This window comes from Pituophis catenifer, unplaced genomic scaffold (assembly GCF_029215685.1).
Source record: "Pituophis catenifer annectens isolate HBS135680 unplaced genomic scaffold, rPitCat1.0.hap2 SCAF_9, whole genome shotgun sequence".
NCBI lineage: Eukaryota > Metazoa > Chordata > Lepidosauria > Squamata > Colubridae > Pituophis > Pituophis catenifer.
In genome coordinates, this window is record NW_027256889.1 from 12,616,528 (window position 1) to 12,760,706 (window position 144,179).

Here is a 144,179-nt window from a genome sequence, read left to right on the forward strand (position 1 = left end):
TGGTAGCCGAGAGCCATACTGATCTCTAGAAGATATGCTGGAGCTCAGTATGTTTCTTTCATCAAAGGATAATAATAATAATAATAATAATAATAATAATAATAATAATAATAATAATAATAATTTGAAATAAAATAAAATAAATAGTAATAATAATAATACCCTGTTTCTCCAAAAATAAGACCTCCCCGGATAATAAGCCCAATTGGGCTTTTGTGTGCATGCGCTAAAATAAGCCCCCCCCAGAAAATAAGACCTCCCCAAAAATATTTAAACCTATGCACAGCCGGTACCCACCATTTCCTCTAGTTAGGGAGACAGACCTGGAAATCAGGTAAGATGTCAAGAGGAGCCCCGTCTTGCTCCACGTGTCCCAAAATAATAAGACCTCCTCAAAAATAAGGCCAAGCACTTATTTCGGGGTTCAAAAAATATAATTTTGGGGAAACACGGTAATAATAATTAATAATAATAATAATAATAATAATAGTAATAATAATAATAATAATATAAATAAAAATCATGAAATATCACGACTTGGCCATTGAAACTACACAGCTATGGATGAAACATGTAACAGAGATACCCATTGTCATCTGGCCACTTGGTACCATGTCCAAGAATTTTACAAAACACATCAAGAAATTGCAGCTTCCTGCAATAACACCAGCGAAACTGCAAAAAACTACGCTACTCAGAACATCATATATTTTAAGAAGATACTTGGTTGATACCTAAAACGCTAGCAGCAACTTGTTATCAACCATTAGCACCAGTCAATGGAATAAGTAATTTGTAGTAGTAGTAGAAGATGTTATACTGGGAGCTGGACAATATTTTTTTTTTACTTCTTACCAGGGGTGAAATCCAGCAGGTTCTGACAGGTTCTGGAGAACCGGTAGCAGAAATTTTGAGTAGTTTGGAGAACCGGCAAACGCCACCTCTGGCTGGCCCCAGAGTGGGGTGGGAATGGAGATTTTGCAATATCCTTCCCCCAGGACTGGGGATGGAATGGGGATTTTGTAGCATCCTTCTTTGGAGTGGAGTGGGAATGGAGATTTTGCAGTATCCTTCCCCTGCCACACCCACCAAGCCACGCCCACAGAACCAGTAGTAAAAAAAATTTGGATTTCCCCACTGCTTCTTATTATTGGCTTTGCAACTTCATCATCGGCTAACAAAATCTCTTATTTTCAAATTGCCTTTAATGGAGTTGGAAGTAGAAACAGCAGAGGTAAGCTCTTGAGAAGTCAAGGGTTTGATTTGCGGAGGGCAGAGTCTGAAACATTAAGGTAAACTGGCTTGATGGGATTTACATGGCAGCTGCTGACCATGAGATCAGGCTGACCCCAACCTTGATGGCTTTCCGGAAGGGCGTGAAGATCTGGCTTTGCCATCTCACCCGGGGATTAGAGAGCAGTATGAGCCCCTGAAATGACAGGTGTTCTTGAATGACTGTGCTTTCCTGGTGTCTATATTATATGGCTTTAAATTGTTTTTAAACATTTTACATTGTTTGTACGGTTGCTTTATGTTTTGGGTCCTTGGATATGTTTGGATAAGTCCTTGGAATTATGATATGTTTTCATCATAAGCCGCCCAGGGTCACGGAAATGAAATGGGTGGCTATATACACTGAATAAATAAATAAATAAATAAAATTTGAGGAACCTTTCTCTATAAAGCCCCAAAGTGGCTTAGGTTAGGTTTGTAAACCTATGTAAAATGAAAGCAGCAGTGCCTGCACACTATTCTTACCATTAATCCAGTTCTCTGGCCTCAGAACAACACACAAGGCATTTGTGGCTTTGTACATCATGAGAATATGTCCAAAGTCTGAAATCAAAAGATAATCTTTTATACTCAACACTCTGGACAATAAAAAGAGAGCCTTGGTAGTACAGTGGTCTAAAGCACCCTGTTATTAAGAACAGCTGCCTGCAATTACTGCAGGTTCGAATCTCGCCAGGCTCAAGGTTGACTCAGCCTTCCATCCTTTCTAAGGTAGGTAAATTGAGGACCCAGTTGTGGGGGCAATAAGCTGACTTTGTATAAATATACAAAAGGATAAGGCTATTGCTTAGCGCATTGTAAGCCGCCCTGAGTCTCCGGAGAAGGGCGGCATATAAATCAAATTTAAAAAAAACAAACAAACCTACAGCCAATGGGCTGTGGTATGTATGTCGTTTTCCATGTCCAAACACGCTACTTAAAAAATTAAATCATACATATTCTGTCAGTGTTTTCTAGATCCTAAGTAACAAATTCTTTTATTTCTTTATTTCTACTTATTTCTTATTTTATTGATAGCTCTTTATTTCAAATAAAATATAATTGATTCCATGCTTTCATTTAAAACAAACTTCGTAACTTCGATTTGCTGTCGAGCCATAGAATTACGATGTTCCAAAAATCTGCAGAGTTACAATGGGTATATATTTCTGTTGCTGGGCTGATACTCTATAAATATCAAGGGCTAATAATAAAATTGCCAGAGCGGTAAAGAATCCAGAAACCTTATTAAGAGTGGCCTTTTTTTTAAATTAAATCCTTCCTTTTTCCTTTCAACCTGGTGATTTCCTCTTCCTGCATTGTTCCTCGTTGCCGGATTTCAAAGGAACGGTTCCTTTAACGACAACGTATACTTGCAGGAACTACGAGTCCCAGAATGCACAGGGGCAATGGAATGGGTGCACCTTTCATATCCTGGAAAAGCAATGCAAGGCGGGACATGGAGTCCACAAAGTCGATCATCTGTATTTATAACGAAGAGGTTTCCAGAGGGACTTTTCTTTGTGTAACTCCGCACCGCCTACTTTCTTTCTTTCTTTTTTTTAAAGTTACAGATGCGTATTGTGGCACTGGAAGCCGAATCTTGTATATTGGATAGAGATGCCTGTTCACACAGCATGTTAGCCTAGTAACGCATGGAATAAAGCACAATAAGATCCGTCCACTGAATACACTAAACCAGTGTTTCTCAACCTTGGTAGCTTGAAGATGGGTGGACTTCAACTCCCAGAATCCCCCAGCCAGCGCTGCTGGCTGGGGGATTCTGGGAGTTGAAGTCCACCCATCTTCAAGTTAGCAAGGTTGAGAAACACTGGACTAAACAAAAACAAACACAGTTGACAAACCACAATATAAGTTCACACAACAAGGCTGGTTTATATCCCAGTCCTTATCTGTAATAAATTTACTTCAATCTGGATTATGTAGATGTATTGGGTCTGCAGTTCTTTTAAAAGCATAGTTTTTGGAAATACTGTTATATATCTGGGGAGTTTGAGCTTTGCTTTGAAAAGACCTAGTCACAATTCTTGGTAGTACAGTGGTTTAAAGCACCCTGTTATTAACACAGCTGCCTGCAATTACTGCAGGTTCGAATCTTACCAGGCTCAAGGTTGACTCAGCCTTCCATCCTTTCTAAGGTAGGTTAAATGAGGACCCAGTTTGTGGGGGCAATAAGCTGACTTTGTATAAATATACCAAAGTATGAAGGCTATTGCTTAACGCATTGTAAGCTGCCCTGAGTCTCCGGAGAAGGGCAGCATATAAATCAAATTTAAAAAAAAAAAATTCTCCCTTGCTAATATTGTCTAATATTCATTGGAAAGTGCTACTGTGTTCCGTTTCTGTAGGAAAGGTTTCTGTAGAAAGCACAGGTTACTATTTGTTACCTGTATTCACCCTTAGTTTTAATCTGTGATTCTTAAGGTAAATCAAGTGAGCACCGTCCTATCTTTCAGGTAAGAATGTTTGCAGGAGGAGGATCTGGAAGCTTGATTTGGATGGGCATTTAGCAAATATTTCTCATTAAAAAAAAGTGATTGACAAGATGCGTATGGATGTCAAGTCCATATTTGCAAAGCAGGAAACTGGCATAAAGTTGGAGGAAATTGAATAAGATCACACTGGTTTACCGAGTAAGAGTAGCAACTCTGCACCCTTGAGGCCTCAGGAGAAACTGGGCATTTTCCCACCATGTTCAACTCCATCTTGTGAGAATGGTGCCATCTTGTGCTTGCTATTCTGAAACATGTCTCAACTGGTGAGGGAGCGAAATTGGGTTGAGCGGATTTCCTCTGCTGCCAAGAATATGGAATGGCCTTCTGTGGGTGAAAGAACAATTGTGTTGGTGGGGTGTTTATAGGCAAGGAGAGAAGTTGGAGCAGTTTTCGTTAATAAAATAGTGTTTTCCACTGGTATGGCTCGGGTCACATGACACCTTTAACTAGGTTTATTATAACCTGCTAGAAGCCAAGCAGCTGGGTTTGGACAAAAGACTAACATTAGTTTAATTTTTAGATGTATCATGTAGTGGTAGCCAACTTGTTAGGGATACTGTATTTATGTCATCGAATATCAAAGCTGCCTAATTCTTTCACGATACTGTGCAGGTTCCAAATACAAAACTATATACCATGTTTCCCCAAAAATAAGACCCTGTCTTATATTTTTTTTGAACCCACTTGGCCTTATTTTTGGGGAGGTCTTATTACTTTGGGGTCGTGGAGCAAGATGCAAGGCTCCTCTTGACATCTTACCTGATTTCCAGCTGTCTCCCTAACCCTAACCAGAGGAAATGTGGGGACCGGCTGCACATGTGTTTAAATATTTTCAGGGAGGGCTTATTTTCGGGGGAAGGAGGCTTATTTTAACACATGCGTTCAAAAGCCCGACTGGGCTTATCATCAGGGGATGTCTTGTTTTTGGGGAAAAAGGGTATGTATATAAAGCTCACAACTGACTGGAAGAACAGGACCCCACTCGTGAATCACTCCACGGTCTTGCTAGGAGGACCTGAATGCACCCACCCTACTTGATCTACCCTACTATTTGGACTTTAAACCAGGATGCTAACTGGGGAATTCTGTGAGTTGGAAGTGCGCACACCTTTAAAAGTTGCCAAGTTTGAAAAAACACCGAGTGAAACTTTTTTTTTTTCTTTTCCCCAAGTGCAATTATGGTCATCAAAGCTTCCAAGCCTTGCCCGTATCTTGCGGGCAATCTTGCGGGCAGAGAGAGAGAGTTTACCCTCTCGGGTTTCTGCCTGTCGAGCCAAGCTGCCCCACTCCGTCTCCTTTCCTTTTCATTTGGCCCCTGGGGATTCCCGCAACTCACTCGGACCACCGACGGCAGGCGGGTTTAGTTTGCAGCGCAGGCACCAGTAACAGTAAAGTAACAGAGTTGGAAGGGACCTTGGAGGTCATCTAGTCCAACCCACTGCTCACTCAGGAGACCTGTACTAGGGATTTGACCCGCCGAACTGCCGACCTTTCTGATCGACAAGCTCAGTGTCTTAGCCACTGAGCCACCTAGCCAGGCCAGGTGATTGCAACGTATTGTCTACAATAGGGGAATCAGCTTTTTTCCCTCCCCCTCTCTCCTGCGCTGGATCACTGCATTTGTGAATGCAGCGTTCTTGTTAACCCGCGTCTATTAACTCCAATGGGTCATTCACTCAGCCCACCGCCCCCCAAACCAACCCTCTTGGCAAGTGCCCAATGGGCATTTTATTGCCCCTGTGAAGAATGCACGGAGATCCAATGCAACTTCTCTCTTGGGTGGGAACAAACCCTGCCCGAAAGGCCCTCCCCTTTCCTTTCCTTTCCTTTCCCTTCTTTTCCTTTCCCCTCCCTTTCTTTCTTGGCTTCCCCGGATCCCGCCGCCACGCCGTGGGTGAAACTCCGCGGCGCCCGAGCTTCTCTCGCGCTCCAGCCTCAACTTCCCAGAATGCAGCGCGCCTCCCCGAGTCCCCAGTGCGCCGCCATGTTGTTGAAGTGAAAGGCAGGGGGAGCGGCAGCCAGAGCTAGAGGCCGGGGGGAGGGGGGGGCCGTTGAGATCCGTCTTCATCCTACCGTTCCGCCCGTGAGTATCCGGACCGAAGTGGGTTAGAACGGGACTCCGGACCCCAGGAGGCCCGAGGGTGGAACCGTATTGGGGCTAGGGCTTCGGCCGAGGCGGCGAGGGCCCTCCGAAAGGCGGCCCTGGGCGGGCAATTCTTGCCGAGGCTCTTCCTCGCGCTTGTTCCTGGTACATGTTTTCGAGTCCGAGCAAGGCCTCTATTGTTGTTCCAGGAAGGGGAGAAGAAAGGCGAGCCGCTTCTTTTGGGGGACAAGGGGAGGCCGTTCAAACGACCCTAAAAAAAGAAAAAAAAAAGGGGGGGGGTTCCCTAGGCTCCCCCAACTGCGGCTTGGCTTTATTTTATTTTTCCTCCCCCCCCCCGCTTTCCTTCCCCGGCGCTTTTCTTTGGGAGAAGGGAGGAGGAGCGCTTGGTTGGCCTTTTAGATACTTCTTTCCAAACAGCCAGGAAGGCAGCTTGGTGATTTCTCGAGTGGGAGTGGGGGGGGGGGAGCTTTCCCTGGCTTCATCCAACTCCATCGTGGTTTTGAAAGGAAAGTGGGGTTGTGGGGCGTGGGGTGGGGTGGGGTGGGGGGGAAGAGGAAAGTAAGACAAGGGAAAATAACTAGGATGGGAAAGGCGGGTAGGTGATGCCTAATTAACACGTATATGCAGGAAATGGAGTACGTGACTTCTGCCCAAGCTCTTAGGGTAAAGTTTTATCTGTTTTTTTGGGGGTGGTGGTATTGGGTGTCATCAATGAAGCTTTGGGCTGGATGGAGTGGTCTCTTTTAAGAATTCAACCCTTTTTGTTGCCCTGCATTCAAAGCTGTGCCGCTTTGGTAGGGATGTATAATTGGGATTGCTTTTTGACTTAAGTAATGTTTAGGATTAACAAGGCAAATAAAAAAAAAAGTGCTCTTGAGTTTATTATTTTTTTCCCCCCTAATTGAAGAGGAGGTGGGGGGGGGGAAATAAAGGTTTTTCTTTCTTGGCTTCGCTTACATAACTTTTTTTTAAATTTATGTTTTGGTCCGTAAGGAAGCCAGCAACAGGAGGCTGTTTTCTTCTCTTCTCTTAGGCCTTCGGCTGTTCCAGCTTCAAGTTAGTTTTGGCCAAACAGTTTGGAAACAAAGCAGTTATGGAAGAGAGAACCCGGTGGCCTATTGTTATAGTGTGTGAATTTGTGGCATAGCAGTATTTTACCGTGCAGTCAGTACATATCCAGGAGTCAGTCCTGTTGTACTTATCAAATGTTTGTTTGAACAGGACACACTTGTGTGATTTGTTAGTTTTCAGTTGTTTAGATTGCATTTCGGCAACAATTTTAACAATGTAGCCTGATTCTGTACATGTTTACTGATAGTGATTGGCCACTGTATTACTCCCCATGTTTGTGTGTGGGGAATTATGTCCTATGTCAGTCCACTATTTTGGGTTCTCATCCAATGTTTTTAGGTTGTATAATTTGAAGGCAGTTTGAGGGGAAACTGCTGATTTCAGGTTTTGCACTAAAGAGTTTTGATGGCTTAATAAGATAAGTTTAAATTACAGGTATTTAGACTAGAGGTATTTAAAAAATATTTTCTTGCATGGGACTTTCAAAGTATAGTTTTACATTTAAATGTTCTATTTAGGCAGTTTTCTTCTTTACCAAACTGATTTTTGAGTTTATTTCAAACTGTTCACATATATACACATACAGATGAGTGCACATACATATGTGTGCTTGTATATACGCTATGTGTAGCTTCACATTGTGCTCAGCTGCAAAGTGATTTATTTAGATTTGGCTTGTGTGAATCCAGACAGATTTGGTTTGTTCAGCAAAATATTAATACACCATAGGTTTTTGTGATCATGTTTTAATTTCCGTTCCATCTTAACACTGGGTAATTTGTAGCAGGCATAACTTTTTATTGAAAAGTACCAAACTCTATGGTAACTAGAAATAAATCTCACCAGAAACTGAATCAAAACCAAAAACAATTTAGGGGCTCAAAGTAGGGAAATTAAAAAGGCAGTGGTGATCATGAGACCTGAACATACTGAGTTGTAATATTCTTAAAACAATGTGTTTCAAATTGTACACCAGGACTTTAACGTAAATATTTTTGTTGCGTGAAAAATGAAAGTAGTAGAAGTTTAGTGTGCTATTTTCTCCTAGTGGCAATGGACTTTTGATAAGGGATAGTTGATAAACCCTAGATGGGCTTTTTGTCTTCAGTTCTTAACAAGCTAATTTAGGGTAGATGGGAATTGTAATCTGTCAGTTTTAGAATGCCTGTTTGAGGAAAGTTTTGCATTTTTGTTGAACTATAGGGTTTAAACCATTCCTCTGATTTCTAGGCAACAGCATTCTTGACATTCTAGTCAAATGTACACCATGACAGGTGAATCTTATCTAGGTAGGTTCTAGAATTTTCCAGGACATTTAATTCCATTAAGCATCTTGATAATTCTGTAATACAAAGTAAATACAAGGTGTATTATAATGTCTTCTTGTAAACGAGGGGGGGGTAAAGAAATGGGCTAAATGAACAACTCCCCCCCCCCAATGTGATATGGGGTTCACTTCTCAATTGCCTGAATGATCAGGCTCAGTGTCACCTGTTTCCATGCGGTGATACAAAAATTTTACACTTAATTTTCCTATGATACTGTTCCCCATTTGCCTTTCAAAACTTGTCAGTCTTACTCATTTTGGGATGCCTTGCGGATGGCAGATAAAAATCTATTGCTGAATGACTGTTGGTAGTACTGATGCTTGCTAAGATTCTGAGGAGAAAGTGACTAACTCCTTCATCATAGTTTAGCCTACCCTTTTTCCATATAGCTCCTGCAGCCTACAGAGTCTTTTGTTGTCATCTTAGTTGTGGTCCTGTGTGATAGATAGGTGTTGACTAAAGGCAAATGTCTCACCCTAGATCAGTGGTCCCCAACCCCCGGTCCGCGGACCGGTGCCGGGCCGTGAAGTACCTGGCACCGGGCCGCGCAGCGGCCGGGGGACAGGAACGCTTCAGCGCAAAGGCTCCTGGGCCGTGCGCAATGGGCCTGCGCAAAGGCTCAGGCTCCTGGGCCGTGCGCAATGGGCCTGCGCAAAGGCTCCTGGGCCGTGCGCAATGGGCCTGCGCAAAGGCTCCTGGGCCGTGGCCCCACCCCTGCGCACGCTCAGCGGGCCGCGGCCCCACCCCTGCGCGCGCTCAGCGGGCCGCGGCGATAAAAAGGTTGGGGACCACTGCCCTAGATCTTCTGAGGTTCTGAGCTGATCTAAGCTCCAGTGTTTCTAACTAACATTCTAACCATTGCATGGTATTCTTGAGTTCTCCGGAAGACACAATACAGTTAGTTTTCTTAACAATTTTGCAAGCAACAATGCAGTAGTGACATTGCATGGGACACTTTCTTTTCCATGGTCATGAATAGAACAGATACTACGCAAACATCCATACAAGAAATGGACTTACAGGGGAAGATGTACAGAAACATACGCACCAGTATTATTATTTTCCTCAAGCACTATTTATTGATTTGGGCCTGGATGATGAAAGTATTTTATATCAGTAGTTAAGAACTGTTACAATGCCATAGGCTTTTCTTTGAATTTTGAATATAGAAAAATAACACTTTTACCCTTAACATTTTCAATATATGCAGTCTCTCACTGAAAGAATTGATAATATTTTCCACCAATCGACCTCATTGTTGCTGCTACTATTCTTGTAGTAAGATGGTCTTTTGTCATATGGATTTGCCTTTATATCTTGAGACAGGTGGATTGACAAGGAGCATTAATGCAACACAAAAATCTCGAATGCAGTGCAGTGCAAAATATATTGACTTAATTTTTTTTTTAAATTATCTCAAAACCTCTTAAATTATTTTTTTAAAAAGAATTGCAAGATAAGCTTCCCAGGCCCATGTACAGCACTCACTTTTGATCTAAAAGGTTGACAAAGCCATTCATAGCATTTAAATTTATAACAAAGATTAAGACAAATAACAAATAGCTTGTTATCACTAAATACAGCAGAGAAACAACTGATGCATAACAGCTTATACCCCAATTTAGCCTTGCAAAAAAACAACAACCCAGTAACAATTTTCCTTTTACATTAGTTCTTTTTTCCCTTTTTATCCAAAGGTGCTCTAGATCCTGCTAACTCTCTGAGGATATCAATGGAAACAAACTAAGGATCAAATCCCTCCTGAAAGCTCTAGAAATTCTATGCAACTGCTTACTTTACTTTTTCTTATTGCTCCAGTGAATGGCATGTCGAATGGGCCAATCGGTTATTGGCGAGGGATGACAATTTTTGATAATCCTGCTAGTGATATGGAACTGTAGGATTTCCCCTCTTATATAAGAAAAGAATAATTCTGATGAATCAGACCAAAGACCATTTCATTCAACTTGATGGATTTAGGAAACTTAACCGAGTGGAAAGGTAATGAGTGGTTCTCTCACTGTGGCTCCTTAGGTGGCTCAGTGGCTAAGACGCTGAGCTTGTCGATCAGAAAGGTCGGTGGTTCGAATCCCTAGTATAGGTCTCCATAAGCCGGGGGGGGGGGTTGGACTAGATGACCTCCAAGGTCCCTTCCAACTCTGTTACTGTTACTTCTCACAATATTGTTCAGTAGGAACTGGCGTGTAAGATAACCTGCCATGGATTCTGAATGTCTCATATAGTCACCGTGTCTACTATTGATTGCCTGAATCTCCCTATGTTTCTCAGAGTGCATTTCATTGACATGTCCTTTAAAACAGGGGTCTCCACCCTTGGCAACTTTAAGCCTGGAGGACTTCAACTCCCAGAATTCCCTAACCAGCATGACTATCGGGGGAATTCTGGGAGTTGAAGTCCTCCAGACTTAAAGTTGTCAAGGGTGGAGACCCCTGCTTTGGAAAATCAGAAAGGTATGTCATTCCATTGTAATATCCCTATACAGTGGCAAGAATTGTGGCATCTTACGGGGTGTGAAGATGCTTCCCCAGATTTTATTGAAATCATGAAATCTGTTGATTGCAGCTCTCCTGTGGCTTGTCAGACCAAGCACAGAGCCATCTTCTGGAAAATGCTCAGACTCCTGGGCCACGAAAAGTTTCATGTTGTAATAATGCACACCTTAGCTCAGTGGAATATCCTGAAGTTCAACTATGTTTCAGAGGAACAATTCACCTGAACAAAATAAGTGCAGCTCTTATTTGATTAATGGCATACATGCTGGTTGCATGATTTATTTACTGTTATTCATATACCAAATAATTTTAAGAAATGGAATTTCTCAATATGCTTTCCAAATTTTCCCTCTTTGCTCCGCTTAGGAAACTCCCTCGCTCCCATTCTTTACTACTTCAGTTGTAGGCCTGTAGTAGAAGTACTTACTTTGTGGCTTTCCTTCCCAAGGACAATTTGGCTGGCTATGCTTCAAAAAAACTGATTAGAGTACAGTAGTTTTGATTTCAGTGGGTGTCTAAATTTAGAGATTGCGGTATCTGCCTCGTGGCTTTGTTACTTTTCTTTTTCATTGTTTTGTTACATTGAAACACATTTTTCCTGCTTAAGCTAGTCTGAAGAGTAGAAAGCCAACATATGTATTTCATTTATCTGTTAATTTAAAAAAATTGTCAATTATAATGCAACTTCTTTGCCATCACTGTAGGATGAGCAGCAACTCTAAACTGGAGAATGTTTTCATACTTGAAAAATCCATTGTTTGGTTTTGGAGCTATAGCTCCAAATAACAAAAAAAATAATTAAAAATTAATTTAAAAAATCAGTTATACTTAATGAATGCAGATTGAAATAATTTCATTTACATAAATACTTTCATTTGACCATACTTTGTTAATAAATCGTTGTTACTATATTTATATAAATAGCAAAACTGGAAGCTTTGTAATGTTGGTATCCAAATATAAGTTGATTAAGCTGCCATACCGAATTGTCTCTTTTTTTTTCCTCTTTGAGATGATAGATGTGTGAAAAGTATTAGTGTATGGAAACAGGAGTAAAGACCGTTTCATACAAATACACCTTTAGCACTTTTGCTTGTGAATATTGTGTTGTTCAATCTCTTTATCCTCACACGTGTTTGAATCCTTAGAATGTGCTCTCTATTATTCTTTTGCATCCAAAGAGGAAGATTTACTTCCAGTTTTAAAGAAACCATATTTTCTTCCTTAAATTTGCACTTTAATTCTTGGTTAGCGAAAATGAGCCATGATCACATTTTTCTTGAATTCCAACTAAACTGGGAACTATATCTTACTTAAAATGAAAAGCAGTTGCTGATACCACACTGTAGTAGTGAGGGGTGTGTAAGGGGAATACTTTATCCGTGGTGCTTCCAAATGCAGGGGAACTAAGAATCCCTTTTACATTTCAGCTTTGTGTGTGCTGATTTTTTTCCCCTGAACCTCTTCAAATAGTCTTTCCTCTGATGGACAACACACCCCTCCCTTTTAAAAAAAATAAATCTGCAATTTCTAATGTAACAAAAGGGAGAAATTCATTACAAGACTATAAATATATTAACACCTTATTTAAATCACATTGAAATGTGAATAACCTCAAATGTAGTTAATAATTGTGTTCCTTTATTTGCTCTATTTGCTCATGAAAGTCCAGGCATGACTTAGCCTTGAAAATACACACTTCTTTGCCACACCAATGTTAATGGTGCATATCCAAATTGGAGCAAGTTTTTAATTTGTATAATCACTTCTTTATCTCATGGACAACAGTAGGAGGAATATCATGGAACACTTTAACCTTTCCCTGTTTTTAATTAAACAAAATTATTTTATAATGTGGTGCTACATTATTTTCTATATAAAACATGTAGTTTAAAAATTCTGGTTCTTAGAAGCCAGCTACAAACCCTGGGTGGTTTTAGTAGTCAGGCATTTTATATCACAGTGTCTGATGCGCATGTAAAAAGAAACCAGGTGTGTTCTGAATTTTTTTAAAAAATTCCAATTTATTTGTATGGCCAAAGTTGCACCATGGCTTAGCATGGTGTGTGGGTCTGATGTCAGCTTGTTTTTGTTTCAGATAAATCTGTGTACGTGTAAGCAGCCAAAATTATTTCTCATCCAGGAATTTAGGGGATACAAGCATTCATCCAGTAATGTTTGCTATGGTACACTTTCAAGAATGCCTTGTGAAAAAGTAAGCTAGTGCAGGGGTCCCTAACCCCCGGTCAACGGATTGGCACCAGGCTGTGTTATGCCAGAAACCGGGCCACGCAAACAAGTGAACCCCATCTATAGGATGCAGGCAGCACACAAAACCACGCCCCCTCCTGTCAGTGGTGATATTCAGCTGGTTCTATCCGGTTCGAGCGAACCGGTAGCGGCGGCCGTGGGTGGCTCCACTCACCCGCCCGGATGTAATCACATCCCATTTATCCACGTTTTTGACACACTGCGCATGCATGGAAGGCCCCGCGCATGCGCAGAGGTGGCACGTGCGAGCAAATCAAACACGCCCGCGCTCACATTTGTGAACTGGTAGTGAAGGTAAGTGACTACCACCCCTGCCTCTGGTCCGTGGAAAAACCTCTCTCCACGGAACTGGTCTCTGGTGCCCAAAAGTTTGGGGATCGCTGAGCTAGTATAATGATACGGGTGGGACTTTATTTTAGGATTCTTTGATATGGCCATTCTGTATTTAGCGGTGAGTTTTGGAAATGGGAGACTCAATTTAATTAGTGTTTTGAACTTGTTTTCCCTCAGGTACTGGTGGAATGAGCGTTGCATGTGTTTTGAAGAGAAAAGCAGTGCTCTGGCAGGACTCTTTCAGCCCCCACCTGAAACAGCACAGTCAAGATACAGCTAATCCCAACATGCCTGTTGTTTTGACATCTGGAACAGGGTCCCAGGCTCAGACACAGCCAGCTGCAAATCAAGCCCTTGCAGCAGGGACCCACTCCAGCCCTGTTCCTGGATCCATAGGGGTTGCAGGTCGCTCCCAGGACGACGCAATGGTGGATTACTTCTTTCAGAGGCAGCATGGTGAGCAGCTTGGGGGAGGCGGAAGTGGTGGAGGCAGCTATAATAACAGCAAACATCGGTGGCCTACTGGGGATAACATTCATGCTGAACATCAGGTAAAAAGTTAAATATTTCAGAACTGAACAAATGAGCTAAGCGGGCCTTTTGGTAGCTGCATGCAGTGAATGTTATGAAATTTCTGTTTATCTAATTGATCATGTTTCCTTCTCTTGCTTCTTGCATTTCCAAACTGAAATTCTTTTACTTGGGGTACAGCAGCGCGAGATTCCAAATGCCTTTGGATTCAAATCAGAATATTCAATTGTTTTAAGCTTGTTTGATATGCTTTTTGTATCAAAATTGGGGTTTGTGTGTGTGTGTGTGTCCGATGCTTTCTTCTTTTCCTCATCCTTTTCTTTCCTTTTCAGATATGCTGCTATTGTTTAATCTATTTGATACGTTTATGAAAGTTCTTTAAAAGCATCACTGGCAAAATGGCTTAATGTTTTATATTGGTGGAATGTTTATAGTTTGCTGCTCGTCAGTCCCATATCTAATGGGACTGGGGAAGCATAACTAAAAACCAAAGATTCCTTGGACATTCATTTCACTCCGCCCTCCTCCCGCTGCTAGTAAATATTTTTTAAGTCAGCTGAATTTTATTACTTATCCAATAACCAGGGGATTTTAAAAATTTATCTTTCAAATTAAATTTAAAACAGCAATTTGGTCACCCAAGCAAAGCCATTCTTTTTGTATGTGCTTTTTGTATATTGCTTCAGAAACTAAATTATATGGATACAGTAATTATATTCCCTGAATCATCTGTCAAAAGCCATTGAAATGGGAGTGTGTTTCCACCAGCTCTTTTCTTTTGAGCCAAATGGAAGAAGGGGTGGTCGTGGTGATTTATAATGTAGGCAGGAAATAGCTGCTGCTATATGCCTTTGTTCTATGTGCTTGGAATGCTGTGTAGCAATTCACTACATTGTATTCATATATAGAAGGCTGTGAGGAGTAATGGGGATTTAGAAGACAGGGTGGGACTGTTTTTATTTTTTATGTGTTGATGTTAATTTAAAGATAATGATTTTCACAACTTTTAGTTCCTTTTTTTTAGCATGTTGGTATTCTTAAGCTTGTTTAAAAGTGAACATTTGAAACCAATCTCATTAAACATTTTTTTTTTTTAAAAAAAAGCCTTCTTAAGCTAATGATCTTGAACAGATTCAGTCTCTAAGAATATGAAGTTTGGATCAGAGTTGAATGTCCAATTCTTAACATTTTTATCCTTCTAGGAACCAGTCACTCCCTTTAAAAGTTGACAAAGAGTAAAAAAGAACCTGTGAAGTGTAGCCATGTTTTGAGAAATACATTTTCTCTTGATGAAATTTACTCTCTGGGTTTAATCTTATACATAAAGGGCATATGCATAATAAATCATTGCTGTCTTCTTGCGAAAATGAATTGTGCAATTATTTTTAGAATGTCTATGAAATAGTAGTAGTCGATTTCTCAGTATTTTTTGTAGCAGGAATCATGTATATATAATTCACTCTTCATATCCAGATTTCAAACTGCTAACTTGATAATTTCTTCTCAGGCTTCTGTACTGCTTAGATTCCTACCATGTGAGGCTCTTCTCATGGAAGACTTCAATTAGCACATTACTTTGAAACAATGTCATTTTTAAAAAATGTATTCCATATTGAACGACAGTGACAATTAACATGCTGAAGTAATTGTTTCCGAAGCGTCATTAAAATTCATACATGATTGGTAAAGTTAACATGGCAGCCGCTGAGAATGGCAGATGAAAGAGGAGAGTCCTGACACACTTTCTAAAAAAGGATAAAAGCCACGAGATAATCTGCTGTCTCTTTAAGAGCTTGGGAATTAGCAAGATTCTTAATAGGATAAACCTTTATGCATGACCTCAACCAAAATTTTGATGAGCTGAAATAAAACTATTATCTAGCATGTGGCACAATACTGTTTAGATAATAGTATATGTCACAAAATACGCATGGTTTGCTTTTCTGCTTGTCCTCCTTTGGGAGGACTTTCCTGTCCTTAGGCTGGTTCTTCCTATAGATCCGTGATGGCGAACCATGGCATGCTTGCACAGCTGGCACGCAGAGCCCTCTCTGTGGGCACGTGAGTCATCGCCCAGCTCAGCTCCACTGCGCATGCGCACATACTCACATGCCTCCAGCTGGCCAGCTGATTTCCGGAATGTGCTGGAGGGCAGGGTACATACAGGAGACACGCAGACATGCATGGGGGGGGGGTCATATGTGCATTCATGGGAGTTTTAGTCCTAGTAGCCCCCCCCCCCCCCCCCCCCCCGGCAGCCCATTTTTGGTCCCAGGAGGCTGCAGGGAGGCCTACTAGGACCAAAATGGGGCATGGGGGTTTGCGTCTGCATATGCGGGGTGGTGGGAGCGTGGGAGGGTCGTGCACGCATGTGCAGGGGGGTGAGGGGCACGGGGGATGTCGCACACACATTGCATTATGGGTGTCGGCACGTGCGCACTTTCAGCACACGATGACAAAAAGGTTGGCCATCAGTGCTATAGATCATGCAAGGCCTTTCATACTAGCCTTTTTTCAGGATTTTCTAATAACTTAAAAATATTAATTTCTCATAGTATTTGGCTGTGCTTATGAATGAAACTCCTGGTTTGAGGATCTAATTGGAAAATCATCTACATTATGATCTGGTTGCTTTAAATGTAGGAATCCGTTATAACTGAAGTGTCTTATCTCCTGAATTGTAGAATACAGTGGTACCTTGTTACTCAATGTAAATTGAGTAAATTGAGGCATGATGAGTACTAAAAAACGAGTATCAAACAGATTAGATTTTTCCCGTAAGGAATAAGGTAGTGAGACACAAGAAGGCAGCTGCCACTGACAAGTTCTAGCTTGCGCGTTGAGTACTGGGACAAAATTTTCGCATCAGAATGCATTGAGTACCAAATTCGATGAGTTTCAAAGCAAGTACCAAGGTGCCACTCGGGTTTCCTTTCCTCAAGATGGGTTAGAAACAAAAAAAATGTTGCAAGTGTTTATGAAACACAGTTACATTTTCATGAAAGATACTAAATTAAAAAAAAAAAGCCTGATATGGAAATTCATATATCAAACCTTTACTTATTTAAAGCCAGTATTTTTCTGCATCCTCGAACAGTACACAAATTAAACTTCTTAAGATTGGATATGTCATCAGCTATTTTATCTGGGTGCATTTTGTATAGAATATGGAAATTATTTTTTTTTTTAAGATATGGTCCTTCTGAAATTACTTATGATATGTAAAGTCATTCTATACCCTGTTAGGGATAGCCAGTTGTTTTGTTCCTAAACCAGTTTTTAGAAATAGAAATACAATAACAGAGTTGGAAGGGACCTTGGAGGTCTTCTAGTCCAGCCCCCTGCTTAGGCAGGAAACCCTACACCACTTCAGACAAATGGTTAACCAACATCTTGTTAAAAACTTCCAGTGTTGGAGCATTCACAACTTCTGGAGGCAAGTTGTTCCACTGATTACCGTATTTTTCAGACTATAAGATGCACCAAGATTTCGAAGAGGTAAGTAAGAAAAAAGTTTTTGCCCTCCCCAGGAGCACTCTGCAGGCCTCCCAAACTCTCTGCATGCCCCGTTTTTGTGAAAAATGGTCCCTTTTTTCACAAAAATGGGATGAGCGAAGCGGGGCTTCGGGAGGCCAAAAATGGCTGTATTCGGTGTATAAGACGCACCAACATTTCCACCCTCTTCTAGGGGGGAAAAATGTGTCTTATACTCCGAAAAATACGGTAATTGTTCTAACTGTCAGGAAATTTCTCCTTAGTTCTAAGTTGCTTCTCTCCTTGATTAGTTTCTACCCATTGCTTCTTGTCCTGCCCTCAGGTGCTTTGGAGAATAGCTTGACTCCCTCTTCTTTGTGGCAGCCCCTGAGATACTGGAACACTGCTATCATGTCTCCCCTAGTCCTTTTTTTTCATTAAACTAGACATACTCAATTCCTTCAATCATTTTTCATATGTTCTTCATTTTATTTCGTGTCTGATAGCTGTGCCATAATTTAGATGAGGATAAATCCGTAGCATAGATCCACAGTGGAAGAGGAATTTTTTTTTTTTTTTTTAGTTTCATAATGCAGCCCTATGTATGTCAGCTCAGTTAAATCCAATTGATTATGTGGAAGGACACTGGAATCTAAACAAAAGGTCCGGAGCTCTTACTCATTCACTAATTACCTTACTGACTAGATGGGAATTATGGTTCAGCATTCCTGAAAGACACTAGATTGGGAAAGATTCTGTTAAGCTTACAAAATTTAAGACAAAAAAGTTTTCTACATCCTGTCAGCACAGGCGGGACAATAAAGAGGACAAGGGTAAGGATTTAATAAATGCCTTTACCAACATATGGTAGAGTAATTGCGAATTAATCCAATAAAATATACCCAGAATCTATTGAACAAATATGAAGACACAAAGAGTCAACAAAAGAATGCAACAATGCAATACAATCATATTAGTAAATAATAAAATAAGCTTATTTATTTCGTTCGTAATAAAATAACCACACAGTGATTTTTTAACTACTCTGGGGTAGGACTGAATATATTTAAAACAGATGCAACCTACAACTTTCTGCTAAAAACAATTAGGGTGAAACAACCAGAATGTACGCTAATTCACTAATCAAATAAAAAAGAAAACGATTTCAGAACATCATTTCTCAGAGGGAAAGGGGATGGTTGCAGAGTTACAGGATCATGTCCCTTAAAGACTCAGAATCCGGAGACAGTGACAGTGGCATGAGGAACCAAAACATGAAGACGGAAGGGATTATGTGATTAGAGGCCTGTAAACACAAGTACCAGGAAATTGTGAAACTGATGTGGAAGGTCCAACAGAGTCAAAAGGTCACTGTTCTGTACAGGTAGTCCTCAACTTACAACAGTTCATTTTAGTGATCATTCAAATTTACAACGGCACTGAAATATGTGTGACAGTTTTTCACAGTTACGACTTTTGCAACATGCCAACGATCGTGATCAAAATTTGGATGCTTGGCCACTGGTTCATATTTATGACTGTTGCTGTGTCCCAAGATCATAATAATCAACTTTTGCTACCTTCTGACAAAGCAAGACCAAGTTCATTTAACAGCCGGCTCATTAACTTATCAACTGCAGTGATTCATTTAACAACTGTGGCAAGAAGATGGGGCAAAACTCACTTAATAAATGTCTCACTTAACAACAGAAATGTTGGGCTCAATTGTGAACACAGGTTGAGGACTATCTGTACTAGGATCATGGGACAGGGAGAGGAATCAGGAACAGCTGTTAGGAGACAGTTACAGTGGATAATCTAGGCCTGAGACAGTCATGACATATTTAAATTTATATTTTATACACACACACACTTTATTATTTTTTCCAGAACGCTGCTACTACACTCCAGCATTGGGAAAATCCTCTTATCTGACAGCAACTGAGAGAACTTTTTTTTTTTTTTTTTTTTTTTTTACTTATCTACCCACTCTGTGCTCTCTCCACGCCCCCTTTTGCACCCGAATCCCCAGTCTTTCTCTCAGTTGCTGACACACTGGGAGGATTTTCTCTGTGCTCTGAGTGTTGCGTTAGGCCTTTTGGTTATTTTTGATTAGCCCCCTTTTTATTTCTCCCTTTTTTCGGTTAAGTTTAGGTTTCTCTGAGTTCCTGTGAGTCTATCAGCTGCTCGTCGGTTTCGTGCCCAGGGAGCTGGGTCGTGCCGACTTTCGCGCTTCTGCGCCTGCTGCTGCCGGCTTCTGTCCCTGAGGGGCGGATCCGGTAAGGTTATTCTATTGCCGGGGAGGTCGGGGCTGACTGGATCGCTCCCCGACTCCCGTGTGAAACAGCGAGCCGGAACGGAGGTATTTGCAGGAGCGGCTACCGGCTCGCTGTGTGTAGTGGCGTGACTCATCCAGCGGCCGTCCCGTCAGGCTTCTGCGGGCGGCGCTGTGACTGGCGGTGTTTTCGGCCTCGGAGCTTCGGCCGTAAGCGATTGCTGAGGGGGGGGGTGTGGCGTGGCTGTCGGAGCTCGCTACCCTCCCGCCGTACAAAGCCGCTCCAGTCTCCATCCCTGATTGGCGTCCGCGTGTGAGCGGCGCCAGGGGGAAAGCGCTCCGCCATCCTTCAAAGCTCGGGCGGCCCGCCATTTTATAACTGCGCCACCAACTTGCGGCCGCCATTTTGAGCCATTAGGGCGGCCGCCATTTTGGGAATCACCTCGTGGCAGCGCGGACCCTAATTAGAGGGCCGCAGCCTTTTCTCTGAGGTCTGACTGGCTGAGTCTCTGCCCCGCCCTGGGCATTGACTCGGAGGAGGAAAAAGGGGGGGGGAGCGTTTATAGCTCACCCCATTTGCAGCCATTGTGCAAGGCTTTCCCACACACCTGGACAGAGACAGGGGTGCCCTGGTTCTTGGCGTGGCAGGAGTGCCAACACAGCTTGTTGGGGCATAGTGTTTGCCCAGAGCGGTAACCAGACTTTTAACTCATCAATCAATTAATCCAATCATTCAAATAATTAATCAATCAAGCTGATATTTATTAATTAAGTAATCAAAGCAACCAGTCATTCAATCAACCAATTAATTAATCAAACAAGTATTCATCCAATCAATTTATCAATTAATCATCTGTCAATCAATCAATCAATTATTGATTCATTATTTATTATTTTTACAAATCCATCTGTCTATCAATTGATTAATAATTACTATTCAGCTTGGGGCACTCTCACCATGGCGGACTGTTCGTTCTCCTCAGACAGTGATCAGGAGGTCAGCCCTGTCAGATCTAAGTCCCGCAAGAAACAATCGGGCAAACGCTCTGAGTCTGGCGGTCACAAGTCCCGCCACTCTAAGACCTCCTCTGCCGCTGAGAAGGATGCTCTCAGGCGTCATAAGGCTTTGGAAAAGAGATGTGAGAAGGCCAAGCAGGCGTCAGCTTCTTTGGTCCGTGGTGATACGGGATCCGCCCACCAGGCTGTTCCTGTTCCTGACCTTTCGGAGCGGAGACCGGTCCAATCCGGTTCCTTGGCTTGGCAGAAGGGCGTGTCCCAGTCGATGCCTGATGTTTCCTCAGCGGGTTTAGAGGCCTTTCCGCCCCCTCGGCGCCAACCTTCGGCCACTTTCATGCCTACAGCAGCGGGACTCCGAGAAGTGGACAATCCTCCGCCTCCGTCTCAGTTTGACTTCCAGACGATGTTGTCAACAGCGTTGGCTTCTATTATGGCGGCCGGAGCGCAGACAGCGGCCCAGACATCGGCGGCGGGGACTTCGGGCACGTTGGCCTCTTCAAGCTCTCGCAGGGCTCGTTCCCCCTCGCCTCGTGAGTCTGTTTCGTCTGAGGGCTCGGGCCATGACGAGGAGGGCCCCGATGACCTCGAATTCTCTGAGGATGAAGGTCTGGTACCTGACACTCCAGCCTTCACGGGCTTGTTTCGTCCCTCACTATTTAAGTCCCTCCTTCACAAGGCTCGTTTGACTACTAATCTGGGTTCGGTGGGAGCACAACCCCCGACTACCCCGTCTGAGACCGGTCCTCATGATGCCCTGTTTAAGCAAGTCAAGCAGGAGAAGGACTTTATTCCGTGCCCTCAACTGTTCGCGGATGTTTTGCAAGCGCCTTGGGCCCAACCAGGGTCGTCCACTGCACCAAGCAATTTAGATAAGAAGCTGTTCTGTGCGGCGCCCGAGCTTGAAGCCATGTTGGACGTGCCCACTGTGGATACACCGGTGGCGTCTCTCACTTCGCATTCGATGGTCTCATCCGATCCGCTGGAGGGGCTCAAATCGGAGGACAGGCGCACCGAATTGGCCTTTCGTAGGTCTCATCAAGCCGTGGCCTGGACTGTTAGAACTGCCACGGCTACTTCGTTCTTCAATAGGGCCTCTTTGATCTGGTTACGCCAACTTCAGGAACGCCTCCCTCCAGAGGATACCCGCTTGCGCCACGATATTAACAAGATTATTGCAGCCACAGAGTATTCGGCGGATGCTTCGTTGAACTCTGTCAAGTTTGCATCGCGGGCGTTAGCGACTTCTGTCACATCGCGACGCCTTTTCTGGCTACGGCCGTGGAAAGCCGATGTGAAAACCAAGTGGAAGTTGGCGGCGGCCCCGTATAAAGCTCCGAACTTGTTTGGCACGGCATTGGAGCCGATTCTTGTGGAGGACAAAGACAAACGCAAAATTATGCCCTCGTCCCTTCGCAGACAAGACAGGCGTTACACCCCTTACACGCAACGTCAGCCATTTCGTTCCTACTCGGGGCAGGGAGGCCCCTCGACTTACCGGCAGTCGTTCCAGGCTCCAGACCGCTTCTCCGACAGACAGCGTTTCAGAGAGCGTGGCAGATCACAGTCCTCCTCCAAGCGCCCCTATCGCGGATCCACTTCTAGGCCCTTCAGAAGGGGCAAATGACTCACCGACTCCGGGACCAGTGGGAGGACGTCTCCGGGCCTTTTGTCATCGGTGGGCCCGGTCCACTCCGGACGAGTGGGTGCGTCGTACTATTTCGGAGGGCCTCGCAATCGAATTCACGGATCGGCCCCCACGACGGTTCATCCGGTGTCCAGTTTCCCTGTCCACAGACTCTCGCAGCCTGATGGTGGAAGAGATAGCACACCTGCTGGAGATCCGCGCGATAGAACCGGTTCCGTTGGACCAGCAGGGGACCGGCTTCTATTCGATACTATTTTTGGTTCCCAAAAGTTCGGGAGGGGTCAGAGGCATTCTCAACCTCAAGGAGTTGAATCGGGCGGTACGTTACCGTCGTTTCAAGATGCATTCTCTTCGGTCCATTCTGGCTTCTATTCGCCAAGGGGACCTGATGCAGTCGGTGGATTTGCGAGAGGCTTACCTGCATGTTCCAGTGCTTCCTTCGCATCGACAGTTTCTGCGATTCGAGTATGCGGGCAGGCATTACCAGTATTGTGCAATGCCGTTCGGTCTTTCCTCGGCTCCCAGGACTTTCACCAAACTGGTGGCGGTAGTGGCCGCGTATCTCAGTACCGTTCCGGTGAGGGTGTTATGTTACCTGGACGACATTCTGATCCTGTCCTCGTCCAGGGCACAAGCGGCGCAAGACAGAGACACGGTGCTTTCAGCGTTCCGAGAGCACGGATTCTCCATCAACTTGGACAAGAGCCAGCTCGTTCCCACGACCGCGATTCTACACCTCGGGACCCTGATAGACTCCGAGAAGGGTCAGGTTTTCCTGTCTTCAGAGAGGGCGAAAAACATCAAATCGCTTGTGGGCCAAGTGCTGACCCGGAGGAAGGCTCCTCTATTGACGCTGTCACGTTTGTTGGGGAAGATGGTCTCGTGTTTCCGCGTTGTTCCGTGGGCACGCAGACATTCTCGTCCACTGCAATGGCTTCTTCTTCCATTCCAGAGAACAGGCAGTTCCAACTCCACAAGGACGGTGTTCGTGCCTCCGCGAGTCAGAATGTCACTGTGTTGGTGGAAGTCGTCGGCCATCCTGCAAGGTTGCAGTTTTCTGGAACTAGACCGGGTCGTGATCACCACCGATGCCAGCCTCCATGGCTGGGGAGCCCACCTGGGCGCCCAGGTGGGTCAAGGACAATGGTCTCCAGAGGAACGTGCACAGAGCATCAACCTATTGGAACTTCGAGCCATTCGTCTCGCCCTTCTGCATTTCCGGTCGCTGGTTTGGGGTCGTCATGTCCTGATTCTCACGGACAATACATCTGCCAAAGCGCACATAAACCGGGAAGGGGGGACGAAGTCACAGACGCTGATGCTCGAGTCGACACGTCTGTTCAACTGGGCGGAGAGGAATCTGGAGTCCATCCTCGCAGACCACATTTCCGGGGAAGCCAACACACGAGCGGATTGGCTCAGCAGGGAAGTGATAGACCAGGCCGAGTGGCAGCTGCTTCCCAGTCTATTTCAGGAGATTTCTCTTCGCTTCGGACGGCCTCTGGTAGACTTGTTCGCCAGTCCGACCAACGCCCAACTTTCCCGGTTCATCACTCGGTATCCGACTCCAGCGGCAGAGGACACAAACGCTCTGCGGTGTCGTTGGCCAGCGGGTCTACTATATGCCTTCCCACCCGTCACTCTGATTCAGCAGGTGGTTCGCAAGATGATAGTGGAGAGGGCGGAGATATTACTGGTGGCTCCACATTGGCCCCGCAGGCCATGGTTCGCAGATCTTGTGGAGTTTTCGGTGACAGACCCGTGGGTGATTCCTCCACATCGGATCGTGCTGTGTCAGGGGGCCATTCGTCATCCCGAGCCCCAATGGCTGCAGTTGGCCGTCTGGCATTTGAGCGCGTCCTCTTGAAGAAAGGCCGTTTGCCGGATACGGTGATTGGTACAATTCAGTCGGCCCGTCGACCATCCACGACGAGGATCTACGAAGCCACGTGGAGAGCCTTTTGCCGTTGGTGTGCGACTGCTCATGTGGATCCTACGTCTGCAACGGTTCAGGATGTCCTCATTTTTCTACAGGCGGGTTTGGAACGGGGTTTGTCTCCTGCCACTCTCAGGCGCCAGGTGGCGGCCCTGGCCACTGTGTTATCCTGTCCACCGTACACTTCCTTGGCTCATCATCCGTGGGTGAAGGGGTTCCTTCATGGAGCTACGAACCTGAGACCGCCTACGGTTCATCGTTATCCCACTTGGGATTTATCTTTGGTTTTGCAGGCTCTCACTTTGTCTCCGTTTGAGCCGCTGGGTTCCACTTCACTTAAGTTTCTGTCGTTCAAAGTTGCATTTCTCCTGGCGATCACGTCGGCTAGACGCATTTCTGAGCTCGCTGCCTTATCCGTCAGGAAAGATTTGTGCATTTTTCATGCTAACACTGTGGTCCTGAGGATGGATCCTGTTTTTTTGCCCAAGGTTAACTCGTGGTTTCACCGGGCGCAGGAATTAGTGCTTCCGGATTTCTGCCCGTCGCCGAGACATCACCGGGAGGTTCTCTGGCACACTCTGGATGTGCGCAGGGCGTTGAGACGTTACATGCGTAGGACGGCCGAGTTTCGGAAGACGGAAGCCCTATTTGTTTCGTTCCATCCTGCATCCATGGGTCAGAAAGTGTCGTCGACCACGATTGGTCGTTGGATTAAGGCCTGTATTGCTGCTGCTTATGAGAATCAGCGTCGTCCTGTTCCTGGGAACATTCTGCCTCATTCTACGCGGAGTGCGGCTACTTCTGCAGCCTGGGCTACCCAGGCTTCTGTGTTGGACATCTGTAGGGCGGCTACTTGGACTTCCTTGTCGCCTTTCATAAGACATTACCGTATTGATGCCTACGCTTCGGCTGAGGCGTCTTTTGGGCGACGAGTTTTGCAAGCAGTGGTGGCTGGGTCCTCTGAGTTGGATAGTGTTTTGCCCGACCCTGGAAGTTAGGCTTGGGTATGTCCCAATGCTGGAGTGTAGTAGCAGCGTTCTGGAAAATGGACATTGACTTACCTGAATGTCCTTTTTCGGAACGCTGCGTATACACTCCATTTCCCTCCCTTTCTTTGTATGTTGGTTTGTGGTGGTTTTGTGTTAATAAATTTTGTTGTAGTTCACCTATGGTGTCTTCGTTCAAGACTGGGGATTCGGGTGCAAAAGGGGGCGTGGAGAGAGCACAGAGTGGGTAGATAAGTAAAAAAAAAAAAAAAAAAAAGTTCTCTCAGTTGCTGTCAGATAAGAGGATTTTCCCAATGCTGGAGTGTATACGCAGCGTTCCGAAAAAGGACATTCAGGTAAGTCAATGTCCATTTTACAACTAAGTCAAGGTGGCAAACATTCAACATGTTGCCCTTCTCCTATTTTGTCAAGAACAACAACCTTGTGAAGTATGTTGGGCTGAGAGAGAGAGAGACCCTGCACGAATAAGGCTGTGATGTCTTCATCAGAAACCCCCGACCCCCAAATAGGCATGATGTAAAAATTAACAAGCCCAAGAATCAGTAAATAGGCACAAAGTCAACTGATTATCCCAGTGCTGTGGGATCTTTTATAAAAAAAAATGATGTTTTTCAATTGTCTGGGTAGAGAATTGGCGAATTTGGAGGCAGTATTTGAGCTTTGTTAATTTTTAATTTACAGTACTTTCTTTTTCTCATTATTTGTCTCCCCGTCTCTGATTTTTCTGAGAAAAGTTTATGAGACACACGTTTTTGCTTTTCACACAAAACAAAATAATTTTTTCCAGCTTTTTTTTTTTTTTTTTTTTTTTTTTGGTAGTTTCCTAATTCTCTTTTGGCAGATATTTAACTGTTGCCATCCAACAGTTTAGTAACTTCCAGCTTTCATAAGCAGCATTTTACATTTTGGTTGATCTCAATGTTTATAGCTGTAATATTCTTTTAATTAATGATCAATCATACAAGTCTTCAACAAGTGTTCTATCTAATTGTGTAGCTGGGAGCTTAATCAGTTAATAAAAACTTCCAGTGACCATTGCTGAAATCAGCAGCCTGAAGATAATATACTAGTACTTTGCATATAAGATTTACCATATAAAATTGGACATATACTACACTTAAAATTGTATTGAGGGTTGATTTTTGTTTTGTTTTTCAAAATCCTCTTAAAAGTATAGAGAAGTTGAATGGCCTGGCATAAATTTGAAACATTTACCAATTTTGATTTCTTTCATTTTTGCATTGAGAAAGTTATATATGCTGGTAGTGTTTTTTTAAAAAATAGTACAACAAAGGCTTAAGCCGTTGTACGGATAACATAATTTTGCCCCAATTATTTAGTACTCATCTCAAAAACAGGAATGATAACAATATTTTGATTAGCACTAGCAATGTAAAATAATGAGCAAGCTTGTGCTAATACTTATAATTTAGCAGCCCCTTGACAAAGGAAAGAGGAAAATAATGAATCATATTTTATGTCAGGGTTTTTTTTAAAAAAATTATACCCTTAAATAGAACTAGATTAGACAATGAAGCACACAGAACATGGATGGGGAGGCCTCCTGTCCTGTTTGCTGTGGTTCTGTTTAAGCCTCTTTTTCCCTCTGTTGTTTATCCCAGAAGGACATTGCAGCTGTGTAGAATTGAATAGAATAGAATAACAGAGTTGGAAGGGACCTTGGAGGTCTTCTAGTCCAACCCCCTGCTTAGGCAAGAAACCCAATATCACTTCAGACAAATGGTTATCCAACATCTTGTTAAAAACTTCCAGTGTTGGAGCATTCACAACTTCTGGAGGCAAGTTGTTCCACTGATTACCCTATTTTTTGGATTATTAAGACGCACCGGAGTATAAAATGCACCAAGATTTTAAATAGCAAAACAAGAAAAAAAAAGTTTTTTGCTCCGTGCATCCGGTTTTTGTCCTTCCCCAGCCCCCAGGAGCACTCTGCAGGCCCCCCAAGCCCTCTGCGCCCCCCATTTTTGCGAAAAATTGGCCTGTTTTTGGCAAAAATGGGACGCCCGGGGTGGGGTTTAGGGAGGCCAAAAATGGCTGGATTCGGTGTATAAGATGCACCAACGTCTCCACCTTCTTTTAGGGGGGAAAAATGTGCGTCTTATACTCTGAAAAGTACAGAAATTGCTCTAACAGTCAGGAAATTTCTCCTTAGCTCTAAATTGCTTCTCTCCTTGATTAGTTTCCACCCATTGCTTCTTCTCCTGCCCTCAGGTGCTTTGGAGAATAGCTATTGTTTGAAGGTGATTTGGGAATTATCTCTCAGTTGTCTTGAGTGAAATATCAGAACTGTAATCCTTAAAATTGGGTACTATCACTAGCCCTATTCAGGGATAGAGCATAGAGCTAGTCCTCGAGTTACAACAGTTGGTTTAGTGACCGTTCAAAGTTACAGTGGCACTGAAAAAAGTGACTTACGACTGTTTTTCAGTTACAACCGTTGCAACTTCCCCATGATCACGTGATCAAAATTCAGATCCTTGGCAACTGGTTCATGTTTTCGACAGCTGCAGAGTCCTGAGGTCATGTGATCCCCTTTTGCGACCTTCTGACAAGCAAAGTCAGGGAGCCAGATTCACTTAATAACAGGGTTACTAACCTATCAACTGCAGGGATTCACTGCACACCTGAGGCAGGAAAGGTCGTAAAATGGGGCAAAAGTCACTTAATAAATGTCTCTCTTAGCAATGTTAATGTTGGGCTCAACTGCAGCGGTGAAATCCAAATGTTTTTACTACTGGTTCTGTGGGCGTGGCTTGGTGGGCGTGGTATGGCTTGGTGGGCGTGGCAGGGGAAGGATACTTCAAAATCTCCATTCCACCCCACTCCAGGGGAAGGATACTGCAAAATCCCCATTCCCTCCCCACTCCTGGGGGAAGGATACTGCAAAATCTTCATTCCCACCCCACTCTGGGGTCAGCCAGAGGTGGTATTTGCTGGTTCTCCGAACTACTCAAAATTTCCGCTACCAGTTCTCCAGAACCTGTCAGAACCTGCTGGATTTCACCCCTGCTCAACTGTGGTCGTAAGTCGAGGACTACTTGTACAGTAATTGAGCCTGCCTGTTACTGTGGGAAATTGTGACAGTTGTGAATTTATGACTTTTTATGTGGCTGTTGTTCAACGCAATTGGACATCATGTTTCAGGCAAAGCTGTGTCCAACAGCCACATAAATTTGGAAGTAATGGCGTTAAAAATGGCAATAAAAGCACTCTTGTGGTGACCACAGGACACTGCAAATGGCTATAATGCTGTGTTGCTGAGCGTCCAAAATGCAGCCACATGACTGCGGAACTTTGGAATGCCCCGAAATGCCCCTTTTTTCAGGTAGGTCATAACTTTGAACATTTGCTAAGCAACTGGTCGTAAGTCCAGGACTACCGTACTACCGGTATCTGTATTGGAAGAATTTAAAGAATACCAAGTTGCACAATCTCTTACTATTCTGATGTCAGTCAGAATAAATGAGCAAATAGCTCTTTGGATCTATTGCTCTAGTCGTTAGATTATTATGGTATTGTATAGTAGGCAATTTCTGAAATGGTTGTGAGAAACTACATGGACATGTTCATGTAGTCAGCTCTGAATCAAGACTGATTGAAGGTAGCACCCAGAAACACAAAAGTTATATTAATATATGTACGTGTCTGAGGAGGAAATAACTACAAGTGTGAGATTTGATATTATCTAAGACAATCAGGACATCTTTAATGTCATATGAATTTCATAGTTAGTCTATTTGTTTTAGCATAAATCCTAAACTGTTTTTAGGGGGTTGCAGACTTAAGATACAGATCACATTTCAACAAAATACTTATTTTGAGCCCTTTTCTCTAGGAGGAATTGAGGGAAAAGAAGCTTTTCATACTTTTCCCTTCTCTTCTCTTTTTGCTCCCTGTTTGTGGAATTAACATAAGTAAGATTAGAGTAATTCTTGACACCCAAGTTAATTTATTTGCCTATTTATATGAGGAAAAATATGAGGAAATTTTGGATGTTTCCACTTGTGAGTTCCACAGAATGCTGAGGCATAGATACAATTACTGTAAACTTTGTGTAATGCTACTAACATTGATAAGGATGTTTTGTCCTGAGTGTAAACAGTTTCATTAGTCATATGGACTTTGTATATTTTTAGGCATAATTCTTTCAGTGACACAACAATAATGCATATCCATTGCTAGGAAGGCAGCTTATAGAGGGAAAGCAGACAACCATATTGTCTCTTTTTAACTGAAATGCAGGAGAGATTTCATTAGATATAATTTCATATAAGAAAAAATTAGTACAGTTGATAATCATGGTTTTCTAATTACTAAATGTGATCCTGCATCTCTTTAAGTGCAGTCATAAGTTTCTATTCTTTCTATTTTTCAAGAAAATTTTGGGATTTGTGAACTTAAAAGAAATATACATATTTTATAAATGTGAATGTTTTGTTTAGTTATATTAGTTTCAGATGCATTTTCCTTTATGTTGGCTAATCACCTCTCTGTTTCAGTAAGTCTAAATGTTTTGTTTACCTTAACTGATCACCAAACACTTGTTTTTGTTTTTGCAGCTGTAATTTTAAAAATACTTTTATGCAAGTTAAATACAAATGATTATGTTCCAGTTGCTTAAAACTCTGCTTTATTATCTTCTAGTTTTCAGTTTCTCTTACCTACGTTTCTCTTGCCTCTGTAATAGGTTCGATCCATGGATGAATTAAATCATGATTTTCAAGCACTTGCTTTGGAAGGAAGGGCGATGGGGGAGGTAAGTAGGTGGTTTTATTCTCTTGATCTTCCTCCAGTAAAGCCAATGCTCTTCCTTGCCTCCATATGACAAATGACCTGATTTAGGCTTCATTTTAGAGATGGAACTAGAGATGAAGCTCTTGCACTGCTTATAGGAATATTCTCTTTTGCCAGATTTTGTATTAGTAATACTTTATCGATTAGCCATTAGACCAAAGCAGAATAGAGAATATAAAACACAGAATAATAATTAAAATAAATTAAAAATAGAATAAAAGAAATAAGTACTACAAAAGAAAATGCAAATCAAATTTCCATGTCACCTTACAATTTACCTCAAATTAGAACCACGTATGCAGTTCTCAGCTGTACTGTTTTGTTCAAGTAAAAAGCCCTATTATATGTAATTTTGGGGTTCTGACTGCACATGAAACCTATTGTTTTAATCAGTGGTGAAATGCTACCGGTTCGCACCGGTTCAGGAGAACCGGTAGTGATAAAAACTACCGGTTTGAGCGAACCGGTAGTAAAAAAAAAGCTACCAATTCCTACCAACCAGTATTTCTGACGATCAGCTGGGCTGCGCGATTTAAAATCGCTAGAAAGCAGGAAATCCTGCTTTCTAGTGAATATAAATTGTGCGGCACAGATGATCCCCTCCCCCCTCGCTACTCTACTTACCTTCCCAAGCCTCCTTTTGGTGCGCACAGTGCGCATGCGTGGCCAGCGAACCGGTGGCAAACCGGTTCAGATTTCACCACTGGTTTTAATATAAGAATCCCAATAGGCCATTCATCTGACGTGCAGTCCAAGTTACTGATTTCTCTCTTTCTTATACTATTGACATTCAGATAAAATAGGTGTGATGTCTTCTGTCTCTGGGGCTCCTCAAATACAAGTACGTTCATTATAAGGGATTTGGTTAAGCCGTCCTTATTTAACGATTGTGTTCAGCTGCTCAAATCTTGCTTGAGTAAATAGCCCCCTAAGGTGTTTGACATTTCTGTACTTAAATACTTGGCAATTTGAAAGGTATGTTTATAGCGGCTCACCCATTTCAATGTGCCAGCCGTGCAAATGTTACATTTTTTTCCCCTTTCCGTAAAAGGACTGCATATTTACAAAACTACATTTATGACCTTATAGAATAGCTTTCCTATTTATTTTTAATTCTTCATAGTAGGTTGTGTGATGCTGTGAAGATATTGCTGGCTGTAAAACTAAATGATATTCTTTGTTGTTTGGTTTTGAATGCAGACAGAGGCATTAGTAAGTCCAACTTTATGACATAACCTGTTGTGAATGAACTTAGCCAGTTGTTTATAGTTTATTCAGTAAACTATAGTTAAGCAAATTGTACGTGTGCGTGAACTGTTAAACAATGATTAATGCCACTTTTCTATCCCAGTCTAGCCTGGGTTTCTTCTAATGTTTTAGACTAGGGGTTCCCCAACCCCCAGGCTGTGGACCTGTACCAATCTGTGTCCCGTTGTGAACTGGCCTGAGCAAGGGATGGGCGAGCATGCAAAACTTCATTTGCGCATGCACAAGAGCTATGGAACATGGTGGCTCAGTGGCTAAGACACTGAGCTTGTCGATCGGAAGGTCGGCAGTTCAGCAGTTCGAATCCCTAATGCCGCATAATGGGGTGAGCTCCTGTTAGTTGTCCCAGTTTCTGCCAACCTAGCAGTTCAAAAGCACATAAAAAACGCAAGTAGAAAAATAGGGACCAACTTTGGTGGGAAGGTAACAGCGTTCCGTGCGCCTTTAGCATTTGGTCATGACTATGGAGATGTCTTCGGACAGCGCTGGCTCTTCGGCTTTGAAATGGAGATGAGCATCGTCCCCTAGAGTCAGGAACGACTAGCACATATGTGTAAGGGGAACCTTTACCTTTACCTTTTTAAGAGCTAGGTTGTGCGAAACCCTCCCCTCTGTCACCACTTGCTGGTCCATGGAGTCGGAAAGATTGAGGATTGCTGTTTTAGACTGTAACCTCTGCCATCTCTGACTGTTGGTCCTGCTTTGAGGAGCTAATTAGAGTTTTAGTTCAAAATATTTGGAAGTAGCCAGATTGGGTAGGACTAGCTGTGTTCATGCATATATTCTTAATTCCAAGTATGAGTATTTTTAAAAAGGTGCCTTTTATCGTATCAAACCTGTTCAGCTCAGTATTATATACCTGAACCTAGTAGTGGCTTTTTCAGATATTAAGGGAATAGAAAAGAGGAAGGAATAGAAAAGAGAAAAGCCCCCCCCCTCCCTTTATTGTCTACTGGTTTGTTCATGTGTGAAATGAAAAAGTAAGAAATTGAACATGGATATATAGATGCCAGAAATATATATCACAGGATAGCTATTCCTTTCTAGATGAATGGTTTTGGAAAAAGAAGACTTTCTTATTTAAACCTTTCCTTTGAGTCCTCCTAAATCTCTTGTTGTTTTGCTGTGTGAAAAATTCAGCGGGCGTAAATCCTTGGAAAAGAGAATCAAGGCAGTGAGGAAGAGGGGTTTTATCATTAAGTGGTGCTATGGTTTGATCTAGTGTACAAATAATAATAAAGCAGGGATACAAATAAACAAACTAAATCCGTCATGGTTAACCTATGGCACACGTGCCAGACGTGGGACACAGAGTCCTCTCTGTGGGCACATGCGCTGTTGCCAGCTGTTCTTCTGGTTTCCGGCATGTATGCGCCGGCCAGCTGGTCTTTGTGGGCACTGGAGCGCTGGAAAACATCCCAAAAACGCCGTTTTTCAGGCTGGTTTTTGGCCTGAAAATGGTCCGAAAAACAGCCTGAAAAATGGCCCAAAACGGCCAAAAAACAAGCACGCACGCACTGGCCAGCTGGTCTTCAGATTTCCAGCGCTCAGGTGTGCGCACATGTACGCCAGTGGTGGGATTCAATTTTTTTTACTACCAGTTCTGTGGGCGTGGCTTGGGCGTGGCAGGGGAAGGATATTGTAAAATCTCCATTCCCTCCCCACTCCGGGGGAAGGTTACTGCAAAGTCCCCATTTCCTCCCCATCAGCTGGGATTCGGGAAGCAGAGAATAGATGGGGGAGGGGCCAGTCAGAGGTGGTATTTACTGGTTCTCTGAACTACTCAAAATTTCTGCTACCGTGTTCTGGTTTGGGCACTCGGCGTCGAAAAGGTTCACTATCACTGAACTAAATAGTGTCATTTGGTTTTATTATATGGAATAAAGCATGTTCATTGGAGTTATTAACAGAAGTTAACAGACTCCCTTATAGCAACCTCTCAAGGGAAACCAGCCAAAGTCCAGCTAAATCAGCTTTGAGTGCACTCTCCTCATGATTGCCACAGAGACTGTCAATATTACTTGAAATATCCACGATGCTCAGACCAGTTTTATGGGCAAAGTTGTGGCGTTGCAGCATCTCTGCAGGCACATGATGGTGACTTCCAATGCTCCCTTCCAGCTTCCCACAAGCAAAGTCAATAGGAAAGCTGGCAGGATGTCAGAGGTCGCTCCTGCTTCCACTAAATATTGACTTATCATTGAAGTTTGTTTGCCACTATAATTAGTTCTGTATTTATGGTCTACAGTATACCCTTCTTGGATGATCACAGGACGATCCAGCGTTGGGGTTAAAAAATATATATATGGTCAGCCTCAAATTCAGTATTCTGTTCATATCAAGACACCCTTATTTCAAAGGATAATCCCATTTTTATTTTTTAAATAACTTTAAAAAACTAATTTTTAAAATTTATATATGATTTGTTCCGCTAATAGCAGAATTAAACAAGTTTTTTCATAACCACTTTTTTTGAAGAGTATAACAGGCTTCAAGGATTTCCAAAGTTAGTAACTTCTAGCTACAGACCAGTGGTGGTATTCAGGTTCTATCAGGTTCCGGCAAACCGATAGTGGCGGCTACGGGAGACTCCACCCACCCGCCCGGATGTCATCACGTCCTCTTTTTGACGCTACATGAAATCCAAAGACAGCTGCTGTATACTAGGTAGAAAGTTGGCCAATAAATCTATTTGCTTTTGGATTCAACTGGATAAGGTAGACTTTTGATCAGTACAGTGTTAAGTGGAAGTCGGTTCAATCTGCTTCTCTGCAGACTTTATTTTTATTTATTCCTACTTTGTTTTTTTAAAGCAGTCTGGGCCATATTGGGAGACTGAATTAGGGAGAGGCTTCCTTATCCTAAGTAACAGATAAAGGATTGGCTTTCCTTTGAGGCATCTCCACCCAGACTCTTTATGTGCCTTGCCCTGTAAAAACAAAGTTAAATGCTGATAAGAGACAGTTATGCCTAGCACCAGCAGGTCTGACCTTCAGTCAGTTTCTGTAGTTTATGGCTGCATGATGAACTGTTCCTTAAGACATGGTAGAAGAAAAGGGCTTTTTGGGGGGGGGGCATGGAAGGCAGTTATCTTTCTTTCTCTGATAAAAGAATGTGTTCAAGAGTTTTCAAGTTACTAATTACTGAAGAAATTCCTCATCACAGGAGCCCTTATTACTCCCCCTCACCCCCCTCCCAAACATTTCTACTCACTCCACCTTAAAATCTGGTCATGTGGATCTCCAAGAAAATCTTTCCAATACGGGAAATGATGAGCACAGAATTTATTGTAATAATAAGGTCTGTTGTGAGGACTACTTGGTGAACTTGTGAAGGAAAATATATTAGGTTGCGTGGACTAAAATGATAACAGAGAAAGTTCTGAATGAAAGCAGAAGTCAGGTTTGCGTCAAGAATCAGCCAGAATATTGGAGAACACAGTTTATTTTTAGAAGTTAAATAGCCCTAATCTTAACTCTCCAATTTTGTTCCTCCTTTGCATGCAAACCAAAAATTAAATGCTCAGAAGGTAGTCCTACACATCTGGAAGTTGAAAAGCGTAAAATATCAACTGAATGGGATTTATGGCTTGTTGCTGTCAGAAATGCCATGATTCCTCAAACATGATCTTAATCATCATTCTGACTTGTAATTGGGCGCAAGGCTCATTTTTAATAGGTTTGGCAGTGACACGAGTCAGATGTACCAAGATAGGTACATATTAATCTATCTGCGGTAGAGTGCAGTTTATTCATGGCAACCCACAAATTTCCACAGTTTCAGTAGCAGTTTATTTAATTAAACCTTGGAATTTACCTTAGATGTCTCCTGGTTTTGAAACACTTTAATCCAGGGGTCTCCAACCTTGGCAACTTTAAGACTTGTGGACTTCAACTCCCAGAATTCCTCAGCCAGCAAAGCTGGGAGTTGAAGTCCACAAGTCTTAAAGTTGCCAAGGTTGGAGACCCCTGCTTTAATCAGTCAGAGGTTGTGGGTGATTGGTGACTTGGGCCAATCTAGTGGTGAGACCGTCCTACCCATTTGCAGTATTTGTGAAGATTCTACCCATATTTATTTTTCCAAGCATAAATTGTACAGGCAAAAATGGCGATGAAAAGCTGCCATATTTGTAGTTTGTTCAGGCATTTTACCAGTACAGAGAGAAAAATAATAGCCATTGCGAGTGTGTTTATTTTTTTCAGGCCATTTCCTCTTTGGTATTTGAAGTTTGGATTAATTAAATTTAATTAATCTGTTTGCATAGAAAGCCAAGAATCTGGAGTTATTAGCAATTTAGTAACTTCGTTCTTGCAAAAATTGTCTTAAGGTGAAGTCTTCAGTAAGTTCACTAAAACCACATTGTGCATTCTCCTATGAGAGTTAAGTTGGGTTTTTTTAACTGGAAAGCAGAGAGATTACAAAACGTTGAAGTATGGCACACTCTCTATTTGGTAGTCTGGTAATTCCATATCCTAAACAGCCTTAGGTTTTCATTATTGCAATTTTTTTTTTTATCTCATCTGGTCATCTGTGTCTGCTAACTTCCCTCATGTTGCTGGAGCTATTTTCCTGTGCGCTGCTCCCACTATCCATGGATGGGAGTTAATGCTTCAGCCTTTGGCAAACAACTGAGTGTTCCTTTAAGACAAAAAGACCTTCCCCAGGGACTTCCCCTTTTCCCCTTGTCTAGCCACACCCCCAGTCCCATGATCCCCAGTCTGAGCGCAGTTGTTTGGCAACGCTGAAGTGTTCTCCGGGAGCTCCTGCCTTAAGGTATTGGTCTCCCCTTATTCTTGTGGTTTTTTTCTTTGAGTTTTCTTTCACCCTTCCTCAGGGGCGTTTAGGATTTTATTTTATTTTTGAGTATCCTTTCCCTCGGGGTTTTCATTTTATTTTAAAATAGAGTTTTTGGTTGGTCCCTTGTACATTATCTTCGCTGGAGCGCCGCTCGCTGCAGCGCTAATCAGCTGGGCGCCGGATCGGAAAGCCGAGCCGCCCACGCCGCTCATTTACACACGGCGCCAAATTTAAACTTGCTTCAAGCCCCAGCCTCACCAGAAGCAAGCAGCAGCCGCGCGGGGCATAAAGAAGGAAGAGCGGCTCGGATTCACGCCGCTCGAGCTGAACGGGGCAGCGTGCAGCCGTGGTCCGCCCGGCTAGCCCTGCCAGCCGCCGCCGCGCTACAGGAAGCCGATCCCAGCGCAAACAGGCACGGCAGCTGGCTGGACCCTCGGGCCTCCAGCATAAGACCGTAGCCGGCGGAGGGCACCCAAGCCAGCACCACGTGGCGCCCGCCATCTTGGATTCCACGCGGGCCGCCATTTTGGGTGCAGAGGCCCCCACCGACTCCTAGAGGCTCTTCTACGCCCTCCCTCTAGGGCGGTACCCAAAAAAAAAAAAAAAAATTAAATAAAAAGGGGTTAGCTGGTGAGACCTTCGGGCTTTCAGCTGCCACCTCCCCATCTAAGGGCAGAGCGGGTGAGCCTCACCAGTACCATCACCTGGCGTGGAGATTGCGGGCACAAACAGAGAGGGGTGGCCTTGCTTCCAACAAATGGCCATGTCTGACTCCCCCTTCTCCTCGGATCCAGAACTGGAGTTAAGCCCGCCTCGCAAGGGGGCTAAGTCTTCCAAGAAGAGTGCCCGGAAGCGGTCTGAAGGTACCGACCGCAGTTCCAAATCTGGAAAGGGGCTGACTTTCCAAGATAAGGACGCCCAAAGACGCCATCTGGCGCTAGAGCGGCAGTGTGCTAAAGCTCAGAGAGCATTGGAATTGTCACCCAACAAGGGGCCAGGCCCAGAGAGCACAGCGGCTCCCACACCCAGAGAGGCAGATCCAGCACCGGTCACCTGGACGGAGTTGGCCCAGTCCCCAGTAACTCCGAACATAATGGAGAGAGGGACCCAACAGGATGGAACCCCCACCCCTGCACGGAGCGGGCCAGCACCTTTCTCCCCGGCAGGGCCGTCCCGGGGCCCAGGCCCGGGCACAGGAGCGCAAGGGGCACCGCCACCGCCCACGCAGTTGGATTTCCAAGCCATGTTCTCCACGGCATTGTCATCCTTCCTAGCTGCCAGTTGGCAGCAGGCGGTACCTCCCCCGCAACCAGCACAGGTCCAGGGACCACACCAACAGGTCCAGAACAAGACCCGCGCCCCCGCAGCACCGGAGTCTTCCTCTGAGGAGTCAGACCAAGCAGATGAGGCCCCTGAGGACGTCGAGTTCTCAGAAGACGAAGGACTGAACCCAGACACACCAGTATTTTCTGGGCTCTTTCGACCGTCACTGTTTAGGTCACTCCTCCACAAGGCGAGACTCACAACTAACCTGGGTGTACCGGGGGACGTAGAACCAACCCCGTCCTCTACAGCGGGACCACACGATGCCCTCTTCAAGTCGTCTAAACAGGAGAAGGAATACATCCCCTGTCCCCAACTATTTACTGACGTAATACAAAACGCCTGGGGGCAACCAGCTTCTCAAACTACACCGAGCAGCCTAGACAAGAAACTTTATTGCTCGGCTCCTGAACTAGAGGACCTACTACTCCTCCCGACGGTGGACCAACCGGTTGCAGCACTCTCATCCCCATCACTAGTTTCCTCAGAGGCACTGGATGGGCTCAAGGCGGAGGAGAAGAGGACGGAGTGGGCCTTCCGTAAAGCACATCAGGCAGTGGCCTGGGCGATCAGAACATCCACAGCCACGTCCTTCTTCAATAGAGCAGCCCTCATCTGGCTACGCCAGATGCAAGAGAGACTCCCTTCAGACGACACCAGGCTGCACCAAGACATCAATAAGATTATAGCAGCCACCGAATACGCATCAGATGCCTCCCTGAACTCGGCAAAGTTCGCTTCGAGGGCTCTGGCCTCCACCGTTACGGCTAGGAGGCTGTTCTGGCTCCGCCCATGGAAGGCGGACCTCAAAGCCAAATGGAAGCTGGCCGCAGCTCCCTACAAGGCTCCTAACCTATTTGGAGCTGCTCTGGATCCTGTCCTAATTGAGGATAAGGACAAGAGAAAGATATTGCCATCGTCCTACCGCCGCCACGAGCGGAGATACTCACCTTATCCAGTCCAACAGCCCTTTCGCCCCGGCGCAGGGCCCAGGGGGTCCTTCTCACAACGCTCCAATTACCTGGGAGGCGACAGATCACATGACAGACAACACTTCCGAGACCGGGGCAGGAATCAACAATCCAGAAGACCCTTCCGGGGGGCAGGCTTCAAATCCACCAGAAGAGGCAAGTGACTCCAGGACCGAGGGGCCCATAGGGGGAAGACTGCTCCTCTTCCACCAGCAATGGGCCCGGTCGACATCGGACTCGTGGGTAAGGCGCACCACCTCATTTGGACTATCAATAGAATTTGCAGGTACGCCGCCACAGCGTTTCGTGCGGTGCCCTGTCCCACAGTCCCCCGAGCTGCGAGCCCTGATGGTACAAGAACTGACCCACCTTCAGGAGGTCAGAGCTATAGAGATAGTACCACCAGCCCACCGGGGCTCCGGGTTCTACTCCAGCCTATTCCTTGTCCCCAAGAACTCGGGGGGATGGAGAGCCATCTTGAACCTAAAAAGACTGAATCTGTCGGTGCGATACCACAGGTTCAAAATGCACTCACTGCAGTCAATCCTAACGGGGGTGAGACGGGGGGACCTCCTCCAGTCAGTCGATCTTCGGGAGGCCTACCTTCACGTACCCATTCACCCCGACCACAGACAGTTCCTGAGGTTCGAGTACGGCGGGCAGCACTTCCAGTATCGGGCTATGCCCTTCGGACTGTCGTCGGCACCCCGCACCTTCACCAAACTGGTGGCGGTGGTGGCAGCCAAGCTCCGGGCCATCCCGGTCCGGGTCCTCTGCTACTTAGACGACATTCTGATACTCTCGTCAACTCACAACCAGGCAGTCAGGGACCGACACCTAGTTCTAGAGACGTTCCAAACCCACGGATTCACAATCAACCTCGAGAAAAGCCAACTTTACCCATCCACTCGAATCCTGCACCTAGGAGCAGTGATAGATGCCACCAGAGGCCAGGTCTTCCTGTCGCCGGACAGGGTCCAGAATCTCCAACAACTGGCCCTCCGAATCCGGACAGGGAGGAGAGTCTCCCTCTTACAACTGTCATGCCTGCTGGGGAAGATGGTTTCCTGTTTCGGCATCGTTCCGTGGGCACGCAAACACTCGAGGGCCCTCCAGTGGTTCCTGCTCCCCTTTCAACGCTCGGGGAGGGCAAACTCGAAGCGCAAGGTCACCCTCACCCCCAAGGTCAGACGCTCCCTCAAATGGTGGACTTCCAGAGCACTCTCCAAGGGGACAGAGTTCCTAGACCCGGACAGACTGATCCTCACCACGGATGCAAGCCTGCGAGGGTGGGGAGCACACCTGCACAACGGGGTGGCACAGGGCCAGTGGTCCAGGGCCGAACAGCACAACAGCATCAACCTGCTCGAACTCCGGGCGATCAGATTAGCATTGCGCCACTTCCAGGCCACGGTGCAAGGCCGGCACGTGCTGGTCCTGACGGACAACATCTCGGCCAAGGCGCACGTGAACAGAGAGGGAGGCACGAAATCCCGCTCCCTGATGCTGGAATCAGAGGCCCTATTCGAGTGGGCGGAGAAACACCTGCTTTCGATCAAGGCAGACCACATTTCAGGGTCGGCCAATGTAAGAGCAGGTTGGCTCAGTCGAACAACGATAGATCAGGCGGAATGGCAACTCCACCCCCGCCTCTTCAACAAGCTCACCGCCAGGTTCGGGATGCCAGTGTTGGACCTGTTTGCCTCTCCAACCAACGCCCAGCTCCCCCGGTTCGTGTCACGCTACCCGACGCCACAAGCAGAGGACCACGACGCTCTACACTGCAGGTGGCCAGCGGGCCTCCTCTACGCGTTCCCGCCAATCCCGTTGATCCCACGCCTGGTGCGAAAATTGCTGGCAGAGAGGGCCAATCTACTCCTGGTGGCCCCAAACTGGCCCCGAAGGCCGTGGTTCGCCGACCTGATGGCCCTGTCGGTGGAACAACCGTGGGTGATCCCACCACATCAGGTGGTACTGTGCCAGGGCGAGGTCAACCATCCAGATCCTCAGTGGCTTCAATTAGCCGTCTGGCACTTGAGTGGGTCATCCTGAAAAAGGACAACTTACCTGATAGCGTCGTCAGCACCATTCAGGCAGCCAGACGCCCGTCAACAACTCGTATTTACGAGGCGACATGGAGGGCTTTCTGCAGCTGGAGTTCCGGTCACCACGTGGACCCCACCTCAGCATCAGTTCAGGACATTCTAAGTTTCCTACAGGCCGGGTTAGACAAAGGGCTGGCCCCAGCTACACTAAGGCGTCAGACGGCAGCTCTATCAACCGTCATATCCTGTGCACCTTACCAGACTCTATCACACCACCCGCGTATCAGAGGGTTCCTCCACGGGGCTACGAACCTCCACCCGCCGACGGTGCACCGTTACCCAACCTGGGACCTGTCCCTAGTCTTACAGGCCCTAACGGGCCCTCCCTTCGAACCTCTGGCTTCCGTCAACTTCAAACACTTGACCCTCAAGGTGACCTTTCTACTAGCAATCACCTCAGCGAGGCGAGTCTCAGAGCTAGCAGCTCTGTCCATCCGTAGGGACCTCTGCATCTTTAGAGAGTCCTCGGTGGTCCTCCGTCTAGACCCGACTTTCATCCCAAAAGTGAACTCCTGGTTCCACCGGGCACAGGAACTTACCCTGCCGGACTTCTGCCCGGCGCCAAAGGACCACAGGGAGAGAAGGTGGCATACCCTGGATGTCCGTCGAGCGATCCGGACGTACATAAACAGGACGGCGCCCTTCCGACGCACTGAAGCGCTCCTGGTCTCATTCAACCCGGCCTCCATGGGCCAGAAGATCTCGTCCCCCACGGTCAGCAGATGGATCAGAGCCTGCATTACCTTGGCCTATGACGTAAGCTCCAAGCCGCTACCGCACAACATTCTTCCCCATTCCACTAGAAGTGCGGCCACGTCCGCAGCCTGGGCTACACAGGCTTCAGTAGTGGATATCTGCAGAGCGGCAACCTGGTCCTCATTGTCACCCTTCATCCGGCACTACAAGATAGATGCTTATGATTCAGCCGAGGCGGCATTCGGCCGCCGGGTGCTTCAACGTGTTGTGACCGGAGAGGACTCTGCAGGCAGTCAGCCCCCGCCCTAGGGGTTTAAGCTTGGGTATATCCCATCCATGGATAGTGGGAGCAGCGCACAGGAAAATGGACGTTGTCTTACCTGAACGTCCCTTTTCTGGGCGCTGCGTACACTATCCATTCCCGCCCGTATCTATGGGCTGCCTGCCCGACGGTAGAGGGTTGGTTTCCGTTATGCAGTTAACCACGTTGTTTTAGTTTAGTTAATAAAGTTATGTGTGTTACTTCACCACTAGTTGTCGTTGAGCCTTTTTTACGCCACATCTTCGCTCAGACTGGGGATCATGGGACTGGGGGTGTGGCTAGACAAGGGGAAAAGGGGAAGTCCCTGGGGAAGGTCTTTTTGTCTTAAAGGAACACTCAGTTGTTTGCCAAAGGCTGAAGCATTAACTCCCATCCATGGATAGTGTACGCAGCGCCCAGAAAAGGGACGTTCAGGTAAGACAACGTCCATTTTGGCTTCATATGACTGGCATTCAAAGAACTGAGATTGCTGTTAGTGTAAATCGTGGTGCTATCCACACAAATAAATTGTATGATTGAATACAGATGGTCCTCGTTTAACAACCACTTGTTCAACAACCATTTGAATTTACGACAGTATTGAATGTGGAGGCTTATAATCGGTCCTTGTAGTTACAAGTATTGCAGCATCCTCTTGATCACATGATTGTGATTTGGGCACTTGGCTAACTCGCTTGAAAGTAGAACAGTTGCAGGTTTTAGTGCCTTGGTCATGTGATTGCCATTTTCAACCTTCACTGCCAGCTTGTACAACCAAAATCAATTGGGAAGACAGCGGAAGCTTGCAAACAGCAATCAGGTGATGTGACCATGCTGGGATTCGCTTAATGATAGCCACTGGGATTGTCCAGTGTTATGTCTAGTGATGGAGTTTCCAATCTCAATCACGGTTGTTAAGCAAGGACTACCTACAGTCTAAGCCAGTGATGGCTAACCTTTTTGCCATCGCGTGCCAGGAGCGAGGGTGGGGGTCGTGCGCGTGTGTGTCCGCACCCATAATTCTATGTGCCCTGCCCCCACGCATGTGTGCGTGACCCCCCTCTCGCCCTCCCTGTTCCTGGCAAGCAATGGCACTGTAGGCTTGTTTTTTGCTCTCCCCAGCCTCCAGAGCATTTTTTGGAGTCTGGGGAGGGCAAAAATGACCTTCTCCATTCCCCCGGAGGCCCTCCAGAGGCCAGAAATGGCCCATTTGCCAACTTCCAGTGGGACCAGAGGTCCCATTTTTTGATGTCCCCAGCCTCCAGAGCCTTTCTAGGAGTCTGGGGAGGGTGAAACACCTCCCCCCCGGAAGCCAGAAACGGCCCATTTGTCAACTTCTGGTGTGGGACCAGAAGTTGGCAAATGGGCCTTTTTCAGGCTGTGGGGAAGGCCGTTTTCGCCCTCCCCAGACTCCTAGAAAGGCTCTGGAGGCTGGGGAGAGAGAAAAACGGGCCTCCTTCCCCCTCCCTGAGGTCCTCCAGAGGCAGGAAATAGCCTGTTTCCCTACTTCTGTTAGGCCCAGAAGGCCCGAAAATCAGTGCGCGCGCCAGAGCTGAGCTTGCATGCCCACCAATATGGCTAGGCGTGCCACAGGTTTGCCATCAGGGTCTAAGCCCTGTCTCTAGAGAGGAACTTGCAGGTGTCAATTCTGTTTTATGCTATACGCTTCTGTGTCTCAAAAATTAGTCTAACTAATGTTAACTTCATTTCTACTTTGCTTCTTTGTCACTATTATTGGACTTTTTAAAAAATGTAGGTGGGACAGTGTGAAACGGTATGCAAACTATATTAAAAATTGAGCCAAAAGCATCCTGAGATTCGGGGTGTTGCCCTCATCAATAAAGTTGAGGACATATTTTATTCCTTAGGCTGAAAGTGAGGGTAAACACTCAGCTTCCTTGTATATAAAAACTATTATCAAAATAAATAAGAAATGGTGGAAAGAAGAAAAACAGGGGTCTTGGCTCTTTTTATAAGTATATGAATATTTCACAAATAAATACAAGTATAAATACAACTATTTATTAATTTATAAACACAAATATATAAATACAAGTAAATTGTAAGCTTAAAGAGCTATACTAACAATATCTTCATTTAGAACTGAGAATCCAAAAGATCTGAAGGATTGTATTATAGAGCTTTAATTGGCTGGCTTGGTTTCTTCACATGCAGGTGAATAAATGAAGCTTTGATGTTGACCTTTGTAAGATCCTAAATATTAATAACAATAAAGCAAGTTTACTTAATGAGAACATTTGAGAACACAATAGGGCAAAAAGAATAGACATTTTATCTGGATTACAAGTCAAAGCTGTTTTTCTGTTTGCCAAACAAACTGTCTCTCTCAAAAGATTATAAGAATGGGATTTACCATCAGCAAGCTTCATTTACAAACTATTCTGGCAAGTCTGTGTAAAACATTTTAACTATAGTCTTCATTAATATAACTGGTAAAGTGTAAAACTCTTGGGACAAAGATCCTTCTTTGCACAGGAATAAGCATCCAGGCACCAAGAACCATATAAGTGAAACTTCTTGGTCCTCTGAAGAAGACTATAAAGCAGGGGTGTCAAACTCAAGGCCCACTGGCCGGATCCGGCCTGCGTGGTGCTTAGATCTGGCCCGCGTGGCCACCCTTGAAACAGTGAAGGACCAGTCCACGGTGCCTCTGCTAGCAAAAACGGAGCTCAGGAGGGCTGCGGGCGGCCCTCCCGAGCTCCGTTTTCGCTGGCAAAGGGTTGCAGGAGGCCATTGCAGCCAAAAATGGAGCTTGGGAGCCCGTTTTCTCTGGCAGATCACTTGGACCACCACAGGCACCCCTGACACGAGTGACGTCAAGCTGCGCCCCCACCCCCCCCCAAGGTCAAACATAACCCTGATGCAGCCCTCAATGAAATCGAGTTTGATACCCCTGCTACAGGGGTTCTATTGGTAAATTGGAATAGGATAGTGATCGTTTTCTTTTATTTTAAAAAGGGTGTTTATGAAAAAAAAGTATTTAATGAATGGTGGCTTTAAATAAATCTACAGTTTAAAATGAAAAAGTGATCTCATCAACTGAAATCTACTAACCAACCAGGAAAAAACCATAAAATTGGTAGTAATAAGTCCTGTTTCTCATAATCATGTAGACTTATCCCCAAGGCAATTTGATCTAGCGGTTAAGGCACCAGTCTAGAAAGCAGGAGACTGTGGTCTCATCCCGCCTTAGGCATGAAAGCCGGTTGAGTGACTTTGGGCCAGTCACTCTCTCTCAGCCCAACCCAACCTACCTGATGAGGTTGTTATTGTGGGGAAAATAGGAGGAGGAAGGAGCATTAAGTAGGTTTGCCACTTTGAGTTACTTGCAAAAATAAAAAAGACAGGATTAGAAAATCTAAAGAAAACATTTAAAAAATCCATACACCTACGTTCACTGAAGAATAAAATATTAACTTGCTGAATGTGTATATTAGAATGTTTTCTTTGTTCAGCTTCAGATTTTAAACTTTGACTGATACTTAAATTACATTTCATAAATGTATAATTTATGCTGATACTCGGTAAAAGACACTGCTCATACATCTGAATTGCTACATAATCCCTGAATACTTGGCTTTCAGTATCACCATAGTATGCTATTCCATCCCTCACTCTGTCCCACCAAATTCTTAGATCAATGTTACTTAACCTCGGTGGCTTAGAGGTGTGAAGACTTCAACTCCCAGAATTCCCCAGCCAGCCTACTGGGAAAACATTCTATGGTGGTTACTCCTGTTTAGGAGGACCAGCATTAGATAGGACTGGTGTGTCTGTGTGCCAGGGAGGTAGAGTAGTGAGTCTTCATTACCGTAGTCATCAGTCCTTCTAAAGCACATTCATGCGGTATTATTGCACCCATAACAGGGACCCTGAATAACAAGAATAAGGTCCCAAAAAGCTCAGTGAAGCCCCAGGTTTTGCAAAATGTAAAAAAATACAAAAAGCTTAAGAAAGAAACTAAAGCAAAAACAAGACATGCCATGTGGACTTGTGCCTTGTACCTCCATAATGCTAAATAATGGGAGGGGAAAGATGGAAGGTTTATGGGATAAATGGACTGGCCAATCATGAAATGTCACATGGTTGGCCAACCTCCTGAATGGGAAGGCTCCACAATATAATATTATATGCCATGTTTAATTACTTACAAAATTTCAAATAAGCGACAGGAATGGTTTCCATATTCTCTTAGTTTCTCAGTCCCTAGAATGTGAGAAATTCGTTGGGTTCATAATGCACAAACTACGCATTGAGTCAAAGTTTGTTTTAGTCCTGTTTCCTTGGATGAATCCTAACAACGAAGTTGATATATTGCATTGCTCCAAAACACAGATTCATGCGTCACAGTAATCCTAAATAGGTAAGGTTCATTGCACTCTTCATTCCATTCTTCCACCTTGATTTAATATGCTAACAGGTCTGAAATAAAATAATATAGTTTCATGTCAGTTACTAGGAATGAGAGCTTTTGTGGTTTATTGTAAGCTGCTAAACCATGTTTGTCAAACTCAATTTCACTGAGGGCCGCATCAGGATTGTGTTTGACGTCGGAGGGGGTGGATGGGTGGCCAGCTCAATGTCACTCATGTCAGGGGCGCCTTTGGTGGCCCGAGCGCTTTGCCAGTGAAAACGGACTCCCAAGCTTCGTTTCCAGCTGCTGTGGCCTCCTGAAACCCTCTGCCAGGGAAAACAGAGCCCGAGAGGGCCGTGTGTAGTCCTCCTGAGCTCCATTTTTGCTAGCAGAGGCACTTCAGGCAGGTTGTTCGCTATTTCCAGGGCCAGATCTAAGCACCCCGCAGGCCAGATCCGCCCCCCCTCCCACGTTTCCCCCCCCCTTCCCCCCCCCGGCCTTGAGTTTGACATCCCTGTGCTAAATGGGGAATTGAATGTGGCCAGGGAGTAAGAGAAAGAAGGCAGCTGTCAGGGTTGGTGAGATATTGAGAAATTCCATGTTGCTTTAAACTTTACCGTTTCCTGCATCATGGCTGTGTTTGGCCTTTTAATTGTTCATTCCAATACGAGTACGTAGTTATATAATCATGTCATTAATATATGTAAATACTGGCACGTAAACATGACTCTTTGGACTCAAATTACTTGTATATCCTTATGAGGAATTCTGCCATACTGCTATTGGTAGATTTATTTATAAGTTTCCTTTTAGAAAGCATTTCCTCACTGCACCATAACTGTTTTTGTTATTGTTGTTGTTGTTGTTGAAGAGTTTCCTAATTGCACCTCTCTCCCCTACTTTTCAACTTTGTTCCACCCAGCTCTGCCTTACTTTATTATTGCCTAATTAAAGCCTATCAGTCATCGAAACTTTTGCAAAAGGTGAAGCAAAAGATTTTGCCAGATCTGCTGTGCCCTGACCTAGACCTGCCCCACAAAATGAATTATTTTGGTGATTTATTGGACATGTTGCTCAAGAGTGTCTGCCTTCTCTTTGCAATCCAAAGGAGTATTGCTGCCCCCTTCCTTGTAGGAAGGGAATAGTAGAGGTAGTCCTCAACTTACGCCCACCGTTGAGCCCAAAATATATGTTGTTTAAGACATTTGTTAAGTGAGTTTTAAGACCTTTCTTGCCACAGTTGTTAAGCAAAGCCCAGCAGTTGTTAAATTAGTAACAACAACAATGGCTTCCCCATTGACTTCATTTGGCAGAAGGTTGCAGAAGGAGATCACGTGACACTGCAACTGTCATCAGTGTGAGCCAATTGCCAAGCATCTCAATTTTGATCACGTGATCAACGGGGATGTGGCAATGGTCATCAATGTGAAAGATGGTCATGTGGCTTTTTCCAGTACCGTTGTATCTTTGAACGGTCACTAAGCGAACTCTTATCAGTTGAGGACTACCTGTAATGATGGGTTTTTTTTCCTGTTTAAAATTAGGTCTTCCTAATTTTAGGATGACTCTTCCAACCCCCCCCCCCTTTACCTTGCTTTGAAATACCGAATGGCAGATATACCTGACCCCCATACCCTCCAGTTGTGTTGAGAGGGCAACTTCAGAAGTCCCAACAAGCACACTTTTCTGGGAAGAAGTTGTAGTCCTAACATACTTAGGAAATCTGCTCTAAGTGTTAGTTACATGAGGAAGAGCAACAGAGAGATGAGAACTAGCTATTATTTTAAAGCTTCTATCTTTCTCCTAGTGTCCCATGTCCTTTTTAACATAACAATATTTCTGCTTTTCCTTTACAGCAGCTTTTGCCAGGGAAAAAATTTTGGGAATCTGACGATTCAAGCAAAGATGGACCAAAAGGAATATTTTTGGGTGATCAGTGGAGAGACAGCGCTTGGGGGACATCAGGTATTTTGAAATTACCGTGATTGTAAATAATTCTGGACAATCTGTGCTATTTCTCTTTTACAACTAGTCTTCTTTTCCTCTTGTTTCCTTAAAATATTGTAGAAGGTTTAGTTAAAAGTATTTTAAAATGGTCCATAACATCCAATTATTGTAAAACTAAGTATAATTTTATTGGTTAGGGGAATAATACAGGATAGTGAATTATCTTGGGTACACTTTTTAAGGAAGTGGAAAAGAAAGTCGGGGCCGACTGTGGCCATTGAGGGATGGCATTAATTTCTTTGTGCTGTTAAAAGACTAAAATTCCTTAAAGGCAGATTGAAAAAAAACCTTTGTACATGGGGTGATATTTTTATCTGGAATGCATTTCAAAGATTACATTGCACCACCTTGGAACAGTATATTGCTTCCAGTTTATTTCAGCCACAATTCAGAGTGCTGGTTGTGACTCTGAAAGCCCTAAATAATTTATGACTAGGATATCTGAAACAGCCTGTTCTTTTATTTGAGGCTGATGATCATTTAACATCAATGCTAGAGGCCCTCAAGAGCCAAGGTTGATGGAGAGCCAAGGTTGATGGGTACTGTTGATAGCAGCACCTGGCTCTGGAACACTCTGCCAAGAGGGAAAAGTTTAGCTCCTTCCCATCTCTGCTTTAAATAAACAGTAAATCTTTTCCTGTATTATTTTACATGAAACAGATGTGGAATGTTTGTCATAGATGAATATTAGTGTTGCTCTCAACTTTTTACTCTATAGGACAATGTCTCCCTGTCCTTAGGTTTCATGCTAAATTTTAGTAAGTAGTTTTAATTGAACATTTATCCTTAGTGACTTTTAGAAGAAAAAAGGTGAAATTGATAAAATTATTTTTTTTTAAAAAAAAAACAAGTTTTATTAAAAAATTTTCCTTTTACATACATATTTTATGAACAGAGTATTGATCGGGTCACATCTTATACAATTTATAGCATAATTATATATATTTTATAATCTATTCCAATCTTCTTTTTGATTTTTCCAAATACAATTTACATATTTCAGTTTCTGTCATAATATCCTTTTTTCTCTACTTTTTTATTTTATCTTGATCTCTTCTTAATACATAGTGTATAAACAATATTACCATCCGCCCTTCACGTCCCAATTCTTAACATAACTTCAATTAATTATCTTACTTATAAACAGCATACTTCATCCTGTTCAATTTTTATATTAAAACCCTTTAACTTAAACAATATCACCTCCATCCTTAATTCCTGATTTCTTATTGTAACATTAATTATTTATCTTATTTCATCACTTACAACACTTCATTTAGAATCCCCATCACAATTTCAATTCTTTTCATAAATGGACCGAAATTGATAAAATTAATGAGTAGACAATGGGGCATGCAGAATAAGATGGGAAATAATCATATGTTGCAGACCCCAAATATTTTGCTGGTAATAAATTTCCCTTTTGAGAAATTGCGACTATTGTGGTTATTTTTGTTGCAGATCATTCTGTTTCCCAACCAATCATGGTTCAGAGAAGACCTGGTCAAGGTTTTCACGTGAATAATGAAGTTAATTCAGTGCTGTCTCCACGATCGGAAAGTGGTGGGCTTGGCGTTAGCATGGTAGAATATGTGTTGAGTTCATCCCCTGGGGACTCCTGTCTCAGAAAAGGAGGATTTGTAAGTAATACTGTGGCCTTTCTATTTCTGAACCACAGTTATCTATTTGGGATGTGCTTGATCCAGTGTCACTGTATTTGGAACAGGGTGGATTTAAAACATGATTTAAATCACTAGTAAAAAGGCTTGATTTAAATCAACTCGATTTAAATCGTAATTTTTAAAAAGCAACTGTCATCTCTGTCCCACAGCGGCTCCTCCTCTGACCCACTGTTGACTCACTGACAGTCCCATTCACTTTAATGTGGGACTGCTGATGATGTGGCAGTGATACAACAAAGTGAGGGACGTAGCAGGCAGCAGGTGAGTGGATGCCTGTTAACAGGCGCTGCCATGATGGATCTGAAATGACAGGTGCTCTTTAAACGTAAGGACTCATTATTGCTGGTAGTTAGAATCTGTAATATTATTTGCAAACAAAATGATGGTTTCCTATTTAGCTTGCAGAGCTTGGATTTATTGAATGAGTTTACCAAAAATATAAATATTTGGTAGATTTGCAGAATATACAGCCTCATGCTATATACCAGTAACTAAGCCCCATTTCATGCTGAATAAACTAAATTATTAATGTATCTTAAATAGAAAAATATCTTTAGATAGATTTGTACTCCAAAAGCATTTTATTTAAAAAAAAATCAATAACAAAAATCCGATTTAAATTTAAAAAATCCAATTTAAATTTAAAAAACCATTTTTTATTTTTTTTTTAAAAAAATAATTTTTTTAAATTGAATTTTTTAAAAAAAAATATTTATTTTTTTTAAATCAATTTTTATCCACCCTGATTTGGAACAATTTTGAGTTGATCATCGTCTTAATACCCCCCATAATTCTGTTCACATAAGGTAAAATTAAATAGAACTGAATTAAAACGGTGGTTAAACTTTTAAATGCTATGCAAATTATTGACGTAGAATTTTTTCCAAATTGTTAACAATTGAATTTTCTAATACGGTTTATGGAGAATTTAACAACCCTCTGTGCTTTACCCAGGGGCCAAGGGATGCAGAGAATGATGACAATGATAAAGGAGACAAGAAAAATAAGGGTACATTTGATGGCGATAAATTAGGTGATTTGAAGGAAGAGGGAGACGTAATGGACAAGGCTAATGGTTTGCCTGTGCAAAATGGAATCGATGCGGATGCAAAAGATTTTAGGTACATAAGTTTCCATATGTGATTTTGCGCTGGGCAGGACAGCAGTTCATCATGACAAATCATAGTTAATATTCTCTGAGGAGAAAGGAACCTCTGATTTCTGTACTCTTTTCTTCTGCCAAGACATATTCCAGCCTAATTTGCTTGGTTCTTGGCTGGTTACTCATCATACAAGGAATTTGTGGATTAGAATAAATTCTAATCAGTTGTTAAGCAAACTGGTTACAAGATCTGGCTTTTTGGCTGGCTTTATCAGAAAATGGAAGTTTACATAGCTGTCCAGAGTTGTTTCATGTGAGATGGGCAGCCATATAAATGTGATCAATAAATAAAAATCCTAATTTAAAGTTGTTTTCATTGATGAACAGCAAACCAGGAAAAAGAACTGGAGTGCTTCTCCCAATTCCTTCTTCCAGAAGGAGAGGGTACGTATGCACATAGTTCAGTGTTACATAGAAACGTAGCCAAATATGTCCAGTTTGAGGAAAGTTTGTATTGTATTACAAAATTACTAGAGGGTGTAATGGCTCAGCAAGTAAAAGACGCTGAGCTTGTCAGCTGGAAAGCTGAATGCCCAGGTTTGAGACGCGAACTGTGTTGCAACAAGAGCGAGCTCCCGTTACTTGGCCCATTTCCCGCCCACCTAGCACTTTGAAAGCAGGCAAATGCGAGTAGATAAATAAGTACCACTTTGGTGGGAAAATAATGGCGTTCCATCTGCCACAGCATGTAGTCGTGCTGGCCACATGACCATGAAATACCATACAAAAATACCATACATTTGGTTCTGGGAGGCCTGCTAGCACCAAAATGGGGGTTGTTTACGCATGCGTGGGGGGGAGCGTGGGGGGGTTGCGTCCATGCACAGGAGGTGGGGCCTGCAGGGGGCATTGCATTATGGGTGTCGGCATGTGTGTGTGCGTTGTTGCACGCGCACTTTTGCCTCCCAAGGGAAAAAAAGTTCGCCATCACTGGTTTAGTAGAAGGGGCCAGGTAGGTTTTTCCCTTGTAAGCTAGGATTGAGAATACTGGCAATTGTGGTTCTTAGGCTGTTCTTTCCTTTGTTCTCTTGGGAGATCACACAGCAGCAGGCTGCATCATTGGATCGTTAATTGAGCAAGATAATTTTAAAAGATCTTATTACATTGCCTTCAGGTTTTATTGTGACTAATAAAATTATCCTGGGAGAGAATTCCAATATGGTATCACGTCTGAGTTAAAGACGTTTGTAATACGAAAGAAGAGAAGCCATTTCAGAGGATAACAGAGCTTAAAGACAGAGCGTTGTAACACATAAGTGCACATGTTCCTATGGAGCTCTAATTAAATTAAGTGTATAAGGAAATATGTAGGACCAAACTGAAAACACCCCTTTCCCTTTCTTTTTCAGCAGGACACCAGGAAACTGCCAGAACTCTGCCAATGATGTGGATCTTTTAGGGCCAAACCAGAATGGATCAGAGAGCTTAGCCCAGTTAGCTAATACTAATGGTGCCAAGCCCGTGGAGGATTTCTCTAACATGGAGTCCCAGAGTGTTCCTCTGGATCCCATGGAGCATGTTGGCATGGAGCCACTTCAGTTTGATTACTCTGGCACCCAAGTACCTGTGGATTCTGCTGCAGCAACTGTGGGCTTATTTGATTACAACTCACAACAACAGGTAGGTAGTACTACTACATTTATCGACCCAGATGCCTTTTTCAACCTCCCCACCTTACTTCAGTGGATTTGCACATATACACACAATCCCCATTTAGTGGAAATAGCTCGGTGTACTCATGACTATGATGATTTTTTTTGGGGGGGGGGATGTGGATTAAACAGTTGGGTTTCCCTAACCTTTTTTCTTCCATACGTTTTTCTTCTACTCTGGACACCTGCATTTCAGGCCTGTCTGCTGCTGCTGCTATAAAGATGAGATATGAAATATCTATCCTATAAAACAGAGAGGGAGGGAGAGAGGAAGAGAGAGAGGGTGGAAATAATATATAGGTTATAAGCATTTGGGGTATGGAATTAATTTAAGAAATGGGCGTCAACACTGTTTTATAGCCAAAAAAAATAACCTTAGTGAATACTTACTTTAAAATAAATAAATAAATAAATAAATAAATAAATAAATAAATAATAAATAAATAAATAAATAAATAAATAAATAAATAAATAAATAAATAAATAAATAAATAAATAAATAAATAAATAATTTTATTTCTATACCGCCCTTCTCCCGAAGGACTCAGGGCGGTGTACAGCCTATTAAAAAACACAAAGACAAACATCAGTTAAAAATAATTAAAATTATTACATAATTCGGCTGAAATTTAAAATCCCAAAAATTTAAAACCCAATTTAAAAATCATTAAATTGATAGCCCGGCTTGGCGGAACAGCAGGGTCTCGAGGGCACAGCGAAATACACGGAGGTCGGAGATCTTGCGCATTTCCGGGGGCAGTTCATTCCACAGGGCAGGGGCTCCCACAGAGAAGGCCCTCCCCCTGGGTGTCGCCAGCCGACATAACTTGGCCGATGGCACCCTGAGGAGACCCTCTCTGTGGGAGCGAACTGGCCGGTGGGAGGCTGTTTGTGGCAGCAGTCGGTCTCAAAGGTACCCGGGTCCTATGCCATGGAGCGCTTTAAAAATGGTGACCAACACCTTGAATCGCACCCGGAAGACCACTGGGAGCCAGTGCAACTCGCGCAGGAGGGGTGTCACACGGGCACAACGGGTTGCGCCCATAACCACCCGCGCGGCCGCAGCTTTCTCTACAGCCGATTGTGTCATTCTGCTGTTACAGTGAGTCTGTTCTGGCCCTATGTGATGTGTAGCATTATTGTGGCAATAAATGCAAGTACCTTTTAGAGAAATTTTGACAAATAAATGCATCCTAATGCTTACTACTTCTGCCAACCTAGCAGTTCGAAAGCACATAAAAAATGCAAGTAGAAAAATAGGGACCACCTTTGATGGGAAGGTAACAGCGTTCTGTGTGCCCTTGGTGTTTAGTCATGCCGGCCACGTGACCATGGAGACGTCTTTGGACAGTGCTGGCTCTTCGGCTTTGAAACAAAGATGAGCACTGCCCCCTAGAGTCAGGAACGACTAGCACATATGTGCGAGGGGAATCTTTACCTTTAACTTTAATGTTTGCTAACAGCGAACTGAGTTATCACCCACACAGTAGTTAGTTTGAAATTGGAAAAAGAAGAAGATGGCTAAAAAGAGAGTAAAACGAGGGAGTAAAAGGGGAGCTTCCATTAACCTTAACGACAAGTTGTAGGCATCGAAAGAATTGCCATTTAACAGAATCCGCAGGGTCCCAGGTTATCCCTCTCTATTATAAAAGACAGGCAGGTCTCATTTAGTAACCACAATTGGGACCAGTGGCCTAGTTGTTAAGCGAAACTGTCACTAAGCAAAATTATAGCTGTGCTTAGTATCTTCAACTTTCCTTTGCTTTATAGACCTGCAAAAATCAAATGTGAGGATTGGTCACAGAGTTACATTTTCATCACTGCGAATAGTTGCTGTACGAGGCAATCGCTAAATAAAGTCTACCTTTATCAGAGGGATACCGTGTTTCCCTGAAAATAAGACCTGGTCTTATTTTTTTATTTTGCCACCAAAAAGGCACCAGGTCTTCCTTTTTAGGGGGGATGTTGTCCACTGACTCACCTCATTTGCACGCATTGCCCCCGGCCTCTTTTTTGCTATCAGAGGCTTTCAGGAACTTCTTCATCCAGCAAGGCTTTCTTGAAGGGGTCTGTAGCCTATAACAGAGCTCCGGATCAATCCGGAGCTCTGTTATCGGCTACAGAGGCCTCCAGGAAAGCCTTGTTGGCTGCACCCAAAGAAATGGGCCGAGGTGTGCAAGTCCTGGCTGCAATTATCTGAAGGTAAGTAGTAGGGCAGCTCTACCACCCCATCCCCATCTGAGCTTAATTTTTACCTGTGCACCCTACCCAGGAGTGGGCGGGGTCTTAATTAGGGTTTATTTTGGGAGGTAGGGCTTATATTGGGCGCATGTGTAAAAATCAAGCTAGGACTTATTTTCTAAGTAAGTCGTATTTTCGGGGAAACACGGTAGTATTATGGGCAGAAAGTTCTGGGTTCAATGACCTTCTGGTATTAAGAGCATCGGAGTATAAGTTGTGAAATTAATGTCTTTTTTTTTTAATTGCTTATTTCTCAGCTGTTCCAAAGACCGAATGCACTCGCTGTCCAGCAACTGACAGCAGCCCAACAACAGCAATACGCATTAGCAGCTGCCCATCAGCCTCACATAGGTAAGCCTTCAGGTCTTGAATGGGTGAAAATCTGATCGCCTTCTCTCCTCCATTCATCCCTTTGTTAAGTAACTCTGGGGATGCGAGGATTAAAAAAAAGACTGCGAGGATAAAGCAGAAATGATTATGTGATTTTCAGAGGATTTTTATATCCTTTACCTTTATTGTGTCTGGCAGTGATGATGCTCTTGCCCTCACTGAGACTGAGAGTCTATAATGAGAACTTTTATTGGAAGGACTCATTGCCTCTGAGCCAGACAGGAATTAAGTTACTTAAGAGATTTAACCGAGAAACACATTCTCCTGCCTCCTTTTCCTCGCATAATGTTTGCACAAGAACTGCCAGTCATTTAAATAAGACTGAAGGCAAACAGAAGAATATATGTCTTACGTGTGTGTGTGTGTGTGTGTGTGTGTGTGTGTTTGATAGAGCTGTTCCCAAAATCAAATGTGGATAAAATTCCCTATGTAATTATTTAAAACATGGATAAAAAAACCCCACAATTTAAAGTTTAAACTGTTATATACTAAATCAAAGCGAGCAGTAGATTTCTTAACGGAAGATCTCTGTAGATTTTAAGACTCTTGTCTTAACGCCTCAAACCCTTTGCTCTGTTTGATCAGAGATAGGTTGCTCTCATGCGCACACACACAGACACACAGACACACACACACACACACACACACAGACCCTGCGGAAATTGTTCAGTGGGGTTTGTTTTCACTGACAGGTATGTTTTCAGCAGGTTTAGCCCCTGCTGCCTTTGTGCCCAACCCTTACATCATCAGCGCTGCTCCACCAGGAACGGATCCCTACGCAGCAGGACTTGCAGCAGCTGCGACTTTAGGTGAGTTGCTTCAGAATGCTCTTCGCTCTGGGACAGAAGCCCCCCCTCCTCCCCCCCCAAATACTTGAGGCTCCAAGGGACCATTTTCCTTATGCCTCACAGAAGCAGCTGTGTATCTTGGGTCACAGTATCTTTCCCAGCTTGCTGCCTTCCCTTTGCATTGTTTTTCTTCCAAGCCGTTTCGCTTCTCATCCAAGAAGCTTCTTCAGTTCTCAGAGAAAAACAAAAACAAAACAGAAAATTCAGTTGCCTCTTGAAAAAGCACCTTCGGGACAACCATGGCCTGGATGACTGAGAGTCTCCAGAGACTTTCCCTGCATTGGATTTCAGAACAGCAGGTTGTAGAGGGTGGGGAAGGAGAACAGCAGGGAAACAAAACTTGATCCAAGTACGTTGTTTATCTTGTCTAGACCCATAAGAAGTTAGAGCACTTGGTTTGTATCCCTGGCTTCTGGGCTTGAAAGTATAAGCATCTCAAGTGAAATATATCTGCCAATAAATAAGCAAGTACTTGTTTTGGGTCAGGGGTCAGCAACCTGCAGCTCTGGAGCCGCATGTGGCTCTTTCATCCATCTGCTGTGGCTCCCTGTCGCTCAAAATATGCTTCACAACCGTCAATGTGCGACACCCGCCGGCACGCCATTTATTGAGCTTCTCAACCCCCGATAGGCCAACCATGGATAAATCCAAGAAAAGAAAAGTTTCAGAAGAAAACGGAACATTTAATGATAGTTTTGTGGCTGTTCAAGAAATAGTCACGCATGGGAAGGTTTTTGTGGCTCCTGGTGTTTTCTTTTCTGTGCGAAATGGTTCTTTTGAGTGTTTAAGGTTGCAGACCCCTGTTCTGCCGTGATAAGGTACAATTACAGGTAGTCCACGACTTACGACCACAATTGAGCCCAACATTTCTGTCGCTAAGGGAGACTCGCTAAGCGATTTTTTTGGGGGTCCCATTTTACAGCTTTTCTTGCCACGGTTGTTAAGTGAACCGCCGCAGTTGTTAGTGACAAAGGTTGTTCACTGAATCTGGCTTCCCCATTGGCTTTGCTTGCCAGAAGGTCACAAGAGATGATCGCCCGAGCCCAGGACACACTGCAACCGTCATAAATACAAGTCGGTTGTCAAGCGTCTGAATTTTTTTATCACGTAACCCATGAAATATGGTCAAAAGTGGGAGAAAAGGTCACGAGTCACTTTTTTCCAGTGCCATTGTAACGTTGAATGGTCGCTGAACGAACTGTTGTAAGTCGAGGACTATTTTTACCTAAAACTGAAAAAAAATTGAAAATTGGGCATGTGGCAGGGATCCCTTCTTCATCCTCTCTCCCCTTGGGCCAGATGGGGTTCCTCTTAAGCTACGTAGCTCTTCGTTTCTCTTCTTCAGTTAATGGCAACTACAAATCCCCTGTGATGCTACTAGTAAAAGATAAAGCCAGTCCTTTGTCGCTGTTTTAGGGCCTGCCGTTGTCCCCCATCAATATTATGGAGTAGCTCCCTGGGGAGTATATCCCGCCAGTCTTTTCCAGCAACAAGCCGCCGCCGCTGCTGCCACAAACTCCTCCAATCAACAGACCTCTCAGCAGACCCAACAAGGGCAACAGCAGGTAAGAGGCATTGCCTCAGAGACAGCACATTCCCTCTTATAATAGGTAGGTATGATCTGGTTGGTGGTGATCAGGGGTGAAATTCACTTACCTCTCCCTATAGGCTCGCAAATGTGAGCTCACGTGTGTCTCCTCCACGCATGCACAGAGGGTAAAAAAGGGACGTGATGACGTCCGGGCGGGTGGGCGGAGCCTCCCGCTGCAGCCGCTACCGGATCGTGCAATCCGGATAGATCCGGCTGAATTTCACCACCACTGGTGGTGATCTCTTTCTAAGTTTGCCGCTGAGCAGTCTCCTATTGGAGCTAAGTTTGCAGTGGTAGCAGACGGTTTAATAAGTAGTTCCAAGGCCGAAATTGATCAATGGCATTTGTGTGTTGGTCTTTGATTATGAGAAAGAATCTCATTGGTTTAAGGCACCCTGTTATTAAGCTGGTTATTAGGACCCAGTTGTGGGGGCAATAAGCTGACTTTGTATAAAATATACAAAAGGATGAAGGCTATTGCTGAGCACATTGTAAGCCGCCCTGAATCTTCGGAGAAGGGCGGCATATAAATCAAATTTAAAAAAAAAAAATTGGTGTGTGCACAAGAGGAGGGAGGGGAGGCAGAGAAGAACGATGGAAATGCGGCCACAAACATTTGCAAAAGTTCTCATTTACAGGCAGTTCTTAATCAGATTCCAGTATCACATTAAGCCATAATGTGGTTTTGATGTAGTGTATTGTAGGAACTCCCCTGTTGGGGTTTGTTAATCATGATGGATGGTTTAGCATATTCTATCAATCAGATCTCACATCCTGGATAAAGATATGCATATCTATCCTCAAAATAGATTATCTGTCTAGATTTTGGCACAGGGATTGGCAGAAGAGTATAATATATTTGATTGCAACAGAATAATCATTGGTTAGTGTGGTTTCCACCACTTGAGGATAAGGAAACACAGTTTAATTTATTTTTCCAAGTCATTGAACTCAAAAGGTCTGGCAGTGATGACACTCTTGCCCTCACTGAGAACGTTGTTCAGTAATGAGAATCTTGTTATGGACTCAGAGAAGCTGAGCTGGACCTTCTTAAACAATGCATTGCTCTTACGTTAAGAGTTTACCATTTCTTTTCTGCCCAGTGTACATGGATATATTATTGACAGTTGTTCTCCAAATAATTTAAGTATGTATTTTTATAAGTTCCTATATATATAAAAAAGTTACAAATTGTTGTCATAATGGCTCACTATTAGTAAGACTGAAATAAAATAGGACAGAATCTCATTGTGGTACCCATGAATTTATATGTATTCCTTGTATTTCTTGCAGCAATCCATTAAGACTAATTATGGATAATGACGAGTATTAAGTTCAGTTAATTATACTCAGCCATGAAAATCCTTGTATACCTATCAATGGTATCATTTCGGGCTACAAATGCTCCATAAAGGAAACTCCATGTTTATTTTTTTTTCTGAATGAAATCAAGAAGGGGGCAAGTCTTGATCTTTACTAGAAGGCCATTCCAGACGATAGGTACCACTCTTGAAAACCAACCCTTACAGGATCCCTTAGCAACATTTCCCGTGCAGCCCAGCATGTTCTCCACCGCTCCTGATTTTTTTAAAAAAAAATATTTTAGGAACACCCCCCCCCCCCCAACCCGGAGAAGTGGCATGCTTTAAAGCAGAGTTGTAGTCTAACCTATATTTCTAGTGAGACATTCTTAGAAGGTTGGGAGGCAATAGACCAGAGCAAAGATATGGTGATATGGCGGAACCATCATTGGAACCTCGGAGGAATGGTAAAGAGCAATTGAGGAAATGGATGTTTTTATAAAAGAATGCAAATTTTGACTGATCAATAAATGTTTTCTGTAGCCAAATGTTTACATTTCCTGTTCTACAGGAAAAAAGCAACTGTCCGTTTTTGATTTTGCATATATGACATTCAACAAAGGTGGTTTGTGTTTTTTTTTTTTTTTAACTTTTAAAACCATTTTTTCTACAACCTCTTCGGCTGAAGAGGTTGTTAAAAAAAATGCTTTTAAAGCCTCTGGCGATCCCAGCTGACTTGCCTGATCGGCAGAGGCTTTTTTTTTCCTTTTAAAAACATTTTTTCTATAACCTCTTCGGCCAAAGGTTTATTTATTTAAATTTTTTTAAAAAGCCTCTGATGATTGCACAGCTCAGCTGGGCAATGGGGGTGGGGGCAGGGATTTTTGCTACCAGTTCTCCGAACCACCCGCCTCCATCGCTACCGGATCGGGTAATCCGGTCCAAACCGGGAGCATTTCACCCCTGGTTTTAGGGGAGATGGGTGGTTCCCAAAGATGACCAATAAAAAGAGATGTTCTGTGTTAATTGCAGCATGTTGTTTTCTGCTCTTGATGGTGCTGATACCTGATACCTATTTGCTTTTTCTCCAAGGTTCTCCGGGGAGGAGCCAGCCAGCGCCCTTTGACCCCAAATCAGAACCAACAGGGCCAGCAGACGGATCCTTTAGTGGCTGCAGCAGCAGTGAATTCAGCTCTTGCTTTCGGACAGGGGCTGGCAGCAGGAATGCCAGGTAGGAGCTTAGGATTTCCAGAAGACCAGAGGGGTTCAGAGCGGGGCAACCCAAAAAACAGCATTGTAAAGTTGACTCCTTATAACGGTCTCATCTGTCTTCGTAGGTTATCCAGTCCTGGCTCCTGCTGCCTATTATGACCAAACAGGTGCTCTTGTGGTGAATACAGGGGCAAGGAATGGCCTTGGAGCTCCGGTACGGCTGGTAGCTCCTGCTCCTGTCATCATCAGTTCCTCAGCTGCACAAGCAGGCAAGTCTTGCTTAGATACTCTCTGTGGGAGCACAGCGATTGGATGCACAGTCATTTTTAGCAGCTTTATGAAACGGTTACCGTGTTTCCTTGAAAATAAGACCTAGCTTGATTTTTACATGTGGGTCCGATATAAGCCCCACCCACTCCTTTGCACCTGGTTGCACGAAGTGAGGCGAGGCACATGGATAAAAATCAAGCTAGGGTGGGGATGGGGATGGGTGGGGGTGGAGCTGCCCTTCTTACCTTGGGACAGTTGCAGCCAGGCCTCCCATCCCCCGACACCTGCCTCGCCTTGCCGTCCCACTTCTTCTGCGGCCACTTGCCGTTGCTTGCGTGCATTGCCCCCGGCCTCCGTTTCACCATCAAGAGGCCTTCAGAAAAGGCCTCTGCAGTGTAGGAACAAGCTCCAGATTGACGCGCGTAGTGCCCCTCGGCCTCCATTTCACTGTCAGAGGCCTTTCCTGAAGCCACATGGGCTCTTGCTGGGTGGGGCTGTCGTTGCCGCTGCCTCTGCGAGGTGAGACAGTGGAAGACATCCCCCTAAAATAAGACCTAATGCCTCTTTTGGAGGAAAAAAAAAAGACGGTCTTATTTTCAGGGAAACACGGTAGCTACAATGGGTATCAAAATCCAGAGGGAACATCGATGGTTGTATACGACTTCAAATCCAGAGAAAACATGAAATATATTTTTCAATACGGAAAAGAAGTCCTGCCTAGCCTGTTTGTGAGCAAAAAGGTGCCATCCCCATGTAGCGAACTGGGCCCAGGCATCCTTCGCTGCTAATTCTCTCATGCACACCGAACCAGCATTTAGTTTCAATGTACATGAATCTTAGGTTGTAACACATAAAGCAGGAATTCTAGTTTAAGTGCTGAATGTGCCGTCTTCCAAGCTTGAATTGGCTGTATTCATACATACTTAGCTAGGATTTTTTTAATTGAAAAAAATTGAGTGTTTCTTGAACACACAATCGTGGCTAGATTTGTACAGAACGCTAAGATAACGAGGGAAGGCAGGTTTGCAAATCACGTTATGTTAATCTTTCCTACTGTGGCTTAATATTATATATCAACCAGGGAACTGTTTTATGCTTTGTTTTAGCCAGCTAGAGTTTGTTTAAAGCACAATTCCTAGTTTCCATGTAAGTAAATTCTAAAGTAAGGTACGTGGTGCCTCAGCGGCGAAGATGCTGAGCTTGTCGATCGAAAGGTCGGCAGTTCAGCGGTTCGAATCCCTAATGCCGCATAATGAAGTGAGCTCCCATTACTTGTCCCAGCTTCTGCCAACCTAGCAGTTCGAAAGCACGTAAAAAAATGCAAGTAGAAAAATAGGGACCACCTTTGGTGGGATGGTAAGAGCGTTCCATGCGCCTTTGGCGTTTAGTCATGCCGGCCACATGACCACGAAGACGTCTTTGGACAGCGCTGATTCTTCGGCTTTGAAACAGAGATGAGCACCACCCCCTAGAGTCGGGAACGACTTTCACATATGTGCGAGGGGAACCTTAAATTACCTTAAATTTAAGTGCCCCAGCAGCAAAAGTGCTTTTCTATTTACAAACTCAATAGAAAAGAGAGGAGGGCAGGGACTGTTACGTGGAAAGCTGCTTTGCTATCATGGCAACTTGCCATAGTTCAATTTGATTTGCCAGGGTGATACACTAATCCTGTTCTCCCAACAGTTTAAGAATTACTGGTCCAAATGCTACATAAAAATGATAGCAATGGCCTTTCCTGGAAATGAATTTGGTTAGATCGCATTCTGCAAATTAAATGCTGTATTGATTCAAGCTGTGTGAGGTTTCCCATTCTTTGACTTGACCCCTCCTTTCTTTCTCTGCGATAGCGGTTGCAGCTGCTGCAGCTTCAGCAAACGGCGCTGCTGGTGGCCTCGCAGGAACGACCAGTGGACCATTTCGACCTCTCGGGACTCAACAGCCTCAGCCGCAGCAACAGCCCACCAGCAACTTGGCCTCCAGCTCCTTTTACGGCAACAATTCCCTAACTAGCAATTCGCAGAGCAGCTCGCTCTTTTCTCAGGGCTCTGCCCAACCTGCCAACACTTCCCTCGGCTTTGGGAGCAGCAGTTCCCTTGGTGCTACCCTGGGGTCTGCGCTGGGAGGCTTCGGAACAGCAGGTAGGGAGCAGCAGCTCTCCCGAAGTGAAGGAACAATGGGCATTGATGTCTTGCCACTGTAGGAGGGAATAAGGAAGTTGATGTAGGTCAGTTCTGAATAAAACTCCCAGTTCTGAATAGATCCAGCAAAGATCCTTTAGGGCAGTGATGGCTAACCTTTTTGCTGTTGCGTGCCAAAAGCGGGGTGAGGGTGGGGAGGTCGCGCACATGCGTGTCCACACCCATAATTCAATGTGCCCCGCCCCCCGTGCATGCGCGCACAACCCCCTGCGGTCCCCCTGCTTTTGGCACGTGATGACTCGGTAGGCCTGTTTTTTTTTTTACCCTCCCCAGTCTCCAGATGTTTTCTAGGAGCCTGGGGAGGGCGAAAATGGCCTTCCCCACCCCCTTGGAGGCCCTCCGGAGGCCGGAAACAGCCCGTTTCTTGACGTCTGGTGGGCCTGGAAGGCCCGAAAATCAGTTGGCTAGTGCACGCGTGCGCGCTGGAGCTGAACTAGTGCAACGCTCGGGTGCCCACAGACATGGCTACGCGTGCCACAGGTTCGCCATCACGGCTTTAGGGTATGGTAGTTAAGACAGGTAGAACAATTAATCCGTGGAACAACCAGACTCCAGAAGTTGCGAATGCTCCAACACTGGAAGTATTTAAGAAGAGATTGGATAACCATTTGTCTGAAGTGGTATAGGGCAGTGGTGGCGAACCTTTTACTCAACGCGCTTTGGGTGCACGCGTGCTATCCGTGCTAACGTGCGGCCCCTCCCACATGTGCTGCATGTGCAACTGCACCATCTGCACATGTGTGTGGCTTTCGCACGCTCCCCCATGCGCTATGTGTGCAATTGCACCATTTGCGCGTCCGTGCAGTTTTTGCACATGCAATGCACGTGTACGAATGCTATCTGCATACACGTGCTGCACGCAAGTACCATCGCACGCATGCGCAGGAGAGCTTCGAAGACCAGCTGGGTTCCCTGAATTGCGCACATGCACAGCTGCAGGTGAGTTGGGCGGCAGCTCGTTTGCCTGGAAAGATGGCTCTTCTTCCATCTCGGGCACGCGTGCCATAGGTTCGCTATCACAGGTATAGGATTTCCTGCCTAAGCAGGGGGTTGGATTAGAAGACCTCCAAAGTCCCTTGCAATTCTGTTATTCTAATGGGACAGAGGTCCCCAACCCTTGATCCAGGGACCAGTACCAGGCTGCAGCATGCCAGAAACCGAGCCGCACAAACAAGCGAAGCCCCATCTACAGGCAGCATGCAAAACCACACTCCCTCTGGTCCATGAGAAAAACTTCTCTCCACGGAACCAGTCCCTGGTGTCCAAAAGATTGGAGGCCGCTGCTTTAGGACATGACCCTGGCTTACACATTGTACTAAAGCCACAGTTTTGTCAGGGTATCTCAAGAATTGAGTTCACACAACACAGCCCTATCAAACAAACCACATAAGTCCCTAGTGAGCGAGGTTGGCGGTTGTTAAATATGACAAATAAACATGACTTAATGGGTGTGTTAACACAGCCCATATTTCAGTTCATTGATAACTGTATATGAAGGAATATTTATTGCTATGTTTATTTGTTTGCATTTTCCTAGCCTTTTTTTTTGTGGTCTTTCCTATTCTATTTAAACACTTCTAAAGTATTATATTAAAATTGTGACCAACCCAAGGTTTCCCAGTAAATTTTGTTACGCACTCGAATCTCAGTGCCATATCTCACTCAATTGTCTTAAATTGCTGAGAAAGTGACTGAGAAAGTATTTCTCAGGGAAAATGAAAATCTCAAAGAAATGCCGTATCCTTTTCAGTAATTTGATCCCTCAATTCTAGAAATCTCATGTGAGAAAATTAAAATGATGTGTAAAACAGGATGCTGTCATTTCAACAAGATTTTGCAAAATTTTGATTTCAGAATTTTTTAGATTAAAAAAATATATTTTTAAAAATTATTTAATATGGAGAATGCTGTTTGAAGTTTGGACACCTTCTTGGCATGCCTGTTTCTGTTAATTAGAAAGAATTCTAGTAGCCTTTGGAGATAATTCTCAATCTTTCAGTTTTGCTTTGATAATTAGACCCAGTGGTATTCCTTCTTCTCAGGATCCTCCTTTCCTTAACTGATGAAACCTTTCACTCCTCACCTCCTTTCCTTTCTCTTTCAGTTGCCAATTCCAACACAGGCAGCGGTTCTCGCAGAGATTCCCTCACAGGCAGCACTGATCTCTACAAGAGGACATCCAGCAATTTGACTCCTATAGGACATAGCTTTTATAATGGCCTTGGATTTTCCTCTTCACCGGGTCCGGTAGGCATGCCTTTGCCTAGTCAAGGACCTGGCCATTCTCAAACTCCCCCACCATCTTTGTCTTCTCATGGCTCCTCTTCAAGCTTAAACCTTGGTAAGGACACCACTGTTCTCACAGGTTAAATTGGCATCTTGGTTGAAGCTGCAGCTGCTCGTTGTTTCCCATCTGGCCCACTGCTTGCAGGAAGCTTGCTGTCCTCCAGATGGTTTGACTGACAGCATAGGACAGCTAATTCAAAGTATTGGAAGGATACCATTTATCTACTGTTGTATGCTAAATGACTTATATTGCTTGGTTAGATATTCCTGCAGATGTGGCAGGGCCTCAAAAGTCCTAAATCTGAACTGGCTAGGAACCTTCCTTCTTGAAACCCCTGCTCTGCAAAACTGTTTTGTGGGCCTAGCATGATTTGAACCCCTGCTTTGCCCAGTTAAAGAAGTTCAGAAGACTTCTATCTTAAAAAGGAGCTGTAATCCTTATAAAGCTGCTTTTTGTTTGTCTCAGCCAGAATTACCAGCAGAATCCCGATATTAGGCAATATTCCTTTTGTGAATGCAAGGTCCTTAAATTGTTATCCTTTTAGTCTTGTTAGCCAGGAGCTTTTTTCCTTACTGGCTTTTGACCCCAGCCTTTTTTCTTGGCCTGAAAGATGATGGCATCCCAGGAAACAGAATGGCTGTATATCCAAAAGTGTGCTGGATCCAGGATTGTTCCACGTTTGGCTTTTGATAGGGTTGCACACCTGTAGGTTATAGATAACGTAATTTCACACCCAGATTGTGGCTGGGTATATTGATCGAGGCACATCTTCTAGGGAATCTGCACAGAATGCTTTTCCAAAGCCATATGCTAGCAAATAGAAAGATGGAGAAGAATAGGATAATACGTAAGATGTTCCAATAAAGAAGTATCACCAGTGGCAGTCGAAGTAGAATTTATGTGTTTGCATACTATTAAGCTTAAAACTCTAGCAGCTTTTTTTTTTAAGCAGCAAAGTTACACTTTTGCTAAGTGATAGGTCCTGATTATGGTTTTTCTGAGAAAATAAAAACTACTCATCTGCTAAAATTACTTGTGTAAAGCTCATTTTATGGCAGCAAAGGTGTGGTAGGAGCTTGGTTTTCTCTGGTGGTGCTTTCTTGTGGGGAGAGGGCTGGCTCATTTTAGCCCTCCTTCATTGGAGACTTTTAAAGCCGGATATAGAAATCGCCTCACAATCAGGAGGCTGTGAGTTCGATCCTACATAGAGGCAGATATTTCTCTCTTTGGGCACATTGAGAATATATCTGCTGAACAAAACTCCACATTGGCGGCAGGAAGAGCATCCCGCTATTAAAATATTCTGCTAGCTCCATTCAGTCGCTCAGACTCCACCCCACAAGGGATTATGGGGTCGTTAAAAGACGACGATGATGATGGAAACTAACTAATCACCCCTGTAGTGCCGGTAAAGAAAGGGACGAAGGTTCAAAGGACATAGAAACCACAGCTTGCCTTCATGGCTAAAATCAACCACTGAATGATCACATGCACATTTTTTTTTTTTGTTAAAAGTCTGTCCCACTTCAGTTCCAGCCTGGGGAAAATGACTCCATGTGTTTTCAGCTTGAAGCATTCTTATTAGCCACGTAAACTACCTCTGGTATTTTAATTAAAAAAAAAAAAATCCTTGCAGGCGGTCTCACAAATGGAAGTGGCCGTTACATCTCTGCTGCCCCTGGAGCTGAAGCCAAGTACCGGAGTGCAAGCAGCGCTTCCAGTCTCTTCAGTCCCAGCAGCACCCTCTTCCCGTCCTCGCGTTTGCGCTATGGGATGTCCGATGTCATGCCCTCCGGCCGCAGCAGGCTGCTCGAAGACTTCCGTAATAACCGGTACCCGAACCTGCAGTTGAGAGAGATTGCTGGTCACATTATGGAATTTTCCCAGGATCAACATGGATCAAGGCGAGTGGGGAGAACGAGCAGAGGAGAACTTTTATAGAAAAAGAGTGCGGGGATTTTGTTTTTTTTTTCCCCGGGCCAAGCATAGTGTTTGAGTAGCATTCTGCAGGACATGATGGAGCCCTGCAGAATCGGTGTCAACCCTGAATCGAACCTGGCTGAGGCCATCTTTGAGGCTTCAGGGTTGCCACAAGGCAGGAGAAGGGGGGAAATAGATAGTTGGGGTTTGTAGTCAAAACAAAAGGTTTTCCTGTGGGAACCAAGGACATCCCAACAGATGGATGGGGAGAGGAGGAGTGGAGTAACCAAGCAGCCGGTCAGCACCTCTATTAGACAATGACTTGGGGGGAAGGGGAAACTTTCAATTTTTAATTAGGTAAAAACTGCGGGAACTTTCAGAGTCGGTTTTCCACCAGTTGTGCCAATTGATGTATCCAATAAATTGTTCTTTGAGGAATCTACTGCCTTGGAATTCTGCTTTCTATGGGTGCATTACTTGGAACGCTGACAATCAGATTAGTCTATATTCCTATTGGGGAGGTTTTTGTTTTGGTCTCTTTGAGTCAGTCTTCATTCCTGGCAACTACATCGACAAATCCATACTATTCTTGGCAATTTTTTTCCAGAAGTGGTTTGCCATTGTGTTCTTCCTAGGGCTAAAAAAACTGACCCAAGGACACCCCAGCTGGCTAGAATGTGGCTGATACAATTGCATGTTTCATCCTCTTTTCACGTTAAAAATACAGTTTGGATTTTGAAGACCTGGGGTGATCATTGAAGGCCTTCAGGATTGGCATGTGGCTGAGACAGTCCATTCCTATCAATGTTTAGAAATTGTTTCTTTAAGGAATAGGACAGTAGAATGGACTGGCAGTAGAAACTGCATAAAATTGTCCAAAAGATTGCCAAAAAAATGAAATTCTTAAAGCAACTTTAAAATCTTCACAAGAGTTTTTAGCTCATTTTCATAGAGCAGAGGTCTTCAAACTTGGCAGCTTTAAGACTTGTGGACTTCAACTCCCAGAATTCTCCAGCCAGCATTGGCAGAGGTCTTCAAACTTGGCTATGCTGGCTGGAGAATTCTGGGAGTTGAAGTCCACAAGTCTTAAAGCTGCAAAGTTTGAAGACCTCTGCCATAAAGGAAAGCCTTCCGATTCTAGGAGCAACTTGTTTCTAAAAGCTCTTGTTCAAGGAGCTGTCCTGAGGCAAAGACAGGAAGAGTTATTTTTGTATAAAAAGGTTTATATGCTTCAGCATGCTGGTAGTAATTGGTATCATTGGATTTATGCTTATTTTGAGTTAAAATCAATAGGGAATTGCTGGCTGGAGGGTAATGGTTAAATTAATCTAGTAGAAAAATCTCAGTCCTGTTATTTTATTTGGTTTATGCCAGGCTAGGCAGTTATCTTACTTCCATAATTTCAAGTTTCAAAAAAAATACAACAACATCAGCCATGCAAATTCCTTGTTTAATTGTACCCTCTCCAGGTTTATCCAGCTTAAACTGGAACGTGCCACCCCAGCTGAAAGACAGCTTGTCTTTAATGAAATCCTACAGGCAGCCTATCAGCTGATGGTTGATGTGTTTGGAAATTATGTAATCCAGAAATTTTTTGAGGTGAGTCCTGTTTACAGTGCTATTTTCAGAGAAGGTATTGTTTCCATTTGGCTGAGCCGCAAATTAAGCGGAATGATTCAGGAGCTGGCAAACTTTTCAGGTGAACATCACTGTTTCCTTCCCACCCCTAATCTCATGCAGTCATGATGATGTGAAATCTCATGTGGGAATGCAGAAACTTCCTGTGGCAGTCTTTGCAAAATTTTGGCCATTTAGAAACACTATAAATTAACCTGCTCTGGGTTTTAACCTGCTCTGAGAAGGGAGGCGGTGGCTCAGTGGCTAAGACGCGGTGCTTGTCGATTGAAAGGTCGGCAGTTCAGCGGTTCGAATCCCTAGTGCCATGTAACAGGGTGAGCTCCTGTTCCTTGTCCCAGCTTCCGCCAATCTAGCAGTTCGAAAGCAGGTAAAAAATGCAAGTAGAAAAATAGGGACCACCTTTGGTGGGAAGATAACAGCGTTCCGTGCACCTTTGGCGTTTAGTCATGCTGGCCACATGACCACGGAGACGTCTTCAGACAGCGCTGGTTCTTCGGCTTTGAAACGGAGATGAGCACTGCCCCCTAGAGTCGGGAACGACTTGCACATATGTGGGAGGGGAGCCTTTATCTTTTTAACCTGCTCTGATGTGTTTTAATAAACTCTGACATATGTCTTGTAACTCTTTGTCATTGCTTTTAGTTTGGCAGCCTAGAACAGAAGCTGGCCTTAGCAGAACGTATCCGTGGCCATGTCCTTTCCCTGGCTTTGCAGATGTACGGCTGCCGAGTTATACAAAAGGCTCTTGAGTTTATTCCCCCAGACCAGCAGGTAATTGTAAGTTTCCCATTTTAATTTTATCTCTTGATGTTACATGTCAGTGTTTCCTTTTCAATTAAGCTTTGTCTTTGTGTTTTCTTTTCTCCTTTTAGTGGTTTGTGATTGTGATCTATTCTGTAACCTGTGTATGTGTGCAAATAGCGAAAGACTTCTGGGGAGCGCAAGACTAGGTGTTGGTGGGCAAGGGGATGCTTGTGTGTATGCTTCCCCAGATCATGTTTGCCATAAAGGTCGTGAAGAAAACAATAAAAGGTCCTTTGCAGTCTTTGTTCCGTTATTTACTTGGGGGGGTGGGGGGAGGAATGGTGATTGCTAGCTAGGAGGAGCTGCAGTTGGGACATTCGTCTTTTGAGGCCCACGTGCCCACAACCCATTCAGCAAAATCTACTCTTGCGATTGGCAAGCGCAGATGGGTCTTTTTTTTAAAAAAAAATCAAATAATAGGTCTCTGCAAAATGTTTTGAACTCAAAAAACACCCTGAATTTTGAAACACTCTGTTCCAAGCTCAAGACTGCAGTTTGGATGCACTTCTGACCATTCCAGAAGAGTTTTAAACCATCCCGTTTTGAGCTTGAAATTTTGAAATATTTATGAATCAAACACTTGGGTGACCAGAGCAATATCATGTCGTTTCCAAAACCATGTTGGATTTTAATTTGTTGTGATTCAGTTCCTGGTGATCAGAAACAGGAGATGGGAGAAGGCAGCTTCATTTTGCCCAAGATCCATGAGAATCTTGCTGGATCAGTGCTTGGGAGTTTAGGATGAAGAATCTTAGCTGATTCTTAAGGCCTGGTTGTTTAACAGTACTTGTTGTCTGCGGTTCTGGTGGTGCTTTCTCTTTGTTTCTCTGTCCCTTCTTCCATAGAACGAGATGGTCCGAGAACTGGATGGCCACGTCTTGAAATGTGTAAAAGACCAGAATGGAAATCATGTTGTGCAAAAATGCATTGAATGTGTGCAGCCACAATCCTTGCAGTTTATAATTGATGCATTTAAGGGGCAGGTAAGAAGGTGTTTGTGTGCATATTTGATGGAGAATGTACACAGACATTAGGAGGTGGGGAAATTGATGTAAAACAGCAGGGCAGAAGGAGTTAATTTTGGGTACTCTATCTTTAATTAAATGGCAGGATGATGATCAGGTTACCAGATCATTTAAATGCTTTGTTTCAGCGGTGGGTTTCAAATTTTTTTACTACCGGTTCTGTGGGTGTGTCTTGGTGGGTATGTCTTGGTGGGTGTGGCAGGGGAAGGATACTGTAAAATCCCCATTTCCTCCCGATCAGCTGGGACTTGGGAGGCAGAGAATAGGTGGGGGCGGGGCCAGTCAGAATTTTTACTACCGGTTCTCCGAACTACTCAAAATTTCCACTACCGGTTCTCCAGAACTGGTCAGAACCTGCTGAAACCCACCTCTGCTTTGTTCCCTTGAAAAGTTACACTTAGTGACCTGATCTGTGCCCCTTGTCTGCTGCTCTCCAATAGCACCTCCCCCCCCCAATTTCACCAATATATGTATATTGTTTCATACAGAGTAACTGGGAAAGTGTTGGGAGAGGCAAAGAGCAATGAAAGATGGAAAATTTCTTCAGACCTATATGTGTGTGGATATGGAAGTGCATCTCCACGTTTCTGCCTTGCATTGTCTAAATTCCAAATATTTTCCCAAAGTCACTGAGCAAATTGTGTATGCACTCAAACAAATTAAAGAGCTGAAAAGCAAAAATCATAAAAATGAGCTAAGTTTTAAGAAGGGATGGAAAGTCAAAGTATCCTATGGGGATAGATATCTCTCTAAAACGAACAGCCAGTTTAAAAAAAAAAAAGTATTTGAATCCTTCAGCAGGATTTTAGGGCCCTGCGCGTGAGAAGAGCCAAGAAGTCATGTGCAGAAAGCTAAAAGCATTGCCGTGTTCACATAATCCAGCATGCAGTAGGCCAAGGCTACCTTCTCTTTTCCAGAACTGCAGGAAAACAAGGTAGTTCAAGATGACGTTTTGAAAGCTCAAAATGACCATTTTTCTTCCAACTGCACCATGTCACCATCGATCTTAACATCAAGTTTTAAAATGTACAAAGAATTCAGTTTCACAGTTTTTTGGAGCCTGGCAGTGAGTGATAAACTAGCGAGTATTAAGAAAAATATTTGACATGCTACATTGCCTGTTGTTGTTGTTTTGTTTGTTTGTTTTAAATTTAGGCTGTTCTGAATAAGGATTTTTACCCTGTCCTCACCTCTGTCTGTTGAACTCAGGTGTTTGCCTTGTCAACCCATCCCTATGGCTGCCGGGTCATTCAGAGGATCCTTGAACACTGTCTACCTGAACAGACCCTCCCTATCCTGGAAGAGCTTCATCAACACACAGAACAGCTTGTGCAGGTAATCTGTCAAATCATACATGAAATTGCACAGACTTCTGGTATTGGGATGTTCTCCGGATAGGTGATCGGCTTTCAAAATTCTCAGCGATGATGATGCTGGGTGGGCAAATCTTGAGAGTTTAACTCCCCACCTCCAGAAGATAACCAGATTGGAGAAGGGCATAAAATACAGGGTGTGGGTAGCCCTTGCTTAGCGACTGCCTTGCTTAGTGACCAATCACAGTTTGCAATAGTAATGAAAAAGTTACTTGATGACCAATACTTGCATGTATGACCTTAGCAGGTCTGTAAAGCAAAGGAATGCTGAAGTAAGATCATGAGCGTAGTAGTGATTTCACTTTCTTAGTTGTCGATCCCAATTGTGGTAGCTAAACAAGGATCAAATGCATACCAGAGTTTGTCAACCGTGGCAACTTATAAAATGTGTAGATTTCAACTTCCAGAATTCCCCAGCCAGCATAGCATAGCTGGCTGGAGAATTCTGTGAATTGTAGCCCAAGGCTGAGAAACATTGACTTATACTATTAAAGGTGTTAGACTAGCAGTAGGAAACGTAGCAACTGGGTATCCTATTCAACTCACCAATCTACCTCTCAGGCTTTTGTGGGGAAAAATAGGCACAAGCATTGTATACATTGTGTTAAGTTCCTGAATGAAAGTTGGGATACACATTTGACACAGAAAGAATTCAATGAGAAGGCAATGGTTTTGGCATTCCATTTCAGAAGTGAAAATTGTAATTAGTTGATTTGATTACAGCCCAGCTTATTACACAGTACTGCGTAATCGCAATTGCGTTTTAAGGATATTTAACATAAAAAGGGTTTTAAGACTTAAATCTCCTGTTTGTCTACCCAAACAGGATCAATATGGGAACTATGTTATCCAACATGTACTTGAACATGGGCGACCTGAAGATAAAAGCAAGATCGTGGCAGAAATTAGAGGCAACGTGCTTGTACTGAGTCAGCACAAATTTGCCAGGTATCATCATCATTCCTTTTCTGTCTATTTCTAAATAATTAGCTGTAGGGAAAAAAAACCTGAAATGGGAAAAGATTCTGTTCTTCATATATGGACAGAAAAGCTACAGCTTCAAAATAAAGCATCAGAATGCCTCGTAATGATAAAACATTTATTAGTTTTGCTCCCATCCCGCAAATGTATTTTCTCTTTAGTGGGCACAGTTACATAAGGCAGAATGTGGCATTGGGAAGTTGGGGAGAAGCTAAATGGTACTGGAATCATGAATTCTGCATGAGCAGAGTTCAAATGCAGTCACGGAACAGACCAAGATGAAAGATTAGGTTATCTCTTGGTGTTGTGTTGCTTAGTTTTATCCAGTACTGCCCTTGTATGGAACATAATTCAAATCTGTGGGAGTAAAGAATGTTTGCACCAACACGTCCCTCCAAATCAGGACCAAAGTATTATCTAATTCCAGCTGGGGGCAGCTTCTGTGTAGTGTAATGTAGAATACTAGAGAAGGATGAAGTTGTTACTCCTTCAGGAACTAAGAATATCTATGAGCAATTTTGCTGTTGATATGAAGTAGTGTTCAGTGTGTATTTAGAAACATAATCTTCATTCTAGTCCAACCAACTATTTTATATTTGTCAATTCAGGATACCTTTTAAGGGTAAGTGAAGAAGTTAGAGATGGGGACATGCTATGTTGTAAAGCAGTTGTTTTTGAGATGAATGTAGGTAGTATCTAAGGGATGCGGTGGCTCAGTGGCTAAGGTGCTGAGCTTGTCGATCAAAAGGTCAGCAGTTCAGCAGTTCGAATCCCTAGTGCCGCATAATGGGGTGAGATCCTGTCACCTGTCCCAGCTTCTGCCAACCTAGCAATTCGAAAGCATGTAAAAAATGCAAGTAGAAAAATAGGGACCACCTTTGGTGGGTAGGTAACAGTGTTCCGTGTGCCTTTGGCGTTTAGTTATGCCGGCCACAGGACCACGGAGATGTCTTTGGACAATGCTGGCTCTTCGGCTTTGAAACAGAGATGAGCACCGCCCCCTAGAGTCGGGAACAATGAGCCCATATGTGCAAGGGGAACCTTTATCTTTAGATAATATCTGTGCATTATTTCTAGTTGCTCTTGATATCAGTTAGCCAACATTAGTGAGCCTATTTTGAATCTTGCTTATAGAGGACACTGCCTCTCAGTCTCAAGCTAAAACTCAGTCCTGACCATTTATTTCAATTTCCCAGTCTGCATTCTTATGTAACAAGGAGAAAACAGTTCAAATGTTTTATAACTCTTTCCTCTGTGGATGTGCATATCCACACTTGGAGATGCGTGAAATACTTTGCAAAATCCATTGATATGGATGCCTGTTGGGATGCCAGCAAATAACCGGTATCCTTTCTAATTTGCTACAGCAATGTCGTGGAGAAATGTGTCACGCATGCCTCCCGCACTGAACGAGCCATGCTGATTGATGAGGTGTGTACTATGAACGATGGCCCTCACAGTGCCTTATACACCATGATGAAAGATCAGTATGCCAATTACGTGGTACAGAAAATGATTGATGTGGCAGAGCCAGCCCAAAGGAAGATTGTGATGCACAAGGTGAGTCGATGGCCTGGATTTGCCTGTTCTATTTGGTTGGAATACAGCCAAAGCAAAAACCACGGAAAGCCATTTCTTGGAGGTACTACCCAAGGACCTGAAAGATGCCACTCCCCCTTCAGAGTTGCTTATCAGAACAACAGAAGCTGTGTCAAAGCTACCTCTGTGTTTTTGTTATAGGATAGCATCTTGAATGATGGGTTTTGGGGGTGGGGGGGGGAATCTGCTTTCCCTACTAAAATACAAATACTGTTTAAATGAATCATATGTGCTGGTTTTGCATTATTCAGTTTATATTACTGAATATCATGAAGAGGGATCAGAATGCAAGTGAATATCGTGTAATGCAGGGATCCCCAACCCCTGGGTTGCCACCCATTTGGAACAGGGCTACACAAGCAGCGGGTGAGCGCGCATACACACACAGCTCCACTAGTGTGAACGTGCACACCTGCCGCTTGCATGCAACTATTCTTCCCCAAGCCAGAAAGATTGGGGACCACTAGTTTAATTCACAACCATGATGACTACCAAGGGATTGGATGACACACATTAAAATGCATTATTTGGGAGGATCCCAGATCATTACAGGGATTGGAAAAACATGGGAAAACTTCAGAGGAAGTATAAATCATTGCATGCAGATGTGTCTCCCTAATACTGGCTGGTCAGAACTTGGCACCTCCGTTTTGCACCTGCCAGTTCAACCAAGTTTCCAAGGTCCAATTTGGCTTAGTTTCATTGGTCTCTGAATTCACTCTTACAACAGATCATGGCACTGTCTGTATGAAGCTAGAAATGGCTGTTGCCATTCATTGCCTAGTTCAAAGTTTGCATTAGCCGTGGTGGCGCAGTGGTTAGAGTGCAGTACTGCAGGCTACTTCTGCTGACTGTCGGCTGCCTGCAATTTGGCAGTTCAAATCTCAACAGGCTCAAGGTTGACTCAGCCTTCCATCCTTCCGAGGTGAGTAAAATGAGGACCCAGATTGTTGGGGGCAATATGCTGAGTCTGTAAACCACTTAGAGAGGGTGTAAAAGCACTGTGAAGCGGTGTATAAGTCTAAGTGCTATTGCTATTAAATCCACTCTGGCAGCTTGATTTATCTCTTGTCAGACTATTTATTTCAGGATCACTTGTGTAATCCAGGATGATAACCCTGATCCTATGTAATTCAGCAGTCATAGTGTACTTGTGTGAGTGTACTTGTGAACCACTTGTGCTTAAATTCCTCTACCCTCATCCCCTAGATCCGACCTCACATTGCCACTCTCCGCAAATACACGTACGGGAAACACATCTTGGCCAAGCTGGAGAAGTATTACATGAAGAACGGGGTTGACCTTGGGCCTATTTGTGGACCACCAAATGGCATCATCTGAAACACTGAGCTACGGAAGAGAATTTGTGACCATAGTACCTGGAATTCACAACCAGCAACCTGTCAAGCTCTAATATATACTTTGAAAAATATTCATGGTTGCTCAACATATAGATATTACGAGAAAGACAAAATAAAACTAGTCAACAAATTTAAACAGAAAAAAGCTGGGAGGGGACGGGAGGAAAAAAAAACCCCTTTGTAAATTTCTTTAATTTTATCCTGCATAACATGTACTAATTATTTTTTTAAATTGCCCTGCTGTTTCAGTGGTGTATAGAATTCTTGTACATAGGCAACAAATGTACATGGAAAGCCACATTTTTGTTCACTGATGTAACTATTTCAAATATGGAAACTTTCAAAGTGGCTAATATGAAATTTAAAAAAAAAAACGTTTTTAACTCCTCTACCTTACAGGAGAGCTTTTTGGAAACAACCGTTTTGTTCTCTTTTAGTCCACACTCAAGGAGAAGTTTTAGTTAAATTGCGCAGATCTGCATTTAACACTGTTTATAAATTTAAAAAAAAAAATCAGTTTGCTAAAGCTTCAATTTAAGGTAAGTTTTTAAGTTTCACAGACTTTTAAAAAATTCTTTTTTCATAGTACCAAGTGCTAAAGAATTGAGCTTAGCAGTCAACTTTGGGGAGAAAACATACACACCAAGAGTTTTTTTTAAATAGCTGGTTGGTGTGTGGTTACTGCCCTACTACAGTTCTTCTGTTAACACAGAGGCAATTTTTTTTAATTATTTAGCATGTAGAAAAGAATCCAATTCAACTTTGGTCTTGCTTCTATAAATATATAGTGTATACTTGGTGTAGACTTTGCATATATAAAAATTTGTAGTATTTTCTTGTTTTGATGTCTAATCTGTATCTATAATGTACCCTAGTAGTGGAACATACTTTTGATTGTACAATTGTACATTTGTAAACCTCTGTAATGTAAATGTGGAGAAGTTTGAATCAACATAAACCCATTTTTGGTAAGAAAATAAATTAGCAAAACCTGTGCATTTCAGTGTATATTCACCCCTTTTATGGTCGTAGCATATAGTGTTGTATATTGTAAATTGTAATTTCAACCAGAAGTAAATTTTTTTCTTTGGAAAGAAATGTTCTCTTTATACAGCCTGGTTAATGTTTAAAAGGAAAAATGCTTGGGTTTTTTTTTTTTTATTTGTCACCTAGTCAAGAGAGTAGCAATCCTTTCTAAATGTTACACACAAACGATTCAGTTAAAAAATAGTGTTTATTTGACTCTTTGAAAAAAGAAAAGCAATGTTTTACTTATTTTGTGGCAGTAAAAAAATAAAATAAAAACACACCCCTTAATTCCTTTTCAATCAGAGTCCCTCTCTCACCTTGTAAAGTGTGAAATCACTTTGCCTTTTTGTACAGAAGATAAACTGTATTTTGCATTTTGTCTACTTGTAAGTGAATGTAACATACTGTCAATTTTCCTTGTTTGAATATAGAATTGTAACACTACACGGTGTACATTTACAGAGCCTTGTGTATATTTCCAATGAACCTTTTTGCGAGCACACTTGTAACCATATGTGTATAATTAACAAACCTGTGTATGCTTATGCCTGGGCAACTATTTTTTGTAACTCTTGTGTAGATTGTCTCTAAACAATGTGTGATCTTTATTTTGAAAAATACAGAACTTTGGAATCTGGATTTGTGTTTCGTTTGAGTATTTTCAATATAGTTTAAGTCCAGAGTGGAGTATTTAAAAGAAAATGGATGAGGGGAAGTACTCAGATGCAGGGAAAGTTCTTGTGATTGCATGATGGTTACATAATGAATGGCAAATTTTGTTTTTGTTTTTTTGCTGAAGATGGTTCTAGGCAGCAAAGATCAAGATGATATACTGATATAGAGAACTTCATTTAAACCATCAGTCTTAATTCCAGTGAGAGAGAACGGTATTATCTTGTTTCTTATGGTGATAGGTAAAGGTAAAGATTCCCCTTGCACATATGCGCTAGTCGTTCCCGACTCTAGGGGACGGTGCTCATTTCGGTTTCAAAGCCGAAGAGCCAGCGCTGTCCAAAGATGTCTCCGTAGTCATGTGGCCAGCATGACTAAACGCCAAAAGCGCATGGAACACTGTTATCTTCCCACCAAAGGTGGTCCCTATTTTTCTACTTGCATTTTTTACGTGCTTTCGAACTGCTAGATTGGCAGAAGCTGGGACAAGGAACGGGAGCTCACCCCGTTATGCGGCACTAAGAATTCGAACCGCTGAACTGCTGGCCATTCGATCAACAAGCTCAGCGTCTTAGTCACTGAGCCACCGCGTCTTATGGTATAGGGTTCCTTTAATTAACCAAATATATCTCTTAATACTTTTCCTTACGAGGCTGTCTTCTGAATATGGGCAGAAATACTTGACATACAGTAATAATAAACCATGATTATTATTTTTTTGAACAGACAGTAATGTTAAGTCAAATCCAAACCGTATAGGAACCTGACAGGTCTGCTCACAAGTAAATCCTATTTAGTTCAGTGGTGTCTACTCACAAGGATAGGACTGCAACTGTCATGGAACCCAGAAATGGTTTTAAAAGGAAGTTTATGTACAATCTTAACTAAAATTCCCTGTGACTAGGAGAGGGCATCAATTCTTATATATTTGAAGACTTGCTAGTTAACATATTTTAAAAAGTGAATAGCAATTAATTGACCCATAGATTCACAATAATTAGCTTTTTTTCAACAATATGGTTTTGTTTTTACCTCATTGTAAAAAGTCTAAAGTACAGCATTTTGGACTTTGTTCAATGTGCATTTTAGAGAAACACAGTTGTGGATTCTATGTGTCCAATTTAGGCCACTTGAGGGAGCTGCAACCTGTTTTATATATTCCAAGGGGGTTTGCAATAAAGCTGAGTTAAGAAAATGTGCAATACCTTCTCAAAATAATTAAGATGTATTAGACTAGAGCTTGGTTTTTCAGGATTGGATTGATGGTGTTCACACAATGTACTAAGCCATCCCCAACAATAACCAAGATTAAAAGTAACCAACCTAAAGTTTGTCAAAATGCGCAATGATCTGGTTAAGTATGTTGTTTGGACACAGCCAAAAAAAAAAAAAGGGAAATGTATGACCTATCCTAGGTATATTCTAATTTCACTGATGAATCATGATAAATCACATTAATCTCATACATGAAGCCAATCATTGATTCGAAATTGGTGGTGTATGACATGGTGTTTATTGTTGATTCTACCGGTAGCTGCTGTGGCTTACTCAACAAACCAGAGTTAAAAATTCCTGGTGTGTTTAAAACTCTTGTGGGTGTCAATGCTTGTTGACACTCACAAATATTAATGTTTAGAGTGGGTGTCAGCAACCTGTGGCTCTGGAGCCGCATGCGGCTCTTTGGGCCCTCTGCTGTGGCTCCCTGTCAGGTGATCCCACCACTGGCTGGCCCCGCCCCTCGCCCTCCCCTCCCAGTCACTCTGCCTGGCCTGAGAAGGTAAGGGCGATGGTGGTAGATGGAGAAGCGGCCAAGGCAGAGACAGAGAGAGGGAGAGAGACAGAGACAGAGATACGGAGGGAGGGAGAGAGAGGGGGGAGGGAGGGAGGGAGAGTGAGTTGTCAAAAGGGTTTTGTGGTTCCTGATGTTTTTTAACAATCGGTTCTCTGCCCTAATGACCGGCTGGGTAGGCGTGGCTAGGGGTGTGTCATGTGATTGGTGGAAGTGAGTGACGTGGAGTTGGCCACGCCCACCCAGGTTTTGTGGCTCACAGTATTTTCTTTTCTGTGGGAAACAGGTCCAAATGGCTCTTTGAGTGTTTAAGGTTGCAGACCCCTGGTTTAGAGTGTGTGGAAATTAAGTTAAATTCATTTTATATGTAATACTCAACTGCACATTTTGCCTCTATTTATATACAGCGATACCTTGGGATTCTTCAATTGTTTCCGCATTTAGGTGCATCTTATACACTGAATGTAGCCTTGCCCACCCACTGGCACCCACCCTTTGGCCTCTGCCTCCCAGCAATTTATCTCCTTGCAGCAAACAGCAAGAAGAACAGCTCCGTTCAGCTTCAGCACATCCTAATTAGCACAAGTTGATTGGATCGGCCTCCCGACTCTCAGCTGTTTTGCTCTCAGCTGTTTTGCGTGGGCCTCTGCTGCTTGCTGCAAGGAGATAAATTGCTGGAGCAGATTTTTTTTTTCTTGTGCCAATCAAGCTATGCTGAAAACGAAAATGAAAGTAAAGCAGGCTGTTTGCTGTTTGCTCCAACAAGGCATAATTCCTGGGAGGCAGAGGCAGATTTCTTCTTCTTGTTTTCCTCACCAAAAAAGGTAGGTGCGTCTTATAGTCTGGAGCATCTTATACTCCGAAAAATACAGTATGTCATCATCTGATGGAGTGTTTGCATTTTTCCAAAATTTAGTATATATAATTCTAGCTGCCGTCAATATATGTAACACTAAGTAAATGGTTGCTTTGTCATAACTTTCTGACAGTATACCTAAAAGGCACGTTTCTGGTTTGAACTCAATACGTTGCTTAATTATCATATCTAACCAATTATGAATTTTCTCCCAATAACTTCTTGCTTTCTTACGTGTCCACCACATGTGGTAGTATGTTCCTGGAGTCTGGTTACATTTCCAACAATTGGTGGGGGAGTTCTTGTACATCTTGGCCAATCTTGCTGGTGGCAAATGCCACCTATAAAACATTTTGTAAAGATATTCTTTATAGGCCACGGCTATAGTCAGTTTGTAGTTTCTCTCCCAAATTTTAACCATTTTTCTAATTCTACGTCTTGAGCATAGAGATGATGTCTACAAGTCCAGTGAAGGATAGAGCAAGAAGCCATTGACCAACCAAGCAAGACCTGTGTTCCAGATGAGATGGGAAGTTTCTTAATGAATGACATTCGGATTCTAGGTTTTTTTTTAATTACCTAGGAAACATTTTGAAAATCTCTGGCAGGGAGATCATGCTGGTTATCTTTAATTGGCTTTAGAGATTTGTAAGCCTTTTCCTGATCTAAATATATCAGCAGAGTGCAAGAGAAAAAAAAACACTATATTACTTTAGTTTTTATAGAAAATTATGCCACAAAGAATGGCTCAGTTACCATGGTAGTGCAAATCTCTCACACTCACATGACATCACAAATGGCTTCAGGAACTGCATATAAAGAAGAAGCAGTTGCTCTCAGTACAAGCAAGCCAAGCCAGGGAAAATAATAACCACCACGGCTCCTCTATGATGATGTTGTTAGTTGCGAAGTCATGTCTGATCCATCGCGACCCCATGGACAATGTTCCTCCAGGCCTTCCTGTCCTTTACCATCCTCTGGAGTCCATTTAAGCTCATGCCTACTGCTTCAGTGACTCCATCCATCCACCTCGTTCTCTGCTGTCCCCTTCTTTTTGCCCTTAATCGTTCCCAGCATTAAGCTCTTCTCCGGTGAGGCCTTCCTTCTCATTAGGTGGCCAAAGTATTTCAGTTTCATCTTCAGGATCTGGCCTTCTAAAGAGCAGTCAGGGTTGATCTCCTCTAGAACTGACCGGTTTGATCACCTTGCAGTCCAAGAGACTCCCACGAGTCTTCTGCAGCACCATAGATCAAAGGTCTCAATTCTTTGGCGCTCAACCTTTCTTGTGGTCCAACTTTCACAGCCATACATTGCAACTGGGACTGTTGCATCATAGGAAAGGGCTACTCTCCATCCCCCATGATGACACATCCAGCCATGCAATAATGATTAATGGCAACAAAGTCTGGGATGTCCAATCTATCAACTCATCAACCCCATTCATGCAACTTCACCATGCAGGCCCAGGCTGCGAAGTTTTAACAGGAAACTGCAAGAAATTAATCTCAGCAAACATCTCCACCAGTGGCCATTTCACCACACATCCAGCACCATGGAGAGAAAGATAGATGGGCTTTCTTCATGAGACTAGCTGGGGGTAATGGTTGCTGGGCTCCTCCCACCCAGAAGAGACAACATCCATGGCAAATCCCTATGACAAATATCAGAATGGAATAACCAATGAAGCAAGCCCTCTCCATGAACCTGTCTGGAAACAACCCTCATTGGACTCTCCCTCTGTAGAAAAGATTCCATCAGTAATTGTTCCTCCTCATGGCTATCATCTGGGGATTGACAAAGAGCCAGGTCTTCTCCATGAGCCCATCTTGGACCAACCGCCAGTGAATTCCATTGAGATAGAACCGACTCCACCTGTGGTCATTCCTCCACGCAAGTGTAGGAAATGGATGAATAGATGTCTAGGTCCCCTCCATGAGCCTGTCTGGGAACAGCCACCTTTGGGCACCTCTCTCTTCTTGCAGACCCCTGCAGTACCTATTGAATTTGACAGTTCTCATAAAGAGAAAGACGGACCGTTGTATCTTCACGATCCTAGCGTGAAGCAACAGCCATCAGCTGCCTCCTTTCCAGGGAAAACCCCCACAGAAGTAGCTGATCCAAGGACCTCCAAGAAGAGTGTAATGAGATCGTTAGGCCCACTTCATGAACCTGTTTGGAATCAGCCACCGTTGGAGACCTTTCTATTCCAGACGCCACCAGAACCCATTGAATCTGACAACTATCAGAAGATAAGGCCAAGTCATCTGAGTCATATTTATGGGCCTACTTTGACCCAACAGTCATTGGGCTCCTCCACTTTCCCAGATCAAACTCCACCAGTGGCTGTTGCATCTGGCAATCATGAAAAAGGGAAGAGGCAGCATCTTACCCCTCTCCACGAGCCCGTATGGTGCCGAATGCCATTTGTTTCCTACCTCCTGCAACGAGTTCCATCACCACTGAACTTTCCAAATCTCCTCTATCAGAAGAGGACAGAAAGGCAACCAGATCCCATTGATGCATCAAGTTCTTCTCAACACGAACAGTCACCATCAGTGACTATTGCACCTCACAGCTGCCAGAAAGGGATGAAGAGACATTTAGGACCTCTGCATGAGCCTCTCTGGGATCAACCACCATTGGGCTCTTCCCTCTTCCTGCAGACTCCACCTGAGCCAATTCAACCAGATAATGGTCACAAGAAGGGGCAGGGCCAGCTAGATTCACTGTCTGTGCCCGATACCTCCCAACCTCAACACACTACTTCGGTGACCTTTCCACGTTGTAGAAGTCATCTTGGCAATCTCCATGAGCCTATATGGGGCCGACTGCCAATAGGCTCCCCCTGCCTAGAACGGGCATCATCTGTAGGCATCATACCTGGTAAAGGTCAAGAAGTAGGGGGAAGACCCTTAGGTCCCCTCCATGAGACTCTCTGGGAATGATTGGAATCCTCTTTCCTTAAAATGGTGTCCATTGGTAGCCATCTCTGTCAAAAAGAGAATCTAGATACAATAAGGCCTTTCTCAAAAGCCTGATTGTAATCACTTGCCGTGAGTTCTCTTACTCCTTCCAATATTACCAGTAGCCATTACATCTGGGCCTGTTTTGGTAAAAAAAAAAAAAAATGAAGTTACCGAAGCAGTGACTTGGCTTGTTTTCTTATTTTTCCTCCACCACTCATATTTTTCGTTCCACTTTTATGAGATTGGTAACTTATTTCATCCCCAAGGTTTCTATCATATTTTAACAGTTAAAATCACCATAAGAACTCTACTGTGTAGTTGTTGTGACCTAGGCTTCCTGAGTCATTAAAACACACGAGTAGTCCCAAAAATCTCTTTTATTGCAACAGCTGTGAATTACGTGCATTCACAGCTGAGTCCCAATTAGTTGGGAGAAGTCATTCAGGATAATCACCAATCTTTATCTCCTTTGACACTCTGCCAAAGACCTACTTGGCAAAGCCACACGGATTCCAGAACCAAACAGAGATGCCGACTGGGAACAGAATTAACAACGTTGCTTTCCTGCAAAGTGCCCATGTGCCTTTGCTCCTCTTTTAAGCCTTATGGGAGAGGCCAATCATCTCCATGCCTTACTCCCGAGTTCTCCCTTTTGTTTTAACTGTTCATGCCTTCTGGCAGCTCTGCGCATGCACGCACTAGGAACAGGCTGCTCCTGTTCCTCTGCCTCTTTGTTGTCCAACTCTGGAGGCTCCGGAGTCCACGCATCACTCCCAGATGGCCCTGGCCCCATCTCTGCCTCCAACGCAGAGCTCTCATCCAGGCCTTCCCCAGACTCCAGGACTGGCCCATGTTCCTCCCCAGCTCCTCACTGTCCGACTCCGCTGCCAGCTCTGCAGGCTGCTGGGGGACCACAACAGTAGTGCTTGAAGCAGATTTCTCTGTGTAATAAGTAGACTGTCACAGAAACTAGCATGATCACAACGATGAACATGTAGCATTGCCACTACTTTTCCAAGATGATACAGCCTTGAAAAGTATTAAGGATTCTTGCTCTCCCATTAGATAGCTTGCAAATTTAAGAAACTCGGTAAATTGCACTCATGTCAGAAGTTATCAAGGCACTTCTGGGTTGAAAGGATTAGCTGGTGACATCACCATTGCCTGGGAGATGCCAATTTGGGGGCTCCTTTCATGTTCCCGGTAGGAGCTGGAGTGACGGATGAGAGACCCCGCTCCATGGCAGCCCTCGGATCTCGAATGTGGGCTTGCTAATCTCCAACCACAACATAGTAAATTGGGTCTTTTTTTGGGGAAGTCAAATACCCACTGGCTATTAAAGGTTTTCCCCAAAGCAATCTCTGTAGCTTAGTGGTGAAATATATTCTTTGTAGCAGAAGACACCAGCTTTAGCAGGAGAACACACTTCTGAAAACATGGAGAGCAGAGGCTTGCAAATGTGAGTATGTGTGCATGCACACCAGTGGTGGGTTTCAAATTTTTTTACTACTGGTTCTGTGGGTGTGGCTTGGTGGGCGTGGCATGGCTTGGTGGGCATGGCAGGGGAAGGATACTGTAAAATCTCCATTCCCACCCCACTCCAGGGGAAGGATACTGCAAAATCCCCATTTCCTCCTGATCATCTGGGACTTGGGAGGCAGAGAATAGATGGGGGCGGGGCCAGTCAGAATTTTTGCTATCGGTTCTCCGAACTACTCAAAATTTCCACTACCGGTTCTCCAGAACTGGTCAGAACCTGCTGAAACCCACTCTGATGCACACGATGTTCCACGCATGGGCTTTACTTGTGCGCATGGCTTGCACCCATGCGCGCGGCTTCAAAATATGCCTAAATAGGACGGCAGAGAGCTGGGGTGGGTGGGCGGCCCGCAATTTCTGCTACCAGTTCGGGCTAACCGGTCTGAACCAGCTGAATACCACCTCTGATGGAGAGGCCTTACCATTCAATGTAGAACTCTCATAAGAGTTTGCCTTGTTAGTGCAGCTTCCTATGTGCTGGGTGGCAGCTCATTTGCAGAGCATGTGCATCAGTTGTTGAATATTCAGCAATTTCACCAAGGTTCAGTAATATTCTTCTTATCTGAAATACAAGCAATAGTGACTAAATGCACCAGTGTTCTATATCAGATATGTTTCAGATGTCCTCCAACATCCAGGTGTTGAGCAGAATTCCGTACAATAATGCCTATGCACGAACTTTTTTTCCACTTTCCATTTAAGCATAGATGGTTGGTATACAGGAAAAGAACTTATGCAAAGAATCTCATAGTTGTATTTGATTACTAGCTGAATATGTGTCAGTTGTGAGGCATAGCTGCAAAAAAATAATAATAATGCAATTTTGGATGGTTTCAATAAAAGTATAGTTTCACAGTTGTGGGAATTAATAGTTTCCCTGTTATTTTGCTTTGGTCAGACTCTAGCTTAAATATTGTCTCTATTTCCAGACACTCATTTTGAGAGAGAGTTGGGGAGAAACTGGAGAAGGTGCAAAAAAGAGTAATGAAGATACAGTAGTAAGGGAGATGGAAAATAAATTTAACAAGGAAAGGCTGAAGGAACCAAGGTCCTTTAGTCTTAAGAGAAGATGACTGGAGGTGGGGTGTGAGACAGAGGTGGGTTTCAGCAGGTTCTGAGCAGTTCTGGAGAACCGGTAGCGGAAATTTTGAGTAGTTCAGAGAACCGGTAAATACTACCTCTGACTGGCCCCGCCCCCATCTATTCTTTGAGTCCCAGCTGATCGGGAGGAAATGGGGATTTTACAGTATCCTTCCTCTGGAGTGGGGAGGGCCCTGGAGTGGGGAGGGAATGGAGATTTTACAGTATCTTTCCTCTGGAGTGGGGAGAGAATGGAGATTTTACAGTATCCTCCCCCTGCCATGCCCACTAAGCCACGCCCACCAAGCCATGCCACACCCACAGAACAGGTAGTAAAAAATTTTGAATCCCACCACTGGTGTGAGAGGGCTAAAATAACACTCTGCAAATATTGTAGCTAAATAGAAGTCACACAGGAGAACCTGAAGAATGCAGAATGCGGGACACAGGATCCTTATTTCAAGCAACCGGAAGGTAGAGTCTGGTTGAATATTAGGAGGGGGGGAAAATCTAACTACAGTAAAAAGAACTATTGGACAGTGAATACAGGGGATGAACTTCCCGTATTGATTAAAATTTCCCTCTGTGGTGTTGGAAGCTTATCTGGCCGGATATGCTTTAAACTGAAATTCTTGCTTGGGTGAAAATTTGAATTGTAAGGCCTTTTCCAACTCCATGATTTCATAAGAGCATGAAGAATATACTATGCATATTGTCAAGTTTCGAGGTCGTCTCAAATAAATTGCATTTCAAACAAAGTCTTTTGACGAAAAAACTCCTATTTATTAAGCACGACATTCTAACCTGACTCCAAACGAAGCCAACACTGACTTCCAGCCCCCAAACCCTCCCTTTCCGTTCCCCACTCCCCTGCACTCATTGGCCATCTTCCAAGTCATTCTACCCCTAATCTACTCCAGCTTAAAGGAATTTCCCCCCTCCCATCTCATCTCCTAGGGGATATTATCTCCAAGGAAAATAAGTAGGTGAAAAGTCAAACGTCCCTTTCCAGACGCCTTCACTTCTCCTTCTTATGTCAGCACTAGAGTAAATGCAGGTTGAAGTGCTGACATCTATACTCTTTCGATCAAATGCACTCTTCAGTGAGCCAATCAAAACACGCCATTTCACAAGTAATATTGTTTCTTGAATGAATCACCTCCTATAGTTAACTATTGGTAAACCTATCCAGGGACCCCTTTTCTAGTACTAATTACCACGGCTCCCCACACAAGAAAGTCAAGGGAAAACAGGGACCATCTCATCAGTAACCAATTATTATCACTGTAATTGCTATGGTTCCTGCTCATCAGTGATGGAGGAGGAGGATGATGACTCCTCCAGCACCCATGACAACGCATATATCCATGCAACAATGACCAGAGTCAGCAAAAAAAAAATTGAGATGTCCAACTCTATCTCATTATCAGCCACACTCATACAACATCAACATGGTAGCGAGTGATACAAATCCTGGATAGGAAGCCACGCTAAATCTCAGCAGATTCTCCAGCAGGTGTTCTATTCTAAAACCCACTCTTGAAAGAATTAAGAGGCAGATCAGGTCAGCTCATAAGCTTGATGGAGATTGTCAGTGAGTATTACCTACCCACAAGAGATACTACCAACTGTCACTCTCTCTCTGGAAACTAGCAGCAGGAAATGAGCAAAAAAACAGTTTTTTTTCCTGTGCCGGCCTGGGAACAAGCTTCACTCAGCTCTTCGTCCTTGGAATGTGATTCGCCAGAGGTTCTTTCAACTCATGGCAATCCAACCCAAAGTGACAAGGAGCCGGGTGCTCTTCACGAGGCTGTTTTGGAGCAACAGCCTCCTGGACTCCCTTTGAACCCTTCCAAACGAGATTGGATCCCCCCAGTGATCGAGGCACAATGCAAATGTCAGAGGTGGATGGACAACATGAAAAATCCTAGGCCTGAGAGCGCCTTGGATCAGCCAACAGTGCATCCCTCTTCTCCAGAACTATTTATCCCATTGCGCAGTGGTCATCTGGAGAAGAAGAAACGACCAGATATGTTCTGCAAGGTTGGCTTGGCACCACCATTGCCTCCTCCGCCACCTCCACCTCTACCACCTCCACCACCAGTGGTCTCAGGACAAACTTTGTCAGGGGTTACTTCGTTTGGAAGCTCAAAAAACAGGAAACGGGATTATCAAGGTCCTCTCCATGAACCGATCTGGAATATACCGTTAGAATCTTCATCTTCGAAACCATTTCTACCTGTAGTTATGTCGCTACCAAGTTGTCAGAAAGGACAGAAGAAAGAACCAGCATCTATTAATAATTTGAACCAAAAGCCTTTTGGCCTTGTTCTCCTGAATCAACCGTCACCAGGAGTCACTGCACCTGAAAGCCATAAGAAGAGACATCACCTAGGACCTCTTCATGAGCCCATTTGGGAGCAACCACCTTTAGACTCTTCCTTACTAGTGCAGAATCCAGTGGTGGCTGTTCCAGCTGTCAACTTTCAAAGGGAGTGGGAGAAAGACTCTCACAACGAGGAGCAATTGCCTTCTACTCAACCGGTCACAGCCAGCAACTCTCAAAAAGGGAGGAGACTGAGGAATCATCCTTGGTCTCCATTCACTTTCTGTAAACTCCAGTAGTGATGATTCTGCCAAATGCTGGAGTACAACAGACCGACAGGTCAATTTGCCAAGTTTCTCCTGGTCAAGCTAGGAAAAGTGGAGAAACATCAACTCCGTCTTCTGGCTATGGTCTCAGAGTGGCCGAATCCCTCTCTATGAATCTTCTAGGGAATCATGGTCATTGAACGTCTACTTGTTTAAAAGAATACTATCAATGACTATGCCATTGGGGAACTGCTGGAAATTTTGGGGAGAAAAGTCAGACTTTTCCCACGAGATACGTCTCCTTCAGAGAATTCCATCAATTGTTTTAATTGGCTTCAATTAAAAAAAAAGGGAACATAACTGAGGCTTGACTTTTGTTGTTCTCTCATGTTCATTAGCCTTGCTTGTTTCCCCCAAATTAAGACTGAGTCTTATATTAATTTTTGCTCCAAAAGAAACATTAGGGCTTATTTTCTGGTTAGGTCTTATTTTGTGGGAAATACAGTACTAAACACCTCCATCTGCTGACGATCTTAACAGGGCTTATTTTTGGGGTAGGTCTTATATTATGAGCATCCTGAAAAATCATGCTAGGCCTTATTTTCCAGTTGGGTCTTATTTTCCAGGAAACAGGGTATGTTTATTAGATTACCAGCAATCTGTGAAGAACAAACTTGACACTGCAAGCATACATTTCTTTTAAAAATGTCTACACTGCCAGTCATACTGCCCCAGAAAGAGGGTAGGGAAGAGTAACCAAAATGATAGGGGTCTGGAAGCTAAATCATACAATGAACAGTTAAGGGAACTAGGTATGTCTAGCCTAATGAAAAGAAGGTTTAGGGGTGACATGAAAGTTGTCTTCCAATACTTGATGGGCTCTCACCCAGAGAAAGCTGGGGTCAGCTTATTCTCCAAAGCACCTGAGGGCAGGTCAAGAAGTAACGGATGGATGCTCGTCAAAGAGAGATCCAACCTGGAACTAGGAGAAATTTTTTGACAGTGAGAACCAATAATCAATAGAACAGCTTGCAACTTGGAGGTACGGGTGCAACATCACTGGAGGTTTTCAAGAAAAGATTGGACAACCACTTGTCTGGGATTAAATAATGTCTCCTGCCATGGGCAGAGGGTTGGACTAGAAGACCTCCAAGATCTCTAATTAATTTTTTTAATTATTTTTTTTTATGGATTAGCCCTTGAGCCATATCAAAGTGCAGAGTTCCAGAAATAAATTATTACTAAAAGGTCTTTTCCAACACTGTGATTCTATTCTATAAAAGCTGATCTCAATAGATTGGAAGAAACATGTTCTTCTTAGTATTATACAAAAGGTAACATAAAGATTAAAAAAACCCTCAATGTGTTAAGAATATGACCAGACCATTGAATATTAAGTATTATCATATATATCCCTTAAGGCAAACTGTAATGTCAGGCATTATCTCCTTCCTGGCAAATCTCACAAGAGAAGTTTTCTGTAGAAATTGTGATGCCCAGTTCCTCCCACAAGATTATTTCTATAACTCGAAAAGTTTTCAGAAGGCTCCAGGTTCAAACCTAGCATGTCCAAAGAGAGCATGAAAAAGATATATCTCTCTGAAATCCTGGAAAATCAAAGTGGACAGTTGCAAATCTACCAATCCCTTAAGATTCCATTTGTCCTGTCGATCCAATGAGTCAAGTCAAGGAGACAATTTTATTCGCGGAGTCAAGTCAATTGACTCAAACCAATTTGAATCATCAAATGGAATTAATTGTGTTCAAATCAGCCATTGGAATTGGGGAAAAAAAGTAAACTCTGCCAGTGCCTGGTGAATCCTCCAATTAATTCAAAGTTGCTTGATTTTGCTAGACAAGTCAAATTCATTCAAATCCAATTCAGTCTGATAATTCGGTTCAAAAGTAGAGTTGATTAAATCGCCTTTGAATTTTGTGTCTGGATTGAATTGAACGTTCTTCCAGACACATGAACAATACTCAGCTAAATGGACCAATTGTCCACTTCAAGAGAAGTCCGCTTCCTAAGTTCTAACTAAATATAAACACAGCAAAAAAGCAAATGCTTTATATAAAAACAATAGTGTGGAAATTGTGTTTGAAATGGATGAATTATTAATTTAGATAATTAGATGCATCGGTATCTTCTCCAATGACTAATCTGATTTTATCAATTATTTCTTTTGGATAAACCTAAGTGTTCCAGGACTGATACAAAGGACAACCAATCCAGAGAAGGAATAAGATGGGATGTGCTTCTGGGTTCTTGCAGAAACAATCCAACTAGGGACTCCTTTCAAACCAACCCAACGGAAGTATTAGTGATCCTGTACTTCATCTGAATGCTTCCTTTAGCTCCAGACAGTTCAACGTCACCTCTGGGATTTCAAAACCAGTGGCAAAACCAAATGAAACAGAAAACCCAAAATATCTTTAAAATGTAATGTAGTAATCATGCCTATACAAATTGCAGTTGTCTTTTGGCCAAAATGCCCAACAAGCTTTATAAAGAACAAAGGTGCCCATGGCAACTAAAAACCAGAAGAGATTTGAAGAATTTGGCTCCACCCACCCATGACATCACAAAGTCACTACAACTCCCTCACAAAGAGGCAAAGGATGTTTCTTCCCCAGATGGAAAAAGGGTACCAATCCTTTCTCAGGTTGCCCATGTCCTGCTTCTGATTTCAAGTACTAACTCACACACAGTTGCTATGGTAGTTCACAGTTTACTCAAGGTCGAAGAGATAACAGTTTAAGTATGCAAACCAAAACAGAGTCTCTGACAGATGCTGGCCTGAATGGTTAGCTTTTAAACAAGAAGATGCAGAAGAATGCTGCAAAATCAGTTCAAGGTACTGAGAGCTGGGTCAGGGGGTGGTCAGAGTTTCATCAGTAGAATCCACAAGAGATCACTGGAGATCAGATGGCTGTTTCCAACAGAGGAACATGGACCAGGGCTGCCTCTTAAATCAAACTGCAGCAAGTTTTGATTTCTTTAATCAAAAGAAATTACTCTTTACTCTTAATTTCTGATGTTGGTGGGCAGGGCATGCTGTTGACGTACTCCTTTGCTTGGCAAGGAGTCTCATGGAACATCTCTGCTCTGTTCACCTCTCTATTCACCAGGTGAGAAGGCTGGGAGGCCTTAGTCATCCTCATCTGATGGCTCCAACTGTCAAAGTAGTGTCTGGTTTTGATCAGCCCATGTGATTCTTGGCTTTGTGTCTCCTGAGGCTGACATTCCATGGGTGGCTCTGTAGCCTCTTCTTCAAAATCAGAGTCAGTTTCTTCAAAATTTGAAGCGCAACCCAACCTTTCATATACAAATATTAGGTACTTATGGTGAAATTGATTCAAGTTCATTAATCATCCTAGGCATCCAAAGTCTATGAGTGGGTTTCTTTAAAGGGACACCTATGTATATGTTAAGGGACATGGTGGCTCAGTGGTTAAGATGCTGAGCTTGTCGATCGAAAGGTCGGCAGTTCGGCGGTTCGAATCCCTAGTGCCGTGTAATGGGGTGAGCTCCCGTTGTCCCAGCTTCTGCCAACCTAGCAGCTCGAAAGCACGTAAAAAATGCAAGTAGAAAAATAGGGACCATCTTTGGTGGGAAGGTAACAGCGTTCCATGCACCTTTGGCGTTGGGTCATGCCGGCCACATGACCACGGAGACGTCTTCGGACAGCGCTGGCTCTTCGGCTTTGAAACGGAGATGAGCATCGCCTCCTAGAGTTGGGAACGACTAGCACATATGTGCGAGGGGAACCTTTACCTTTTATGTATAAGTTGCTTATTATAAAGTAATCTCCATACTCAAAGAACAGATATCAAGTGTGGAACTAACCCAAAGATATTCTTTTTCAAATGAGGCAAGCAATACAGTGATGATTTTCCCCCTATGAATATCCTACAGTAAACAGGACTTGTAGACATCAGTGAAGTGAGAGAAAGTACTGCTTTCCTCTGTGTGTGTACATGCGTGTACATGTGTGTTTTGTCCATTGCATCGCACAGTTGGTCAATATTCTCTCAGTGCTATGAAGAATGATGTTGGCAATCTTTGGACATGATTGGTTTTTACCCATATGACATCACCCATAGTTTCAGATGCTGTTACCAGAATTCCCAGGGCAAATAGTTCCGGAGTCTCCTAAATGGTATGGTCCTCAAGCCTTCCCATTGCAAGCTAGATGGACATGCTACATCATAACAAAAGACTACCAAGTAGCCCTCCTTCTCCCATGATGACACATCTATCATGCAATAATGACCAAGGTGAAGAAAAACTGGGGTTGCCCAAATCCAACCCACATCATCTTCAATCATATAACATCACTATGTTGGCAATTGATGAAAACGTCATTTAAGAAGTCGCAATAACTCCAGAGACAGATCTCTTCAAGTGGGCTATTTTACTACCCAAGTCCTGGAAGGGCCACATCAGTTAAAAGAAGTTCTCTCACTTGTTGCTCTCCCTGATAAGTGGGAAGGGGATGAGCAAAAAGTCAGGTCCACTTCATGAAACTGACTGGGACATCCCATCATTGACTACGATTCCTACTCATGGCCCCCTGGAATTTGACAAAAAACCAGACCCTCTTCGTGAGGAAGGTAGGGAGAAACAGCTTCATGGAATCCCCTTGGAATCTTCCAAGCCAGAAGAGAGTACACCGTCACTGGCCATAGCACAGGACAGATGTCAAAAGTGGATGGACAAACTGATAAGTCCATTACATGAGCCTGTCAATGAGCAACAAGTATCTGTGCCGTCATGTAGCTTTCAGAAGGAGACGGAGAAGCCAAGAGAAACTTTGTACCAGCCGTTGGGCCATGTTTCATCAGGACAATCGTTCTCAGGAGCCACCACGCTTGAAAGTTATAAAGAGAAACCTTCAAGCCCTTTTTCTGAACCTGTTTGGAAACCACCAACACTGGATTCCAGACCTGCAGAATTGAAGCCATCAGGAAATTTATCACCAGGTAGCTCTCAGAAGGTGAGAGAGAGAGGGTCCGATGCTGTCCAGGACTTGGGGGGCCAATCACCTTTGGGCCCTGTCTTGTCAGGACAAACATCATTTACACCTGTAAAATCTGTCAAAGAAAAGGAGAGTCCTCCAGTCCTTCTCCAAGAGACTGTTTGGAAGCAACCACCACTAGATTCTTCTCAAGCACAGATCCCACCTTCGACGGCTTTGGCCGTTACCTTTCAGAAGGAAGGGGAAAAAGATTCTTTCTGGGGGCAGCCATTGGATTCCTCCCAATCAAAGCAGACTACTCCAGGGGCTGTTGAATCAAGCAGCTTTCCCAAAGGGAAGGAGCAACACATAACTTCTCTTCCCGAGACTGCCTTAAGGAAAATAACTATGGGTTCTCCCGTCTTCCTTGCAACTCCTTTAGCATCTATTCCACCTGTCCATGGTCAGAAGAAGTTTCAGAGGCAGGAAAAGTCTCTCACTGGGCCGGGCTCCTCCTTTCCAAAGCAAAATTCCTCTATAGCTATTAAAGAGGATGGCTCTCAGAAAGAAATGAAGACAGGCCCTCTTCAGGCACCGGTCTGGTACAGACTGAATAGGCATCCAGGAGCTCTCCATGAGCCTGCCTGGGATTAAAATCATTACGTCCTTCTTTTTCTAGAATGGACTCCTCTGAGACTCTGAAGTGGGAGAAACGGGTATTTCCTATTAGCTGGCTAGAAGAATGTGTGATGAGGTCTTTTCCCTTCTAGAACAAGTTCTACCAGTTCTACCAGGTCTCATTAAAAATCAGCATTCCCAAGTACCGAATGTGTCCGTTTCTTCAAATACTTGGTTCTGTTTTCCTGAAAATAAGACCCAACCGGAAAATAAGTCCTAGCATGATTTTTCAGAATGCTTGTAATATAAGCCCTACCCCTCCCCAAATAAGCCCCTGTTAAGATTGTCAGCCAGATGGGTGCACTTAGTACCGTATTTCCCCAAAAATAAGACCTAACCAGAAAATAAGCCCTAATGCAGTGATGGCTAACCTTTTTGCTGTCACGTGTCAAAAGTGGGTGGAGTGGGGGGGGGGTCGCGGGTGTGTGTGCCCGCATCCATAATTCAATGCACCCCACCCTCCCGCACATGTGCACGTGACCCCCCCCACGCTTCCCCCTGCTTTTGGAACGTGATGGCCTGGTGGGCCCGGTAGGCCTGTTTTTTGCCCTCCCCAGGCTCCAGAAGCTTTCTAAGAGCCTGGGGATGGCAAAAACAGCCTTACTCATCCCCCAAGAGGCCCTTCGGAGGCCGGAAACAGCCAGTTTCCCGACTTCTGGTGGGACCGGAAGGCCTGAAAATCAGTTGGCTGGTGCCCACATGCGTGCTGGAGCTGAGCTAGGGCAACACTCGCGTGCCCACCAATATGGCTCCGTGTGCCACCTGTGGCACGCATGCCATAGGTTCGCCATCACGGCCCTAATGCATCTTTTGGAGCAAAAATTAATTTAAGACCCGGTCTTATTTTCGGGGAAACACAGTATTACCTACATTGGCTTGCAAACCATTCTGATGGAAGTCATTGCATTAACTATGTAAGTCGGGGGGTCAAACATAAGGCCCGCGGGCCGGATCTGTCCCATGATGTGGTTGGATCTGGCCTGTGGGGCCATCCTGGAAAATGTAAGGGGCCGTCCTGCATTGCCTCAGCCCATTCTACCCATGTCGCTTTGGCCCAGTCTACCCAATGCAAAGATGAAACATCGGGCCAGTGTGGCTTCAGCCCGATCTACCCAGTGTGAAGAGGAAACATACCAGCAGTTTGGGGAGTGGTGTCAAGCTGGCTACGCCCACCCAGTCGGCCATGCCCAGTGAGTGGTGTCAAGCTGGTCATGCTCACCCAGTTGGCCACACCCACCCAGTCAGCCACGCCCACCCGACTCCCTGAGGTCAACCACAGCCCTGATGCGGCCCTCAATGAAATTGAGTTTGACACCCCTGATGTAAGTGCTTCAAAGGTAAAGTTAATAGAAAGGATACAAAATGCAATGGTGCAACATTCCTTCTGGCTAAATGCATGATAGAGCCAAGGTGGCACAGTGGTTAGAGTGCAGTACTACAGGCTACTTCAGCTGACTGCTAGCTGCAGTTCAGCAGGTCGAATCTCACCGGCTCAAGGTTGACTCAGCCTTCCATCCTTCCAAGGTGGGCAAAATGAGGACTCAGATTGTTGGGGGCAATATGCTAACTCTGTAAACCGTTTAGAGAGGGGCTGTAAAGTACTGTGAAGCGGTATATAAGTCTAAGTGCTACTGCTATTGCTATTTTTGTGCTTCACGTGTTTAATGTGCACCTATGAGCACTATCAACAAAGTACCTGCGTACCTCTTCCTTCCTTTTGAGGTACCGCTTTGCAGAAGGGGGTCAATATGCTACCAGTTCTACAAGAAACAGTGCATCTTACCATGGATCAGAAACAAATGTCAACTATATGAAATAGGTTCAGAACCACCACATCAGATATAGTTATCGTGGCTCCCAAAGGAAGGAAGTCAAGGAAAATGGCGATCACCCAGGATCTATTAGCTTCTTAGTTTAAACCCTAGATGTGCTGTAATTTCTGCTCATTGGTCATCTTGCACCATAACAAAGGCCTTCATCCCAAGGATGACACAACAATAAAACCAGTACCAACAAAAAAAACAACAACAAAAACCCAGAGATGTCCAAACTGCACTAATCATACTGCTCACACGATGTAACCATTTGAAGGTGAGACACACAATGATTGTTAGAAGATGATTCCACAGCTGAGATGATTCCATAGCTGAGTTGCCAGAATGGAGAAAAAAAGAGAGATGAAGGCTGCTGAAGACCTTGCTATACATTATTAGGAGGATTCACCCATCTTCATTAGACACCACCTGCAATCATTCTTTTTGGAAGCTGTCAGGCAGGGGATGAACAGAAATCTGGGAGCTCTTCATGAACCTGTCTGGGAGAAACCATCGTTGGATTCTAACTCCCTAGAACATGTTCCTTCAGTAATTTTTCCACCCCGTGGGAACCCAACACGGATTGCTAAAGAGCTAGGCCCGCTCCATGAAGCTGTTTGGGAACAGCAACTTTCTGAAGTCCCTTTGGACTTTCCCAGTCCAGAATGGACTCCAGGAGTCATGGCACAGCAGAGATGTCAGGTCTGGATGAACAAACAGATAAGCCCTCTTCACGAACCTGTCTGGAACCAACCATCGGATGCTTTCTCTCCAGAATTGGTGTCACCAATTGTTATTCCTCCTTGCATCTGTCAAAAGGAGCAAAAGTCAGTAACTTCTGGCTTGGGCCAAAAGCCACCAGATTCCTCAGGAAAAGAAGAAAACTCAAAGAAGAAGAAGAAAGGAAATTATCCAGGTCCTCTTCACGAACAAATCTGGGAGCAACCACTCTTGAACACCTCCCTTCCAGATGCTTTTCCCCCAGTGCTTACATCAACCTCTGGCTATCAGAAAGAAGAGGAGAAAGCGCCCAAATCATTGTATGATATGAACTCAAAGATCTCTGGATCTGTCCCTCCAGAACAAAGCTCATCCAATATAAATCAATCTGGAAGTTCTAAGAAGGAGAAGGGGAGGTACCCAGGCCCTCTTCACGAGGCCACTTGGGAGCAGCCTGTCCTGGAACCATCACTGGGTTCTTCCTTTCTAATACAGTATCCATCTGTTGCCATTCCAACTTCCACGCAAGAAAAGATGAAGGAGACAGATTCTCATCCTGAGCAGTCTTCACATTCCTCCCAGTCAAAGCAGATTCCATTACCACCCAAGGAACCCAGCAACAGTCAAGTGTACGGAGGGAGATACTTAGGTCCACTTCATAAGACTAACTGGGAGGAACTACCAGTCACTTTTACCCCACTCTTAAAGACTCCGTTAGTGTCCATTCCACCTGGCAGTTGCCAGACCAAGACAGACAGACAAGAAACCCATCCCAACGCATCAGGTTCCTCCCCCAAAAAACAGAGTCTACCAATAGCCGTCAAGCCTATTAGTTCTTCCAAAGAGAAGGAGAAGCAGCTAGGACCACTTCAAGCCCCAGTCTGGTACAGATTGAACCGACATCCAGTCCCACTCCATCAACCTGCTTGGGAATAAAGACCTACTGAGCCTTTTCTTCCAAGGATGAGCTCCATCAATAGTCAACCCACTGAAAAGCTGTAAGAAGAAAGGAGATGCGATTAGGATCACAAGTGATGGATTGCTTCCTCTTTGATTCTAGAATCGGATTCCACCAGTCATTGTTTCCACCATTCTGGCATTAAAAACAGTGAGAATTGGGTCTCAAAATAGCCAGTTTCTTCCTTTCCTCCACCATCCCCAATTCCTGGGACATAAAGGGTCTTGGTAGTACAGTGGTCTAAAGCACCCTGTTATTAAGAACAGCTGCCTGCAATTACTGCAGGTTCGAATCTCGCCAAGGCTCAAGGTTGACTCAGCCTTCCATCCTTTCTAAGGTAGGTAAAATGAGGACCCGGATTGTGGGGGCAATAAGCTGACTTTGTATAAATATACAAAAGAATGAAGGCTATTGCTTAGCGCATTGTAAGCCGCCCTGAGTCTCCGGAGAAGGGCGGCATATAAATCAAATTTAAAAAAAAAAAAAAATTACATGATGGCAAAAGCCCTTCTGTGAATTAGAAGCAGATATTCCTTTAAAGCAGGGGTGTGAAACCAGAGGTAGCATTCAGCAGGTTCTGACCAGATCTGGAGAACCGGGAGCGGAAATTATGAGTAGTTTGGAAAACCGGTAAATAGCACCTCTGACTGGCCCCACCCCCATCTATTCTCTGCCTCCCAAGTCCCAGTTCATGAGAAGGAAATGGGGATTTTGCAGTATCCTCCCCTTGGAGTGGGGTGGGAATGGAGATTTTACAGTATCCTTTCCCTGCCATGCCCACCAAGCCATGCCACGCTCACCAAGCCACGCCCACAGAACCGATAGTAAAAAATGTTGAATCCCACCACTGTGTCAAACTCAAATTCATTGAGGGCCGCATCAGAGTTGTGTTTGACCTTGAGGGGCCGGGGTGGGTGTGGCCAGGGTGGGCATGGCCAGTTCAACCTCACGCATGTCGGGGGCACCTTTGCTGGCCCGAGCACTCTGCCAGCGAAAACGGGCTCTCGAGCTCTGTTTTAGGCTGCGACGGCCTCCTGCAACCCTCTGCCAGCGAAAATAGAGCTTGGGAGGGTTGCGTGCACAATCCTTCGCTGTTTCCAGGGTGGTCCCATTGACTAGATCTAAGCACCCTGTGGGCCGGATCTGGCCCCCGGGCCTTGAGTTTGACACCCCCGCTTTAAATTACTCATAGATCTCAGTGTTGGAAACACTTCCTAGCAAATATCAGACCCCGAAGTTGAACACGGTTCCAATTGTAGTGCTAAATTCCCCAGTAGCAACCGGAATCTCCCCCAAAGGAATACTTGGCACTTGGGGGGTGGATCTGAAGAGCTGCAGCAGGAAGTCTCCTCTTTATCCCTTGGCATCTTCCAATCTATTCCAATATAGGTAGTCCTCGACTTACAACCCTTCGTTTAGTAACCGTTCAAAGTTATCACAGCACGGGGAAAAAACAGTCTTATGACCCTTTTTCACACTTAGGAACACTGCAGCATCAGTCAGAAGGTCAGGACATTGCAATAATCGTCATAAATATGAATCCGTTGCCAAGGGTCTGAATTTTGATCATGCAACTGATTCATAGTTATGACGCTTGCAGCGTCCCGACCTCCTGACAAGCCAAGTCAGCGGGGAAAGCTCGATTGACTTAACAAGCCTGTCACTAACCTGGACAACTTTTACCAAACGGGGCAAAAAACCCTACCGAACAAATGTCTCGCTTAGCAACAGAAACGCTGGGCTCGATTGTGATCATAAGTCAAGGACTCCTCCTAAATCACACAAAACTGGGAAGTGTTTTTTTGGCTAGGCGGCTCAGTGGCCAAGACGTTGAGTTTGTCGATCAGAAAGGTCGGCGGTTCGAATCCCTAGGCCTCCTGCGTGAGCAGGGGGTTGGTGGACTAGATGACCTCCAAGGTCCATTCCAACTCGGTTACTGATCAGAAAGGTCAGAAGTTCAGCGGTTCGAATCCCTAGTATATTTTATTTTATTTATTTTGCCAAGCATATATAAGATAACAGTTAAAAGTATAAACATGGATAAAAGTTATAAAATGTATAAAAGAGTATAAGCATATATAGGTCTCCTGTGTGAGCAACGGGGGGTTGGACTAGATGACCTCTAAGATCCCTTCCAACTTACTGTTACTGATTAGAAAGGTCAGCAGTTCGGTGGTTCGAATCCCTAGTATATTTTATTTTATTTTATTTATTTTGGCAAGCATATATGATAACAGATAAAAGTATAAACATGGATAAAAGTATATATATAATAACTTTTTATTTGCGGTCACAGACCAAAATACAAATATAATTGCAAAAGAATGTGGGGGAAGTAACATCATAAACAGGATAAAAGTTATAAAATGTATAAAAGAGTATAAACATATATAGGTCTCCTGCGTGAGCAAGGTGGAGTTGGACTAGATGACCTCTAAGGTCCCTTCCAACTGTTACGGTTACTGATCAGGAAGGTCAGAAGTTCGGCGGTTCGAATCCCTAGTATATTTTATTTTATTTTATTTTATTTTGCCAAGCATATATAAGATAACAGATAAAAGTATAAACATGGCTAAAAGTATATATACAGTATAATAACTTTTTATTTGCGGTCACAGACCAAAATACAAATATAATTGCAAAAGAACGTGGGGAAAGTAACATCATAAACAGGATAAAAGTTATAAAATGTATAAAAGAGTATAAGCATATATAGGTCTCCTGCGTGAGCAAGGTGGGGTTGGACTAGATGACCTCTAAGGTCCCTTCCAACTGTTACGGTTACTGATCAGAAAGGTCAGAAGTTTGGCGGTTCGAATACCTATTTTATTTTATTTTATTTTATTTTATTTTATTTTATTTTATTTTATTTTATTTTATTTTATTTTATTTTATTTTATTTTGCCAAGCATATATAACAGTTAAAAGTATAAGCATGGATAAAAGTTATAAAATGTATAAAAGAGTATAAGCATATATAGGTCTCCTGAGTGAGCAGGGGATGGTTGGACTAGATGACCTCTAAGGTCCCTTCTAACTGTTACTGTTACTGATCAGGAAGTTCAGTAGTTCGGCGGTTCGAATCCCTAGTATATTTTATTTTATTTTATTTTATTTTGCCAAGCATATATAAGATAACAGATAAAAGTATAAACATGGCTAAAAGTATATATACAGTATAATAACTTTTTATTTGCGGCCACAGACCAAAATACAAATATAATTGCAAAAGAACGTGGGGAAAGTAACATCATAAACAGGAGAAAAGTTATAAAATGTATAAAAAGGTATAAGCATATATAGGTCTCCTGAGTGAGCAGGGGGGGTTGGACTAGATGACCTCCAAGATCCCTTCCAACTCTGTTACTGTTACACTTCAGAACGGGAAAATGGGGAGGGGGGCGTTGGGGCTTGAGCCGAACCTCCTTTTTTTGGAGAGTGGGAAAGCATTACAATTTACAACTCGCCACCGCAAACGGCAGAAGCGAATTTTGCGGGGCCGGGCGTCACGCTCGGGAGCTGGGTGGGGAGCCCCGAACCGGCGCTAGAGGGCGCCGCAGCCTCTCCGTCTCTGCCCCGCTGCCTCCTCCCAGCCGCTGAGCGAATGGAAAGGGACCAGGAGCGCCCGTTTCCTGAGCGGGGGAAGGAGCGGGGCGCGCGCTCTGATTGTTACGGTCCCGGCGAGCCGCGGGCGACTCTGGGCTGGAGCCGGAGGGAGGAGGAGGAGGCGTCCCCCAGCCGCCATCCTTGCACAGCTCGGGCCGGCCTCCGCCCTTCCGAATTGGGTTGCATCTCTCTCCCGGGGCCGCTTCGCCGGTGCCTCTTGCAAGCCCCTCCGGCTCTCCTCCTCCTCCTCCTCTTCCTCCTCCTTCCAGCCGCTGCGTTGCTCCGGGTTTCTGGTTGCATCGGAAACAAAGGAATAATAATAAGAATAATAATTAAAAAAAAAGGTACTTGCCCCCCCCCCCTTTCCCGCTCCTCCCCGTCCCTCCCCTCCCCTCTTCCGTCCCTCGGGGCTCCCGGACGCGTCTCGCAGCCGCGGCGGGCGGGCAGCCGGATCGGCGGTGCCTTCCTCGTCCAGCCGGGAATCCCAAAAAGAAAAGAGAAAAGAATGCCTCGGCTGCAGCCGTCGAGGCCCCGCAGCCAGGCAGGGCTCCCGCTGCTGCTGCTGCCGCCGCCGCCGCTCCTGCTCCTCCTGCTCCTGGCCGGCCACGTCGCCCGGGTAAGTGACACCTCGGGTCTGCCGCGCTCCTTCCAGGCATCCCGGGCTGGGCGAGCTTTTTTTTTTTATTATTTATTTATTTGGGGAGGGGGTCTCTCTTAAACCCGTCTTTTTTCTGCCAGGATTCTCCCTCGCCTGCATCGCGTCTTCCGTGGGTGGTCGGGCAAAAAAGGAGAGGAGGGGGTGCTCTTTTTCCCCCCTCCTGCCTTCAGGCCTTTCTTTTTTTTTAAAGCCCCTCCCTTTAAAAAGCGGGGAGGGGGCTTTAAAAAAACTGAAGCGGGGAAGGGGCTTTAAAAAACTGAAGCGGGGAGGGGGCTTTAAAAAGATGAAGCGGGGAGGGGGCTCGCTCTAATATGCGAGGCTCCCGACTTCCCTGAGCGAATTGGGTGGGTGGGTGGGTGGGGGGCGTTTTTTTTCCAAAGAAGCCAATGCAGGGGTCGCGAGGGGTTCCCAAGGCGGTAAAGCAGTCCTGCTGAATTGGGGAGGGCGGGGTGGGGCTCGCGGTGGGTGGTGGTAGTGGTGGCAGGACCCCTCTTCGGCATTTGGCTGCCGAGAGAGGGATGGAGGGAGGAGGATGGGGAGGGGGGTGTCCTGGAGACGGCTACCCCGGAGTCGGGTCTCTTAAGGGCTCCTCTGCTTAAAAAGAGCATCCCTCCCTCCTTTGGGCCAGGAGGGCGTGTGTGGTTCGCGGGATGGGGGGTGGGAGGGGGCAGATGGGGAGAAAGAGGGGAGTTTGAACGAGCAGCAGCTGCCGTGGGGGTGGGGGGTGGGGAGAGACCAGTGGGCGCGGGTGGGTTGGAAGGATTAGCCAGTGCCTTTACACGCCCCCCTTTTTTGGGGAGGGGTGTTCCATCACTCTCCTGCACCCGAGAAGAGGATGGGGTCCGGCTTTGCTGGAGGGTATCTCGAACCGCTCCGAAGCAAGTCAAAAGGAGTGCCCATCTCTCTCCCCATGGAGTGAATGGGTCTAGTTAGTAGTAGATGCTTGGGCCGATTGAGTCGGAAAAAAAGCCGGGAGTGGGGAGGGGTCCCGAATCCTTGTAACATTCCCGGGTCAGCAATGCTGAAGATTGCAGCTTTGTTGGGAGAATTAAAGACAACCCCTCCCTCCCCTTTCCTTTCATTTCCCCAGGCAGATGTCCTGGTTTGTAAGCTCTAGTTGCAAAAAAAAAAAAGTCTTTATAGAAAGGCGAAGAGAAGGTATTATCTCCCCCCCCCACCCCAATTCCATCGCACAGCTTGAATCTGAATGGGGGAGGGGTGGTGGTCTAGCCACGCCAAAAAAAAATCACCTGCAAATCTTCCAGCTCTCAGCTCTTTTTCCTCTGACCTGCTACAAACTCCCCTTTTCGGGAGGGAAGAGTGATGGGAGAAGGTGGGAGGTAGGGTGGGGTGGGGTGGGGGGAAAGGTGAGCTGTGACGTCATTTGAAGGTCGATGGGTTTGCACAGAAGGAGGCATTTCCCCCCCTTCCCTCTTCCCTTCTTGCTTTGCTGTTGTAGCACGGGTGTCTTGTGGGAGGGTGGAAACAGAGGAAAGGATTATGTATGGGATTATACATAGGACGATATTTGCTCGTCATCTCGGTGGGTCAAAGTCTGCAGGGAAATCTATAGGGAGGGTTGAGTCGGGTGGGAGTGGGAGCCTAGCTGTAAATCCTCCCTGCTTTGCTGTTCGGGCTTTCTGGGCTCGGCACCCCCTCTCGTCCAGCAGAAGCAAAGTAAAAGTAATACAAGAGAAAGAGCATCCCATACACAATTTAATCTTCCAGAGTGGTTAAAGAACAGCCCACTCCCCTATCCAAAGAGACCCCTGGCTTCCTCATGGGCAAAAGCTGGGAAGGAGTGGTCTTGATGGGGGGGGGGGTTTGAAAGAAATGGAAATAGGGGCTGTTCATTGAGTTCCAGGGGACCCCCGTTCCTTCCTGTAGAGAGTCGCTTGCTTGGCTTATCTTTCTCCATGACAGTGATCTTCCCATGGTCAGGGGGTCCCATGTTATACTCTCCCTCCTGTGTTTTTTAGGCCACCTTGAAGCCTGCAGGGGGTGTGGCTGGTGTCGGGGATGACATCATCAGAATGGGGCGTGGCTCAAAGCATCCATCCTTTTACACTTTGTGGGGAGGTGGGAAGGTAGGGTTTAATAGTAGAAGGGTGTGTTAAGCCTATTGTTTTCACCGGCCCTAGTAAAGAGTGGTCCCCCCAAAAATAAAAATCAAATCAAACTTCTTGGGTGTGCGGAGGATGTCCACCAGTGGTACATGATCTGGGTAGGTGGGACTTGAGGAGACCATGAATTCTGAAGCTGTGATGTTATGGAAGAGGTATTTTTTTTAACAAGAGGGGTGTGAGTGTGGCTTTCAGAGCCACTGTTGCTGGTTAAGAGCCTCGGTGGTGCAGCGGACTATGTGCTGTTGAGTGCTAGCACTTAGCTGCCAGCTGCCTGCAATTAATGCAAATTCAAATCTCACCAGGCTCAAGGTTTGACTCAGCCTTCCATCCCTTTTGAGGTAGGTAAATTGAGGACCCGGATTGTGGGGGCAATAAACCAGCTTTGTATAGAACAACACCGCTTGGGGGGGGAGCGAAAGCCCTAATAAGCTGGCGACCCCCAGGGGGAGGGCCTTCTCTGTGGCAGCCCCCGCCCTCTGGAACGATCTGCCCCCGGAGATAAGAAGGATATCGGATCTTCGGGTCTTTCGCCGAGCCCTGAAAACTCTTCTTTTCCAGCAAGCAGGGCTGGCGTGAACCCCGCCCCCCTTTTTTAGTTTTTAATGGTTATTAATTGTTTAGTTTTAATTTGTTAATGGGTTTTAATTCGCACTGTTTTAATTCGGGCCAAAGTATATAATTCTTTTAATTAATTTTAAATTTTGTATTGTTATGTATTTTAGTTTTGGCTGTGCACCGCCCTGAGTCCACTAGGAGAAGGGCGGTATATAAATTGAATAAATAATAATAATAATACATAAAAGTATGCAGGCTATTGCTATAATGCATTGTAAGCCACTCTGAGTCTACGGAGAAGGGCGGCATATAAATTGGACTAATAAATAAATATTAAATAAATAAGAGTGATAAAAGCAGCATCCTGTCTGGCAGGATAGCATCTTTAACCAGGCTGGCCTAGACAAATGCAGTATGACATCAGTGGGGCGGTGAATGCCTAGGGAAGAGACCCGGGCTCAGTGATTGAGTCCATACTAGGGGTGAAATCTACTTACCTTCCTTACCGGTTCGGAAGCGCGTGTGCGCGTCACAGGCGCGCGCAGACCTTCTGCACATGTGCAAAACCTTCTGCGCATGCGCAGAAGGGAAAAAATACATTACTTCTGGGTTGACACCTGGCCCGGTGGGTGGAGCTATGCTCCACCGTTGCTACCGGATCGCCGAACCACTGGCCAAGATCACTACCGGATCAGGTAATCCGGTCCGATCTGGGAGCATTTCACCTCTGGTCCATACTATAGGTATGGTCCTCAATTTATGGCCACTATTGGCACCAGCCAAAGGATTATTAAGTGAGCTGTGCTTGATGTTACGATCTTTTTGCCATGGTTGTTAAGGGATCAGTCCAGTTATTTTCCCCTTGACTTTGCTTGTCGGAAACTGATACAGATTCAGATTCAGATTCACAGAGTTGGAAGGCACCTTGTAGGTCATCTAGTCCAACCCTTCGCCCAAGCAGGAGACCCTACACCAGTGTTTCTCAACCTTGGAAGCTTGAAGATGGGTGGACTTCAACTCCCAGAATCCCCCAGCCAGCAGCGGATTCTGGGAGTTGAAGTCCACCCATCTTCAAGCTACCAAGGTTGAGAAACACTGCCCTACACCATTTCTGACAGATGGCAGTCCAGTCTCTTCTTGAAAGCTTCCAGTGATGAAGCTCCCACAACTTCTGAAGGCAACTTTTGTTCCATGGGTTGATTATTCTCTGGCTGGGAAGGTCACAAGGGGTGATCACGTGATGCTAGGATGTCGCAACCACTATAAATACAAGTAGTCCTCGACTTACAACAGTTTGCTTTGTGACCGAAGTTACAACGACACTGAAAAAAGTGACTTAGGACCATTTCTCACCCTTAGGACCGTTGCAGCATCTCCATGGGGGTCATTCAGATTCTTGGGCAACTGACTCACATTTAGGAAGGTTTCGGGGTCCCGAGGTTGTGTAATTCCCTTTTTGCAACCTTCTGACAAGCAAAGTCAATGAGGAAGCCAGATTCACTTAACAACCGTGTTACTAATTTAACAACTGCGGTGATTCACTTAACAACAAACGTGGCAAGAAAAGTCGTAAAATGGGACAAAAACTCGCTTAGCAGATTTACTCACTTAGCAACATAAACTTTGGGCACCATTGTGGTGGTAAGTTGAGGACTACCTGTACTGTGCTGGTTGCCAAGCACCTGAATTTGGATCGTGGGACGGTGGGGGATGCTGCAACCGTTGCAAGTGTGAGTCATACATCGCTTTTTTTCAGTGCTGTTGTAACTACAAACCGTCACTGAATGAGTGTTTGTAAGTCAAAGACTTCCTATACACACACGAAGAAGATCTCAAGATCTTTCTCTAGTAACATACAATGGACAAATCCTAAGTCTGGAGCCATGATGGCGAACCTATGGCATGCATGCCCAAAGTGGCATGCGAAGCCATGTCACCCGGCACATGCGACCTTGCCTGTTTGTCTTCCGGGTTTCTGGTGCTCGTGCGCATGCGCATGCGATGATCAGCTATCCTTCGCACATGCGGCAGTGCTGAAAACTGGTGTGTGCGTGCACGCCGGCCAGCTGATTGTCGGGTGTGCATGCATGCCAGTACCCGGAAGTTGAGCTTTTCTGGAGCGCAATTCCTTCATGCAGGTGGCAGTGCCAAAAACTGGCTTGTGCATGCATGCTGGCTAGCTGATCATCGGCACCATATGTGTTAGGACCCGGAATCTTGGCTTTTCCAGAGCGCGGCCCCGATGAGTGTGTGCGCGTGTGCACACGATGTTTCCGTGCATCCTTTTCGGCACTCGGTGCTGAAAAAGTTTGCCATCACTGGTCTAGAGACTCCTGATCTGGGCTACAGCGGTTGTACTATGTATCCTATAGCCTTCTGCCCTGATTTCATGATGTTGGCCGTGGTTCAGATAGTTGGGCCACTCTATTTGCCAAGATGACTTCATGTTCTACATTCAGCTTACCTAAATATTGGGAAGGATCATCCTGTGGCAGAATCTGTCTCCCCTAATATAAATTCAGTTCGCTGTGAGCCTGATTCATGAGCCTTATTCCCAGCCTATGAGGTCATTCTCAGATGCCTGCAGGATGCTGATGGAAAATTTAGTAGGGAAAATCTTCTAAACTCCTTGTAGCTATTTTATGGCTGTCTTTGGCTGATGTTGTGCCCGAAACTTCCTAATTCCTGTGTCTCGGAGTAAAGCTCCATTAAAAGCCATTAATGGAGCCGTTAAAGAGGCAGGATGTGAGGAATGGGCAAAGGAATGGGTTGGAGGGCACCAGAACTGTGCATAGGTCCGTTATTAATTAAATGAATGTTCAGCCTTGCAACGTTTCAAAGTTATGATTATTCTTAAACAGAGAGTGATGGGCAAACTCTTCCCACAACCCATGGCAAATAATTGGAGAGTTTACTTGGTTTTTTTAGGTGTGTGTGTGTGTGTGTGTGGGGGGGTAACTTTGAGTCAATTTGCAGTTTTTTTGACAAAGTTTTTCAGTAGAGATCAGGGGTGCTATTCAGCAGGTTCTGACAGGTTCTGGAGAACTGGTAACGGAAATTTTGAGTAGTTCGGAGAACCGGCAAATACCACCTCTGGCTGGCCGCAGAGTGGGGTGGGAATGGGGATTTTGCAGTATCCTTCCCCTGGAGTGGAGTAGGAATGGAGATTTTGCAATATCCTTCCCCTGAGTGGGGTGGGAATGGAGATTTTGCAGTATCCTTCCCCTGCCATGCCCATCAAGCCACGCCCACCAAACCACACCACACCCACCAAGCCACACCCACAGAACCATTAGTAAAAAAAATTGAATTCCACCGCTGGTAGAGATTGACTGTTGCCTTCTTCTTCTTAGGGCTGAGAGAGAGTGACTGGTCCAAGGACACCGCTTTGGCTTCATGCTTAAGGCAGGACTAGAACTCACAAACTCCTGGTCTCTAGCCTCCTGCCTTAACCACTACATCAAACTGGCTGTCTGCATGGTATTAAGAGTTGAAATAAAAAGAAATAAAGTGGGAGGGGAGATCAAATCAAATCAAAAGTGAATGGCTTCCTTGCCCGATCCGGTAGCAATCTTGGCCCGTGGTTCAGTGATCTGGTAGCGACGGCGGAGTATAGCTCCGCCCACTCAGCTGGGTGTCATTACTTCCTGGTTGTAACCAGGAAGTAATGTGCTTCAGAAGGTCTGCGCGCACCTGTGATGAATGCGCATGGCGCATGTGCTTCCGAACTGGTAAGGAAGGTAAATAGATTTCACCCCTGGGCTTCCTCCTTTTCTTTCTGATAACCTTTTCTCCACTTTTCATATTCTTCTTTCCTTCCTTCCTTCTTTCTTTCTTTCTTTTTTTGGCCATTCTTCTTTCACAACAGTAGCTTGTGGCAGAAGAACAGAAAGCTTTCACTAGCAATCTCAAGGGATTTTTTCCAAGTTTTTGAAATTAGACTGACAGTTGTGGTTGGCTTGAATTGGTCATCTTAAAATGAAATAATTGCCTGGGAAACTCAATGTATTGGCATACATTGGCTTTCTTCCTGCGACTCCCACTGGCTGGATTCACATAACACACTTTCTTCTCCATCTGGGTTAATATAAAACAATTATCCATCCATTCATCCATCATCTTGGAGTGTTAATACCACTTTGGAATACTGCATCCAGTTTTAGTCGCCAAGATGTAAAAAAGATGTTGAGGCTCTAGAAAGAGTGCAGAGAAGAGCAACAAAGATGATGAGGGGACTGGAGGCTAAAACATATGAAGAACGGTTGCAGGAAGTGGGTATATCTAGTTTAATGAAAAGAAGGACTAGGGGAGACATGATTGCAGTCTTCCAATATCTCAGGGGTTGCCACAAAGAAGAGGGAGTCAAGCTATCCTCCAAAGCACCTGAGGGCAGGACAAGAAGCAATGGGTGGAAACTAATCAAGGAGAGAAGCAACCTAGAACTAAGGAGAAATTTCCTGACAGTTAGAACAATTAATCAGGGGAACGACTTGCCTCCAGAAGTTGTGAATGCTCCAACACTGGAAGTTTTTATGAAGAGGTTGGATAACATTTTGTCTGAAGTAGCGTAGGGTTTCCTGCCTAAGCAAAGGGTTGGACTAGAAGATCTCCAAGGTCCCTTCCAACCTATTCTATTCTATTCTATTCTATTCTATTCTATTCTATTCTATTCTATTCTATTCTATTCTATTCTATTCTATTCTATTCTATTCTTCTATCTATCTATCTATCTATCTATCTATCTATCTATCTATCTATCTATCTAATACTAGTATACTTTATACCAGGTGTGTCCAATCCACAGCCTGCAGCCCCACAGGCTGCTAGTAATGTAGCCCCACGATGTTGTAATAAAAACATAAAAAGTAAAGGAAGTTTGTTATGTATATACATTAACTATGTTATATATTTTATATGTGGACAAAACAATTCCTATTCACTCAGTGCAGCCCAGGCAAGCCAAAAGGTTGGAGGCCCATGCTTTATATCATTTCCTGAGACCATGGCTAGGTTTTCATAGCATACAGAAGCATAAACTAACAATCCTGTTTTAGCCTAGTCTGGCGTACCGTCTAGTGTGTTGTGGGAACTATGTCTAGCTTTATTGCTTGTTGGGCAGAGTTTGAATTTTTTTAAAAAATTGCCTTTTGTTGCTGGTGCAATTTTATAATTTTATAACGTGAGCAAGAAAAGGACAATCTTTGAATGGGTGTGTGATTAGATAAATGTTGGTTGCAACATTCTGTGTCTGTGTAACAGGAAGACGCTTACTGAAAAAAAAAATTCAGCATACTGGCTGCAAAAGGTTTTTAAAAATCTATTTTAATAGCTGAAAATAACCTGTTTATCCAAATGATGCTCTTATTTCCTAAACAGTCTGTTCTCTGTATAAACAACTTCATCTTTTTAATTCTTTTGGTTTGATTTTAAGCATGCACAAAGACAAATATTTATAGGAATTGGCTTACTTAATTAGCAGACCATCCATTTCCTGAGTATTTTTTTCTGAAAGTTTATCACAAAAGAAACACAAACGTTGACCTTAGTATAAATTATAGAGTTTTTTTTTCCTCTTAACGCCCCCCCCTCCCCAATCTCTTGCAGTGACTTCTCAGATTTGCTAACAAATGTCTCAACTCTACCAGAAAGTACTAAGAACACCAACAACAAAAACCTTGTCATTGTGATGGGGTACGAAAGACAAATGTTAAGCAACTGGAAGCCAGTGACTAGGGAGACCATGTCAAGTTTGCAAAGGCATCCCGGAAGGATTCATTCACTGTGAAATTCCTGGTTGAATGGGTAAAGGAAATTATTCCATCAGCAGCTGCAGAAAATGGCTGTGGTGGAGTTAGGTCAAATTTCTACTTGTCCCTTCTCAGCACCTTTACAAGCTAGGTGTTAAAGCTTGTTGGTTTAGTTTAGTGTCTCTGGGGATTCTCAGTCGTCCAGGTCATGGTTGTCCCAAAGGTGCTTTTTCAAAAGGCAACTGAACTTTCTTTGTTTTTACTTGAAGACATTTCACTTCTCATCCAAGAAGTAGCAGCAGCTGCTGCTTCTTCTTCTTCTTCTTCTTCTTCTTCTTCTTCTTCTTCTTCTTCTTCTTCTTCTTCTTCTTCTTCTTCTTCTTCTTCTTCTTCTTCTTCTTCTTCTTCTTCTTCTTCCTCCTCCTCCTCCTCCTCCTCCTCCTCCTCCTCCTCCTCTCCTTCTCCTTCTCCTTCTCCTTCTCCTTCTCCTTCTCCTTCTCCTTCTCCTTCTCCTTCTCCTCCTCCTCCTTCTCCTTCTCCTTCTCCTTCTCCTTCTCCTTCTCCTTCTCCTCCTCCGCCTCCTCCCTCTCCCTCTCCCCCTCCTCCCCCTCCTCTTTCTCCTTCTTCCCCTCCTCCCCCTCCCCCTCCTCCTCCTGCTTCTCCTCCAGAAAAACTCCTTCTCCACAAAAACTCCTTCTCCTTCTCCTGATTTATAGCTTTAGGTATTTCATATAGTTTAACGTTTGCACCTTGTTATGATGTTAATTTTTGTTTAGGAGTTTTGTATGATTTTATTGGCTTGAGGTTCCCTTCCTTTCTTTTGTATTTCTCTATGAGATTGCTTTTAAATTAATGGAGTGTGATTTAAAAACATGAGAAATGAATGAACTTGTTTTATGACTTAGTGCTATATCTGAAACCAACTACTATGGTTTATTCAGTAGACCATGGTTAATGCATAGTATGAATCCCATTTATAACACAACCTTAGTCTAAGCCACAGATAAGAAATCCACGTTAAGGCTTAGTACATGTCAACATCATTACTAAAATCTTGTAGGACTAAATAAGAAAAGAATTGACTCCTCTCATAGATGTTGTCCCCTCTAGACATCGTTATGGCTGAGTCCATCCTTATATCTACTGTATTAAAACAGAGGTTTCCAAGGCTGAAAAAAAAAAGCCTCTGAAACGGAGGTTTCAGAGGCTGGAAAAAAAGCAAGGCGCAGAGCTCACAACCAACGAACCTGTTGCTAACGTTCATCTCTGGGAACAGTTGATTGGGGGTATTCCGAGAGGCTGATCCACCTGCCAATCAGCTTTTTTCTTATTTTCCTCCCCAAAAGGTGGAGTCTTATACTCCGGTGCGTCTTATAGTCTGAAAAATACGGGTATTTCTTCTGTAATTTTGGGATTCCCATGGAATCCCCAAAACTAAGAGACTTAGAGAGCCTTCTGTACTTTGTGCCTGATTTTAATTACCATATAGTGATGCACTACAAAGCATGCGGTGATGCCAAGGAATATGTTGTATAACAAAGGGATTCAGAAATGGGATATTCAAGGCACTTGGGATTATTTATCCATTAAAAAGAAAGAAAGAAAAAGAAACCCAAGATGTTTGAAAGAGAAAGAAAAGAAACACAAAAAGCATACTGCTTTAAGTTGCTTTGTGGTTCTGATCTCAGATTCTGGGGACCAACTGATAGCCTATTTCATTTCTTGGGAATCGAGTGTATATAATTTTGATTGATTGGAACTATCTTCTGAAGCAGCTCTGGGTCAGAAATAGACGATAGAAACAGCAGATGGACTTCTCGCTAGATGACCTCCACATGATCTTTTCATGCACTTTTTGGAAGATGAGTTAATAAGCAATAGGGTAGAATGACATTGACCATGGCCATATCACACTAAGCCAAAAATTGATTTGCTTGTTTTGAGCTGAGTATGATGTACAAATTCAGCTCTTCTATTTTGGCATCATGTTCAAATCAAGATAGAATGGCTTGTCCAGTAAATTGGGCTTAAAAATTGGGGTTTAACAGCAACTGGGTCTATCCAGCATCCTAACCTAGGCTAGAGAGGGGCGGGGGGGGCTGTTTGTCATGTTGGTTACAATTTTGTACAAACCCGGTCATTGTCTACAAATGCAAAGAGAACAACATCATCAGGTTAAGTGATATTAGTTGGCGTGCCAGACAGTGGTGAAATCTAAAATTTGTTACTACCGGTTCTGTGGGCGTGGCTTGGTGGGGGGGGGTAATGTGACTGGGTGGGCGTGGCCAACTTTTTTTTTTTTACTTTTAAAACCATTTTTTACATGTAAAACCATGTAAAAAAATGCTTTCAAAAGGCTCTGACGATCTCAGTTGAGTTGCCTGATTGTCAGAGAGTGTTAAAAAACCCTCTGCCGATCAGGCAACTCAGCTGGGATCGTCAGAGGTTGGCTCGTCAGAGGCATTTAAAAGAAAAAAAAGCCTCTGATGATTGCGTGGCTCAGCTGGGTATGGGGGGGGCGGGGTCAGGGATTTTTGTTACCGGTTCTCTGAACTGCCCGCCGCTATCGCTACCTACTCGCCCGAGCCAGTCCGAATCGGGAGCATTTCACCCCTGGTGCCAGACATTTGGTTTCTCCTAGTGAGGCTGAATGTTTTGAAGGACCAAATTGTGGTGTTCTTTTACCAGGAATTAAGATTTAATATCGTCGAGTGAACCAGTCATTGATTGTTCATCAAACAGGGGACTGGAGCACATACAGACGGTACTGCATGTTTTAATAATTTGGTTTGGAGTAAAGAACACTTATGACTCCATTGAAGGTTCATTCCCTTCAGAAGTAGACAGGCATTTTAACAGGAGTGTCAATATTAGCTGAAGTGTTTGCTTAGTTATAGCAGCTAGAAGAAACTCCATGGTGATGGAGAAAGCGGACTGTGATTGGGAGGCAAAGTGCTTTATAGGAGAGAAACTGTCTCTTCTAGTCAGTGGGCTGGTAATGGGGAACTGAGGTTTTATAAATCATCTAAAGCAGTGGTGAAATTCAATTTTTTTTACTACCGGTTCTGTGGGTGTGGCTTGGTGGGAGTGGCAGGGGAAGGATACTGCAAAATCTCCATTCCCACCTCACTCCAGGGGAAGGATACTGCAAAATCCCCATTCCCTCCCCACTCCTGAGGGAAGGGTACTGCAAAATCTCCATTCCCACCCCACTCTGGGGCCAGCCAGAGGTGGTGTTTGCTGGTTCTCTAAACTACTCAAAATTCCCACTACCGGTTCTCCAGAACCTGTCAGAACCTGCTGGATTTCACCCCTGATCTGAAGAGATATATAAATCAGATTAAGCTGTAATATTCAGGCACAGTTTGGTCCTTCAAAACATTCAGCCTCATTAGGTTAAACCAAACTAGGAAATCAAGTCCAGCTAAAGCTAATTTTATTTTTTTTTACATTTATTTATTCATTTCTTATTAAAATATTGGACAGTGCGACCATCTTGGCATCATCTCTGCCATACACTCTAAAATATAAAGCAAATATCATATATACTCTTCAAACATTACTAATTATATATAATTATTCTACCCAATGTACTCAGTTATATTTACATATATTACATCACATTTCGGGTTTACAAATCCTGGTTATTTCCTGTTCCAGCTCTCACCTCTCAGTTCCATCCATTGGTAAAATCTATTCCATATATTATGATATTCGGTCTCTCCTTTATTTTTTAATTCTAACATCCTACAAGAAAAATTTATATAAAATGTTTTATAGGTGGCATTTTCCTCCAGCAAGATTGGCTAAAATGTTTAGTAATATATCCCCGAAATGCTGGAAATGCAATCAAGTACCTGGCATGTACTACCATATGTGGTGGACATGCAGAAAAGCGAAATAATTTTGGCGACGGATTCAGGTGTGGTTAGAAGAAATGGTTGGACAAAGATTAGAATTTAAACCAGAATTATTTTTATTAGGAATCATAACAGAGGGACATAGTAAAAGGTCCACATATTTAATATTACACATCGTAACGGCAGCGAGGATGGTATATGCCCAACAATGGAAAAATGAAAGGGAGATAATGAAGAAAATATCGGTTTGTGCAGAAATGGATAAATTGAAGTTAGAATTAAAATATAAAGGAGAGACGGCTAAAGCTAATTTTATTGAGACTTCCAAATTTTTATTGAGACTTCCAAATTCTGTTCAGAAACAGAATTTGGAAGTCTGTTCTGTACAAGTGGTCCTTTTTTACCATCCACTGCAGTGGTGGGTTGCCCCTGGTTCGCACCGGTTCTATAGAACTGGTAGTAAAACCCGTGGGAGACTCACTGGAGGAAATGGGGATTTTGCAGTAACCTTCCCCTGGATTGGGGTGGGACTGGAGATTTTATACGATCCTTCCCCTGCCATGCCCACCAAGCCACACCCACCAAGCCATGCCACGCCCACCAAGCCACGCCCACAGAACTGGTAGTAAAATATTTTGAATCCCACCACTGACATCAAGCTGGCCACACACACCCTGGCCACACGCACATCACGCCCCCCGAGCTCAAACACAACCCTGATGTGGCCCTCCATGAAATCAAATTTGACACCCCTGGCCTAGGTATTGGAATCTGTAAATCTCCATGAAGATCACCTGTACTCTTTATACCAGTGGCCCTCACAACCTTTTGGAAGCCAGGGACGGGTTTCATGGAGAGCAGTTTTTCCAAGAACCAGGGAGTGGTGTGGGGGCGGGGTCAGGGGTGGGCTGCTGGGGGTTTGTAGGGGTTCAGGAGAACCTCTAGCTAAGATTCTGTGCAGTTTAGAGACCCCCAAATCCCACTCCTGGCTGGCCCCGCTCACCCCTCCCCTCCCCTCCCCTCCCAGGAGTCCCCACATGGCCCCTTTTGGATGCAGGTAAGTGCAGGGTGCGTGCGGAGGCTTGGGGAGGGCGAAAAACGGGCCTACCGGAAGTTCAGGAAATGGGCCCGTTTCTGCCCTCCAGAGGGCCTCTGGAGCCTGGGGAGGCCGTTTTCGCCTCCCAGAGGCTCGAGGAAAGCTTCTGGAGCCTCAGGAGGGCAAAAACGCACACACACCCCGCCGTGGTGCCAGTCCACAGTCCAGGAGTTGGGGGATCTCTGCTTTACACTTTCTGTGATGCCCTGATCATTCTTTGGCACGTTCGCTAATTTGCTGGAAGCCCCATAAAAGTCATGCCCGATGCCACTTCTGGCTATTGAATGTGTGCTGGAGCGATATGCAAGTTTCCTTTCAAAATAGGAGAGGTATTGCTTTGCAGTGTGGTTGCAAAAGAGGATCCTTCCAGCAGCGATAACAAAGCAAAACCCTCCTTGCGAGCTCTGAATAGCTTTGTTATTTACAAGGATGATTTAAATTGAGGATTTAATCTATAGTTTAGGCTGGGGATTTAATCTCTGTCCTTTATATGACCCCATCCCTTCAACCTAATGATATCTTATCATCACGAAGAATCCTACACGCATCAGGATAAAAGATATATAATAAAAAGAGTCCACGGTATTTAAAACATTTATTTCCCCTCTAACGATCTCTCTTCTTCTAAGCCTCCTCCTCCTCCTCCTCCATTTGGTACCTGTTTCAGCCCTCAGGGGTTGCTAGATAGAAATGAATGACAATTGAATAATTCCAAAGATCGCTTTATAAATATGAATGATGCGTTCCCATAAATGAGAATCTCCATTTCAATTACTTTTGGCATTTATCCTAGGAGACCAGGCTCAGCTTACAGTTGCACAATGAAAGGGGGGGGGGGGGGAAAGAGAGAAAAGAAATAGAGAGAGAAACAACAAAAGGCAGTTTTTAAAAACATCTCAGCCTCTGTGCAACATCCAGCCAGTTCTTCAAGCCTCATTGGCTTCATGGATTATTTAACCATATTTGACCATGAAAAAGAAAATAGGTACTCAGCTGAATGCTTTCCAGAAATAAGGGAGAGAGAAAGCATTCTTCAAATCTTAGCTTTTTAAAATTAAAACCCAGTGCTCTTCGGAAAGTTCATTTCTTCAGGATTCTGAACACATCTGTTCCTCCAGTGTAAAGTCCCTAGTGAAATCTTTAGAAGAAGGGGTAATTTTAAATTCAGTTTCAAGGATATGCAGCATCTTGTTTCTCTAACTAATTTCGGTCTTGGTGACTTACAAATTCAGGTTTTCCTTTTTCTTTTTGTCGTCTTTCCTTGTTTCTGATCCTAAGATATCTCACCTGTTTTTGGTGGCAATTTAAATTTTCCAGTAAAGTTCACTCAGGTCCATAATTGAGTGCCTTGTGATGTTTTGTATTTCTTTGGTGTATATTTAGAACTCACGATAATAAAAAGTAAAATGTAACATTTATGATTTGTTATCCATATATAGCCAGGGGTGGGCTTCAAAAATTTTAGCAAGGGGTTCTGTGCCCGGTTTCTGGGTGGGTGTGGCCTAGTCGGCCTCCTGCATCACGGTGGGGGGGGGGGGTCGTTTTTGCTCTCCCTGGGCTCCGGAGCCTTTCCTTGAGGCTCCGGGAGGACGAAAACGGCCTACCCAAGCTCCGGAGGCCCTGTGGAGGCTGGAAACAAACTTCCGGTAGGCCTGTTTTTCACCCTCCCCGAGCCTCCGCATGCGCCCTGCACTTACCTACATCTACAACGGGCTGCGTGGGGACTTCTGGGAGGGGTGGGGTGGGGTAGGTGGGGCCAGCCAGGAGTGGGATTTGGGGATTCTCCAAACTGCACAGAATCTTAGCTAGAGGTTCTCCCGAACCCCTGCGTACCCCCAGCAGTCCTCCCCTGCATATAGCATTTCCTTCGTAGAGATCAGATATTCGAACAACAAAATCCAGTGTATTTTCGGTAATGGGAGAGAGATTTTCAAAGCAAGCTTTCTTTGGAAACAATTTAAACTGGGATGGTTATAAATGGTTCATGTTTTTAAGGAAATAAAAGAGAGAGAAAGAGAGATGTCAGCTATTCAGACCTAACAGAAAACCAGATTTTTAGAGAATCCTGCTGAATCATGGCTTGTTCTGGATGAGATTTAAAGTGGTATACAACGTGTTTGACTCCTAGATGATGACCTCCAGATGCATGGGATTACAACTTCCATAGTTCCCAGCCATCCAGAGCAATCTTGAAAAAAAAAAGTCAGCATTCAGGAAGAAAGGCCTTTCATTTTCTAGATCAGGGGTGTCAAACTCAAGGCCCGGGGGCCAAATTTGGCCTGTGGGGTGTTTACAGTAGATCTGGCCCATGGGGCTACCTTGGAAACAGCAAAAATGGACCTCAGGAGGGCCGTGGGCAGCCGTTGCGAGCTCGATTTTCGCTGGCAGAACATTGCAGTAGGCTGTTGCAGCCGAAAACGGAGTTCAGGAGCCCATTTTCGCTGGCAGAGTGCTCGGACCAACAAAGGCTCCCCCAACATTAGTGATGTCAAGCTGGCCACATCCACCTTGGCTACACCTACCCCAGCCCCCCAAAGTCGAACACAACCCTGATGAAATCGAGTTTGACACCCCTGTCCTAGATCCTTCACCATTCCCTTAAAGCTACATTTTCTGCTTTGATTGTCAGAGATGAATAAATTTCACTATGATTTGTTAACCTCTACTTAGCAACTAGTATTATTGGTTTTAATATCCTGCTTAGGTCTTGGACAATTGAGTGTATGACACCCTTAAAAATGAAACCAGATCTTTTTCTTAATGGGTTTAATGGAAAAAAGAACTAGAGAAAAAATTTGGAACTTTGTTATTATATATGTTGACAGCAGCAAGACTATTGTATGCACAAAAACGGAAGGGCCCTTTGTTTCCTACTAGGGACAATGGTTCCATCTGAAATGTTGATTGCAATTCTCAGCTGGGTATGGAAAAAAAAAGAGGGATGCTCTTGTCTCTTTGTAGGAAAGCGATAACGTTGTCACATGATTTGAAGTGTTCCGATGATTTAATTCAGTACTTTAAACAAGGAAGTGGATTTACCTTGACCATCAGGATTTTTTTTCTAACTGGAAGCAATTGAGCAGAATTGAACAGAACAAAGTTGCCTCTCTTTTGTTGGAGCTGTTTAAACAGAGGCGGTAGAGCCATTTATTGGGATCAGTGGTGGGATTCAACTAATTTAACAACCGGTTCTCTGCCCTAATGACCGGCTGGGTGGGCGTGGCCATGGTGAGCATGGCCAGGGGGTGTGACAGGCAGAACTCGGCCTCCTGTACCCCCCTGGGAACAAAAATGGGCTGTGGGTGGGAGGGGGAACACGCCACACCTCCCGCACCCCGTTTTGGGCCTAGTAGGCCTCCCTGAAGCCTCCTAGGAGTGAAAATGGGCCATTGGGGGGTACACCCCCCGTGCCTCATTTTGGGCCTAGTAGGCCTCCCTTGCACTTACTTGGGAGCCAAAATGGGGCATGTGGGGACTCCTGAAAGGGGCGGGAAGGGAAGAGGCTACTCAGCGATCTAACTACTGGTTCACCCGAACTGGCCCAAACCGGCTGAATCCCACCACTGATCGGGATGCTGTACTAGAGAATACCTATACTGGGCAAGGGGTTAGACTAAAAGATCTCTACATTTCCTCCCAATCTGTTCATTTGGTTCTGGTTGTTTGATTTGGTGGTTTGATCCCATTACCATCAAATACCTTAACTCAGGGGGTCTCCAACCTTGGGAACTTTAAGATTCGTGGACTTCAACTCCCAGAATTCCTTAGCCAGCCATGGGGAGTTGAAGTCCAGGAGTTCCCAAGGTTGGACACTCCTGAGTTAACAGATTCCTTGCACACTTGGTCCTGTTAAGAAGTTGTCTGCTCTCAGCTACTGAAAGCTGAAACTCTGCTTGACTGCGGGGACTTAAACTAGAAAAAATGGTTTGTTTGCTGGAAGCTCTTGGCATTTAAATGCAGACATGAAGCTTTGCATGGGCTCTGAATGTCTCAGCAAGACCTTTGCACATCTTATAACCTAAAGCTTTCTTTAAGCATTCAAGATAAGAAAAAAGGAAATACAGTAGAGTTTGCAAACATTATTCTCCTTTGCTTTTTTTTTTTTTTTTTTTGTCTGTGAGCTGTGATATTAGCCTCTATCTGGAGCTGGTAAAAGGAGTTTCCATAATTTAATTGCTGAGTGTAGCATATTTGGATGTCCCCACTGAATTTCACTGTTTCAGTCAATCGGGGGCATTGGTAAATGAGCAATAAACATGTTGAAGGGTGAAATGAACGTTTTCACTTTCTCCATATTTTAGTCAAGCTTTGCCAATAGTTGTTTTTTGTTTACAAATATGCCGACTTTCTCTACTTAGGTTAATGGCTTATAGAAGCAAGAGAAATCCTAATGTGCTCATTAGCACAAATGTTTTAATTTATGGAACTGTGATGGGAGTGGGGTTGCAGGGTACTCCATGGATGGATAAGTTGTTTTAAAATTGAAGGCTGCAGTCAAATGGGATATACTGTACAGTATAATGTGTGTGTTTATTAAAATTTTAAAAGCAATTATAAGAGGACCAAAGTAGGACAGAGGAAACGAAAAAGAAAGAGAAATAGTTGGAAAAGCTAAAAGTGCAATAAAAGAAAAGAGAAGAAGCTTGGGGAAAAAAAAGAAAGATATAAAGAAAAATATAGAAGTTTGAAGACTTCTTAGATTCGTCCCAACTGTTATAAAACACAGATTAGATTTTTCAGATTAACAGAGTTGGAAGGGACCTTGTAGGTCATCTAGTCCAGCCCACTGTCCACGCAGGAGACCCTACACCATTTCTGACAAATGGCAGTCCAATCTCTTCTTGAAAGCCTCAGAAAGAAGGAAAGAAAAAAAAAGCAAAAATGCAGACAGAATAAAAAGAAATCTAAAACACCTTTTGATTTCCCTTGCATCAATTACACACACAATTGCAAAATTATCCCTTACTCCTATGATTTCAAAAGAAAGCTCACTGTTTCTTGTTATCCAGTTTTTTTCCACTAATCGTCAAAACCACAAATCCTAAGTGCCTTTCCCCCCCTGTTTCAGGCAAAAAAGTCTGCAAGGGATTTCCAGTCAGCCATAAATATAGATATTGTTTTTTCTATAATCAAAGAGGTTGATTTAGATTGCATAGATGTGTCCAAGTAGCTTTCTTGGCAATAGCAGGAAGTGGTTTGTCATGGCCTTGTCCGGAGATATATTTTTGATTTCCCGCATAGCTCTGCTATTCCCAAAGCAATTTCTTACTTAAAGGTCAAGGTAAAGGTTCCCCTTGCACATATATGCTAGTCGTTCCTGACTCTAGAGGGCAGTGCTCCTCTCTGTTTCAAAGCCGAAGAGCCAGAGCTGTCCGAAGATGTCTCTGTGGTCATGTGGCCAGCATGGCTAAACGCCAAAGGCGCACGGAACGCTGTTACCTTCCCACCAAAGGCGGTCCCTTTTTTTCTACTTGCATTTTTACCTGCTTTCGAACTGCTAGGTTGGCAGAAGCTGGGACAAGTAACGGGATATCACTCCGTTAAGCAGCACTAGGGATTCGAACTGCCGAACTGCTGACCTTTCTGATTGACAAGCTCAGCATCTTAGCCACTAAGCAATCGCGTCCCCCTATTTCCTACTTAGGAGCTATCTAGACCCAACAGTAGTTTTCAAGCTCCGAGGTTGCAACAGTTGTGTCTCTTCCCAAGAACCTTCCCTCCCCACCCGACGTCTGTTTCATGGTTTGAGTTCACATATCATGTAAAGCCATCGTGTAGGGTTTTTTATTTGTTTTTTTTGCTGAAGGTATCAATTGAGCATGGCCATGTAGTTTATTCAATAAACTATGGATATGCAAACTATTCTTTGGCTAATGCATTTGGAGATATAATAACTAATTCAATGGAGTTTATCCATTTTGGTTTCTATAGGATTGCACTCCTTGGCTGTACATCTGTATTTGCTTAAAGGTAAAGGTTCCCCTCGCACATATGTGCTAGTCATTCCCGACTCTAGGGGGCGGTGCTCATCTCCGTTTCGAAGCCGAAGAGCCAGCGCTGTCCGAAGACGTCTCCATGGTCATGTGGCCGGCATGACTAGACGCCAAAGGCGTACGGAACGCTGTTACCTTCCCACCAAAGGTGGCTCCTATTTTTCTACTTGCATTTTTTACGTTCTTTCAAACTGCTAGGTTGGCAGAAGCTGGGACAAGTAACGGGAGCTCACCCTGTTACACGGCACTAGGGATTTGAACGGCTGAACTGCTGACTTTTCGATCGACATGCTCAGCGTCTTAGCCACTGAGCCACCGCATCCCTTGTCTGTATTTGCTTGCCCGAGCATAAATCCAAGTAAATCCATTCATTGGATTGCACCGTTGGACCATTAACTCTCCAGATTGTTTTAAACACGTTGAGGCAACATGCTTAACCTTGGCCAACCCAGAACTCGTGTTCTTGAATGAATGCATCTCTTTGAGTTTTGTTTAAGGTGAGCATAAGAAGTTCTTTCAGTTGTGAAATTCAGCACCCAACGTCCTCACCAGAACTTGGAATTCTTTCTTTTGTGGTTTAACAGTTGTCATATTTGAAACCTCTTTCTTGTTTTCCACACCTGGTCCACTGGTTTTCAGTTTTGTAAATGTTCAATTCAGCGTGACTTGTGATTCAAACCAAGTAGTGATAGAAATCACAGTAAAAGCACCAAAGAACATGGTCATGTTCACCAACATTTGAAAAAAATTCTAACTTATCCCATAGAGAATTCAGTTTAGGGCCAGTTTGTGTGTCTCTGAAGACAGGTTTCCTATCGTAGGTATTCAAACAATAGAAATCAGTAAAAAATTGAAAAGTCAGGACATATGACAGAAGAATAGAGGAAAAAAACCTTCAGATGTTCAGGTTGGAGAAGTGAAACTTGTTGACTTCAGATACCTGCAAGTTATCCAGAGAAGACAAGAGTTCTGTGCAAACAGCAGGATAAAAACTAATGAGTGGAACTATAAAGAAAGCAGCAGTTGTGGAGGTGAGATTGGTAGGAATTGTAAATTAACAAGTTTGTTGAATACCATTGTTGGGGATGACCACTATCAAATTCATTACTGCATTGGAAATAATCTATCATTATTTCTCTAAAAGCATGGTGAATTAATTTGTGGGAGTATGTATTGGTGTATGGTTGTGAAATTTGGACCATAAGAAAGGCTGAGTGTCAAAGAATTGAGGCCTTTGAACTATGGTGCTGGAGAAGACTCCTGTGAGTCCCTTGGACTGCAAGGCGATCAAACCAGTCAGTCCTAGAGGAGATCAACCCTGACTGCCCTTTAGAAGGCCAGATCCTGAAGATGAAACTCAAATACTTTGGCCACCTAATGAGAAGGAAGGACTCCCTGGAGAAGAGCCTAATGCTGGGAAAGATTGAGGGCAAAAGAAGAAGGGGACGGCAGAGAACGAGATGGCTGGATGGAGTCACTGAAGCAGTAGGCGTGAGCTTAAATGGACTCCAGAGGATGGTAGAGGACAGGAAAGCCTGAAGGAACATTGTCCATGGGATCGCGATGGGTCGGACACGACTTCACAACTAACAACAACAATGTATTGATGTCAAAAATATCTTTATCTTTGAAAAACAAATTTGATATAGCATTCTGCTTAACTTGGAAACCATTTGCAGATTATAATTCTTTAGAGAATTCTGTTGAAGAGCCACTTTGGACTAGTGATTAAGGTACCAGGTAAGAATGGGGGAGAATGTGAGTTCTAGTCCCGCCTTAGCCATGAAAGCCAGCTTGGTGATCTTCATCCAGTGGCTTGCTCTCTGTCAGCCCAATTCATCTTCCAAGGTTGTTGTTGTGGGGAAAATAGGAGGAGGAACGTATGTTGAGTTATTTGTAATAATAAAGGTGGAAGATAGATAGATAGATGATAGATAGATAGATAGGTAGATAGATAGAAGATAGTAGATAGATAGATGATAGATAGATAGAAGATAGGCAGTAGATAGATGATAGATAGATAGATAGATAGATAGATAGATAGATAGATAGATAAATAGAAGATAGACAGTAGATAGATAGAAGATAGGCAGTAGATAGATACTGTAGATGATAGATAGATAGATAGATAGATAGATAGATAGATAGATAGAAGATAGTAGATAGATGATAGATAGATAGAAGATAGGCAGTAGATAGATGATAGATAGATAGATAGATAGATAGATAAATAGAAGATAGACAGTAGATAGATAGAAGATAGGCAGTAGATAGATACTGTAGATGATAGATAGATAGATAGATAGATAGATAGATAGATAGATAGATAGATAGATGATAGATAAATGATAGATAGATAAATAGATAGAAGATAGAAGATAGGCAGATAGATGATAGATAGATAAATGATAGATAGATAGAAGATAGAAGATAGATAGATAGATAGATAGATAGATAGATAGATAGATAGATAGAATATATATAGAGAGAGAGGGTGGGGAGAGAGAGAGATCTACATATGGCCTTGTGCTGCATCTGAAGTTTGGGTTACCCAGCATAATCCAACTGTGGACTGAGAGAGTTCCTCAGGGACCTTCTGTGTCTGAAAATGGACTAAAACCAGGGTCTCCCTGTTGCTAATCCAGCTCCTTCACCACTACATTACATTGGCTGTCTTCAATGCTCATGAAATTGGAGACAGTTGATCTACTGTAATTTGAAAATGAAATTGGACCATAGAGTCGTAGTCTACCACCCTCTATCTCCATACAGGAGCTAAATGAACAAGGTTTATTTTTTTTTTCTTGGTTGGATCTGAAAGCACAATACTGAGCGCACATGCTGATAGATTCCATTAAACGGTTCCTTTTTAAACCAAAAGGAAGGTGAGTGTCTTATGCTCCCTCCTGTGAAAACATTGGGGCTGCTTTCCAAGGCTAGCAATTAAATCACAATCCTTAAATAAACAGAGATGCTGAACTCTCGGCCACTCCACTCTCTCCATCCTTCCGCCCCCCCACCCCAAACTTAAATGGAACATATTGATCAAAAGTGCTTCTCGTAACCCTTCCCTGCTGCAAATAATGATGTTTTCTCTTAGGCAGTTGCTAAATGTCATTATAGAAGAAAATCTGCACAACTCATAACTTTGGGATTGCATCTCTCTCTCTCTCTTTCTCTCCCTCTCCCCCCTGTCTCCCTCTCTTCCTCCCTCTCCCTCTCTCCTCTCTCCCTCTCTCTCCTTTCTCTCTCTCCCTCCTCTCTCCATTCTCTCTCCCCCTCCCTCCCTTTCTCTCCCCCTCTCCCCCCTCTCTCCCTCTCTCTCTTCTCTCTCTCCCTCCGCCCTCTCTCCCTCTCCCTTCCTCTTTCTCTCCTTCCTTCCTTCCCTCCCTCCCTGAATGAGAGAGAGAAAAAGAAAAGAAGAGGCTACATATCATCCTGAGCTATGGTTGTTGAATAAGCAGCAATTAACCAAATCCACACAACATGCCAAGACATAAATAATGGTTTGCAAATTTAGGTGGCTAGGTTGAAACAACATGTCAAGACAGAATTAAAGACTGACACGAAGGCTTCACTAAATGTGGGAATCCAGCTGGGAGAGAGAATGAATAAACGAGAGAGAAAATCAGAAATGAACATCCCAGAGGGTGGAAGCTTCAGTTAAGAGCTGTGATGGTGTCATGGGACCCACATTATATCTTCATTCTTCTATGTGGGCCAAGTGCAAATGATGGCAGACAAATCTTATACATTTGGTAAATGTCATAAATCTTTCCCCAGCTGTGAGTGTATGGCACACTGCATGCCTATCTGATATTTGGCTGGGTTCTCAGAGCTCGTAATTTTCAATTTGAGGACAGCTCCTTGGTTCTTGATTGGCTTCTAGGTTGAGTTCAAAGTGTATATTTTTAGTTGGTCTAGAAGATATTTATACATTCTCCTTCAAGACAAAACAGCACTTTCCCAAACTGGCTCTAAAAGGGAGTTAGAGTATAATACTGTAGAGGCATGGCAAATGGATACGAAATATGACAAACTGTGGCTTTGAAAAAAAAAATCACATTGTCCAAGAGCCGTTGGCTGTTATCTTTCCTGCACTTAGTCCTCATGTGCTTCCTGCATTCATACATAGTACCAAGATGTGGGCTTGTTTGATTTTGACTTAGAACATTGTAGCCAAGTCCAGCCATTGCAGTTTGTAAATCATGTAAATCATATGATCTACTTCTGTCTTACTATCGCAGCACCATTGAGAGTGTCCTGACATAGAGCATTCTTGCACAGTATGGGAGCAGCTCTGTAGCGGACAAAAAAGCTCTACAGAGAATCATTAAAACTGCCCAGAATATCATCGGGCTCCAGCTACCAGCCCTGGACAACATCTTCGCATCTCGCTGTTTGAGGAAGTTGCATAACATTCTCAGAGACTCTTCCCATCTTGCTTACAATCCTTTTGGACTGTTGCCTTCTGGCAGAAGATACAGAACAATTAAAACTCAGACCACACGTCTTCTGAATAGTTTTTATCCCAGAGCTATAATTGCACTCAACAATGAACTAAAAGGCCACCACCAGTGAGCGGTTGGACAGCATTACTTGGTCTGCTGTGTGGATGTTTGGGTGGTTCAGGGGCGGGGAATTTGTGGTGGGTGGGGTGTGTGTTTGGGGATTGTTATGTGTGTTGGACCTGGTCTTTGGGTGTTATGTGAATTTCATTGTATGGGTATACTGTGTATATATGTACAATGACAATAAAGTTATAATAATAATACTTTAAGATTATGCGTGAAAGCCTTTATTATTTTGTGATGTAATACTTGCTTAGTTTTGGTGAATACTGTATTTTTTGGAGTATAAGACGCTCCGGACTATAAGACGCACCTACCTTTTTTGGGGAGGAAAACAAGAAAAAAAAAATCTGCCTCTGCCTCTGGCTCCCAGCAATTTGCTTTCTTGTAGCAAACAGCAAACAGCAAACAGTGGAGGCCGAAAATGGGGTGGCAATAGGCAATAGCAATCCCTGCAGCCTGAAATACTGTAGCTGATAGTCGGGAGGCCGATCCAACCGACAATCAGCTGCTTGTGCTAATCAGGCTGTGCTGAAGCTGAAACTGAAATGGGCTGTTTGCTGGGAGGAGGCAAATTGCTGGGAGGCAGAGGCCAAAGGGTGGGGGCCGGCAGGTGGGCAGGGCTACATTCTGTGTATAAGATGCACCCAAATTTTCATCCTCTTGTAGAATAAGAATAAGAATAATTTTATTTCTATACCGCCCTTCTCCCGAAGGACTCAGGGCGGTGTACAGCCTATTAAAAGCACAAGACAAACATCAATTAAAATAATTTAAAATTGTTAAATAATTCAGCTCAATTTAAAACCCCAGAAATTTAAAACACCCAATTTAAAATTATTATGTTGATAGCCCGGCCTGGCGGAACAACAGGGTCTTGAGTGCACAGCGAAATACCCGGAGGTCGGAGATCTTACGCACTTCCGGGGGCAGTTCATTCCACAGGGCTGGGGCTCCCACAGAGAAGGCCCTCCCCCTGGGCGTCGCCAGCCGACATAACTTGGCTGATGGCACCCTGAGGAGACCCTCTCTGTGGGAGCGAACTGGCCGGTGGGAGGCTATTGGTGGCAGAAGTCGGTCTTGAAGGTACCTGGGTCCTATGCCATGGAGCGCTTTAAAGGTGGTGACCAACACCTTGAATCGCACCCGGAAGTCCACTGGGAGCCAGTGCAGCTCACGCAGGATGGGTGTCACGTGAGCACAACGAGTTGCGCCCGCGCGGCCGCATTGTAGGGGGAAAAATATGGTATAGGTCTGCAATACTGTGACACTGAAACATAACTACCCCCCCCCCGCCCCCGCCCCCCACACCTCCAGCCCTCATGCATTCTGCCTCTTCATTTACACAACCCTGGACTGGAGGGAGCTCCATTCAGTCAGCCGCAGTGAGGAGAGTTGTTTCTCAGATCTGTGCCCAGGAGGCATCATTTATGCGGCCATTTAAATTCACAGATTGCCCATTATGAACAGTAATGGTTCCTGTCAGATGAGCCTTTAGTAAATTGGACTGGAAAGGTCAGCGCTTTGAAACCTTCCTGCCCATGGCTAGATCAGCCACCAGTTCTACTGGTCCCTTGGGGCATAATCCCAGGAAATGGTTTATCTCCATAATAGCTTTTGCTCTCCTAGCTTGTTTATTCTGTAGGATAACATTTAATTAAACTCATCAAAGAGAACGGTCGCTGAACAAGCCGTCTTAGCTCAATTCCTTATTAACGTGGAGGGCCCAAAAGTTGCTGGCGAAGAACCCGCCTTTCCTGTATTAGTGCTGCACACTCCGTGCTTATCGCTGAAATTCACATTCATGACGTTCAGATCCTCTGCAATTTCTCCAATCAAGTCTCGTGACCTCGCTTGTTTGAACAGATGGATCGGCACGCACAAATTCCAAATGAATCCACATTAGGCTTACGATCTATGCTGGGGAGGAGCTTTTAAAGCTGTTCATTGAATTGCAAACTACCGTCACATGTTTTAAGGGTTGGGACCCACTTGCATATAGCATTGTTCAAGAAGAATAAAAAAAATACAGGTAGGGGAGCTTGAATTCGATCCAAAGTTTTCGGTAGACATTTTAGGCCTTCGGTCCATCCACCCAGTACCAATACAGAGAGAACTGTCAGGCTAATCTTACTTTGCACATCCTAATCGTTGATTGATAATTTCTGGTTCCTTAAGTATTAGGGATTTCATTTGATGAAGATCTGATGTGAAGGTTTGATTTGAAGATTGGATGCAATCATGAGTCAGTGGAATAACCACTTCAATAACCAAATCCTCAAACTGAAGGGTTAAATCAGCTCAGTGCATTGAATGGACTTGAAATATTTGAATTGATTTAGCAATTCAAGCGAACTTCTATGTGTATACGGTTCTTATCAAATCCATCTAATTCAGCTCTCGAGCTGATCATTTGAAGTCATTCAAATCAGCTTGTCCAATCAAACCGATGATTGATCTTGGATCTTAGATGATTCAGTTACTCATAGACGTCATGGGCTGACAAGGAATTGAGAGCAGACGTTGCTTCATTCTCAATCAATCCCTTGATCCAGGAGACTCACCATGATACCTGTGAGCCTGTGAACTCTACAGAAATCTTTAGAGGGGCCTCTCAGTCCCTTTGCCTGACCAGATGCCTACATTTTCAAGATGATTTTAGAAAAATAAAAAAATAAAAAAAGATTGAGAAATGGATGTGCTACAAAACAAAGCATTATCTCAGAATGCTCCTTGGCCCCATAGAGACTTCTATAGGTACTTCTGGAAAATAAAAATGGTAAGCATCTGTCAACTTAAGATCTATGCTGGGGACGAGCGCAAAACAGTTCATTGAATTGCAAACTACAGTAACACCAGTGGTGGAATTCAGCCGGCTCTGGCCGGTTTGGGAGAACCAGTAATTAAATTGCTGGCTGGCCCCTCCCCTCCCCTTCCAGGAATCCCCATGCACCCCATTTTGGCTCCCAGGTAAGTGCAGGGAGACCTACTAGGCCCAAAATGGGGCGCGGGGGATGCAGTGCACCTCCTACGGCCAGTTTTCACTCCCAGGAGGCTGCAGGAAGGCCTCCTAGGCCCAAAACAGGGTGTGGCCTGTGTGTGATGCGGTCCCCCCGTGGCCCATTTTTGCTCCCTGGAGGGTGCAGGAGGCCGAGTGTTGCCTGTCACCCCCCTGGCCATGCCCACCATGGCCACGCCCACCCAGCCGGTCATTAGGGCAGAGAACTGGTTGTTAAATTATTTGAGTCCCAGCACTGAGTATCACATTTTAAGAGTTGCCACCCACTTGCATATAGCATTGTTCAAGAAGAATAAAAAGTACAGGGGAGGAAGCTTTCAAAATGGGTTCATCTGAAAAGAGAACGCAGACTCATCGTGTCCCCATCTGGGACAAGTGAGTGATAGTATGATGCATGTAGATATTGCTCTCCCTGCTCCTCCCCACTCCCACCCTTCCAGATACAATTGCAGTTAAACATTCTGAGTTGCCACAGAGGAAATGGCAGGGAATAACATTACCAGTTTGTTTGCCAGTTCTGATGTTTCTTTTTTCTGTCTCAGTACATTTTGGTTAATGGAGTCATTGATTATATGCCTCTGAGTCAAGAAGCTAAAAGGAATGTCTTATTTGGGAAAAACCCACCACCAGATCTTCCTTCCTTCCTTCCTTCCTTCCTTCCTTCCTTCCTTCCTTCCTTCCTTCCTTCCTGTAGTGAAATCCAAATTTTTTTTCTACTGGTTCTGTGGGCATGGCTTGGTGGGTGTGGTGTGGCTTGGTGGACATGACAGGGGAAGGATATTGCAAAATCCTCATTCCCTCCCCACTTCTGGGGGAAGGATATTGCAAAATCTCCATTCCCACCCCATTCTGGGGCCAGCCAGAGGTGGTATTTGCCGGTTCTCCGAACTACTCAAAATTTCCGCTACCGGTTCTCCAGAACCTGCCAGAACCTGCTGGATTTCACCCCTCCTTCCTTCCTTCCTTCCTTCCTTCCTTCCTTCCTTCCTTCCTTCCTTCCTTCCTTCCTTCCTTCCCTCCCTCTCCCTCCCTCCCTCCCTCCCTCCCTCTCCCTCCCTCCCTCCCTCCCTCCCTCCTTCCTTCCTTCCTTCCTTCCTTCCTTCCTTCCTTCCTTCCTTCCTTCCTTCCTTCCTTCCTTCCTCCCCTGCCCAAATTTTGCACCGCAAAGAGCTGTTTCTCCCTGAATCCTTTTTATCAGTATGTTCTTGAAAAGCATATGCTCAGAAATTGCTTTTGAGTTAACGATTGGAAAGATCAGGGTCTTTTGCACAGCCATGGCGATGGCAGCAACGGGGGCCACTTGTTGTTTCCTGCTGAACCTTCAGTCTTTGCTTTCTGTGGACACTTCTTCTCCATCTTGGTCGTCTTCCAGTGAGAGGAATAAGAATATGAGTGAATCGGCGACCGTGCTCTCCAAGGGTTTTGCCGAGCTTCTCAAACAGCTCATTGTATCTGTTAATCAAGTGGGAGGGTGTCGAGTTTGGTTTTCATCAAAGATTTGTTTGTTCCTGGGGGAGGGGGTAAATAATCTCTTGCTCAGCAGAGACGTAAATGCCAGATGGCGGTAATATTACACGGGTGGGCAGCGTGAACAATCATGCAAACTGTTCCGCGGTGCTACCGAACTCCTTGTTCTGCCTAGGTGTAAATTTTAAAAAATCTTTTGCTGGAAAGAAAGAAGGAGGGAAGAAAGAAAGAAAGAGAGAAAGAAAATGAGAGAAAGGAAGGAAGGAGTAAGGTAAGAAAGAGAAAGAGAGAGAGAAAGAAAGAAAGAAGAAAAAGAAGGAAGGAAGGAAGAAAGAAAGAAAGAGAAAGTGAGAGAAAGAAAGAAAGAAAGAAAGAAGAAAAGGAAGGAAGGAAGAAGGAAAGAAAGAAAAAAGGAAGGAAGGAAGGAAGGAAGAAGGAAGGAAGAAGGAAAGAAAGAAAGGAAGGAAGGAGGAAAGAGGAAGGAAGGATGAAGGAAGAAAGGAAGGAAGGAAGAAAGAAAGAAAGAAAAAGAAAAGAAAGAAAAAAACAGAAAAAGAAAAAGGGGCAAAGTAACATTCTGGTGGGCAAAACACAAGCTGCTGGCATTTTGAGAGACATTTTCTGGCCCCATAAAGTCTCTATAAATACTTTAATTGGAAAAAATCGAGGGTGGAAGATAGAAGCCTAGGGCATTGTTCATGCCTCAAAAAGCCAAAGGAAGTTGAGTTAAGTCTGCAGCATCATTTCAGAATGAGGGATTTAAGCAAGGAACAACTGGCAAATGAGTCTTTAGCAACTGGCCAAACTCACAATGGCAGCTGTTTTGTGAATATTCAAGCCTGCCTCACAGGGGGATGTCTCCTCTATTGCCAGCGAAGTTAATTGAAATAACTTGCTCCCTGCTTTTGTTTTTGTTTTTTTTGTTTTTTTTTAAAAATCCAAATTTAAGGCAGCAAATAATTTTTTTTAAAAAAAGCCGTTTAATTATTCCTTGCTAGCAAAAAAACAACAACAGGCTAGCGGTTTCGGGCGATAGCATGCCTGCACTCTGTCAGTAATTGGCAATTATCAGCAGAAAACAAGCTGGATGGGATGCTGACCTGCTTTTCGCCCCCAAGCAAAAAAGGAATCCTTTTGCAGCATGTGAGCATGCCCAGTGATGGCGTTGTGCAAACCCCGCCCTGCAGTGACATCATGATGCAGGTATCTGGTACAGTAGGCAAACGAAGGGCTTGAGCAGTGATACTATTGCAGGATGTGGCTTGTCATACCTCGTCTTACTTGGGGCAGACACTTCTGGTCCCTCGGCAGACATTTTGTGAAGCAACACTTTCTTAATATGGTCCGTCCCAGTGGTGAAATCCAAATTTTTTTTACTACTGGTTCTGTGGGTGTGTCTTGGTGGGCGTGGTGTGGCTTGGTGGGCGTGGCAGGGGAAGGATACTGCAAAATCCCCATTCCCACCCCACTCCTGGGGGAAGGATATTGCAAAATCCCCATTCCCACCCCACTCCTGGGGGAAGGATACTGCAAAATCTGCATTCCCACCCCACTCATGGGGGAAGGATATTGCAAAATCCCCATTCCCTCCCCACTCCTGGGGGAAGGATACTGTAAAATCTCCATTCCCACCCCACTCCTGGGGAAAGGGTACTGCAAAATCCCCATTCCCACCCCACTCCTGGGGAAAGGGTACTGCAAAATCCCCATTCCCACCCCACTCCTGGGGGAAGGATACTGCAAAATCTCCATTCCCACCCCACTCCTGGGGGAAGGGTATTGCAAAATCTCCATTCCCACCCCACTCTGGGGCCAGCCAGAGGTGGTATTTGCCGGTTCTCCGAACTATTCAAAATTTCCGCTACCGGTTCTCCAGAACCTATCAGAACCTGCTGTATTTCACCCCTGGTCCATCCACTTAAAAAATGATTGCCCATCTCATATACTTTCCTGGAATAGAATTATGGGCCCTTAGCTGTTAAATGCAGGCCAGAGAAGGACAGGAGCTCAAGACGGAGATTTCCTAGCAATTTTAAAAAATCCCAGCCAACCTTAGGAACAGCAGTGGCACCAACACCCATCATAGAGATGTCCATTTCACTGCCTGTGACGAAAAAGAAGAAGAAGCTGTTTTGGCTACTTGAGGACTAGTAGAAGGATAGAACTATAGATCTAACACGGTGCTTTTCTGAGACATAAAGATTATGTTACCAATGGGTAATTGACTACCTACAACCTTGTTTCTCAACTTCAGCACCTTTCAGATGTATGGACTTCAACTCCCAGAATTCCCCATCCAGCATACTGCCTGGAGAATTCTGGGAGTTGAAGTCCACATATCTTAAAATTGCTGACGTTGACTGATATATGCAGAGGTGGTATTCAGCCGGTTTGCCCAAACCGGTAGCGGAAATCGCAGGTGGCCCCTTCCACCCAGCCTGGCTGTATACCATCCTATTTAGGCACGTTTTTGAGGCCGGGTGCATGCATGGAAGGCGCACATGCCAGAAAAGCACACACACAGAAGGCTGGGTGCATGCGTGGACGGGTGCGCTCACATTTGCGAATTGGTAGGGAAAGTAAGTGAATATCATCCCTGGATATACGATATACCCAATTATATGATATACACAAGTTTGATCCCTGGCCTGGGAATGTTTTTTTGTCCCCTCTGTTTGGGACTTTGGGGATTCACTCCTCTGTGGACATGGCTTGAAGCGGCACAAAAACCACTTCTTTTGATTCTTCCCATCTACTTTTTTCCCCAAGACTGATTCATTTAGGAGCTTAAGGATCACCTTGTCACTGGAACTATTGAGACTGATTAGCTGTTACTTTCTGCAGAGCTCTGAAATTTGCTTACATGTGCCCTTTTGACTGATCCGCTGAGGACGTTCAAGTACATTATACCTTTTGCTTAGAGATGCCATTACTGTTGGATCAGGAGCAAAAATGAAGGATTGTGTGTGTGCAGTGAGTTTCCACCATCACCACTGTGATTGATTTCCTTCTGCATAGTCTTACTCAATCTGTCTCCAGTCCAGGGTTGATGGATGGGGCTTCTTGAAGCACCGATTCCTGAAAGGACAATGTTACCAGCTCATTTTAGCTAGTAAAAGAGGGAAACAGAGGATTCTTGCCATGATTCCTGGTCTCTGTTTAAGCCAGCCTCTCTCTATGTGTTGAAGCTGGCTGCCATGAATATTTGGCTTCACAGAATGACTTTTTTTAAAATTTGATTTATATGCCACCGTTCTCTGGAGACTCAGGGTGGCTTACAATGCGTTAAGCAATAGCCTTCATACTTTTGTATATTTATACAAAGTCAGCTTATTGCCCCCACAACTGGGTCCTCAATTTACCTACCTTAGAAAGGATGGAAGGCTGAGTCAACCTTGAGCCTGGGGAGATTCGAACTTGCAGTAATTGCAGGCAGCTGAATGTTAATAACAGGCTATTAGTCTGCTGCGCCACCAGACTTGAGCTGGGAATAACCTTTCCTTCTGATGACTTTGTCCCAAGCCTGGTCCAAGGTAGTTTTCTGTCTGAGAATAGAATAGAATTTCATTGGCCAAGTGTGATTGGACACACAAGGAACTTGTCTTGGTGCATACACTCTCAGTGAACATAAAAGAAAAGATATGTTCATCAAGAATCATAAGGTACAACACTTAATGATAGTCATAGGGTTCAAATAAGCAATCAAATCGTACTAGAAAACAGTCAATTTAAATCGTAAGCATACCAGCAACAAAGTTACAGTCATACAGTCATTAGTGGGAGGAGATGGGTGATAGGAACAATGAGAAGATTAATAGTAGTGTAGACTTAGTAACTAGTTTGACAGTGTTGAGGGAATTATTTGTTTAGCAGAGTGATGGCGTTTGGGAAAAAACTGTCCTTGTGTCTACCGTGTTTCCCCGAAAATAAGACCCTGTCCTATATTTTTTTTGAACCCCAAAATAAGCGCTTGGCCTTATTTTCGGGGAGGTCTTATTATTTTGGGGCGGATGGAGCAAGATGGGGTTCCTCTTGCCATCTTACCTGATTTCTAGCTCTATTTTTAAATATTTTTGGGGAGGGCTTATTTTTTGGGGGAGGCTTATTTTAGTGCATGAGCTCAAAAGCCCGATTGGGCTTATAATCAGGGGATGTCTTATTTTCAGGGAAACAGGGTAGCTGTTCTGGTGTGCAGTGCTTTACAGCGTCGTTTTGAGGGTAGGAGTTTATGTCCAGGATGTGTGGTGGAACAGCTAAGAAACCATATTCTCCCGTTCAGTAACATCTACAGTTGGCCATGTTATTTGGGCAAGGGAGATAGGAAGGGTCCCCCAATACCATTCCTTACCCCTTGCGGTTGAAACACAATACAGTAACGACAGTGGTAGATGCCCAGTTTTGCTTCCACGGAATTTCCTCATGAAGACTTCCTCAAAAGACGTGATTTTGAGAGTTGAAAGCACCAAGGAAATACCTTATTCAACTCTCATCGCACATTCTCAGATGAGAATGTTGGACCCAGATATCAATGGCAGTTTAATTTCCTCTTGCCATCCCAAGAAGGAGGAGAACGTCAAACCCTTTATTTTGGATATAGAGATGCAAGCTTGAAAAACACAGGTGAAAGGATGTGGTGAAAGACAAGCTTGCTAAGAGCCAAGAGACGGATTTCTTGGACTGGTGCCATGGCATTTAGGGGAGAAAGGAAGCAGACAAGAGTTTTCCAGTCACTTCTCTATTACATTCATTACAGTTCATCTTGGACATAATCCAGATGCTTGGAGGAGGGGTCGCTCCGGAGAACAGCTTGAAGTGTTGCCACATGTGGTTCAGCAGGTCTGGAAGGGTATATGTGCCTGTGTACCTTCATAGACCAGCATGTGATGAATCTGAGACTCACCGTTTCTGAAGAATTACAGCCAGGTTTATTAGGAATATTCACGAGAACGTACACCAAAGAAGTAAAATATCTGATTCTACACATCATAACAGCTGCTCGAATAACATATGCACAACATTGGAAGCAGGAAAATACTCCAACGGATGAAGAAGTGATAGAATTTTTTTTAGAATGTGCCAAGATGGACAAATTAACAAAAGAAATTAAAGAAAAGGAAGAGACAGACTATTATATAATTTGGAATAAATGGTATGAATGGCTTGGGACTAGAAATAGAGAATAATAAATACAAGGGAACTTCTAAAAATGTAAAACATGTGTATAATAAATATATAGAAATGTATAAAAATAAGGCTATTAGTGTTAGAAAATGCAATGTAACCAAAGAAAAAGGGACAATGAAGAAAAAGAAATAATAAGAGAGATACGAGGGGAAAGATACAAAACGGAAAGAAGACCATTAAGAAACATTGTTTAAAAAAGAGGATATATTTATATGTTGTATGTTATGTGTTTGTCATATTGTGTTATAATAAAATATTAAAAATTAAAAAAAAAGAATTACAGGCAGGGGTGTTATCCCTTACGGAAAATGAAGAGAAGACATTAGACAGCTCTTCAATTCATTTAAAGATCTCAAAAATGCTGAGCCTAATGCAGAGAGTATTTGTTCTCTGGGTGGTTTTCTCCCATTAGTAATGTTAAGATTTCTTGAAGACCTTGTGATCCTACTCACATCCTGTAGGTCAATGTTTCTTAAAAGTGCATCTTAAAAGTTCTCAAGGTTGAGAAATACTGCTGTAGGCTAATAATTTATTTATTTTATTTACAAATTCATATGGCCATCCAGCTCACACACAGTGACTCTGGGCATCTTACAACATTAAATAAAAGCTTGGGATTGTTTTCTATGGCAGCTGTATGCTGGAGGGTACCCTTGTTCCTCACATCCATAGGAAGGGCACCCAGAAACAACGTCAAAGTATTTTATTCTTAATTCTTCTTCTTATTATTATTAATTAGACTTCTATACCGCTTCATAGTGCTTTACAACCCTCTCTAAGCGGTTTACAAAGTTAGCATATAGCATATTGCATTAGCATTAGCATATTGCCCCCCAACAATTTGGGTCCTCATTTTACCCACCTCGGAAGGCTGAGTCAACCTTGAGCCGGTGAGATTTGATCTGCTGATCTGCTGAACTAGCAGTCAGCTGAAGTAGCTGTAGTACTGCACTCTAACCACTGCGCCACCTCGGTTCTGTTAATTAATTAAACTCTAGGAGCACAGTATATCGCCTAGCAACATTCACACATGACCCTCACTGGGGTTGGTCAGAATTTCTACAATTTTTGTTTTAATTGTAGAAGAAACAGCACCAGAGAATGGCAGTAAGGATGGTGCATGCTTTAGCCTAGCATATGGACTTCAACTGGACCGTAAGAAGAAGAATATGGAAAGAGATTGTGCAAAGGCTTGGCCAGATAGAACTACTCTGGGTTAAATGCCATTGATCCTGCATGGAGTAACAGCTCAAAAGGAAGGGTTAAAAAAAAAGGCAAATGGTGAATGTGGTGTTGTGTTGTATTGTGATGCAAGGCCTGCCTCCTTTCGCATATGTGCCACATCTGGCATCTTGTGTGGTTTTTTTTGTTTTTTTTTGATCCCCCTGTGGATGCCTGCCAGAGCATGTGATATCACAACTTTCTTTCATCCCGATGGCATCATTATGGTTAGGAATAGATTGCAATGTTTGTAGCTCAGACCTGTTGCTCGCAATTTGGGATTGTTCACAGCTGCATTCTTTGCTGGGTTTCCGCTTTAAAGAGGAAAATATTAGATCCGGGCATGTAACTCGGTGTTGTAGATCTGGAAAGGTACATTTTCATGGAGCTTCCTTATTCCAGGGCCAGTTGAGCCAAGTCGTTTAAAATGGCAGGGCCTTTGGCTCGATTTAGGCTTCATACGAATCCATACTTTTCAAAATCCTGGTTTACTGACTAAGCTACAGTTGGTTAGGCACGGATATTGCGGTGTCACAACAGCTTACAAAACATCATGGCAGGGGTTGCTCAACATTGTAAGCAAAGGCAAACAAGTTACATTACAGCTTGGAGCAATGTGTGAGCTCAGCTGTACGAGAGGATCAACTTCCAATCCCTGGTTGTCTGCCCAAATGCTCCGATGACAGCAATAATTCAAAGAACCAGTGACTTTAGCATCAGAATTAGCCAGAGTTTGGTGAAGCCGGTTGGGAGCTCCTTTTTCAAGACAAGACCTTTGCATTAATATCATTACCCGTTAGTGTCTGCTTGCAATGTGGACTGCAAATAACTTTTTGGTTTTTAAAACCTGGGGTTCTTTTGAACTAGAGATCGATGGCCAAATGCATTCTCAGTGATGTCTATGGAGTCTATTCTCAGCCATCCAGGTCATGGTTGTCCCAAAGGTGCTTTTTTTCCATCAGGACTGGATTCAGCAGTAGTCCATTTGCATTTAAAAGACAAAGGCCACTCTTTTAAAGATAGCAAAGTCTATATTTTGGACAGAGAGGAGCTCTGGTTTGAAAGAGGGATCAAAGAGGCCATCTGTGTCAAAATTGAACAGCCCTCTCTCAACAGAGGGGGCGAGATACAATATTATCTACCTATGTTTCCCCAAAAATAAGACCAGGTCTTTTGCTCCAAAAAATGTACTAGGGCTTATTTCCCAGTTAGGTCTTATTTTTGGAGAAATACGGTAACTAAAATGTGCCCGTCTGGCTGACGATCTTAACTGGGGCTTATTTTTGGGGAAGGACTTATATTATGAGCATCCGGAAAAATCATGCTAGGGCTTATTTTCTGGTTGGGTCTTATTTTTGGTGAAATATGGTATCTCCAATCTACTACACAGTCCTTTCAAAAGTTCAAGAAGGCTTCACACCCATTTGCACTATTCAGGTGACCCTGACGACTTAGATAAATCTCCAGGTGGCCTCAATGACCCGCTAAAATAATGCAAATGACCAGCTGTCTCCCAAGGAATATAAATCCTTCCATCTCCAACCATCCAGTTACAGCTGAAGAAACTTCTTGGATGAGAAGCGAAACATCTTCAAAGAAAAACCAGAAAATCCAGTTGTCTCTTGAAACATGCACCTTTGGGACATTCTCAGTTATGGAAGCACACAAGAGGGCCAACCGAGCCAATTCTGACGGAATAGGAAGGATAGCTATAGTCTCCAGATTGTATTTCTGGAGGAAAAGCAGGGTATGTCTCTAATATGCAGAGAAGACCTTAAGGGTGATATTTTGTATGGATGAACCAGATGCAAAGTATGATAGAAGAGAATATTTGTAGCTCAGGGTTGAACTGTGGTGTCGTTTGGTGCTCTCTGAATGTGGTAGTTTTCTTGCAGATAATTCAATGATGTACTGATGATTTATCTCGTTTGGTAATGAAATATCTCCAAGAAAACCATCAACCGCAGAGAGCCCCAAGAGCCCCACAGGTTCAAAGTCCTGTTCATGGGTTTTATACTGGACAAATGGGGTCATAGCACTCATAGGGTTTTGATTTTGCTGTCACCGTTTTTGATTCCCTTCGGCAGCTGAGCTGTGACACTTACCCATCCAGCCGAATGAGATGAAACGCAAGCATGTGTGTGTTCCATACAACTAGTAGTTGTATGTCTCTCCAGTGCAGGCCATTCGACATATACAATAAATATTTTACTTGGCACCAAACTCACTTCCTTTATCTGTGGTTTATATCTGCAGGCAACTTCTATGGAATCCCCATTTCCCATTGCATCCAACTTGGAAAGATGATGCTGATATGAAACAAGCTTGAATCACGATTTAATATCCTGATTTACTCCAAAGCTTGTGAGCATCTTTCTTCTGAGCCCCCCCTTAATTGCTTCTTCAGCCAAGATGCAATTGTCTAGTAAGAATAGTTATTGTCAACTCTTGTCGACTTTGGACACCTTCCCACTCGCATTCTAGACACAAGTGTTTACTGAGTTGTTTAGGTTAATTTTCCTTTTTCTCTCTGTTCTCCCACCCTTTTGCCTGGCTCTCTCTCATTGCATCTTCCTCTCCAATCCCTATTGAATCCCAAAGCATTTTCAAGACCGCCCCCTGGGTCTATTTTCTCTGCAAGGGGCTAGCCTGGTTTCCTGCCCTCACTTTGTCTGAGTCCTCTTCTTTCCAAAATAAACATTTCTGAGAGACATTTGGAGTTGGGAAGCAGCTAAGAAGAATCAAAGGAGTATAAATAGAAGCGGTATTGTTTGCAGGTCTATTGTTCCTCTATAGAGATTCAGGATATGGGTTTTGGGAGGTAAGAATAATGGATAGACACTTATGCTGCTTTTGGAAGGAAAAAGTGGTACTTGGCGACCTCAGCTGAATGCTTCTGTGTGCCAAGCCACCATTTGCCACCAATGTTAGAAGTTAAGAAAGTTACATTTTGCTTCTCTTAAAGGTAAAGGTAAAGGTTCCCCTCGCACATATGTGCTAGTCGTTCCCGACTCTAGGGGGCAGTGCTCATCTCCGTTTCAAAGCTGAAGAGCCAGCGCTGTCCGAAAACGTCTCCGTGGTCATGTGGCTGGCATGACTAAACACCGAAGGTGCATGGAACGCTGTTACCTTCCCACCAAAAGTGGTCCCTATTTTTTCTACTTGCATTTTTTACGTTCTTTCGAACTGCTAGGTTGTCAGAAGCTGGGACAAGTAACGGGAGCTCACCCCATTACGTGGCACTAGGGATTCGAACCGCTGAACTGCCGACCTTTCGATCGACAAGCTCAGTGTCTTAGCCCCTGAGCCACCGCATCTCCTTTTTTTTTTTTTTTTTTTGCTTCTCTTACCTTCCTATCAAGACACAGTTCAGGGAGAAACAGTTTGGCACTTGGAAGTGATCAGTTTATCAATATGGATGGTATCAATAAGTGTTTAACAGGGTACAGGTAATTGAAAGAATATGTACTGCCTTCCCAACCCTGTGTGCAACAGGGTAGTCTTCCCTCCGATCCAAGGATGACTTATTATGAGTTCACAACCAGAAGTTAGCTCCAGTTCCACTTGAAGACACATGGGTCTAAACTCTCAGGATTCCCCAGCCAACATGCTAGCTGGGGAATTCTGGAAGTTGAAGTCCTCATGTCTTCAAGATGCCGAGGTTGAGAAACACTGCACTGAAGATAAAATCAAACAAACCAAATGGGGAGAATGTGGTGGTGGTTGTTGGAGCAGTAGTTAAAATACAGTATTGCCAGCTAACTCACTACCCATTGCCGGGAGTTCGATCCTGACTGGCTTAAGGTTGACTCAGCCTTTCATCCTTCCGAGGTATATCAAATGAGGACCCAGATTGCTGGGGGCAATAGGCTGGTTCTGTAAACCGCTTAGAGAGGGGCTGTAAAGCACTGTAAAGTGGTATATAAGTCTAAGTGCTATTGCTATTGCTATGATGACGCAGTGGTTAGAGTGCAGTACTGCAGGCTACTTCTGCTGACTGTGAGCTGACTGCCATTTGGCAGTTCGAATCTCACCAGGCTCAAAGTTGATTCAGCCTTCCATCCTTCCAAGGTCTATAAAATGAGGACCCAGATTGCTGGAGGGCAATATGCTGGCTCTGTAAACCGCTTAGAGAGAGCACTGTGAAGCAGTATATAAGTCTAAGGGTTATTGCTATTGGTTTGGCAGCATAGAAATAACTTGATTTGGCTCAGGCTGTAAGACCCCTGTCTATAACCAAAGAAGAAACAATTAAGCATAATGAATATCATGCGGTCACTTATAGCATGTGATTGTGATGGAATAAGGGAGAGGAAAGGGAGGTCAGGAGAGAATGCCTTGGCTAGTCCTTTGCATTTGCAAATGGATAGCCTTTTTTTAAAAAAAAAATAAAATTAGCAGAGCTTATCATCTTCATCATCGGCTGCCAGGTACTTAAAATGCAGGCATTCTTTACGTGCATTATCTCTGAATTCATTTTCTTTTAAAAGCTTCCGACTGCACTCGGAACCCGGTGTACGAATGAATTCCTGCCACGGCACGGAGGTTTTCATTCATGTTTATTCCTTTTAAATACTAAACATATTTCTTGCTTTCTCTTCCAAAGCTGCCACGATGATAATGAGCGTGATAATTTGCATAAACAAAACGAGAAGGTCCATAATTTATTGCAACTGATCTTGTGCATTGCTGAATTCAGTCCAGTTGGGGGTGGGGGGAAGAAGAAAAAATGGGGAATAAGGCCATTGGAATGCAATTCATTCCTTTCCTATGGATTGCGTGGGCAATTCAGTGAATGTCTGCAGCTCCCCAGCCTGTTTTCCTTTATTTCCAGGACCTCCTTCTATTGTTCTTGTTAGCATTTGGCAGAGCTATTTTTGCATTTTTCTTCCCTTTTTTCAAAACAAGACATAATCTAGGTGTATAAAGCCTCCCATAGGCTCAAGAGACCAATTGTGTTCTTCGTTTTTTTTTAAAAGCCCTCCCTCTGGGAGAAAATGGTGTTGAAAATTCTGGACCTGCTCCCTGGGAAGATGTTACTGTATTATCACTGTGCTACTCTTCTGTGGCTCTTGGCTGCTGTAAAAATATTTATTTTGAAAAACACGCCTCCTTCCCAAGCTGCATAAAAGTTGCCATTCTCTGTTACAGAGCTAAAACCAGTGGTCGAATTCAGCCGGTTCGGGCCAGTTCGGGTGAAGTGGTAGTTAAATTGCTGGCTGACCCTGCCCCTCCCTGCCCCACCATTTCAGGAGTTCCCACTCATCCCATTTTGACTCCCAGGTGAGTGCAGGGAGGCCTCCTAGGACCAAAATGGGGTGTGGGGGCGGCGCAGTGCACCCCCCCTGCCCGCAGCCCATTTTTGCTCCCAGGAGGCTTCAGGGAGGCCGAGTGCTGCCTGTCACATCCCTGGCTAGCCCACCATAGCCACACAACCGGTCATTAAGGCAGAAAACCAGTTGTTAAATTATTTGAATTCCCACCACTGGCTAAAACCATCATACCTAGCTGGAAGAGCTAGTTCCTGGCTAGCTGGTGCCAATTTTGGTTATTTAAGTGAGTTATGCTCTTGTTCAGTACCTGCTTATTTCTTGGACATTCGGCATAGATGACTCCAGCATGTAGCTGATTCTCTAGGTCAGTGTTTCTTAATTTTGGAGATTTTGTGTGGACTTCCAACTCCCAAAATTCTGGCTGGAGAATTATGGGAGTTGAAGCGCACATGTCTTAAAAGTTGCCAAGATTGAGAAGCATGGCTCTAGGTCAGGGGTGTCAAAGTCGATTTCATTGAGGGCCACTTCAGGGTTGTGTTTGACCTCCGAGGGCAGCGCTGGGGGGGCGTGGACAGGGGGGGCATGGACAGCTTGACATCATTCATGTCAGGAGTGCCTGTGGGGGCCCAAGAGCTCTGCCAGCAAAAACGGGCTCCCAAGCTCTGTTTTTGACTGCGACGGCCTCCTGCAACCTTCTGCCAGTGAAAACAGAGCTCAGGAGGGCTGTGTGCAGCCCTCCTGAGCTCCATTTTTGCTGGCAGAGGCACCATGGGCTGGTCCTTCACTGTTTCCAAGGTGGCCCCCATGGGCCAGATCTAAGCACCCCATGGGCCGGATCCAGCCCTGCGGGCCTTGAGCTCCACACCCCTGCTCTAGGTCTTACCCTTATGCACTACATTACTGAATCACATGTGGAAGAGCAGATGTTGTGATCTTTTTTCCGAGGAATGGGTGGGTGGGTTGTTGTCTCCCTTTGAAGTTGGCCAATATTTGTGAGGAATGGCCATTAGAGTACAATTGTGCATTGAGCAGCTGTAAGCAGCTGTAAGACTGCCTTTTTGAATCTGAACATCTTCCAGAAACATGGATTTCAACTCCCGGAATTCAACAATGGCTGGCTGGATAGGGAAATATTGGACTTTCGTATATCTGGAGTGTGACCAAGTTAGCAACAGCTAGAGTAGGAGACAATTATCTCCAGATTAATGTGGAGCTACAGGTAGTCCTTCACTTAATGACAGTTCATTTAGCGACCATTCAAAGTTACAATGGAGCTGAAAGAAGGGACTTATGACTTATGACATTGCCCCTCCTCATGGTCATGTGATCAAAATTCTGACAACTGGGTCATATTTATGACAATTGTAGTGTCCTGGGGGTCATGCGATCCTCTTTTCTGACCAGCAAAGTCAATGGGGAAACCAGATTCACTTAAGAACCATGCTATTAATTTAACAACTGCAGTGATTCACTTTACAACGGTGGCAAGAAAGCTTGTAATGTGGGGCTAAACTCACTTACATTGGGGTCATAAATTGAGGGCTACATGTATTATGGAAAGGGTTGCTTCTCCTGCCTTTAACATCAGCAAGTAAAAAAAATGGACCAGTCTGGAAACCAGCAAGAGGATGAGGTCAGATAGCAAGAAAGGTGTCCAGCATGTAGAACTCCCCATCTATAGCAGTGGCTGAAATTGTGGAAACCTTTTGGGAAAAATGTATTTTCTAAAACTAGCTAATAACATCACTTTTTTTTTGGAAGAGTACCATAAAATTATATATCAATGGAAAGATAATTTAATCAAGAATGTAATGCAATAACTTTTATGAAGGATTTGCTATTAGAATAGCAGTTACAGTATAAAGAAGAAAACAGGTAGAAAAAATGAGATATACAAAAATTATCACCATGTCAGTTAATACCTATTTAGGTAACCTTTAGCATGAATTACGGCCTTACAATGTCTTCCCATGGAGTGAACCAAGTCTTTTAGTTCTGCAGCTGTGATAACGTGAAACCAGGATTGAATGATTGCTTCTATTAACTGGGTTTTATTGCTGGGTCACTTCTGACTAAAAAGTTTCTTTAGTCGGCTCCATAGATTTTCCATTGGGTGAAGGTCTGGGCTATTCCCAGGCCATTCCAGCAGTGGAATAGGATGATCTTGAAACTCCCCCCCCCCAAAAAAGTGGTGTTATTAGCCATCAAACTTCAAAAATACACTTTTCCCAAAAGGTTTCCACAATTTTGGCCACTACTGTAGGCAGAACATGAAGGGCAAGATAAGGGGAGTCGAGGAATACGGGAGAAGATCAAGAAAAGAGGAGGAGCAAAAGAGACAGGATGGTGACAGGTTGACACAGCTGACTTGGCAAAGCAGCCAGGTGAGGTGGAAAGAGGAGAGTTTAGGAAATAGGAGAACGAGCCAAAAGAGAGAGAAGTCCGAATATATTTTTTACAAGAGAGAAAAGTGTCTGTTAGGTTGGAAGTAGCAGTCCTGCTGCTCCTGAACATATGTAGATGCCACCTCAGTGAAAGCTATCTAAGAATGAAGCCACTTTTCAAGCCTTACTTTGTCAGTTCAGATACAGCTGTAGCACATCACCATTTCCCCATAGTATCCTGTGGCAAAGAAGCTTTAAATTATGGCTCCAGATCCGAATAT

The 144,179-nt window shown here is 44.0% G+C and overlaps 2 protein-coding genes and 2 non-coding genes across 13 annotated transcripts in view; all 4 read left to right on the forward strand.

Annotated features, from left to right (window-relative positions):
* Nucleotides 1-5,789: 5,789 nt before the first annotated feature.
* Nucleotides 5,790-77,153, forward strand: PUM1 (pumilio RNA binding family member 1). Of its 10 annotated transcripts, none has more exons than XM_070950090.1 (23): nt 5,790-5,871; nt 13,586-13,959; nt 30,002-30,070; nt 47,799-47,907; nt 49,411-49,589; nt 50,586-50,752; nt 51,121-51,177; nt 52,143-52,413; nt 54,944-55,037; nt 55,769-55,885; nt 57,341-57,489; nt 59,909-60,047; nt 60,154-60,297; nt 62,149-62,439; nt 64,604-64,840; nt 66,423-66,690; nt 68,176-68,305; nt 68,987-69,121; nt 69,994-70,131; nt 71,383-71,508; nt 72,373-72,494; nt 73,895-74,087; nt 75,336-77,153. In XM_070950090.1, exons 2-23 carry the CDS (start codon nt 13,597-13,599, stop codon nt 75,465-75,467), a joined length of 3,630 nt encoding a protein of 1,209 aa, XP_070806191.1. In that variant the 5' UTR covers nt 5,790-5,871; nt 13,586-13,596; the 3' UTR covers nt 75,468-77,153. The 10 variants fall into 10 exon arrangements, with proteins under 10 accessions (XP_070806191.1, XP_070806195.1, XP_070806196.1 ...); XM_070950094.1 differs by having other exon boundaries at nt 55,781-55,885; XM_070950095.1 differs by having other exon boundaries at nt 55,784-55,885.
* LOC139321514 (small nucleolar RNA SNORD103/SNORD85) lies at nt 55,207-55,295 on the forward strand. Its single transcript, XR_011600791.1, has one exon. It is a non-coding gene; the product is annotated as a small nucleolar RNA SNORD103/SNORD85 (small nucleolar RNA).
* LOC139321513 (small nucleolar RNA SNORD103/SNORD85) lies at nt 58,475-58,560 on the forward strand. The gene has a single exon (XR_011600790.1). It is a non-coding gene; the product is annotated as a small nucleolar RNA SNORD103/SNORD85 (small nucleolar RNA).
* A 24,096-nt stretch (nt 77,154-101,249) lies between the features above and the next one.
* SDC3 (syndecan 3) overlaps nt 101,250-144,179 on the forward strand; it is a 95,018-nt gene continuing 52,088 nt past the window's right edge. Inside the window, exon 1 of the mRNA XM_070949816.1 lies at nt 101,250-101,360. Coding sequence (XP_070805917.1) covers nt 101,250-101,360 — 111 coding nt within the window. The remainder of the gene's footprint in view (nt 101,361-144,179) is intronic.

What these genes read in the sequence shown, in the direction of transcription:
- PUM1 (XM_070950090.1), top strand. Translation starts at nt 13,597, where the DNA reads ATGAGCGTTGCATGTGTTTTGAAGAGAAAAGCAGTGCTCTGGCAGGAC. An exon ending in GTCTCAGAAAAGGAGGATTT is followed by an intron (nt 49,590 to 50,585) that starts GTAAGTAATACT and finishes TGCTTTACCCAG; the next exon opens with GGGCCAAGGGATGCAGAGAA. An exon ending in CAGGATCAACATGGATCAAG is followed by an intron (nt 66,691 to 68,175) that starts GCGAGTGGGGAG and finishes TACCCTCTCCAG; the next exon opens with GTTTATCCAGCTTAAACTGG.